General features: G+C 42.0%; 1 protein-coding gene across 1 annotated transcript; it reads left to right on the top strand.

The window, feature by feature from the left end:
• Positions 1-51,622: 51,622 nt before the first annotated feature.
• On the top strand, positions 51,623-79,583 carry RRP4 (ribosomal RNA processing 4). Its single transcript, XM_086804237.1, has 7 exons — positions 51,623-51,906; positions 52,021-52,122; positions 69,032-69,077; positions 69,692-69,781; positions 78,499-78,564; positions 78,745-78,813; positions 78,927-79,583. The coding sequence occupies exons 1-7, from the start codon at positions 51,737-51,739 to the stop codon at positions 79,377-79,379; spliced, it is 996 nt and encodes a 331-aa protein (XP_086660363.1). The 5' UTR covers positions 51,623-51,736; the 3' UTR covers positions 79,380-79,583.
• The last annotated feature ends 31,960 nt before the right edge of the window (positions 79,584-111,543 follow it).

Here is a 111,543-nt window from a genome sequence, read left to right as displayed (position 1 = left end):
TGAGTCACAATCTCAGAAGAAGCGATTACACCATCTTCACATCGACTTAGAAGAACAATATGCTCCAGCACAAAAAAGACGAAAGGATACGGTGTTGAATGCTCAACAACGGGAAAATATGAGAAGAGAAGGGCTTCAACATATTGACTTATGGTGCGATGGAAGCATATATCCAAAATGTCTAGTAAAAAACTCTACACCTCCATTTGTTAATCCAACCACACTACTGAGGTTTACGGGCAATGGACAAAATGGACTTCTTGGTTATATTTCAGCACAGTCTGCATTTGCAGAAACATATAAAACGATGTACCTACAAGAAAAGGGGGCCAGGATGCAAGAGATAGCCATTCGTGCAAAATTGGAGCAGCAGTTGCAGAATGAAATTGAGGAGCATTCAAAGAGTAAAAAAGAGTTGACAAGAGCAAGAAGGAAGAGAACCGTGCTTGGAGACAGACAACGAAGCAGGAAGATTAAAAACATTACAAATTTGAAGGCTGGGACTGGTGGATGCAAGCGAAGAATTCAAAAAGCAAGGCTAGTTTAAAATTTTTCATTTTTTATACTAAAAAAGGCTCTCAAATGACTTATCTATTTTGTCTATTAACACAAAACAAGATTGGAGGTGTTGAATAATATAGGCATATTGTGTTATTACTATAAGAAACTATTGGAGCTTGCAAAAGAAAATGTGGATCCCAACCTTCTTCCTGTTAAACAAATGAAAGGATTGCTTTCTTGTGGTGTAGCAAAAGGTTTGATTGAAGAAAAAAATACAAAACAATCAAACGCAATGTTGTAGAGGACTTTATATCCAATAATCAAGTTGATGGTACTATAATCCAAGAGGCTCTTGATGTTAGTGGAGTGTAACATACCCATTGTAAATAACAATGTACTTGCTTCAGAGTTGAAAAATATAACTTAGTTTGTCATTTTTACGATCAAAAAACTTCTATTTTTGGAAAATGAGCCATTTTTACTTAGAAATTTGTAATTCTGAATCCAAATTTGGAATCTACGTGTAATTTTACGCTTAAAATAGTTTTTTCTGAACTAAAAACGGGTACCCGGAATGGGTTTAATTAAACTTTTAAGCCTTTAAATCTGCGACTTCCGACCAAAAATAGTAACTATCCAGGCGTCTAATCAACGAACGGAACACGCCCCCATGGTCACGGGGCAAGGCCGGACATTTTCGTCAAATAAAATTTTTTGACCCCCCCGGGGCGGCGGGCGGCCGGCGTGGGCCCCACCACGGGCGCCGCCCGTGAAAAAAACCGACAATCCGCCCGGGGCACCCAAGCGTGTACACGACCTAGACGCACCCTCCAGCACACCCCTACACGTACCCCCTCCTCCCAGAACCCTCTATCCACAGGTGTCGCGCTCTCTCTCTCTTGGGGACACCTCCACCCCCATGTGTCACACTTTCTCTCTCCTCGAGACACCTCCACCCCCAGGTGTCTCACGCCCACACCCTCTCCCGGACACCTACACCACCCAGGTGTCACCTTCCCGCACCCGGACGTCCACCCTCCAGCACCTATAAAAGGACCCTCCCAGCCCCCTTCTCCAGACAAGCCCCCAGCAAGCCCCTACGCGCAAGCTCTCTCTCAAGCTCTAGGACATGTCCTACACTCTTCTCCCCCCCCCGTGTGAATAGACTTTAAGTGTGCCTCTCCTTCAACCCTTGCCTTGCTCTTCCCTAGGCCTCCCTAGACGTACACTCTTCTCAAGAGCTCTCCAAGTTAAGGACACCCCTCTCAATCCCCCCCCCATATGCGGCGACTTAAACTTAGGCTAAGAGGTCGTTCCTGCCCATAAGCCCAACAAGCTTTTCCTACCCCAAACGGACTCCGTTTTCAAATCCGTTTGAACCAATAGAATTCTCTCTTTTCTCTCCACGCTCCCAACCTCTTGTATTCACCTCGTTTTCTCTCTGTCCTCTTAAAACTCTAGTGCTCCTATGGCGCCGAAACGCCGCCGAATTGAAGAACCGCGCGCTGCCCAAGGAGGGAATGAAGCAAATCGTGTCCCTGCAATCGACTTCGCCCCTCTTGAAGTGAATAGGCATGAAAACGATAACCAGGTTGGTCATTTAATAAGTTTAAGTAAAAATTCTCTCTTATGAAGCTTAATGCTAAGATTCGTAATAATAGGAAAGGAACCAAGGTTAAACCCCTAGTATAGATGGCCTAAAGTACCTTATGGTTACTCTTAAGTAAAGTTATAGGAAAGTAATCTTGCTTTTGAATCATTGTCTTTCCGAAACGATGGTTTTTTGTTAATGCGTGAACTCATTGAATAAAGGCTATGTCTCTTTTTATTGGATATACTGCTGGTTTATTGCTAACATGCAGGTACAGCTTCTCCCCCCCTTAGCTAACTCCGTGCTTGTCTGTGTAGACGGGCGGAGGATATAGCGAGGCCGGGAGTCGGCCCAGGGCAATCCCCTCCTATGCCACTGGGAATTGGTTTTCACCACCAGGGTGATGTATATATGCTGCCTAGTTCTGTGGGTCCAGGCTAGTGCGGTGACTTAACCCCCACCTCATGAGGAGACGTCCCCTCCGAAGAGCGAGAGGGTTTGGTACAAGCGTCAGTACCTGAGGGGGTGACAGGACGGCTTGGCCCTCATCGTCTGGCTGACGACGAGGGGAGACGGTCCGTGAGGTTTACCCAGCTGGTTGAGGCTGGAAGATCGAATTCTAGATTATCGATGTAGTTGTGGTTATGGTTATGGTTTGGACATGAGTTTGGATTGGAATATCGGCCCGGTTTCGGGGTCTTTGTAAATATTTTTTCACTGTAAGTATGTTCGTTGATTTCAATGTTATGCTAAGGAAGATTTCCTTTAAGGAATCAAGTGTAATTAATTAACAAAGGAATTTGTTTTTAAGTGTTTCACAGTGTGATAGGACTTAATTAGAAAAGAATTGAATGGGTGAGTGCGTGGAAAGTGGGAGAATGGATGCCCTGACGGTACCATTCTAAGGATGGGTGGACCCGATTAGTCGGGTAGCTTTCTACTAGTCGTAACCTACGATACTTAGGGAATAGTAGAGTCACGAACAAGACTTGTTTTAGGGGACCGAGCCAGCGGCCGTGCCTCATGAATACGGGGGAAAAAGGCGTTGGCTTCCTTGAACCAAGTGTGGGTCTTGTTCCATCTCCACGCACATTTCGTGCTGGGGATTAGAATTTCCTTTAGGATGACTACGTTTCCCCTGCGAGATAGAGTTAGGTCCGTCCGTTTGCTCGTAACCTCGTATTTCTACGAGATCGAGGTGTCGTCAATCGGAAAATAACACGAGACTTGACCGCCTATCAAAAGGATTCCCCCGCCCTACGGGACGGGGGTCCTCACACGTGGTATCAGAGCGCGTTTAGACTTGGGAGATTTTATATTGTATTCTCTTGTTACTCTAGGAATTCTTGTTAAACTAATCTAGTTACGGCTGGATGCAGGAGGACGAGATGGATCCCTATTCTCGCTTCCTGGTATTCCAATGCATGTTCATGACTGCTTGTCGCTCCTCCGAATTCGAGTTCCGTGACACTATGATGCACATTGTAGACAAGCTAACCCTTCCTCTTTACACTCGCATCGAAAGGGGATGGAACAGAACTGAGTATTGGCATCGTCGATCTACCTACTTCATCATTCGAGCTGAGCACGTCGGCAATCTCACCAACGACTTGAGGCGGATCCGTTATGCCGAGATGTTGCGGATGGTTCGCCTGTTCTGGTTTATTGGCACTCCTCGTAACACCTATGTCACTATCGATGGGAATCGCATGCCGCAGAATCGTTGGGTTTATGATAAGGTGACTCAAGTTGTATCCCCTGATAGAGTAGCCGTTACCCTTCTTTCTAGACGAGGTTTACCTCCCCTACCAGAGACTTATCGAGTTCTTGAAACCATGGGAGAACCCCCCTACTTTTTCAATGCTACCACCGCAGATCTTTATTAGGTTCCCTAGAGGACTACCATGTAAATAAATAAGATTGGATTTAGTCCAATCCTTGTAAATGGCTTGGTTTACTTGTAAATGGCTTGGTTTACTTGTAAATATTAAAGCTTGGAATAAAAGGTTTTGATTTTCATACTCATTGTCTTATGTGTATTAAACCGCCTAAGTGACATGATTCTAAATTTAGCTTCATATTGATAACCAGGATCGTCAACTTCTTGCTCCCAATGCATTATATACAGATACACAGGAGAAGAAGCTTCTCCTCAAACAAATGCAACCTCCCTCATTTAATGGGGCAGGGTCAAAGATTGAAAGGGATGCAGAAGTTTGGATAGAAGCCATGGACGATTACTTTTCGGCTGCTGGTACAGGAATTGGGAATCAATCCATGCTTGCCAGATTCCGTCTTACCGGGGACGCCAAACTTTGGTGGAAGCAATGGTGCCGAGATAAGGGTGTCACTGAAGATACCCAAACCTGGAGTGACATTAAGCAAGCTGTGAAGGGCCGTTATCTTCCCCCATCTCATGAATCTATTAAGATGAACGAGTTCTTCAGCCTCAAGCAGCTTAGCTTAACCTTGGAGGAATACTACTCAAAATTTGTCACACTTGGCAAATATGCTCCACCTATGTCAATCACTCAACAAGTGGCCCGATTTTGCCAAGGGCTGAATGAACCTTTGGATTCTCGCCTTGAAGCAATGAGGCCAACCACCTTGCAAGATGCTCTTACCCGAGCCAAACCTCTGGCTAAAGAAGTAAAGAGTGGTCAAGCAAAGAAGAGAGGCTATCCTGAGTCTAACCCAAGGGGGCGCCTTCAGAGGAATTACCAATCGAATTTCCGCCACAACACTATTGGTCAGTACCCCAATAATTTTGTTCCCCGCAGTTATGCTAATTCCACTTCAGAATCCTATGGGGACCAAAGGTGCTTTTATTGCAATGAAGTTGGCCACTTCCGGAATGAATGCCCCAAACTTGCAAGATCCTCTCTCAATCCTAGTGTCACTGCTGCTCCACAAGGTGGCCGGGTAGTTCAAGGTCGTGGGATTCCTAATAACCGCCAAGCTAGACGAGGTGGTGGTGGACGTGGTAGAGGTCGTGGAGTGACTGCCCGTGTCTGCTCTATGATTGGTGAACCGACTTTAGAGATGGAAGAAGAAGAGCAAGCCACCATTCATGCAGCTATAGAACATCAAGGACCTAATCAGCAGTTTTCTGTTATCCAAGCTCCGGCTACTTATCAAGGTAGATCTTTCCAGCTTTTGGTTGATTGTGGTAGTACGCATTCGTTTCTTTCTCCAAAATGCTTGCGTAAGCTACAGTTAGATCAAAAACCAGCCCAAGCAATGATTGTTGAGTTAGCTAGTGGAAAAGAAGAAGTATCCCGACATTGTGTGGGAGATCTTGAATTTGAATTGGATGGTGAATCAACCCATGGGTATTTTAGAAGCTTACCATTAGGGATTTATGATGGAATCCTTGGTATGGATTGGTTAATTGCAAACAATGCTGACATTCACTGTGCTGAAGGAGGCATCACCTTTAAGAATAGTCAAGGACAGATAGTATCAGCCCAGGGAAAAACAGGTAAACCCAAATTTCATTTGGTCAAAGCTAATCGCCTTCTTAAGGGAGTACGCAAGGGCCAACAGATCTTCCTTGTCAAACTCAACAAGGTAGAAGAAAGCAACCCAGATTTAGAACCCTCTTGGCTCCAGGAGTTTTCAGATATCTTTCCAGAGGAACTTACAAAACTACCCCCATCTCGAGAAGTAGATCATGGGATTGAGTTAATCCCTGGTGCTGAATCAGTTTCAAGGAGACCTTACAAAATGTCTCTTCCCGAAGCCATAGAGCTCAAAGAACAACTTAGGCAGCTCATTGAGCAAGGATTCATTCGCCCTAGTAATTCCCCATGGGGAGCGCCTGTTCTTTTCCAGAGAAAGAAGGATGGCTCGCTTCGGCTTTGTATTGACTACCGAGGCCTAAACAAGGTCACTGTCAAAAACAAATACCCCATTCCTCGCATCGACGAACTTCTTGACAGACTTTATGGATCCAAAGTTTTCTCCAAGATGGATTTAAGGTCTGGCTACTATCAAATTAGGATCAAGGAATCAGATATCTCCAAAACCGCTTTCAATACCCGCTATGGCCACTATGAATTTACAGTCATGCCATTCGGATTAACCAATGCTCCCGCCACCTTCAACCGCCTGATGCAGGATATCTTCCGACCCTACTTGGATGAATTTGTCCTTGTCTTCTTCGATGACATCTTGGTCTATTCTCAGTCTAAAGAGGAACATGAGGAGCATGTACGCAAAGTATTGCAAATACTGCGCAAACATAAGCTCTATGCCAAGAAAAGCAAATGTACCTTCTTCACTTCCCAAATTGAATATCTAGGGTTCATTGTCTCCTCAAAGGGCATCTCAGTAGACCCTGCCAAAGTCAAGGATATATTGGAATGGCCACCCCCTAGGACAGTCAAAGAAATCCGTGGGTTTCTAGGCATCACAGGATGGTATAGGATCTTCATCAAGGATTATGCCAAGATAGCCGCACCCTTAACTGATCTCCTCAAGAAGGAATGTAAGATAGTATGGTTACCAATCCACCAAATCAGTTTTAGCCAACTTAAGACTATCCTCACCTCAGCACCAGTTCTGAAGCTCCCTGACTTCACCAAAGAGTTTGAGGTTGTCACTGATGCTAGTGGCCTTGCACTTGGTGGTGTCTTAATTCAAGAAGGAAGGCCTGTGGCTTACACTTCTCGTAAGCTTAAATCCTATGAAGTCAATTATGCCACCCATGATTTGGAACTCCTTGCAGTTGTTCATTGTTTCAAGTTATGGAGACACTATCTCCTAGGCCGTAAGTTTCTGCTTGTTACTGACCACCAGAGTTTAAAGTGGATCTTCACCCAGCCCAATCTCAACATGAGGCAAAGAAGGTGGATTGAGATTCTGCAAGAGTTTGATTTTGATATCAAATTTCGTCCTGGAAAGGATAATGTTGTAGCAGATGCCCTCAGTCGCAAATCCTTCCTAAGTGCAATCTCTATGCCAAATAACCCCATCCTAGAGAAGGTAAAGCAGGTTTCACTTCATGACCCTGATTACCAAAAGCTAGTAAGCCTGGTTCACAAGGAGGCACCCACAGAAAAGGAAAATATATTGATCAAGGGATACACCCTCGATGATGAATGCCTCTACTTCATGCATAGGTTATGTATTCCCAAAGATTTTGCACTAAAGAAGATGATCTTGTATGAAGCTCATGATAGCCCCGTAGCAGGACACCCAGGTTATGCAAAAACCTTGAATGCCTTAAGGAGAAGTTACTTTTGGCCTGGAATGAAGAGAGATATCCTTCAATACATCAGACAATGCCTTTCATGTCAAAGGATTAAAGCTGAAAGAATCAAAATGCCCGGGAAACTCCAACCTCTGGACATTCCTCAGATGAAGTGGGAATGTATCAGTATGGATTTTGTCACAAGTCTTCCTACAACACAAGGAGGGTATGATTCTATTTTAGTAGTTGTGGATATGCTTACCAAAGTCACCCATATTATCCCAGTAAAGAAGACATTTAAATCTTCTGATATTGCCCGCCTTTTCATCAAGGAAATCTTTAGGCTTCATGGATTGCCAAAAAGAATAGTCAGTGACCGGGACTCTGACTTCACTTCAAAGTTCTGGACATCATTATTCCAGGCTATTGGAACACAACTTTGTTTCAGTACAGCTTACCACCCAGAAACAGATGGTCAAACTGAGAGAGTTAATCAGGTTATAGAAGACATCCTGAGAGCCTATTGTGGGCGTGAACCAAAGAAGTGGATTCAGTATCTCTCTCTAGTGGAATTCTCTTACAATACATCCTATCACCAAAGCATAGGGATGTCACCATTCAAAGCTCTTTATGGTCAGGAGTGTTTATCTCCCTTAAACTTCTCTGACCCCACACTAAAGGTTGAAGCCTCCAGGATAATGCTTGAAGAAATGGAAGAACAAACCAAAGCTATTCGTAAGGATATTAAAGCCGCCCAGGATCGACAGAAGCATTATGCTGATACCAAAAGATCTGAAAGAATTTTTCAGCAAGGAGACAAAGTTTTTCTTCGAGTGTGGCCAAAGAGAAGTTCTTTATCTCTTGGAAAATTTAGGAAGCTGAGTCCAAGGTATTGTGGGCCTTATGAAGTCATCAAATGTTTGGGGAAACATGCCTACAAACTTCGCCTCCCAACCCACCTCAAAATCCATGATGTATTCCATGTAAGCTTACTCAAGCCATATGTGCCTCATCCTGATCATGTTCTTGATGATGAACAAATTGTAATGCCAACTCAGGGAGTCCTTGAAATGAGACCTAATAGAATCATCGACTCTAGAGAAAGAGTGCTTCGCAATAGAATCCTTAGGGAACATTTAGTGGAATGGAAAGATTACCCTGAGGAGGATGCCACTTGGGAGGAAGAGTCAACCCTCCAAAAGAATTACCCAGAGTTCGTGCCGAGATGAGGACATCTCGAGTTCTTTTAGTAGGGAAGGATGTAACATACCCATTGTAAATAACAATGTACTTGCTTCAGAGTTGAAAAATATAACTTAGTTTGTCATTTTTACGATCAAAAAACTTTTATTTTTGGAAAATGAGCCATTTTTACTTAGAAATTTGTAATTCTGAATCCAAATTTGGAATCTACGTGTAATTTTACGCTTAAAATAGTTTTTTCTGAACTAAAAACGGGTACCCGAAATGGGTTTAATTAAACTTTTAAGCCTTTAAATCTGCGACTTCCGACCAAAAATAGTAACTATCCAGGCGTCTAATCAACGAACGGAACACGCCCCCATGGTCACGGGGCAAGGCCGGACATTTTCGTCAAATAAAATTTTTTGACCCCCCCGGGGCGGCGGGCGGCCGGCGTGGGCCCCACCACGGGCGCCGCCCGTGAAAAAAACCGACAATCCGCCCGGGGCACCCAAGCGTGTACACGACCTAGACGCACCCTCCAGCACACCCCTACACGTACCCCCTCCTCCCAGAACCCTCTATCCACAGGTGTCGCGCTCTCTCTCTCTTGGGGACACCTCCACCCCCATGTGTCACACTTTCTCTCTCCTCGAGACACCTCCACCCCCAGGTGTCTCACGCCCACACCCTCTCCCGGACACCTACACCACCCAGGTGTCACCTTCCCGCACCCGGACGTCCACCCTCCAGCACCTATAAAAGGACCCTCCCAGCCCCCTTCTCCAGACAAGCCCCCAGCAAGCCCCTACGCGCAAGCTCTCTCTCAAGCTCTAGGACATGTCCTACACTCTTCTCCCCCCCCCGTGTGAATAGACTTTAAGTGTGCCTCTCCTTCAACCCTTGCCTTGCTCTTCCCTAGGCCTCCCTAGACGTACACTCTTCTCAAGAGCTCTCCAAGTTAAGGACACCCCTCTCAATCCCCCCCCCCATATGCGGCGACTTAAACTTAGGCTAAGAGGTCGTTCCTGCCCATAAGCCCAACAAGCTTTTCCTACCCCAAACGGACTCCGTTTTCAAATCCGTTTGAACCAATAGAATTCTCTCTTTTCTCTCCACGCTCCCAACCTCTTGTATTCACCTCGTTTTCTCTCTGTCCTCTTAAAACTCTAGTGCTCCTATGGCGCCGAAACGCCGCCGAATTGAAGAACCGCGCGCTGCCCAAGGAGGGAATGAAGCAAATCGTGTCCCTGCAATCGACTTCGCCCCTCTTGAAGTGAATAGGCATGAAAACGATAACCAGGTTGGTCATTTAATAAGTTTAAGTAAAAATTCTCTCTTATGAAGCTTAATGCTAAGATTCGTAATAATAGGAAAGGAACCAAGGTTAAACCCCTAGTATAGATGGCCTAAAGTACCTTATGGTTACTCTTAAGTAAAGTTATAGGAAAGTAATCTTGCTTTTGAATCATTGTCTTTCCGAAACGATGGTTTTTTGTTAATGCGTGAACTCATTGAATAAAGGCTATGTCTCTTTTTATTGGATATACTGCTGGTTTATTGCTAACATGCAGGTACAGCTTCTCCCCCCCTTAGCTAACTCCGTGCTTGTCTGTGTAGACGGGCGGAGGATATAGCGAGGCCGGGAGTCGGCCCAGGGCAATCCCCTCCTATGCCACTGGGAATTGGTTTTCACCACCAGGGTGATGTATATATGCTGCCTAGTTCTGTGGGTCCAGGCTAGTGCGGTGACTTAACCCCCACCTCATGAGGAGACGTCCCCTCCGAAGAGCGAGAGGGTTTGGTACAAGCGTCAGTACCTGAGGGGGTGACAGGACGGCTTGGCCCTCATCGTCTGGCTGACGACGAGGGGAGACGGTCCGTGAGGTTTACCCAGCTGGTTGAGGCTGGAAGATCGAATTCTAGATTATCGATGTAGTTGTGGTTATGGTTATGGTTTGGACATGAGTTTGGATTGGAATATCGGCCCGGTTTCGGGGTCTTTGTAAATATTTTTTCACTGTAAGTATGTTCGTTGATTTCAATGTTATGCTAAGGAAGATTTCCTTTAAGGAATCAAGTGTAATTAATTAACAAAGGAATTTGTTTTTAAGTGTTTCACAGTGTGATAGGACTTAATTAGAAAAGAATTGAATGGGTGAGTGCGTGGAAAGTGGGAGAATGGATGCCCTGACGGTACCATTCTAAGGATGGGTGGACCCGATCAGTCGGGTAGCTTTCTACTAGTCGTAACCTACGATACTTAGGGAATAGTAGAGTCACGAACAAGACTTGTTTTAGGGGACCGAGCCAGCGGCCGTGCCTCATGAATACGGGGGAAAAAGGCGTTGGCTTCCTTGAACCAAGTGTGGGTCTTGTTCCATCTCCACGCACATTTCGTGCTGGGGATTAGAATTTCCTTTAGGATGACTACGTTTCCCCTGCGAGATAGAGTTAGGTCCGTCCGTTTGCTCGTAACCTCGTATTTCTACGAGATCGAGGTGTCGTCAATCGGAAAATAACACGAGACTTGACCGCCTATCAAAAGGATTCCCCCGCCCTACGGGACGGGGGTCCTCACATGGAGTTAGCAGGAAGGGATATAGTTCGATTTTCCACATGCGATATCCTCAACTTTGAGAGATCAAAGGATTAAACGAGTTTTACTGCCAAATCCAGCAACCGTGTGGAGGATAAGAGGTCATTTGAATGAAAGTATAGATGAGTTTATTGGGCAATATATCCATATTGAAGAAATATTTCATAGTGGTAAAGGAACCACTGTGTATGACCCTTGGAACAATGGTCGAGTTTTATGGAATAACATTTGAGGAGTGCAAAGGCATTTTGAAATTTGTTATCAAACTGGATGAGTGTGAGGTTGTAAAGGAAAAGAAAATGGAAAGGATTACTATTACATTGATGAATGGAGCACTTGATACATCATTGACTGAAGCGAGTTCGAAGTATTTTAGTGTGCAGTCGGAGAAACACATATGGTGGTTAGGCTCGTTCCAGGTATGATTATTTTTTGTTTCGTACTTGATTTGTCATTGTTTTCAAATCTTTTATAGTAAGACTCTTGTTTTCTATAATCACAGGTGAAGACAAAAGACCATGAAACACTAGATTGGGTGTTTCACCACACGGAAATACCAAGAATAATTAAAAGACAAGTGCAAGGAGAGAATCTCCATGTTGCAGGAAAAGGTGATTTTCAAGTAGAGTGGCACATGGCGGGGGATCTTAAAACACTTAAGTGCATGTATAACGTTAGTAAAGGAGGCAACTCAAAGTCTCCTTGTCTTTACTACAAAGAATCAGCTCAAGTAATGGATTCCAAATGGTGGAAGAGAGCACCTAATAGAGATAAAGTTGACCCTGACTTCAAGGCCATTCTTGACATTCCACTATGTAATGTTCACATATGCACATTGCATGCTCTATCTCGAATTATTGAGAAATTGGTATTTTTGTATATTGGATTTGCTTGGAAACTCCGTCCCAAAAAAATAGAAAGCATGCTCTTCAAGCATTGGAAAAAGTGTTATCCGATATAGGTCTGCATGGAGGTGATATTCATATCACAAAGGATTTTAAAAAGTCTACCAATGGCAAGGAGGTACCAATCAAGCCCTCTATTGGTGGTGTTAAGGCAAGAAGATTCTTGTCTCGACCCAAACACAGTAGTAAGCAAGTAAGGCAAGGTAGAACAGTTTCAAGGATTAATTATGGATTGTGGAAGCAAGTCCATAATGTCATGAAAGATCATGAGGCAGATGGGGAAGCACGAAATGTGAAGGCAGAGGTGTGGAGGTCTCTTGATCAACTCTTCATGTTCTGTGACAATGTAACATGGACAAAGAGTGATTACAAGAACTTTGAAGAGGCAATTAAACATTTTGGGAAGTCAATGAAAGACGCGTGGACAGCCTGCAATATAACTCACTACATGGTAAAGTTCTGTCTTCTTCTTTTACTTAAGTGTGATCCTCTTTTTTTTTATAACTTACTATGCATTCTTATGTCTCTGTGAAAACAACATATCATCTACAACCACCTTCCCTATTTTGTCAAAAAGTATGGATGCCCAGCACTTTGGTCTACCCAAGGCATGGAGAAGTCTCACTACATGGCACGTAATGCATTTTTCAGACACACACAACACTACGGAGGGAGTCAAAAGGCAAATAGTCTGAAGGAAGTCTTCCAATGGTTTTACCGAGGCATTCTACAGAGGCTGCATGCTAAAAGAAAAGTTGCTAGTTCCAAAGTCAAGCTTGCTTTTATTCTAGCCCAAAAGCAAAGACGAAGACAAACTTTGGACAATTCAATGGCAGCAGAGAGACATAGACAATGGAGGGATTCGAAGATATTTAGAAACCATAAATGGACAAGTAAACATGAATAGGAGTTTGTAACTTATTGGAGTTATGTCCACATGTTTTCAAACTCAATCAATAGATTTTTATTCTATGGAACAAGTGACTCTTGGTGTTATGCCTATATGTTTTGAGACTCCATCAAAAGTATTTCTTTTGTGAAACATGTGATCTATATTAACAAGCATCAATACATCCATGAGCTACACAAAAAAAATTCAATCAATACTACTTAATTATGCTAGACACACTATTGATCCTTACCAATAAGGTACTGAGTGTCAAACGCTTTTAGAAGCTACTGAGTGTGGGAAGAGTATTGAAGTGTCGTACGATGATGGGACAAATACAAAAGGGTACTGATCGTCCATACGGACAAGGAACTGATGAGGATCAAAGACTTTGTACAAATCAGTTCAACTTCAACATAATGTTTGTGCTATATTTGATGACTAAATCCTATTACTCCCAGGGCCTGCCAGTCAGAACTCTCTTTTTGAAATTGATTGGACTCTTTTTCTTCCTTGTTGGCTTGATGTCGACTGTCTGTTTATCAATGCTTGCCTCTGTTGCTTGTCTGGGAGGGGTATCCTTGTCTTCAGCTATCTCCACGTGTTCTTCTTCTTGGATTGTGTGGCCTGATGCAATCATGGGTGGCTCGCGAAACCTTATGAGCTTGTGTTTTCCATAGCCCTCCAGACATTTGGGCTCCTTAACACCACATGCTAATGCATAAGAAGTGTAAGACAAAAAGTAAGAGGCCCTAGAGGCCTGCTTATTCACATAATCCCCAAATATATCTATGGCAGACAACCTCTCTATTAAAATGATCTTTTCCTTTTGCCATGGAAGATCATGTCCACCTAAAACCCTAGACAAACATTTAAAGAAGTAAACAATTGCTTCTCCATTGTTGCTCAACTGCCTATGGTAAATCAAGATCTTAGCACTGCCTAGATCATGAATATAATGAGCTAGGCTTGACATTTTGCCAAACCCAGCCGGCCTGCTTCCACTTGTTCTCTGGAGAAATGTGTCATCCTCAACTTGTAGCTGCCACATATCAAAAGATTGGAGTGAGACAATAATACACAACTACAAAACATTTAAACACAAGATAAAGTATTTTATTTGAAGTAACAAGATCATACCTTCTCATTTTCATCAGCAACAAGAAGTTCATCTTTCCAAAGATTTATTCCTCTCCCCCTCCAGTCCAGCCTCTTGTTTAACCTTTCCCTTGTATAGTGCTGAGAGATTCATAGCTTCCTGTGTGAGCTGGAAGGCAGCTTCCTGGCTCTTGGAACTTTTCACCCTCTTTGAAACAAATAGTAAGGGCCTCTGCAGGATCAAAAGTTGTTTCCAAAGCCAGTAGTGAATGGTCATCCTCTATGCCAACCTCCTTGTTAAGCCTTGAAGCCTGGGCAATAAGGGAAATGGAATAGTCCTCCCTCAAATTGAACATACACTCTATATCATCGTGGAGGAAAACATAATCTTTACCACCAATCAAGACACCTGGAAGCATGGGCACTGCATAGTTGCTGCTCTGAACATCAAAATCTTCAACTGGCTGTGCTACCCTAAGAGTTTCAGTCCTCAGTTGAACAAGGTCAAGAGCAGCCACTTGCAGTCCCTCATCCTGGAGGTTGATATCTTCTTCCTGCTCTGCCATTTCTGTTGCCACAGGAACATCCTCTTTTTCCTCTGCTACTACAGATGTGTCTTCTTCTTCAGCCTCCTGCCCTTGCTCTTCTAGAGAGTGCTGATGGAAGACAATGTACATAAGGAATGCCATGGTTTCCTCAAGCACTCTACACTTTCTGGTGTGCAAGTTACAGCTGAATTTATATTCCTCAGGCAGGCTGTCAAATCTTCTAGTCACATTGTACCTCAGCCTGTCTCAATGGAGACAATATGATTTATATGCACAAAAACCTTTTCACCTTCCACAATTCTTCCTGCCTCCTCTGTCAGTTGTTTGAAGGTATCCCAATGGTCTAAAAGAAAATCTCTGTGATGCTCCAGTATAGAGCTCATAGTGAACTCCCTGTTGAAAATACTGTGGTATATGTGGAAGTTCCTCTGAGCCTTGCACTTGTGAAGAAAGTCAAATAGGAGCAAATCTGGAGATTTGTCCTCTTCTGGTTCCTTTTGTTTTAAAAGGGAAGACTCACCTTTCTGCTCCAGTCTCTTGCTTTTACCTGAGCAAAAATTTATATATCATGAATTCTATATGCTGACATATGCAATCAGGGAATGTATAGGATATCACCAAACAACTCTCTTCATGAGCACACATGAATCACTTGGTGATTGTTGTGGTCTAAGTATAGCAGCAGAAAAGTCTAGCTTCCTCTTGAAAGGAGGGGCCTGAGAATCAACTGTTCCAAAGCGAAAACTTTTCTCATCGTCAAGGAAGAAATGCCCAGGGCCAAAGAAAGCAAAACAATGAGGAAGAAGTGAAAACCAAAAGGGCATAGGAATTTGCAAGAAAACGCAATGCAGGGCCATTTGGAAAATGTTAAGTGCTCTCCTTGCATTTTGTTGCAAATTCTCCATTTCTATTGACATCCATCTCCAATCAAATGCTAGGATCATCTTATAGTGTCCTGGACAGTAGATGATACTAGGAAGAATTCCCCAAAAAACATTGAAAAGAATATAGATCTCTGACCTTTCTTTTCCTTTTCCATGCTGTTGGTTGCACTGGTGATTCTTTTGCTCTCTTCCAGACTTGAGCTGCAGCTTAGGTAACCTAGAGATCTGGCAGTGGTAGTAGTTTTCAGGCAGGTTGCAGTGTGGATGGAGTGTGTTGGGTAGGAAGTGATCAGAGGGGGAAGGAAAAGGATGATGGGAGGGTGCTGGTAGGGAGATGAAAGACGGGGAGGGAAGAGTGTTAATGGATCTGATTATGAAATCATGATTGGCACAAGTTCCAAGGCAAAAAGTGCCATTCACACCTACCAAGTTTCAAACTCCAAAAGATTTGGGTCCCATCCACACGTGTGAAAAAACGACTACATTCCACACGTGTGGTATTTATTAGCTACTTTGCACTAATCTTTTTCCTCTTGTTTAATCTCTCCTATCTAGGCCCTCCCCTCTCAGCTCTCTTGCCTCTCTACCTCCCTACTCTACACCATCAGCATCCTGACCAGCAGCACAAGTTCATCCTCAGCACAGGGTACTCATCACCAGCACAGCACACCTACAGATAGCTTACAGGTCAGTAAGACAGTCTATATCCTTTTCTTCTTGTTTAATAGTATATTAGGATAAGGTACTGAGTGATGTGATGTAGCTTAGATATTATGATGAATATTATATGCATTCCTTAGCTTTTTCCACTGCAACCACAAGCAGGAAGACTTTTGAATTGGGCTTGTTGAGTGAGAGATTGATCACTTTTTGCCTTCTATAGACACAATCCATCTTGCACCAAGTTGCAAACACAGTGAAATGACTGAAGGCATGTTCCAGTATGTTGCCTCATGAATTTGTAGGAAAACGCGAGGAGAAGGCTTTAGGAATTTCAAACAGCCCAAATCGCATTTTGTTGCAAAAATAAAACTGTTGCTTCATCCACCCCTTTTATTGTGATTTTGTGTCTTTCTAGGCTATTCAAGGCTGTACACTCCTTGCATAAACTTAATCCATATTGTTTTTAGTTGTAAAGATAGAGAATTCACTGTAGGAATGTAATAGCATGGTACTTCAGGTATTTGCAGGAAAATGCGAGGGGGAGCTGTTAGGAAATTCAAATTGTCAAAATTGCGTTTTGTTGCAAATTTTAAAAGTTGATTCATCCACCCTTGTCATTGCCTTCTTGTATCATTCCATGTTCTTCATGGCTGTAATCTCTTTCCATTGCTTTGTATGCAGCTTTTCAGAGTGATGGTAAGAACCAAGTCAACTGCAAGGAGGGCTGGCAAGGGGCCAGGGCTTGCAGCAGCAGCAGCAGCTAGGGCAGGTATCAAGGAATGTAGTGTGCCTCCAAAGGGAAGAGTTGCACATGGCAGGAAGGGGAAGCCAATGAGCCTGCTCCAGCAAAAGTCCAAGAGATTGAAACATAGTGCAGGTGTGCTAAAGGAGATCAGGAAGCAACAGAAAGCTATAGGCTTTGCCATCCCCAAGGCACCTTTTCAGAGACTAGTGAGAGACATATGTGATAGTTGGCACCTTGGTTTCAGGTGGAACACGACTGCCATTCTTTTCTTATAGGAAATGGTAAAGGATTACTTAGAGAAATATTTTGAAGATGCAATGCTGGTAGCAGCCCATGCTCACAAGGTAACTCTGATGGCCAAAGACTTCAACACTTTGTCCAGAGTGAGATGGAGGTATGACAAGCTGGTCCATCCTGTGGAATGGCAGGACATAAAAATGAGAGACATATTATTAATTCCACCTAAGAAGTTGAAGGTAGATGAGGTTAAGGTTGTTAAAGTAACCCACACAAAGAGCACCAGAGGGAAAGCTGCTTATGAGGAGTCACTCAAGCAGCAAATAAAAGAATCCAAATCTGCTATAGATGTGGAGACTGTACAGATGGAGCTGCAGATACAGAGAAGGTTGTAGGAGCTGGGCCCTAACATAGTTGTCCATATTGAGGATGAAACTTCAGAGAATAATTTTGACTTGACAAAGCCATGCTTGGCAGCATTGGCTCATAAGAATGAGTATTGCTCAGATACTATCATTCTTGCAATGCTCTAGTAAGTGTCTTTTATTTTACATTTGTTTGCAAAACAATCCTTATTGTACCTCCTCCTTTACACCCTACCCTAATTATTGTTTGGTCCAATGTAGCATGATGAGAAGCTGGCTTAACCACGTTGTACAACATACAGTTCATATTATTGATCCTGCCATTTCCTTCAAGTTAAGAGATCCAAAGGAAACTCCCATGGATATTTCCAATTGGTTCAAACATTGCGATTTTGATGTGGTCGATATTTTGCTACTTCCATACCATAACAAGTATGTGGGTGACTGCTTCTTTTGGGATTTTTCTTCAAGATTGAGAACTCTTGTAGCCTTTGATTTCTTAATGCTTTTTTCCTTATGCAGTGATCACTGGAGCTTTGCTTCTATTGACATCCAGCAGAGCAATGCTTTTTATTCAACTCTCTTAGAAACACACACAGAGAGCTGAAATTGTAACTGGTGTGTGTGCTATTTTTAACTTTAAACTTCATTATTTTGATTTAATGCACACTAACTGAATTATATGTATTGTATTAGAAGGCTTCTAGATGCATTGGATCACTGTCCTCCTAATGTCAATCTTTTGGATTCAATAGAGCCAATAGATTTAGAGGTAGAAAGTCGTTCCCTCTACTGATGTCTTTTTCATGCTATGCCTTTGAACTTATTGAATAATTTTGTTTTGTTCAGATATTAACGGTTTCTAACATATCTTTCCAACTGTCCAGACACCACAACAAGATGATTTAAGTAGCTGCGGGCGGCTGGGTGCTGATTAGTGCCAAATATATACTTTCAAGCTATTTTGAGATAGGACAGCCAGAGCTTGTAAGAAAAAATAATTTTCATTTAGCTTCAAAATAATTGATATTGGTACAAAGTGTTCTAAATCATCATATCTCATTGCAGATGAGAGAAGATAGCTTCAGCTCGAACTATGTATATAGTTTCAGAGCTGATACAATTTGGAAGTTTTTGAAGTATGCCTTCCCCAAACCTATTGTACCAGCTACTGTCGAGTTGGGTGAGAGCTCTAAAGTTCGAGAAGGTGTCATACACCTTGATGACATAGATGATGCTGATGTGGTGCCACAAGAACAAGGACCTAGTGCTGATGAGGAGAAGCCACAAGAACAAGGACCTGCTGCTAATGTTATTGAGGAGAAGATGGAGCAGCAGCAAGCAGATGCTCTAGGGGCAGTAGAGGAGATAATGGAGCAGCACCAAGAGACTGTACACGACAGGATGGAGCAACAGAAAATAGATTCTCCAAAAAAAGATGATACGGTGAGCTTGGACCATGTAGAGCAGCCTCCTCTGGATCAGCTTGTAGATAAATAGAAAATGGTTGTCAAGAATATGTTCTACATATATAATTAAACACTTCTGTACAAAATTTTACTTTATTGAATATAATACCTTTGTTTATGGAGTCTGTGTTATCTCAATTTTTAATTTTTCAATGTCTTTGCATTTTATTGAACTCTCTCTTCTTTTGAGCACTTGCAAAAAAGCAATATGAAACAATAGGGTAAAGTAAACTAAGAGCAGTGCTTAATGAGACTAGGATAAGTCAGATGGTATACCTTCTTATTGTTGTAGATAAATAAAAAGTCCTTTGAAATAGAACCTTCTGTCTCAAACAGAATGTCATTGCGCAATTGAGCTAGGGAGCAACATTGTCTTAATGAGATATTGACTAGCACATCACCATTCTCAACAACATCAATATCAAGAAGTTTATTTTCTGCACTGAAAGAATCTTCATCTTGATCCATTGGGACTAGTTTTGTACCTAGCATTCGACTGTGCTTATAATAAAAAGAAAAAATAAAATTTTGTGATGCAACCATGTACTTCAGTTGCACAGAAGGTTGGACAACCTCACAAAACACTGAACTACATGTCTTCTTATCCCAACCTTTATCCAAAAATTGTGGCATGCATGCCAGACTTGATGCTTTAACTGTGAACATTGTTTTTGAAACCTTCACTGGAAAGGTATTAAACAAGTCTACAAAAACTGTGAGAGGCATGCATAAAGAAATTTTTATTATCCTTGTGGCAATATTGGGCCTCAGAGCTTTCTGTACTTCTTTGAAAAGCTTGGCCCTATATGCCTCTATAACACTAAAATGTGGGAGAGGCCAATCCACTGAATTCCATGCCGGAAGGTCTTGCTTTCTTAACACACCATGTGTGTTAGCATTGTCTAGCAACTGATAAAAATGATCAGTAAAAAATATACCCGACAATACCCAAATCAGCCCATAAGATGTCTAAGCCACACACACTCAACTAGAGCTGTAAAACCTGCCCTGTACTTAGTTTCACAACTGGAAGTGGCCACTTTAGGTTGCTTCTTGCTAAGCCATGATATACATGAATCACCAAGGCATGAAAGCAAAACCCACTAGTGGACACTCATGTGTCATAACATCCAACCCAATCTGAATCATTGAAAGCATGCAGCCGTGACTCACCCCCCTTTGGATAAAATAATCCAAGATACAGCCTGCCAATGCTTCATACCTGGGTTATGCATAAATCTGCTCAATTGTGAGACCGCATACTGTATATCTGGCCTCGTGTTGTACACATAAAGAAGAGATCCAACAGCCTGTTGATACAAACTAGCATCAAAAGAGACTCCTACATCTTGAAGACTAAGTCAAGTACCTATCTCCATAGGTGTAGCCATAGGTTTAGAGTCTTCAAGATTAAACCTCTTCAATAGCTTCTGTATATATTTACATTGTAGCATAATAATGCCATCATTGAGCGCTGCATAAATTGAATCCCCAAATAGTAATGCAAAGGTCCCAAATCTGACACCTCAAACGATGACTCTAAATCAACCTTAAAGGCTGAAATTCTGATCTATATTGGGTCTCGTGTGCAGCATGTCATCAACGTATAGAACGATGACCAAAAATGTGTCCTTACTCCTCTCTTCACATAGAGGGTACTCTCTGTTGGACTGTTGCAAAAATCATTTGTAACCAAGCATGCATGAATCTTCTCATACCATGCTTTAGGAGCCTGCTTAAGGCCATACAGAGCCTTTTTCAACCTGGATACTTTAGACTCTTCTCCTTTCACAGCAAAACCAGGAGGCTGCAATACATACACCTCCTCATATAAATCACCATTCAAAAATGCATTCTTAATGTCCAACTGATGTACATTCCACCCATGATGTGCTTTCAAAGCAATGAGACACCTAATGGTAGTCATACGAGATGTGGATGCAAAGGTCTCATCATCATAATCAATGTCCTTTTGTTGGGCATACCCCTTTGCAACAAGTTTGGCCCCTTGTAGCGATCAATGCTACCATTTACTTTGTGTTTTAACTTGTAAACCCACTTAGTACCAATGGCCTTCTTGCCATAAAGTAGATTTGTCAAATACCAGGTGTCATTCTTGAGTATAGAGCTATACTTTTCCTGGATAGAATGTATCCAATGATCATCATCTTGTGCTTCCTCAAACAAAACAAGTTCCTCCTCATTACATAAAGTAGAAATGAGAACATGATCCACATGAGAATAATCTGCACGATGAGAACTTGCACGAGTTCTGCTAGGTAAAGGAGCTACCAACTTACTATCCCTCAATGTCTGCACAAGCCATTTTGCCATACGCCTAGATTCATCTATGATTGCTCTCCTCATCCACTACAGCCTCAATAATTGCCTCATCAAAAGGTTGATTTTCCACCTATCTGCAAAGGCTGAATTTAAGCACTTAGTTGAGGATTCAATTGCTCTACATATGGCTTCCCTCCATTAAACAAAGGTAGGAGTGAATCAAACATGTCATAAGAGCATATATTCTATTGATTTTTACATGAAAGCATGGGCTGAACTGAGTTTTCGACAAAAACAACATCTCTACTTACCAAAATTCGCTTTGAGGCCGGATGGTAGAGTCTATATCCCTTGCTTTCTGAACTGTATCCCACAAATATCAACAAGCTTACTGCGTTATGGCTCAGGCACAAGAGCATAACCAAGACAACCAAAAGCATGCAAATGAGCCACAGAAGGCTTCCTCCCATGCCAAGCTTCATAAGGAGTTTTAGACTGCAAGGCCTTGGTAGGGCATTTGTTTAACATAGAGTTTGTGCACATAGTTTCCTCTAACCAAAAACCATGAGGTAAATCTTGGGCTTTCACCATACATCGTGCCATCTCCATGAGACACCTGTTCTTCCTCTCATCCACACCATTTTGCTGAGGTGTGTATGGCACTGTACATTGATACCTTATGCCTTTTTTAGTCATATATGCATGAAATTCCTTAGACATATACTCCCCCCTTGTGATCTGAACAAAGGGTGCCAACTTTACATTCACATGCATTTTTAGCCGTGGATATACAAAGTTCCTAAAGCACATAAAAACCTCTGACTTCTGCTTTAATGGATACACCTAGCTATATTAGGAGTAATCATCAATAAAAGTGACAAAGTAGAGATATCACCCAATAGATGGTGTCCTCATAGGACCACATACATCACTATGTATAAGCTATAATTTCTTAACATCTCTCATAAATCCATCCTTTGGAAATGATGCTCGATGCATTTTACCAAGAATACACCCCTCACATACATGTCTAGCAGGGGTCTCAAGAGTTGGCAACTCAGACACCATATCATGCCTTTGAAGGCATAACAAACTGTCATAATTTAGATGGCCAAATTATGCATGTCATAATTCTGCATCACTCATAGCACGAGTCATAGAGACTGAGCAAGAATCATGCTATAACTTCTCAAATATATCCATCTTGTATAGGCCATGAAACAAGGTACCTGAGGTAATGATAGAATAACCATCATTTCTATCCTGAACTGTACATTTGTCATCCACAAATTTCACCATCAAGCTTGACAAGGCTAAGGCTGAAACTCACAGCAAGTTCTTTTTAATGCTTGGCACATATAAAACTTTAGAAAGAGTAAATGCGCCCCCATTTGCAACAGTGAGCAGCACAACTCTACTAATTCCTTTGACAGGATATGAGGAACCATTTGCACATGTGACGGTTCCTGCACTTGGGACAGATTCCAGAGATGAGAGTAATTTTTTCTGTGAAGAAATGTGTTTATTAGCACCACTGTCAAAGTACCAAGCATCCGATTCTGCCACTGACATGAATACATAATGAACATGAGGGTCATAAGTGCAATGTACAGTCCATGACCAATCGTCTTGAGCAAAACTTGCAGATTCCTTCTTCTCTATAGTTGGTGCAGATGCATCAGCCACCATAGCCATGCCCGATTCTTTCTCTTTTTCTTCTTCTTGAGCTTTTTCTTACACTCATTTATGTAGTGCCATGGTTTCTTGCAATAGTGACACTTGCCCTTCTTTTTAGGCTTATCACCTTCTTTCTCTGCATCCTTACCTAAGGATTCTTATTTTGGCTTATAGTAGCCACCATGCGAAGAAGCTTTACCTTTGCCTTTCTGACTGGCAACAAAATCTTGGTCACCAACTCACATAACAGGTCTATTTTGCCTAGACTGCTCTTGCAAGAGTACTGAAACCAGCTCATCAAATGTAAGGGCATTTGGATTTCCCTTCACCACATGAGTCTAAGGGTAGAGGCAAAACTTTGATAAGAATCCGGAAATGCATTGAGAACTGTGGGCAGCACCAATGTACTATCAAGATATATCTCTTGGAGGGGCCAAACTTTGAACCTTGGGCATGGTAGGCACCATAGGCCACATCTTCTGGGAATACAAGGCCTTAGCTTAGCATTGGCTATCTGAAGTAACAACCAGCCCCACAGTAGCCAAGGCTCACACAAAAGAAAAGAAAAAGCATTAAATGCCAATTTACTTCAATCGTGGGTTGTTATTTCCTAACCAACAATAGTAAAAGGTCATCGATTGAAATAGCTTTTGTCACTATATAAGCAGCCCCATAATCTCTTGCATAATCTATCTCATGAATCATTCTTTCACCCACAGATACAATGTAGATATGTGTGCCTAAAGACCTTAGTCTTTTGAATGCATAATTATCAGCCAAGCATGTGCATCATTCCATTGGCAGTGGCCCAAGGTAAAAAATAAGACACCTTTAAGAATCTATGAGGGTAATGGGTTGGCGAATATATATTCTTTATAGCCCTAGAAATTTCGAATTTGGGGTGAATCTTTGGATTTCTTAAAAAAAGAATGGTAGTATCTAATGTATTTTTGGCAAATATTTCTTAAAAATATGATTTTTTTTAAAAGTTGGATGAATCTTTTAAAAAATGGATTTTAAAAATAGCCAAAAAAACATTTTGGAGATCCTTGAAAAATAGCCAATTGGCTATAAATATCCCCTAATTGTTTCCTTGAGAGGTAGCCCCGAAATTTGCTTCAGTACCAGTCTTTAGTAGTGTAGATCCCCCCTTAGTAGATTTGCATGTGCATAAGGCTATACGAAGTGGCGTCGACCCCCCGGTGCTGCTTGATGCGAGTCTACAATGTCCTTGCATTTGGCAGTCCCCATCAGTCATTCTCAGTAAGTTCTCTGCATTGTAACAATTCTCCAAAGTAATACTCCTATTGCTTTTAACGAGAGGGGGCCCTTCATTGGGTATATTGGGACCCAATCTGGTGTTCTCTCTCTCTCTCTCTCTCTCTCTCTCTCTCTCTCTCTCTCTCTCTCTCTCTCTCTCTCTCTCTCTCTCTCTCTCTCTCTCTCTCTCTCTCTCTCTCTCTCTCTGTGTCTAGCTCTACGTATCAAAGATTAAAGTGGATTGTTCCATGCTCACTACATTAAGGTATAAAGGTGGCCTTGTCTTGCCTTGTCAAATGATCTACCTAGTTGTATTTTATAGACATAAACTTAGTAGAGGAAAAGTAATGAACACTAATGACAAGATAATAACAATGCTAGAGAGTTAATCCAACACAGACGATTTATAAGAGATGAGGCGGAATAGGTTGAGATACATCATCATTATCCCATGGCTTAGCTCGTGGCATTGCTAATTGTTTGGCTGTGTAAGCCAGTACATGTTATTCTTCGTCCTCAACTAACACCTAGGATCTTTATGGCAACTAATAGGAGTTCTGACCCCGGAGTTCCAAATGGAGTGGTGTTTATGAAGTGCAAAAATCTAGCAATAACTCTATTTAGGGTTAAGAAGGCAAACCCTTATGGTAATGTTTTGGTTTGCATGTGGACGTGTACTATTAGGCCTAAGAAGGCAATTCCTTGCTAGTGAGCTCTATCCCAAGTCCTGCAGCTTCATCATTGAAGGCCCATTTTTCAAGTAGCCAATCCCCCCAATAACCCTAGATTACTAGGCATTGTTCTAACAATTTTCCAATCCGTCCCCATGCCCCTTTGATTGCCGGGCTTTCCCAAAATGCATGTTTGGAACACTGGTACTGACGTGTTATTTTTTAAGACATAAAATTCTGGCACAATCTCCACAGCCTCCTCATAGTACTCACTATTGATTTCTACCTCACGCACCATCTCACCCTCATCCTCGATGGCTCCTCAATCAACACTTGGTTAATTTTAGCCTATGGTGGTTGTGGCGGTAGAATAGGTGGCGACATAGGCGACGTGTCTTGTATCCAGAACATCCCTCTTGGTAAATAGGATGGGTTTGGCTGGTCTACAACCGCAATGATTTGCACTAGTGGTGTTGGTAAGCCCAATGGCATTTTGGGTGTGCCGACAGTTGTGCTACAGTTTGGAATCTCGAATACCTACACATGGAAGTGTCATGGTTCCCTAATTTCACACAATGAGCATAATAGAGTAGCGGCCTTACTCTTAATTGAGGGCATTCGGTAGTGGTGTGATTCATTATGCACATATAATGCCATATTAGATCTCTCTAAGGGTAGAGATGAGCATGCCCAGGCCCTGATGCTTCTCTTCCATCCTTGACTTTTATTTTGTCCTGTATAGCATTACTGAGTTCGTCCATAGTCATGTTCCCAACTTGTTTGCTCTGGGTTCCTGTGTCTTGGTAAGTCAAGACTCGCAAGGTTGTTGCTACAGAAGCTACCTTGACATCTTCAAGTTGTGGCAATTCAAGCATATTGTCTTCATATACGATTGCCAACTTACAGCATGCATCTAGAGTAGCGGGTCGGCGGATAATCATGCATTTTATGATCTTGAACTCCTCTCTAGAAGCAAGGTAATAATTGATCATCAGTTAGCCTCTCTCATAGCTTACATCCTAAATTCAAGTACTTGAGTTGGGATACATAGTCTCGCATAGCCTCATTTTCTTTTTTGCTTGATATTATGCAGCTGTGCCACAGGACTCCATCCGTCACCACTTCGGGCAAATCTTGGCACGAACACATTATTGAGCTGAGTAAAGTTGATGTTATATTCTGGCTTGAGGGTTTGAAACCATTGATGAGCCTTTTCTTCTAAGGTCAATGAAAAGGCATGAATCATGGTCACGTCACTCACTGGCCCATAGGTTTCGCATGTGGATTCAAAGATCTCAACATGTTGGATTGAGTCCCCATACCCTGAGAACTTTTGTAGAATCTTGGAAATTATGTGTGGCTTCATTTGGGATGGTTTGGATTCTAGAGCAGTGCCTAGTTCCCTGACCATTCATTGGCCCATTTCCGCAGCCATATTAAGCAAATCTTCCCTTGTGACCGCATTAAGATCTACATTTGGATCTGCCATTGGTCTTCGAGGAGCTACTCCCCCCTTACCTAGACCTCGTCCTCTTCCTGCATTGCCTCTTCTAGGCATTTCAAGTCTATGGGTAGGCCCCACTAACTCATCATGGCCTAGCTCATTATTAGCAGCCTCCGCCTGTCTTTGTTGAATTAAGAGCTCCATGTTCTGCAAAAAAGAACGTGGGATGATTGATCATTTGCTCTATGTCTTCCTTTGTGTACATGCTATTATCAACTTCAACAGTTTCCCTGGGTAAATTATCCCCTTTACCTTGGGTATCAAATCCTTTCTCCGCTCTTAGCTCTTTATTATTAATGGGGGTTCTAGATTTGGGATTTCTCCCTTTGTCATACCCATTTCCATACCATCAGTGGCATTCCTAAACATTTTTGGTTCCTTACCACGAGATTGAAATGGATTTACATTTTCCATCTCCTTTTGTTCACCCCTTGTTCTTCGAGTATTGAGATCTTATTTATTAAACTCAATACTTGCAGTTGTCGCTCTACTTCAGCCCTCTTCAAGTTTAATTCTACTTCTTCTGAGGTCAAGAAGAAGACTTGACTGGTCCTAGCCGCACTTCCCTTGTCTCTCCTCACCCTGGGAGTTCCACTGATCCTCGCATTGTTAGACAGCCTAGAACTCGAAGGTTGGGTTGGTACTTCCAGTCTTAGAGCTTGTCTGGTGCTGGTTGACGGGCTCGTACCGTAGATTGTGCTTCATCATCGTTTTGCTGGTTTAGAGACTAAAAAATTCCTTGGCTATGTCAAAGATACCACTGGATCTTGTAGGGGAAGATGGTTTTTCTTCCTCTCCAATCCCAGAGAATCATAGCCCTTCTTCCAGGGACTCTTCACTACTTGTATCAATGGTGATTAGATTTTTCTAAGCAAAACACTCAATTGACTGCTCGCAGAGTGGCTTGAACCAACACTCTTTTGATAGGAAGATCTTGGGTGGTTCGATGCACTATCATTGGGAGTAAGGTCGTCTCCAATGAGTTTACCAGACCTTGAGTGCATGAGAATATGATTTGATAGGCTAAACCACTATCCCAAATGAATTTTCATAGGGTTCTATCGATCTAAATTTTTAGGCCGTGAGACTGTAGATTGCTATTCACGCCATGAGATAGTAGGGAATGGTTCACATCATGAATCCGTAAATGGTTCACGTCGTGAACTATTTTCTACACTTTCACATGTTCAAAGCCACTTTGAATTTCAGTTCCACGTTGTCCTGATCTGAGCTGGTTGGTCTCAATTTGCATAATAGAGGCACTTTTCTAACTTTAACCTGACAATCCTTGGTTTGTGAATTAGATCTTGTTGAGATATCAAGCTCGTCTAGTGAGGCGGTGGACACTGATGACCCGCCTGGGGGATAGGCCGCCCCACACTTACATCACTGGCATAGTTGGTGAGATCATGGGTGATATGTGGCCAGTGGGATGACAGGCTGTGTGATAGCCATTCTAGAGACTGGCATAGTTATAGCGCCAGCTCATTTAGTTGGGTTCACACTATAGAGAACCCTTGTATGTATTGGTTGAGTACCTTTCATATTATTGTGTACTCTTATCTTATATAGTGTGTGTTGAGTGTTGAGTGAAGAAGAAGAAGATTTCAGCCTCTCACCTTGTGTGTTCTCTATTAGGGTTTTGTGAGTGTGTGTGTGTGCTTGCAAGATCTCAAGCTCTCTTCCCCCCTGTATCTTTTCATGGTATCAGAGCCTGGTTCGTGCTAAGGGCTGAGCTGCAAGCAAGAGAACCACAGGAAGCGGTACGAGGGTAAGAGCTGCAACGACTCTTTCCTATTTGTGTTGGTGACTTGTCGGGAGCTCTACGATAGGCACCGGCAACGATCTCTGATTGAGGAGCTTTCTTCGTGGGAATAAAGCTAAAGGGCAACTATAACGTCTTATCGGACAAAATTTTCTGGGCCGAAAACGCGTTACGGGCACGTCTGGACCTCCGTTTTTCAAAAAGCAGGCGATTTTGAGCACTGCGGGTAAGTCATCAATTCTCTATAGAACTTTGTTTTAAGAACTGCAGGAAGACAGATTGACTGTGCAGACACTGTGGGTGCTGCAAAGAGGTCAATAGTTGCCATTGGGTGTATGTATGCACATTGAAGTCACTGCTTGTTTGTGACATTTGAGAGTACTACAGTACCGCTGCAGAAATATAGCAGTTTGTGCAAGACAAACTAGAGTGCTGTTTCTGGTTAAATTGTGTGTTTGGCAAGATGTCAAATGATGGGATAACCTAGATTGTGGCTGAGAAGCTTGATAAGAATAACTTCCATGCTTGGAGGTTCAAGTTGATGAATTTCCTGATGGGAAAGGGCTATTGGGACTACATAGAAGGTGAGCATGAAGAGGCACACCGGAGATAACGGACATAAATCCTACTGCTATAGATGTGAAAGAGTTTAAAAACTGGAACCAAGGAGCCACGAAAGTCATGTATTGGCTCTTTATTAGTATACAAGACACCATGATTGGGCACATTCAGGATGCCAAGTCTCCCAAGGAGGTGTGGGACACCTTGGTAAAGCTTTATGAAATAAATACCAAGGCACGTAAGATACAGTTAAAGAATGAACATACTGTGGAGAAAAAGAGCATGTCTGTGAATGACTATGCGTTGAAGATAAAGGGTATTGTGGAATCCCTTGCATCTATTGGTGTGTTAGTAGATGATGATGATAAGGTGGAGGTTTGTCTACGTGGTCTCGGGCCACAATACAAGGCGTTCAAGACGTCTATTCAGACTCGGAAAAACATTCCCAACTTTACAGATTTGGTGTCTATGCTGATTATAGAAGAGAAGAGCTTGGGTGAAGACCAACAGTCTTCACAAAACAAAAATAGTTCAGAGCAACAGGACTTCTACACAAGTTCAGGAAGAGGACGAGGTAGAGGAGGTCGTGGACGCGGTCAAGGAGGTAGCCGAACAGGTAATCAGAATTATGGACAGCAGCAACAACAACAATAGTCTTAGAATCAACAAGAACAACAACAACACACAGGTGGAAGAGGCAAATTCAGAGGCAGGGAGAGTTAAAGAGGCCGTGGAAATTGGCAAAGGTAATATAATGATGCACGTGAATGCTATTATTATGGTAAGCCTGGACATGTGTAGGCAGAATATTATAAGAAGGAGGCTGACGTGCAAAATGGGAAATTACAGTAAAACAACTATGCATCCTCCTCAAGCAGAAATAATGAGGATAATGAAAGGTTGTTTGTTATGCAGCATGTTGTGAATGCCATGTTTGAAAATGTTGATACAGCACAAAAAGATGATGTATGGTACGTGGATTCAGGTGCTTCGAACCACATGACAAGTCATGGGGAGTGGTTCAAGGAGATGAAAAACCCGGAAAGACCAGGTTTTGTGGAAACAGGGGATGACACTGCTCATCCAATTGCCCATGTTGGAGATGTGCCATTGTCTATGCAGGATGGTAAAGTGAAGTACCTTGCAGATGTACTTCACGTTCCGAACATAACAAAGAATCTGGTTTCAGTTGGCCAGATGATTGAGCAGGGTTTGTAGGTTCGGTTTAACCCTGATGGTTGTTATGTTGCAGGTTCGGTTTAACCCTGATGGTTGTTATGTTGAAGATTTTAAAGACAAGTGCATGTTGGTTGCAAAAGGCAACAGAGTGAGCAGAATGTTTACATTGAATGTAGACATGCTTGAAATGAGTGCTGCGATGTTTGCAAACGGTTCAGGAATTGTTGCAGACACAGACATTTGGCATAAAAGAATTGGACATGTGAATGTGCAGCGAATGAAGTCTATGCAGACTAAAGGAATTGTGACAGGGCTGCCAAAGTTTAAAGTGGAAGGTATGCAGAGAATATGTGAAGCATGCCAGTTTGGAAAACAAACAAAGCATGTATTTCCACGTAATAGATATGTGAGCACAAATGCACTAGATGTTGTGCATTCAGATGTATGGGGTCCTACGAAGACCATGTCTATGGGAGGCTACAGATATTATGTGACATTCATCGATGACCACACAAGGAAAGTGTGGGTATATTTCATGAAGGAGAAGAGTGAGGTGTTCACTCACTTTCAAAATTTCAGAGTTTTGGTTAAAAAGCAAACAGGGAAATATATAAAGTGCCTAAGGTCAGATGGAGGGGGAGAATACTTCTCCAATGAGTTCTCTGAATTTTTGAAGCAGAATGGTATTCGGAGACAGTTTACATGCAGATACACTCCACAGCAAAATGGAGTTGTTGAGCGAAAAAACAAGCACATTGCTGAGATTGTGTGAGCATTGATGGAAGAGAAGAATATGCCGCACAGTTATTGGGCTGAGGATGTTTCTACAGCAGTATACATCATGAACAGGACTCCAACTGCAGCCATACATGATGTAACTCCAGAGGAGAGGTTTACTGTGGCAGAAAACCAGATTTGTCTCATCTGAAAGTCTTTGGATGCATTGCATATGTGCATGTGCCAGATGAGTTGAGAACTAAGCTGGATCCGAAAGCTGAAAAATGTGTATTTATTGGATATTCCCTTGAGCAAAAGGGATACAGGTGTTATAACCCTGCTACACGTGAGTTGAGGGTAAGCAGGGATGTTGTCTTTGATGAGATGAGTAGCTAGTATGCTGCTGAAAAAGAAGCTGTTGGGCCTGATGTGAGTGGAAATGTGGTTGCACAGAATGCAAGTCAGCAATCACAGTCTTTGTGTGGACCAGGAGAGTCCTCATCTAGTGGGTCTGTTGATAGACCATGGAGTGGCAGGCTGCGTCATAATACCAGTCCTGCAAATGTGATTAGTACATCACACATAAAGGAAAAGAGAAAGTGGTTGAGCCCCTTAATATGCCTGACATTTCTGCAGGGCATTCTCATGTTGATGGAGAGTCTAGTGGCTCAGATATGAGCCTTGATGAGGAGCTTGGGATCCCAGCTATGAGAACACCTGGTGTAAAGAAGGCTATGGAAGCCATGAATGAAAAGCTGCGAAGATCTGGGAGAGTGAAAAATCCTGTGTAGAGATTTACCTATGATGGTTATGTGGCACATCACTATGCATATATGGCAAAGGTTGTGCAGGTTGTAGAGCCCACATGCATTGATGAGGCTGTTGGAAATGTGTGTTGGGAGAAAGCTATGGATGAGGAGATGGATGCACTATATAGAAATGAGACTTGGGATTTAGTGCAATTGCCTGAAGGCAAGAAAGCCATTGGATGCAAGTGGGTGTACAAAGTCAAACATAACAGTGATGGAAGCATAAACAGGTACAAGGCTAGATTGCTAGCCAAAGGGTATGCGCAGACATATGGCATTGATTATGAGGAAACTTTCAGCCCAGTTGCCAAGATGGCAACAGTGAGAGTTGTGATAGCAGTGGCTGCATCAAAGCAATGGTCTTTACATCAGATGGATGTAAAGAATGTATTCTTGCATGGGGATTTGCAAGAAGAGGTGTATATGTTGCAGCCACCTGGTTATGAGGATTTGAGTCACCCCGAGCATGTTTGCAATTTGAAGAAAGCCTTGTATGGCTTAAAACAAGCACCAAGAGCATTGTCTGACAAGATTTCTGAATATCTTGTCACTATTGGCTTTCATGTAGCCAATGCAGATTTCTCGCTATATGTGAGACATGGTGATAGAGGGTTTGTGCTTGTTGTCATCTATGTAGATGACTTGATCATTACGGGGGACCATGATGTAGAGATCTTTGATGTAAAGATCTTGCTTAGACAGAAGTTCGAGATGAAGGATCTGGGGGAGCTCAGATATTTCTTGGGTATTGAGGTGATTAGGTCACCACATGGTATTGGATTACTGCAGAGACAGTATGGCTTGGACATGTTGTCCAAGTATGGTATGACAGGCTGTAAGCCTATTTCTATGCCATTGGATCAGAATGGCAAGTTGAGTGCAGATTTAGGAGAGATCTTGGAGGATCTTACTATGTATAGGCGCATAGTAGGAAGCTTGATCTATATGACGATCACCAGACCAGATTTGAGCTATGTTGTTGGGTTGGTGAGTCAGTTTATGCAGGTTCCACGGAAACCGCATTTGGATGCAGTGAGACGCATACTGAGGTATGTGAGGTCTACTTTGCATTGTGGACTATTCTATGAGACTGGGATAGAGATATGTGTACATGGATACACAGATGCTGATTGGGCTGGTAGTATCTCAGATAGAAGATCTACCAATGGCTTCATGTTTTCTTTGGGGAGTGCTGTTGTGACTTGGAGCAGCAAGAAGCAGCCTACGGTTGCTCTATCAAGTACAGGGGCCGAGTACAGAGGAGCTGCTATGGCAGCATGTGAGGTAGCTTGGTTGAGGAAGCTACTTGCAGATTTGGGTCTATCAGTGGATAGACAAGTTGTCATTTTCTGTGACAACATTAGCAGTATACAGTTGGCCAAGAACACAGTCTTTCATGCTCGTACGAAGCACATAGAGGTTCACTACCATTTCGTCAGAGAGAAGGTCTTGGCAGGAGACCTTGACCTTGTTTATGTCAGCACAGAGGATCAAGTAGCTGACATCTTCACCAAAGCATTGGGTACAGAGAAGCTCCCTAGATTCAGGGCTTCACTTGGTGTACATACGATGGAGTTGAGCTCGAGGGGGAGTGTTGAGATATCGAGCTCGTCTAGTGAGGCGGTGGACACTGATGACCCACCTGGGGGATAGGCCCCACACTTACATCACTAGCATAGTTGGTGAGATCATGGGTGATATGCGGCCAGTGGGATGACAGGCTGTGTGACAGCCATTCTAGAGACTGGCATAGTTATAGTGCCAGCTCATTTAGTTGGGTTCACACTATAGAGAACCCGTGTATGTATTGGTTGAGTACCTTTCATATTATTGTGTACTCTTATCTTGTATAGTGTGTGTTGAGTGTTGAGTGAAGAAGAAGAAGATTTCAGCCTCTCACCTTGTGTGTTCTCTATTAGGGTTTTGTGAGTGTGTGTGTGTGCTTGCAAGAGCTCAAGCTCTCTTCGCCCCTGCATCTTTTCAAATCTGTTCACTGATAGTTCGTGCCGTGAAACCGCAAAAGTCAGTTCCACGTTGTGAAGTAGTAAGCAAGGGTTCATGCTGTGAAACCAGGAATGCCTCACATCATGAAGTATTGAATAGTTCACGCCATGAAAAGGCAGCTGGTTCTTGTGTGAAATCAAAATGGTTCACGCTATGAAATGATGGACAGTTCACGTCGTGAAGTAGTAAATGGTTCACACCGTGAAAAGGTAGACAGATCATGTGGTGAACTATTTTCTACTAATTCACATGATAAGATTCCGTAGGATCCGTTGTGTTAGAGGTGTTAGGATAAGGTACCCTATTTTTAGCAAGGTAATCCCACAATTTGTTGGCGGCATTGATTGCAGAAGCGGTTCCCGCTGTGCGATAGCAAGGAATGGTTCACACCATGAACCGTTTTTTGGCACTTTCAGGTGTTAAGCTCCTACATCAACAGAGTGAAGATTGGATGTAAATTACCTATCTAGATGCTCCAAAATGGTTGTGCTAGTAGTAAGGAGTGTAATGCAAGTTCAAAACACAACCAATGGTTTCTTATTTTTGTGATTTTTGTGGATTTAAAAAAAACAAAAAATAGAGTATCACACTTGCTTGTTCACACTAACAAGTTTGGTGACACAAACATCAAAATTAAAAGAAACAATGGTGTAGCTTTCCTCTAGGGTCACCCAAGTACTCACCCACACACCAAAAACAAACAATTTCTAATAAATCTTCACTTCCACTCAAACCTTATCCATTCATTCTTTACACAATGCACTTCCTAAATGTAAAGGCAATAATGAAACTTGTATAGTGGGAGCTGAAACTCAAGGAGAATGGAAGAAAGAATGGTGTTTCCCTGGCAGCGGCACCAAAAATGTTATGGGCTACCACACCTCCAAAGAGAGAACTCTAGCATTCACCATTGGATGAAGCAATAGACAATAACCATCGTTGGGGGGACTTACCAATGCTATGAGCTCATGTCCCTTGAGGTCTCCCAGCTCACTTCCGAAAGCTCCAATCCTCTAAGCTCCACCTCCACGCTGTCACTGTAGAGTCGCTCGCACCACCACACAAGGCAATCTCTCTCTCACTCTTCTACACATACATCCATGGAAAAGGCACATGCACTAGAGTACACTCTCACACACTCTCTCTTTCACAAGACAAGGCAAGAGCTCTCATAGCACAAGGGGGATTGTGTCCTTCTATTATGAGAAAATACGTTATATATAATTGGACCTTATTCACACTTGGGTGCCCAAAACTTAACTAAGATCTTATTCACACTTGGGCGCCCAAAACTTACTAACTAAGATCTTGGGTGGCCAATATCTCATAATGTACAACTTTTATAGTGCCTTTGCATGACAATGTCCTCAAATGGAGGAGCATATTTGTTAATACAAAATGGGATTAACAATATTCCAAAACAAATCTGACTAATTGTCCTTCCCTATGGTTCAAATTGAAATCCTCATCAAACTGTTCACGTTTCTTCCATCCTGCCAAAGCCCTATCCCAACAGTCAAATAATTTCTTGAGTCCTTTATTATTGAAACTCCTGGCAATTTTGAGGTCATGGAGGGCAAGAGGAGGGTTGAACTTGTGTGTCCACAAAATCCCAAGACATAACAAAGAATTTCCTGAAAATCTAGTACATCCATCCCATATTGTTAATCCCAAGGTCTCTTTCCATTCGCCACTTAACATCTTGGCCAAAGATGACCCTGTGATCTTCAGAGGGGGGGGGGGGGGCATAAGAGAATAGCTTATACTTCCAATCTAACCCTTGCCATTTTCCTCCAAAAGAGACATAAGATCCTTCAACAAGTTCCCTAAGCATCTTTGTCCAGATTTCCTTTTGCTACAAGCACTTAGGAAGCAAAAGTGTAGTTCTAGCCCCATTGTGTGAGAAGGGAGGTGGAGAATGCCAATAGCCAAATTTTTATGAGCCTATGATCCCTCCCCTAAGGCCATATTGCCTATACATAGTAATACTTCATAACATTGACAAGCCTTCAGAAAGGACCTATCTCTCTCTCTCTCTCTCTCTCTCTCTCTCTCTCTCTCTCTCTCTCTCTCTCTCTCTCTCTCTCATGTTTCTCCTTTCTTCGTTCTAGTGAACATATGTTCTGATTTAATAATGTTCACAACTAGTCTCCACAAATGGACCTCTGATCTCTCTCTCTCTCTCTCTCTCTCTCTCTCTCTCTCTCTCTCTCTCTCTCATGCACTCATGTTTCTCCTTTCTTCGTTTTAGTGAACATATGTTCTGATTTAATAATGTTCACAACTAGTCTCCACCACAAATGGGCCTCTAATCTCTCTCTCTCTCTCTCTCTCTCTCTCTCTCTCTCTCTCTCTCTCTCTCTCTCTCTCTCTCTCTCTCTCTCTCTCTCTCTCTCTCTCTACAATAATGTATTCCTCCTTAAGCTACTTCTGAAAAGTTGAATATGTCATATTATAGCTAACAAAACTTTCTATGAGCCTACGATCTCTTCCCTAAGGTCATATGATACTTCATAACATTGACAAGGACTTCTAATGCTGCATGTCCTCTTCATTCATGGCATCTTCCCATTTTTTATTTCCAAGTGCCTGCTTAAAAGAAGTGGGCTCCAACCCCAATATTTCTTTAACCATGTAAGCATAATGATGGGTTTTGAATAAGGTATCTAACCCTCATAAACTTGTGTCTACCTTGATCATTGAGCAGGTTGAAATATCCATCATATCTCAACCTCTCAACAAGGTTGAGATATGATGGGTTTTGAATAAGGTATCTAACCCTCATAAACTTGTGTCTACCTTGATCATTGAGTAGGTTGAAATATCCATCATATCTCAACAAGGTATCTAACACTCGTAGACCTATGTACACCTTGATCACTGCAAGGTGTCCTCAAAACATTCATAGTTCTCCTTGCACCAAGAGTGCCAAGCTGCTCATCAAGGCTCTACTTGGAGCCGCTAGAGTCACCATCCACATATAAGTGACAGATCATGCTCAAAAGGTTGAACCGTCTTTTCCTTCCCTTTTCATGTTATAGGTGAATCTTCATTTGTGCTCAACCTACTTGACCATGGACTAACACTGGATCCACTATAAGAGGACTCTTCAGGTCCACTATAAGAGGACTCTTCAGGTCCACTAAGCACATGTGTGATTGCTACTCTATACTTATGGGATAGGATCATTACTTCTTATATATGCATCTTATGTTGCCTTCATTGGTGTATACCAGCTACTAATCTCATCAAAGACAAAATCTCTACTTACTCATATCTCATTATTAGTATCGTTATAACATCTATAACCTTTCTTCTCCAAAGTATATAACCAATGAGAAAGTGCATTTCTATGTCTTTAGATCTAACTTTGTTCTCACTTTGTCAGGGACATGCATATATACAATACATCCAAACACTTTCAAGTGAGACACATGTGGCTTTATGCCTATAAACTTCTATTGAAGCATCATACCACTTTTGCAGAGGGGGTCCTATTCATAATGTAAGCAACAGTTATTGATGCTTCTGCCCAAAAATAATCTTGCATATTCTTTTGATACATCAAGGCACACACCACTTCTACAATGTGCCTAATTTTTTCTTTTTGCAACACCATTATGTTGCAAACTGTACCTGCTTGTGAACTATCTTAATGAAATTATTGGGGAAATACTCTCCTCCACAGTAATCTTATCCCCATATTTTTTTTGCAAATCTCTAAAAGTGAGGAAACACCTCACTTTTCTCCTTCATGAAATAAACCCACTTTCCTACATCAATGAATGTACGTTATATCTACAACTTGAAATCATCACAATCGATCATCCGAATGTATAGAATCCAATGGCCTTGCATTGACATGTTTTTCTTGAGGAAAAGCATGTATGGCCTGCTTACCAAGCGTGCATGATTCATATACATTATTCATACTAGCAGCCTTAAACTTTGGCGTTTAAACTTGCAACAATATTTTAGGCTTATATAGGCTTGAGTCATTGTATATTCACATGACCAATGTGCTTGTGGCATATGTCACTATCTACAAGGACACATGTCCCATGTCTAAACATGGAGGGCTTCTTTTACCTCGTGCATGTTAACATCCAAAGTAAACATCCTGCCATTTCTACTATCCGTTGTAACCAAGAAACATTAATTTTTGAAGTCTTCTACAAAACACCCTTGAGGATTAAAGCTCACACACTTGCGAACCTTGTTCAACCATCTAACTAGGTTCTTTGTACTATTCAGAACATGAAGTATATCTGCTAAGTACTTCATTTTTCCATCCTACATAGATAATGGTACTTTACCAATTATGGCACTTTACCAACATGTGTAATGGAATACATAGTATCATCACATGTTTCCACATATCCTTGTATATCTCTAAACCACTCACCTTGACTGGACATATGGTTAGAGGTGCCAGAATTCAGATACCAAATGTCTCTTGATCCTGACACATCTCTTGTTGTGAAGTTGAGCATGGACTGCATCACAAAGAAGTGCTCTCTTCTATCATCACCCTATTTACTTGATGATGCATAGTTGCCTTGCTCTATAACTTTTGATAGTATTCATCTCTTGTTGTGAAGTTGAGCATGGACTGCATCACAAAGAAGTGCTCTCTTCTATCATCACCCTATTTACTTGATGCATAGTTGCCTTGCTCTATAACTTTTGACAGTATTCATCTTTTTATAACAATACTTTTCCACGTGCACTAGTTTGCCACAGTATTAGCACTCTGTACTATTTACACTTTGATTTCTTTGACACAACCAATTCGACTTTATGGCTCCCCCTGCCTCTAGAGTGGCCTCTTTTACCTAATTGTACATTTGATTCCTGTCCTTGTTTTGCTACTCATGATTTTTGTTTCTAAAATGACCTCCACCTTGACCTCTACATGATGATCTACCTCTACCTCTGCCTCTACTTGTATCTGAGTAGAAGGCCTTCTCATTTGAATTTCGAAGCCTAATATTCATCTCCTCATGGATGAGAAGAGCAATCAATTCCTAAAATTTAGGAAAGTTCTCTCAAACTCTAATAGAGGTCTGAAACTGGCTGCATTCCTTGCTAAACCATTCAAGGCCTCACCAAAACCATATCATCATAATGTATTAGTGATCCAATATAGGTAAGGGCATCTGTAATCCCTTTAACCTTCACTAAGTAATCGTTTATACTTAGTTTTCCTCTGATCACATTATGTAACTCTTGATTTAGCTGCATATTTCGAGCTTGGTTGTTTGTCCTCAATATCTTCTTCTTCCTTCACCTAAGAGGATACCTCAATCTAAGACAATGACTTCCCTGGTTGCCTGCCTATAGCTGTCATAGCTACCAAAGGTGTTGCTCCAAAATTAAAGAGGAAGAGAGATGGAAATATGCTAACCCATGTACCGCTTTGTTGTTGCCTTGTTCTTGCCTCTTTAGCTCTCACATGAACTGGAGCCATGATAAATTAAGAAAATGCGGGGGAGAGGGTGAGCTTGAGTTTATTGTAAGCAAACACACACACACACACACACACACACACACACGAGAGAGAGAGAGAGAGAGAGAGAGAGAGAGAGAGAGAGAGAGAGAGAGAGAGAGAGAGAGAGAGCAAGACATAAGATAGAGAAGATTGGATGAATTTTCTTTTATCTTGTTCTCTTCTCTACAACCATTAATATAAAGAGATAAGAGTACATACTATAAGGGAAAACACTCTCCTACAATAACTTACAATGGTCAGTCTATAATGTGAACCTGACTCTATGAGCTAATGCTATGACTATGTTATACACTAGCAATCCAAATGTGATTGTCACACAGCTTGTCATCCACCCCACTGGCAACATATCAACCATAATCTCACCAACCATGCCAGTTGCATAAGTGTAGAAGCTATCACCCATGCGGGTTGTTTTTAATGTTTCTTAACAACACTATTGCGGGAAAACTAGGTAATATTTCTTGTGAAAACGAGAAACAATTAGCATCTTTCAAAGATTCCAGCAAAAGGCCAGTTTTTAACCTTTTTTGGAAAGGGTCTATGCATATGTACAACACCGCCCAAAAATGACAATATTTAGGACACTTTGCACATTTTATACAAAGAATGAAATGGAAAAAAAGACTTGGTTTTGCGTACTTTTTGAGATTACAACTAAAAATCTAATAATAAGTTTTAATAAATATACCAAAATAGAGACTAGTTTTCATTGCTATCTTCAATCTAGAAAAGAAATTAATATAACTCTTAAAAAAGGAGTTATTTTCTAAACATACAACTCATGGCATAGTTATGGCTTCTCATCATCACTGCTACCTATACCATCACCATCACTAGTTGGTGTGCCTTCCCCTGAGGAGGTACACGAGGCATCCTCTTCATCACTATCCACAAAGATATTTTTTTCTTCTATGTGTACACCTGAAGCTAAGACTCCTTGGGTTTGCTGTCGTGTTAGCACACCCAAGGATATGTTACCAAGCTCAAAGTTACTGAAGCAAGGGATCTTCTCTTCTTGTAAAATAGAAATAGTTGACTTTCTCAAGTAACATGCTTTTTTGAGAGTAAAGTCATACACCAAAATATCTACCTCATCGAGTGGTAGTACACTAGTGCCAGCATTGTTCTTTCCCCTCTTGAGCTTGCCCTTTACTTTTTTTGTATTTACCATTTTCAAGCTATACTTTCCCTCAAATGCATTTGCATGAGTTGTTCTCATCCAATGTATGCTCGCGAATTTCATCTTTATTAGTAGCACATACCTTGCCAATCTAGAATGGATGTTTTAAAGCAACATCCTTGGCTAGGGTAGCAACAAGGGTACCCTCTTTTATGTCTTGTGGATCACCACTCCACATCTCCTAAAGTCTTGTTCGCCTTTCTTTTGATTGTCTGGCTCCTATGTACATCTCTCTTGCTTCCCCACCATGAAGAAGTTTTTCGATCTCTGTTTGGAATCGGTGCTACAAAATAAGTGGTTTAGCAATAGTTGGTCGCTAAAAAGAACTAGCTAGATTCTAGGAGTTATTGATATTCCTTTTAAGTATTTCTTCTTATTGTTCAAAGAACTTGTCCCACCATTTTACATGTTGCTCTCCTGCATACTGCTTTGCCTTGTCAACCTAGCGATCTTCTCTTTGTAATACACCTTTGAAAGTCCATAGTAAGTCGCACCCTTCTTGCCTCCTTTTCTTCCTTTAAGATTTCCAAGCGTGCCATTTTTTAAGACTGCATAACCATGTCTAGAATAAATTTGAGAACTTTAAGGCCACTTGAAGAAGCCACTCTGCATCAGTAGGAGAAAATCTTTCCATACAATAAAGTTTGTCCACTTTCTTCTATAGGCTTAATTAGAAAGGCATGTTGATAACTTAGATCATTCAACTGCTCCAAGTACCTCCTTTTTTCTATCCTTGGCCCACTAACAAAAAACTTGAAATCCATTATCTCCTTCAAATGCTCTACCACTGGCTTTGGTGTGTAAGCTTTCTCTACGTGTCATCATGGTTGGAAAAGTAAAGGTATTGTGGCAAGATAATTTTTTTGAGAATGTGCTAAACATTTGATCGATATAGTCATGAGTGTAACCCATAAGTAGAAAATTCACTTTCACTTTCTTAAACACCCCCAAGGAAACTAACATGCTTAGGTATCCAATAACTATTTGATTATTATTCTCTCTCGCAGTGTTATCTAACTGTAAATATACTATGCTTGGCAATGCTTCTTACCAATTAGATATCACATGATGAATGATTGTGATGGTTAGATCTAGATCATTATGGATATTTGAATATGTGAAAAAAACCCTTAGGTGAACTTGACCATTGTATACAAGGCAACCAACCAAATGCATTTGCACAAATGTGTCTTCTGTAATGTCCTAGTAGGCAACCTAGCAAAGTGAGGTAAGCAAGTTTTCTTCTAGTCCATTCCATCAATAACCAGCCCAAGATACTTTTCTGGAGTTGCAAAACACTTTCCTCTGTGTTCCATTGCCTTCCTTCTTTCATGTACTTGCTCTTCCCTATGAGTCCTCAAATCATCCTTGACTATCCTTAGCTCTTCCCTATGAGTCCTCAAATCATCCTTGACTATCCTTAGCTCATCTAGATCACTTGCAACCTTTCTTTGAGTTTTGAGCTTTGCACACACCCATTCAAACTTTTCGTGGGATAGTCACATTGGCAAAGAAAGCTTTCCATAGCCTAGTAAAATAAGAGTAGCTTGTATACTGCTCTTCTTTAGTTGTCATAACATCTCTATACAATGAGAATACCTCTGACTTTGTAAAATTGTCAAATAAGTTAAACTTGCATGTTGTTAGCATACATTCTGCATGATACTTAAAATAACAATGAAGCCATGTTAAAGCATTTTTCACCATTGGACTTATGGATAATAAAGGATCCAAAGGCTTTGGTCTACCCCATTTTTTGGTCCTGCACTTCACTCTCTCAAGCTGTACATTCCAAGACTCAAAGCAACCTTAAAGGTGACATACATATACCAAATTTGAGCCAAGGCTATATTTAAATTTGTTATGCAAACAAGGTATTAATATCCCACTAAGAAGTGCATGTTGCTCTCCACTTCTCATGTCAAAATAGTGTGTTAGTAATGCCTTTAAAAAGTGCATGTTGCTCTCCACTTCTCATGTCAAAATAGTGTGTTAGTAATGCCTTTAACTTCTACAACCCAAACTTTGCTAGATATGGTTGCTTGCAACATTCTGTTTTAACTGCATCCCTTAATTATCTATTTGCACACAAGAATGCTTTTCGCTTCAACCCAATAAGCGTCAAAAAGGACATCGATTTTTTTTTGTGACCTCTAAAAAAAATTCAAGTGTTTTTAGTTCTCATAGTCCTTATCAACCCAGTTTTTAGTTACTTTTTAAATAAATACAAAGATATGTAACAATATTAATAAAAATTAATATGCCAATATTTGTCTACCAAATCTTGCAATAATGATCCCAAATACAAGGATATATGTAATAATATCTGTAAGAATTTATGATAATTGTTTGCTAAAGCCCCCATTAATAGTCCTTCGACAATGGGTGTAGCCTCGTTTGTTGGAGTAGAAGGTAGTTCATCCGTATTCTTCGCTTCTATTTCAGGCATTAGAGGTGGTTGTGTTGAAAGTTATTCTTCTATTTCTTCTTCAAATTCTGAATTAGCTGTTGTGTTTGCTTCTAGTTCAAGTTCTAGTTGTTGAATTACTATACCTTCATTTGAGCCTTCTTCTAGTTGTTCAATTAGACTAATATCTGTTTCTTGTGCTTCTTGAGTGGGTTCCTCAACCTCTACTTCATCTGCTATTTGTTCTTGAGTGGGTTCCTCAACCTCTACTTCATCTGCTATTTGTTGTTGAATTACTATACCTTCATTTGAGCCTTCTTCTAGTTGTTCAATTAGACCAATATTTGTTTCTTGTGCTTCTTGAGTGGGTTCCTCAACCTCTACTTCATCTGCTATTTTCATATCTTCAAATATTTGTTTACTGTGTGGATCAATTTGGATTACAAACAACCACCTATGATCTCTTGGGTCTACCTTGAAGACAACCTGCTCATAATGCTCTGGTAGCACAAATGTGTCCCTCTGGTTTGTCCATATCTTTGTGGACTCTATTTGAACAAATTTGTTTTTATCTCTGCGCATGGTTGCTTGTGGTCCTTGAGTCACCACCTTGAACCACTTCACATAAAAAATGAACATAGAAAACCCAACCTTGATAATGTCTTGTATCGTTCCACAGTAATCAAGCATGCCAACTTTACTACTTAGGTCACTTGCACTTGAACGACTTTCTTGCATGAAATTTGCCTTGACACCACAATCAAATATTGTTCTCTTCTTATCTGTTTACTCCACTCAAAAGTGACGACTACATAACCAAAGTGCACCAAATTTGTGATATTGCAAGCAACAGAAGATCATGAAATTGTATCAAAAACCAAAACTTATACAAGACTATGACTTATGGTTTCTTGTGTACATATAAAAACTCACTTACATTGGTAATCACAACCATATGCAAGCTCCTCCTCCTCGTCACTTATAACCTCGCCACTGTGTTTTGCTTGTTGTATGGTTTGCTGAAGTCATCTACTAGAAGAAAATTTTGGAAGTTGAGCAAGTGAATCTGGGTATGGCAATACTTTGGTTGTTCGACTCTTTCTAAAATTCAAACGATCTCGATCTCTTTCCCTCTTTGCTAGGTTATACCTCTTGATCCATTTCTCCATAGCACATGAGTTGAGGATGCAAAATTTATTAATCTTCTCTTGCAATACCATATCCATTGTTCTCTGAAGGCCTTATCCTTGAGGCTTTCCCCAACGCTGTCAAAGGAATTACTAGAGTTGTGCTGCTCACTGCTGCAAATGGGGACGCATTTACTCTTTCTAAAGTTTTATATGTGCCAGGCATTAAGAAGAACTTGCTGTCAGTTTCAGCCTTAGCCTTGTCAGTCTTGATGGTGAAATTTGTGGATGACAGATGTACAGTTCAGGATAGAAATGATGGTTATTCTATCATTACCTTAGGTACCTTGTTTCATGGCCTATACATGATGGATGTATTTGAGAAGTTGAAGCATGATGCTTGCTCAATCTCTATGACTTGTGCTATGAGTGATGCAGAATTATGGCATGCATAATTTGGCCATCTAAATTATGGCAGTTTGTTATGCCTTCAAAGGCATGATATGGTGTCTAAGTTGCCGACTCTTGAGACCCCTACTAGACATGTATGTGGGGTGTATTCTTGGTAAAATGCATCGAGCATCATTTTCAAAGGATGGATTTATGAGAGCTGTTAAAAAATTATAGCTTATACATAGTGATGTATGTGGTCCTATGAGGATACCATCTATTGAGGGGATATCTCTACTTCGTCACTTTTATTGATGATTACTCCAGATATAGCTGGGTGTATCCATTAAAGCAGAAGTTAGAGGTTTTTATGTGCTTTAGGCACTTTGTATCCATGGCTAAAAATGCATGTGAATGTAAAGTTGGCACCCTTTGTTCAGATCAAGGGGGGGAGTATATGTCTAAGGAATTTCATGCATATATGACTAAAAACGGCATAAGGCATCAATGCACAGTGCCATATACACCTCAGCAAAATGGTGTGGATGAGAGGAAGAATGTGTCTCATGGAGATGGCACGATGTATGGTGAAAGCCCAAGATTTACCTCATGGTTTTTGGTTAAGGAAACTATGTGCGCAAACTCTATGTTAAAATGCCCTACCAAGGCTTTGCAGTCTAAAACTCCTTATGAAGCTTGGCATGGTAGGTAGCCTTATGTGGCTCATTTGCATGCTTTTGGTTGTCTTGGTTATGCTCTTATGCCTGAGCAACAACGCAGTAAGCTTGATGATAAGGTAGTTAAATGCATATTTGTGGGATACAGTTCAGAAAGCAAGGGATATAGACTCTACCATCCGGCCTCAAAGCGGATTTTGGTAAGTAGAGATGTTGTTTTTGTCAAAAACTCAGTTCATCCCATGCTTTCATGTAAAAATCAATAGAATGTATGCTCACATGACATGTTTGATTCGCTCCTACCTTTGTTTAATGGAGGGCAGCCATATGTAGAGTAATTGAATGCTCTACCAAGTGTTGAAATTCAGCTTGTAGGTTAGCCTTTTGATGAGGCAATTATTGAGGATGTAGTGGATGAGGAGAGAGCAGCCATAGAAGAATCTAGGCATATGGCAAAATGGCTTGTGCAGACATTGAGGGATAGCAAGTTGGCAGCTCCTTTACCTAGAAAAACTCATGCAGGTTCTCATCATGCAGATTATTCTCATGTGGATCATGTTCTCATTTCCACTTTATATAATGAGGAGGAACCTATTTCCTTTAAGGAAGCACAGGATGATGATCATTGGATGCATGCTATGCAGGATATATTGAAGAATGACACCTCGTATTTGATAGATCTACCTCATGGTAGCCATCATTGAAGAAATTAAGGAATATGTCAAAAAAGAATGGCTAAACAATGGTAAAAATCATAAAAAACATTGTTTAGATTTAATCCAAACAAAAATAACTACTAATACGAGGTATAATCGTTTAATAATATGTGAATAACCCGCATCTATCTAATGTCAGCAGCAGTAAGAGAAAATGTACTTCAACATTAAATAACCCTCAAAATTATTAAATTCTGGAGAAAAAGAATTATCATGATTTTTTCCTAATTTTATAGGGCCTCAAAATAAGCTAATTTTGAATTCCACCAAACCTATCTTATGGCATTCCAACCTATATTTTTCTAGTAAATTTTTAGCAATTAGATTTGCCAAAATACCATTGATATTTTAAAAATACCAATTTCTAGGATTTCTAAAAATAATTTCTAGAAAATTTCTAAATTTTCCTGAGAATCCTACTCACACGAAATTTCCAATTATGCTCGACAATTCTCAAATCCAATGAAAACGAACGGTCAAAAATTTTGGAATCCCAATGGTTTTCCCGGAATACGGAAAGCCAACAATTTCAAGAAAATGAAAAGACAAAAAAAAATCGGAATGTGAAAGGTCAAAAGTTTTCGGAATCTGAAAGGTCAAAAGATTTTCCGAAATTCAGAAAGCCAATAGGTTTCCCGGGAATGCAGAAAGCCAAAGGGTTTCAAGAAGATAATTCAAAAATTTTCAAAGATTTTTTTTTCTCAAAATTCATATTTTGTCCTTCTTTTTTAAAGCTTTTTTTTAAAGCCTAGAAAAGCTTTGAAAAGCTTCTTTTTTGGAATTAAAAAAAACTATTTTAATATATTTTTTTACAAGTTAAAAAAATAAAGCTTTTTTTTAGCTTTAATAAAAAGCTTGCAAAATTTTTTTTCAAGGGGGGGGGCGTTGTTTGCCCAACAGCTGCTGCGTAGCTCCCCCCGCATGCTCGCATAAAAGTGTGAGAGAGAGGAGGGTCTCTCTCTCCCCTCTTCTCTCTCCTTCCTCTCCAATAAAAACTTCTCTATCCACCTGTTCCTTCTCTGTTAACTAAGAGGAAGATTAACATTTAATTAACTTTAATTAAACTTTTTCTAATCATAATTATATTTTAATTATGATTAAGCTTAATCAAACTGTGCCTAGTAAGAGGCATTCACAAAGCGGGAGAGGAAAATAGAAGAGAAAATTCAGATTTGAGAGAAGAAGAGGGTCCCACGCACACGGGAGAGCATTCCATGCATCAACTGACTGCCCCACTCTGCATTTTAGCAGAAATTTGGCATAAAATGGGTAGCATATTCGCGGAGAAGCTGCAAAAATGCATTAAAAATATATTTTTTTCTATAAAAATGCTCAAATTTTTTCTTGAAAATTAGAAAAAATTTTCAAAAATTAAAGAAATTCAAGGAATTCACTCTACCACAAATATCCGCAATAAAATGTGCGGTATTTTGGTAAAAATTCCATAAATGCTTATTTTAAACCATAAAAAAATTTAAAAAAATATCATTAAACTCACGAAATTCCCCCCGCAACGTCGATTCGTCCATTGAATAGAAGAAACACGCATTCCGAGTGCCATATCGACAATCCACGTGATAATCATCAACACAAATCAATAAAATAATATTTTTATTTAGTAAATATTAAAATTTACTTTAAAAAATGCTAAAATTTGCAATAAGAAAGAAAAAATAACAACAATTAACTAGAGATTGCTTTGATACCAATGTTAAAACCCTAAGATCTCTCTAGATAATTGTTATGCATAAACATGCATAAATCAGGCATAAACTCATCCACCTGACTACCCCCGAGTCTAAGGGATGCACACATGAATTATAATGAAGTACATCATACCTTTACCTTGATGTCCCATACCATCAAGAGGTATAACTCTAATCCAACAGCATGTAGATATAGAGTGAAATGGTAGGTGAGTAGATATAATCCTCTATACAAGAGAAAATCATATCATAACCTAGCCCAGCCTCAAGATAACCTCCCTTGAGTGTGCCCCATGCTCCTATGATATAGGAGGGTCCTCAAGTGACTCTTGACTCTCCATTTCCCATGTGTGACCCTTGGATGCCTGACCCTAACCTCAACCCTTAAGGTTAGTCCCCTAACCCATGCTCCACTAGAGCTCGTTCCCATGCTCCCATGCTCACAAGTCTAATGTGGGTTAGCCTCCTAGTATATGCACACATAATGTGCATATAACAACATCATGGGTGGAATGTACCTCAGTTGGATTTAGACTGCATTCTTAAATGGTGATTTACATGAGGAGGTGTATGTATCGTAGCCTCTTAGTTTTGTTGTGAAAGGAGAAGAGTCTAAAGTGTGTAGATTGAAAAAGACTCTTTATGGCCTTAAACAGGCTCCTAGAGCATGGCATGAGAAGATTCATACATACGTGGTTGCAAATGATTTTTGCAACAGTCCAACAAAGAGTACCCTCTATGTGAAAAGGTGTAAGAACACATTTTTGGTCATCGTTCTATACGTTGATGACACGCTGCTCACGGGACTCGATATAGATCAGATTTCAGCCTTAAGGCCGATTTGCAGTGGTCGTTTGAGATATCAGATTTGGGGCCATTGCATTACTATTTGGGGATTCAGTTTATGCAGCGCAATGATGGCATTGTTATGCTGCAGTCTAAATATATACAGAAGCTATCAAAGAGGTTTAATCTTGAAGAATGTAAACCTGTGGCTACACCTATGGAGACAGGTACTCAACTTAGTCTTCAAGATATAGGAGACTCTTTTGATGCTAGTTTATATCAACATGTTATATCAACATGCTGTTGGATCCCTTCTTTATGTATGCAACATGAGGCCAGATATACAATATGCGGTCTCATAGTTGAGCAGATTTATGCATAGCCTAGATATGAAGCATTGGCAAGCTATTAAGCGGGTTTTTTGCTATTTACATGGCACTTAGTATTTTAGATTATTTTATCCAAAGGGAGGTGAGTCAGCTACATACTTTCAGTGATTCAGATTGGGCTGGATGTTATGAGACACGAGTGTCCACTAGTGGGTTTTGCTTTCGCCTTGGTGATTCATGTATATCATGGCTCAGCAAGAAGCAGCCTACAATGGCCACTTCCAGCTTTGAAGCTGAGTACAGGGTAGCTTTTACAGCTACAGTTGAGTGTGTGTGGCTCAAACGTCTTATGGCTGATTTAGGTGTTGTACTGTCGTCTAGCACTACCATTTTCACTTACAGTAGCCAGAGCACATTAGCAGTTGTGAGGAACCCAGTGTTTCATGCTCTCACAGTAAGCACATTGAGGTGCATTACCACTATGTCAGGGAAAGACTCTGCAACAGCAGAGATCAGCTTGGTCTATGTGCCGACACATGACAACATGGCGGGTTTATTCACGAAGGCTCTTCCTCGTGAAAAGTTCGAAGCTTTTCGTAAAGCTTTGGGCTTACTACCTTTTCAAGATTGATCGGCCTTACCTTATACATGTTCACATCATCACTCCAGGGGGGATTTATAGCATTATATGGTAGTGATGTGTGTGAACACACTTAGGACCACCGAGGCACTTTTTCCCTCACTTGGAGGTTTTTGCCCTTGTGCATATGTACACCCTCTTATCTAATCATTTTGGAGTGTGTACTTATCTTTTGTTTCTGGCACACATTTGTTCATTCTAATCTAGTGAGTTTGTGTGCTCTCAAGCTTCTCTATCTTGTGTGTGTGCATTGTTGCAACCCTAATCCTAATTCCAACATGAAAGTCGTGCCAAATATTCTAATCATTGTGATGAGATATGCAAATAATATAGAAATACCGAAATTGTGAAATTAAATCTAATTAAGAAATCGTAGAATAATTAACTTACTAGAGCACTCTCCATAGCCTGGGCAATCATGCATGGTCCACATAAGTATTCCTCGCACTGTTGTGCAGCCCTTTCTCCAAACCGCTTAGATGCCCTTTCTCCAAACCGCTTAGATGCACCATGAACCTGGATACCATCCCATAACGTTCATAGCTCATCAACTAATAGAGCCAAGTAGATGTCCATGTTCTTAACCTTATACTTCCCTAAAACTACCAAGGAAAGTAAAACGTGCCCCTTCTTTATTGCGAACCATGGTGGCAGGTTATAGTTGACTAGGCAAACAAGCCATGTACTCCATGATGAACTTTGTAAGCTAAATGGATTGACTCCATCCATTGCTAGTCCGAGATGAATGTGATGAGGCTCTTCCTCCCCAAAGTCTACCCACTTCTCTTCGATAATGCCTCCATGGTGGAGAATCAGCGGGCACATGCATAACGTCATCTGTGGATCTGGTGTTCCAATGCCAAGTCATTAAAGATGCAATGGATTTATATCTGAACATTGTTTGGATACGTGGAATGATGGGAAATGTCATAAGACTTTAGAAAAGGGACCCTTTGTCCTTGGACATCTTGCCTATATCTTGATAAACCACACTATGGACACTCGTGAAGAGTGGCATACTCTTGCCGAAAGAGAATACAATTCTTTAGACAAGCATGGTGTGTGTTAAAGTCCATCCCTATGAAGTGCAACATTGATTTTGCTCGTGCAAAATCCAACGGCATCTTATTGCCTTTTGGTAGAATTTGATCCTTCAATAACCTGTATGATATAACAGAATGAATAGTAAAGGAGAAAGACAAGACATTTAGGCAAGCATGTGAAACATAGAGAGGGGAAGGGACACATACCCCATAAGTTTTGAAATGCTCATCAGACCATCCATATATTGATTACAAGCTCAATATGGAGAGACAAGTCTGTAAAACTGAAACACATGCTCCACGGTAAAGTGGTAGACGAGCAAGCCTACGTAGCTCTTTCTCCTCTCGAGAAGCATGCTCCACACGTCGTCTAATGTCTTCTACTTCTTGGGTCATTGAATGCTCCGAATCATGATCGTCTACTCTGTGGCTTGTGTCGTGTAGGGCATCTATCATGTCGTTCATGTCATGTTCTAGAACTTGATCCGAGTCTATCAAAGCTTGCTCGATTTTTGAGTATAGATCATAAGTTTAGGACAACAATGGTGGACATTGAATGGAATTATCTAGCTGTGCACATGTGTACAAAATAATTAATTTATATGGTTTGGCCCATTGTACATATGTTGGGCAATGTCTATTTTCGATGAGATACTTTAAAAGCATTACACTATGGTTCAATTTTATAAAAGCCCAATTTTGGAAAAGCTATGCTATTTATGGCTCCAAGGGCTAAATTTATGAAATATAATTTAAATACCGCGTGTGGGAGTGGAGCCACATACATCGCAGGGGGGGGGAGGAGGAGGAGGAGGAGGAGGAGGAGGACTGCACCTAACCTTGTGTTCTTTGATTTTTATCCTCTTGAGATGCTATGATGTCTATGGTTTATTTTCATTATTGTCAATTTATGGAATATTCAAATCTCCATATACCAAAGGTCATGTAACACAAACTAGGTGTTTTGGAAGATGTGCATTGAAAAAGTGGCATTTTAATTGACTAGTTTATATTTATAGAGAATCCATTTTCTTTTATGGAAGAAGTCATGATCACTTAATATACGAGTGTTTATGGGATTGATTGAACTTGGCGTTGGTTTTGTAGAGGAATGAATTTTAACAACCAAAGTTGCACAACAAAGTTCTATGAAGATTGAATTCCACATTGACAATGCATATGCGATATTTGTTCAAACAAGAGTTCCTTTAATCAACAAAGGTTGAGCTTCACTCAATAATTACCTATCTATGTAGCCTTTTGGGTAAGGAGATCCGATAAAATAAGGAACAAGATAATAAGACTACGTGTTACATTGAAGGAAGATGCCCATTGAAGGAAGTGGCATTTTAATCGAATTGTTTACATGAATGCCAACAAATGCATTTCCTTTTGTGGAAAAAGTCATGTGAGATCAAGTGGACATCTCCCAAAGAAGAAAAAGAAGCTAGTGCTTTCAAGTAGTCTAATTGATGTGTTGGATTGTGAAAAGTGGCATCTCGAAGGAAAGATTTGAAATCTTGCCATGGTAAAAGGCAAGTTATAGTGATGTACCAGAATTTTTTCCACCTTTTTTTCTTGAAGAATTAATGGCTAAGAGAACCCTATAATATGTCCTTGGAGAATGTGGTAAAAAGAAATAATTTTCTCTATCCTTTTAAATCTCCATTTTTCCTTCCTATCTAGGAAGGCCTTACTCAAGAGAATCATTTTCTTGGTTTTGAATTTTTAAAATTATCACTTCTATTTCCTCCTTATGGTACTTTGTCCCCCCCCTCTCTCTCTCAAACTCTCTCGAATTCGAAATTCTCCTCCAAAAGTCATAAAAGCGTTAGGGGTTTTAACGGGCGTTACGGTTTCAACAACAGCGCAAGAGCAACTGTAGGGTTAGGGTTAGGGTTAGGGTTAGGATTTCGGCGTGCGATGGGGGAGTACTCTCTGCGTGGCTTGCACTTCCAGATGTCCGACAGCCAGCGGCATCGACTCGCCAGAGCGCAGGAGCTTCTGCGGGAGGCCCCTGGCGGCTACCACTCCTCGGCCTTCGTCAACATCGCAGACCCCATTCAGGTGCAGAACGAGTCCACAGTTCTCAAGTAAGCCAACTCTCCTGCCCTTCCTGCTTTTTTTCCTCTGTTTTTGGCCCCTTTGATGAGTTGAAGGGTCCCTTTTTGTGAGTTCTGCCTCCTTTGATGAGTTGTAGAGTGCAGGGGGCATGGCACGCAGCACGTCGAAGGCCAACTCATGGCAACCTTATGTGGAGTTGTTGAGCGGGTGGATCAATTAGTTACAGTCAAGCCTCTTAGAGCAAGGTATTCTACTTCACCGTAAGTGGCCATACAAGGATTTGATGGTAATTTGCATCAGATAATGCTCAGGATTTAGTAAAATAAGGGATTAATTGTAGCAATAATTATGTGTTGATCATCAAGCAACTACAACCACCAGTCCATCGTCAGACATCAAAAAGTGTCCAGGGTGGGAAATTGACGTGTTCAGGATGAGAGATTAGCACAGTTAACTTGAACTCAATCGATCATGTCTTATCTGCAAACATGCATTGAAACTGGCAAAGCCACTGTTTTGGTATGCATGAAAGAACGTCAAAGCCTTGCTTAATGCACAATATTTATCATGATTTTCGATGGAGTACGATGACAATACGAAAACGAGCTGCTCGCGTTTTATGAAATTGGTGGGCGCCCTCAAATCAGCCCCAAACTGCCCTAATTTGCCCCCCTCCCCCCCCCCCCCACAGAAGTTGGGCAATTTTTTTGCCTTAGGTTGTGCCTAGTCCAAATCAGCCCCAAACAGCCTGTTTTTTGCCTCATGACCCCCCTACCCTACTAGAGCCAATTAAAAGGCTCAAGGTCATCCCTAAAGAAAAAAAAACAAACTCATGACACCTGAGCTGCGGTCGATGCCCTGCACACTGTTGCATAGTGTGTGCCGGCCTGCTTTGCCTTCTGCTACATGGCCTCTGCCCTGGCTGGCCCCTTGGCTGGAGGCTCTTGGTTGGGCTGGGTTGGCTAGTTTGGGGTAGACCCCTCATGGCAAAACATTGAATCTAAGAGCACCGGCTGCGAAGAAAGGGGACTGCTATCGCTCTCTAATCTCTTAAAGTTTGAAGTGCTAAAAGTGGATTGCTAAAGACTCATGAAACTTAGGATAAAGAAGGCGGTGTGAGACTTTGTGTGACAAGATCCTTCATTGCGCATAATTCTACTGCATGTTTCATTGGTATCAGATTCAGCTTGTCCACACACACCGCATCCCAGCGTGAGGGCATGTCTACAGAGGAGAGTACACATCAGCAGGAAGACGTCTCCTCCCGAAGGAGACCTTGCTCTTCCACCTACTACAGATACCATAGCTCTACTTTGAGCATAGAACCAGCTTCTTATGGAGCGTTTCCAACTTTTGGAGGCAACAGCAGCAAAACGCACTTCTCCAGTTACCCCCAACTTTGTCAGGGAACCTTGCTTGGAACTGCTAAGAGTGAGATTTCTGAGAGACCTATTTTTTATTCTGGCTAGCCATGGTCTCCTCATAAATTCTAGTGTACTTGATGGCATCCTCAACCGTCTTGCTATGATTATTTCTCACTTGGAGTTTGTGATCTCGAGCAATTCCACGGATAAAGAATCCACATAAAGTAGTAGCATCCCTTTGTCTCGTTTGAGACTACAATTCCCTAAACTTCTGTAGATACATGTCAAAGACATGTTGTGCACACTACATATCCAAGTCTGCAAACTTGCCCACAACATCAAACTCATCCTCAACCTGGAAGAACTTGTTGTGAAACTACGCCTCAAAATCTACCCAAGTAGTGGGTTTATCCCTAAGTTCTATCCACCAGGTAAGAGCCTTCCTCTTTAGGCTTTAGGACACCATCGAAATCTTCTTGACGTCTTGGAAAGGGTGAAACTCGAAGTGCACATTCCACCGCTTGAGCTAGGAGTCTACAACCTCCTGTGTCCTCTTTTTCTTCCTACCCCCAAAAGGCTCCGGTGTGAAAGAAGGCGTGACTACAATTGTACTTGGAGTAGGGGCTAATCCAAGGATTGTCCTTTGTAGGAGTATCACCTGGACCCGCAACTGCACCATATCCACTAGGTAAGCGCCTTCCCCTTTAGGACACCATCTAAATCTTTTGGACGTCTGGGAAAGGGTGTTGAGTGTGAGCGGAAGGTGTGCAGGTGAAGGGCAAAGGGAAAAGTGTGTGTGTGCAAGAAAACGCAGGAAAAACAGCCCCAAGAGGGGTGGCGTTGGAGTTACGAAAAACAAGGAGAGAGAGAGAGAGCTCGTAAGTTTTAGGACAACCAAGAGTGCCCTCAAAGTGAGGGCACTTGCCCTTTATTGTTTGGGCCTTTTAAAAATATGTCTGGCCAGGTTCAATGTGAACCTGGCCAAAGTGTAAAAATAAATGTACAATGTACAAAGAGATCATTTAGGCCTTTACAGACCCAACAACCTCCCACTTAAAGGCATAAATGGCGCCTTTAAGCTAAGTGACTCCCACCATCTGTATGCATAGCTGATGTTGTGCTCTGGGTAAGCACTTAGTGAGAGCATCTGCAAGGTTTTGTGACGTATTGACCTTAACCAATGTGATAAGGCCATCCTCAAGCACTTCTCGAATGAAGTGATACCGCACGTCAATATGCTTTGTGCGCGCATGAAACATGGCATTCTTTGCCAGACATATGGCACTGTGGCTATCACAACCAAGCATAGGTGAAACCGATCCCGTCAAGTGGGAAAGACTCAATTGGACACCTACACGTTTAATAGCACAACTTTAAAACCACAAATATGAAATGGACAACTTAAAACAACTTGAAATTTAAATGAACAGAAATGGAAAGATGGACACCAGCACTGGGGCCGGAACGGGCCGACCCCCCCCTCAATATATGATATATTTATTGGGAGTATTTAAAGAATACAATGCTCCATGGGTTCTGAGAACCAGATGATGTCCATGTACATATGAAAACAGTACTAAACAAATAGCTCGAATTTCGATGTAGAAAAACTCGGAGCAGAACGACCACTAGTGTGGTCCAATCACTACGGTCCTGTGCTTTCACTGGACTCCGCGGAGAGCACCACACTGGTGTTCCGAGACCACGCACAGACAGGCGCTCTCGTACTAACGCCTGGCTCTCCCGATCTCAGCACCTTTGGACCGAGGTTCGCCCATATAGCTTGGACCACCCGGCACCGAACGGGTGTAGGCCGAGCGGGACGAATCTTTTACCAGATTTAAACATTAAATGCTTTACTCAAATCTGAAAATCACTTACTTGTAGTTGGTTGATAAAAGACCAAAACTTGCGGAATGATGAAGTCTTCCAGGTGATGAAGAAGCAGTTGCCTCGTGGAGAACCACCAAGACAAGAGTCACCGCAAAAGATCACAGCCACCTGCTGTGAAAGAAGGAGAGGCTTGTGTAGTTGCCAACTGAAGATAGCCTCCCACTGGAAGCTCAGCCGCCTGAGAGAGAAAAGAAAGGGCAGTTTGCTGGTGAAAACACGCAGCCTGCAAGACCAGGGGTTTCGCCTGTAGAGGGCAGCGTATGCTGTATGGAGATGGCCGCCTGCAGCAATGCTTATGTGTGAAGCGCACCACAAGTCAACGCTAGCCGCCTGTAGAAGTGGAGGCGCAGCCAACAGCAGAGGAAAAACAAAGATGCGCCTGAAGTGGGGCAGCCGCCTGTGAGGAAGGGCAACAGGCTGAAGTGTGTGCAGTCGGCTGGGAGGGTATAGGAGCCGCCAGCAGTCAGGTGTAATCGCCTGAATGAGCAGCAGCCTGTAGGAGATGGCGTAGTGGAAGCAGCAGCGTAGAGATGAACGCCGGTTGATGGAAATTCCACGCCAGAAGGAAAACGATGTTTTTTTACGCTTGATGGAGAGCCATATTAAATAAAAAAAATGAAGTGAAGATAACCTTAGAGATTCTACGCATGCATGTGGGGGTCTAGTGGGGGTAGGTGACCATGCCCACCCCCACACTCACTTAAAAGTGAGGCTCCCCACCTTGGCCCCAAAGTGGGTGCCCAAAGGGGGTGCCCACTTTTAAATAAGTGTGGACCCCTAACCTTATAAATCAAAGGGTTAGAATTTAATAACATTAAACAACATGTACCATATACTTACCACCTGTTCACATGCACTGAAACTCGTCAGAATACAGGGCACACTTCACGACTCACTGGCAGGCGTCCCCGCTCAGTAAGTAACACGTTAGGCAGGCAAACACACGAATACATGTCATGCGAAAACAGTTTCAAACATGCAAAATATGTGTGCATGTGCAAAAAGTAACATGGACATATCTCCCGTTCATGGAACATGTACAAAATATTTGTCGGCACAAAACTGGCTCGACATAAAACATAAAAACCTGGTCTTCCTATGGAGTGACAGTCCCATAGGTAAGACACAGTTCCAGGCACGAGTTTCCCTAGGTGTGACAGTCCCATAGGTAAAACACGGCACGAATACTGGCTCTTCCATGGCGTGACAGTCCCATGGATCGAGCACAGTCCAGGTCATACACGGGTGGCACTGATCTGGCTCCCGTCCATACGACACCATCCTGCTAACACACGGGTGGCACCAGTCTGGCTCCCGTCCATGTCAGCAAAATATTGGCCTCTTCACATGAGACACCGGCCTGGCCTCAAGTGAACGAGACACAAAAAGTAGGAATGGACCAAATGGTCGGCCAATTGGTGACATCCCCCCGGGCTTCTAAAGAGTTGACCTCAACTTAAAAGCCTCAAGATATGCCTGCAACAATTGCGGATAATCTGCAAAATAATCCTCATTTACCCACTTGGCATCAATAGGCAAATAATTTTTAAACTTCACAAGGTATCTCCTGGAAAGCTTTCCTGCAGGTAGCTTTCTCTCCTTGTGAAAAACAATCTGTTCTGGCTGGAGGATCTCCTCAAGCTCTTCAATCTCTGGCGGATCTTCTGTGACAGGCTCATCAGGATCTGGCCCCACATATTTCCGAAATAGACTCACATGAAAAGCATTGTGAATCTTCCAATGACTAGGTAGAGCAAGCCTGTAGGACACTTCATTGATTTTGTGAATCACCTTGAAGGGTCCATAATAGCGAGGAGAAAGCTTAGGATATGATCCTTCTCGTCCTGGCCTCTTCCGAAACCTAGCCTTCTCAAATTTCAGCAATACCCAATCACCTTCTTTGACTTCCATGTCCCTTCTATGCTTGTCAGCAGCCATTTTATGCTTATCCTGAGATCTTGCAATGGCTGTCCGCACCTGACCAAAGGCAACATCCAAGTCACGAACATATTCATCAGCAGCAAAAATCTCATCCTTGGTACGAAGGATGGGTGGCAAGACTACTCTGCCATAAATAATCTCAAACGGAGCCTTTTCTGTGGAAGCATGGATTGTATTGTTGTAGGCAAACTCAACAAGTGGAAGATACTTCTCCCATGCACTCTTCTGATCTGCCACATAACACTTCAATAAATCCAACACAGCTGAATTCGCAGCTTCACTTTGGCCATCCGTTTGGGGATGATAAGCTGATAAAAACTCAAGCTTAGTACCCATATTATCAAACAAAGCCCTCCAAAATAGGCTTGTAGTCCTGGGATCTCTATCCCCAACAATGGATTTAGGCATACCATGATGCTTGAAAATATTAGCAAGAAAAAGCTTTACCATATGATCAGCTTTAATGGTTTTCTTGACGGGCAAGAAGTGAGCTTGCTTGCTAAACCTGTCCACAATCGTCCAAATAGCATCATTCCCATGCTGGGATCTAGGCAAATCCATAATAAAATCCATCGTGATACTTTCCCAAGGTTGCGAGGGAATAGGCAATGGCTGAAGCAAACCTGGAGGCTTTTGCCTATCAAATTTCACCTTTTGGCAAGTGATACATGCACGCACATAAGCCTCAATGTCTTTACGCATGCTTGGCCAAAAGAAATACCTCTGAATCATGCGAGTAGTAGGCATAATACCTCTATGACCAGCATAAGGTGGAGCGTGACATTCGTCCATAACCTTTGGACGCAAATCCTTCACCACACATAGGCAATTATCCTTCATGAGATAACCCTCATTGATAACATAAGAGGCATGTGAATGACCAGCCATCAAATCAGTCCATACATGGCAAAAATCAGCATCCAAATGATACAAATCTCTCATAGCAGATAGATCTCCATGAGAGGCCACTGAGACTGCAGCAACATAAGGCCTCCTAGATAGTGCATCGGCCACCACATTTTTCTTTCCTGGAGTATGCACAATCTGAAAATGAAACATGGAAAGAAAATTCGCCATTCTCATTTGCTTCTCTGAAAGCTTGGTTTGAGATAGAAAGTATCTCAAGCTTTGATGATCTGTCTTGACCACAAATTCAGCCCCAAGAAGATAATGTTTCCAAATCTTTAAGGCGTGAATTACAGCCAAGAGCTCTTTCTCATAGATATCCATATGAAGCTCAGCATCATGCAAACGACGGCTCTCGTATGCAACTGCATGCCCTTCTTGATTTAGGACAGCTCCTATGCAATCACCACAAGCATCACATTCAACCACGAATGACTTGTGCAAGTCAGGAACAATCAATACTGGACCACATATGATCGCATGCTTGAGCTGCAAGAAAGCATCCTGTTCCTTTGAAGTCCATTTGAAAACAGTTTTCTTCTTCGTGAGATCATGTAGAGGAGTGGCAATCATAGCAAAATGCCTTATGAAACGCCTGTAGTACGAACATAATCCCAGAAAACTACGTACTTGATGTACGTTTTGCAATTCGGGCCAATTCCGAATAGTCTCTATCTTTGCAGGATCCATTGTAACTCCATCCTTGGATACAATATGTCCTAGATAATGAATCTCTGAAAGGAAAAACTCACTTTTCTTGGCATTGACGAAACGTTTGTGCTTTCGCAACTCTTCGAACACTGTGACCAAATGAGTTCTGTGTTCCTGCTCATTCTTTGAGAAAACCAAGATATCATCAAAGAAGACTCCTGTAAACTTACGATGGGATCGGAATATCCTATCCATCATACGATTAAAAGTAGCAGGAGCATTGGTGAGACCAAAAGGCATTACCAAGAATTCATATAATCCGAAGGCTGTCCTGAATGCAGTCTTATGGACATCTTGTGGCACCACTCGTATCTGGTGATAGCCACTCTTCAAATCAAGTCTGCTAAAGCAAGCTGAGCCATCAAGCTTATCCAAGATATCATCAATTCGTGGAATAGGAAATCTGTTCTTGATGGTAAGCTTGTTCAAAGCTCTATAGTCTACACACATACGGAATGATCCGTCCTTCTTTTGAACAAGAAGCACAGGAGAGCAGTAAGGTGAGGAACTGGGCTGAACCAAACCTTTCTCTAAAAGCTCGTTGACCTGCTTCATAATTTCTTCTTGTTGTGCAGCACTTACTCGGTATGCGGGTTTGTTAGGTGGAGAATTACCTGGCACAAGATCTATGCAATGATCTTCGGGCCTTTGGGGAGGTAATTCACCTGGCAATGAGTCAGCAAAACAGTCTTTGAATGCATTAAGAAAATTCAGCCTATCATTAGACATGGCATCCACACTTTGATGATTTGGCACAAGACTATCACGGACAAAAATCAAGTACGCTGAAAGACTCTTTTTCATTGCCTTATTAATTTGGATGTGTGATACAACTGGGATGGAATCCCCTTCTTTGCCAGCATCAATAAAGTGCATGCGGCCTTTATGCATAAAAGAAATCATAATAGACTTGTAGTCTTTGCGGGGCTCAAGCCTATGATGCCACGGCTTGCCCAACAATACATCACATCCATTCAGAGGAGCAACTAAGAAATGCTCATTATCAAGATAGCCCTGAATATGAATACGCAATTTCCCAATCAAAGGAGTAACCTGCACCTCTTTGCCAATAAATGCAGCTTCGGCTTCAATCTGAGGTCCCATGCTTTCAACCTCAATTCCCAATGCAGCTGCCATTTGCATAGAGATGAAATTGTCAGTTGCACAGTCATCAAACATGAATAATGCGGGCTGATCCTTGATTTGGCCCCAAGCCTTGCAAACCATACGCTCTTTTGCATCATGACCTGTATTACCTTGCACATCAGGAACTGCATGAACATTTGCTTTGGTGTGCTTGTCCTCGTGCTTTGGTTTGCGATCTGGGCATTGCCGAAACATGTGGTCTTTGCTACCACAAGAAAAGCATTTTCCATCCTTAGCATATTGCTCTCTTTGCTCCGGGGTTAATCCAAATTTGTTCTTTCTTGGGCCTTGTTCTTTATTTTCAGCTTTACCACCCTTGTAGGACTCCCGGAAGTTCTTTTTAGATGGCTGTCCGCCCTTTTGCTGATTTGGGACAGCCTTGTCCTTTGCTTTGGAACCTCCTTGATCCTGCTTGATCTTGAGCACCAATTGCTCTGTAGCAAGGGCAGAAGCTGTGAGTTGCTGCAACGTATGTTTTGGGTGCAATTCAATACCCGATCTATATGCAGGTTGCAATCCAGAACGAAACTTCCTCTTTCTTTCCTCCTCAGAGATTAGCATAAAGGGAGTCACTTCCAGCAACACTTTCCAAAATTTGTTCACATACTGTTGCACACTCTCATTATCTTTTTGTTCCAGCCTATCCCACTTTTGAGTGAGAGTTTGCTCTGCATTGGGTGGCAAGAACTGAGCATAAAATCTATCTTTGAATTCCTTCCAAGTAGAGATGGGATCCTTGGTGATCTTTTCGGTGATCCACCAATGGGCAGCAGTGCCTTTCAGAAACATGCTAGCATGGCGCACCTTCGACTTTTCTGTAAAGTCCTCATCGCTAAAAGCAATGTCGAACTGTGCCACAAACGCTAACACCTTAGAGGCATCATGTTCACCATGAAAGACATCAAATTTGACAGATTTATCACCTGCTTTGAACTCCTTGAGCTTCCTGGCATGAGGCTCATGGTCCTCTCTTTTTCTTTTCCCCTTATCCAACGGGGTAGCCCTGTCTGCATGGGCTCCATGGGCCGTCATAGAAGCTTCATGGGGCACGGTGGCATGTGCTCCACGAACTCGAAGCTCAGATGCATGTGACTTACCTGCATATGGCATAGTCTCTCCATGAGACAACTCAGAAGGCAAAATTTTTCTGGAAGCAGACCTGTCACCATGAGATACATATCTTGCATGCATGTGACTCTCGTGCCCTCCATGAGCACTGGCATACAAAAATCTGTCAGGCTTAGTGCCTTGGGGAGAAGATGCATGACGAGAGGTGACAGTCACCTCTTCCTTTTGCATAAAAGATTTTAGCCTCTGGGATGCGGGATCTCCATGCTTTAAACGAGGTGGATTTCTGAATTTTAGTTCTCCGTCATCCCCCTCTTTGATATCACCTTTGCGAAGGAGATAGGCAAGTGCCAACTCCCTTGGTTTCTTGCCCACTTCACGAGCCATTGATTCAAAGGTTACATCAACCATAGCATCAGCCTTCCTGGCTTCAATAGCACTTTGTAGATGAGGATCTTCATGCAAAAACTTCAATTCTTGCTCTTGAGCCTGCAAAAGTTTTCTCATATGTTCCATTTCAGCCCTCATAGCATCAGGGTCTTGTTCAAGCATAACTGTCTTTCCTGGAGACAGTTGACCTTTGGATTCACTATCCATAACCCTTTCAAGGGGCTTGTGTCTACCTCGCAGGGCATCAGACCCACGAGAAGCACTAGAGGGACCCCTCGAATTTGGTACTTCCAAAGGGTTGCCTTGGCTGTCCATTGTGTTCAAAGTTTGCTAAAAGCGGGATGTCCAATACACAGGTTCGTTTCCCCACTAGGAAGAGGGAAACAACCGTGCTCTGATACCAATGAAACCGATCCCGTCAAGTGGGAAAGACTCAATTGGACACCTACACGTTTAATAGCACAACTTTAAAACCACAAATATGAAATGGACAACTTAAAACAACTTGAAATTTAAATGAACAGAAATGGAAAGATGGACACCAGCACTGGGGCCGGAACGGGCCGACCCCCCCCTCAATATATGATATATTTATTGGGAGTATTTAAAGAATACAATGCTCCATGGGTTCTGAGAACCAGATGATGTCCATGTACATATGAAAACAGTACTAAACAAATAGCTCGAATTTCGATGTAGAAAAACTCGGAGCAGAACGACCACTAGTGTGGTCCAATCACTACGGTCCTGTGCTTTCACTGGACTCCGCGGAGAGCACCACACTGGTGTTCCGAGACCACGCACAGACAGGCGCTCTCGTACTAACGCCTGGCTCTCCCGATCTCAGCACCTTTGGACCGAGGTTCGCCCATATAGCTTGGACCACCCGGCACCGAACGGGTGTAGGCCGAGCGGGACGAATCTTTTACCAGATTTAAACATTAAATGCTTTACTCAAATCTGAAAATCACTTACTTGTAGTTGGTTGATAAAAGACCAAAACTTGCGGAATGATGAAGTCTTCCAGGTGATGAAGAAGCAGTTGCCTCGTGGAGAACCACCAAGACAAGAGTCACCGCAAAAGATCACAGCCACCTGCTGTGAAAGAAGGAGAGGCTTGTGTAATTGCCAACTGAAGATAGCCTCCCACTGTAAGCTCAGCCGCCTGAGAGAGAAAAGAAAGGGCAGTTTGCTGGTGAAAACACGCAGCCTGCAAGACCAGGGGTTTCGCCTGTAGAGGGCAGCGTATGCTGTATGGAGATGGCCGCCTGCAGCAATGCTTATGTGTGAAGCACACCACAAGTCAACGCTAGCCGCCTGTAGAAGTGGAGGCGCAGCCAACAGCAGAGGAAAAACAGAGATGCGCCTGAAGTGGGGCAGCCGCCTGTGAGGAAGGGCAACAGGCTGAAATGTGTGCAGTCGGCTGGGAGGGTATAGGAGCCGCCAGCAGTCAGGTGTAATCGCCTGAATGAGCAGCAGCCTGTAGGAGATGGCGTAGTGGAAGCAGCAGCGTAGAGATGAACGCCGGTTGATGGAAATTCCACGCCAGAAGGAAAACGATGTTTTTTTACGCTTGATGGAGAGCCATATTAAATAAAAAAAATGAAGTGAAGATAACCTTAGAGATTCTACGCATGCATGTGGGGGTCTAGTGGGGGTAGGTGACCATGCCCACCCCCACACTCACTTAAAAGTGAGGCTCCCCACCTTGGCCCCAAAGTGGGTGCCCAAAGGGGGTGCCCACTTTTAAATAAGTGTGGACCCCTAACCTTATAAATCAAAGGGTTAGAATTTAATAACATTAAACAACATGTACCATATACTTACCACCTGTTCACATGCACTGAAACTCGTCAGAATACAGGGCACACTTCACGACTCACTGGCAGGCGTCCCCGCTCAGTAAGTAACACGTCAGGCAGGCAAACACACGAATACATGTCATGCGAAAACAGTTTCAAACATGCAAAATATGTGTGCATGTGCAAAAAGTAACATGGACATATCTCCCGTTCATGGAACATGTACAAAATATTTGTCGGCACAAAACTGGCTCGACATAAAACATAAAAACCTGGTCTTCCTATGGAGTGACAGTCCCATAGGTAAGACACAGTTCCAGGCACGAGTTTCCCTAGGTGTGACAGTCCCATAGGTAAAACACGGCACGAATACTGGCTCTTCCATGGCGTGACAGTCCCATGGATCGAACACAGTCCAGGTCATACACGGGTGGCACTGATCTGGCTCCCGTCCATACGACACCATCCTGCTAACACACGGGTGGCACCAGTCTGGCTCCCGTCCATGTCAGCAAAATACTGGCCTCTTCACATGAGACACCGGCCTGGCCTCAAGTGAACGAGACGCAAAAAGTAGGAATGGACCAAATGGTCGGCCAATTGGTGACAATAGGTGCTTGTCAGGCAAACCAAACTCACTGCATAAACGTGCCAACCATATGGCTTCTTTGGAAGCCTCAGTGGCTGAAATATATTCAGCCTCTGTAGAGTAGACAGTGCAACTATCCTCTGTAGTCTAGAGCACCATGAGACAGCACCTCCTGCAAGAGTATATACATAGCCACTTGTGGATTTGCGTGTATCCACATCACCAGCCATGTCAGAGTCACAAAATCCCTTCAATTCCAATGGGTCCTTACCATAACAGAGGCATTTGTTTTTAGTCCCTTTCAAGTACCTCATAATGGACTTTACCGCATCCCAATGCAACCTGCCTGGATCAGCCATAAACCGGCTTACAACTCCCACTGCATGGGCTATGCCAGGTCTAGTAGCAACAATAGCATACATAAGTGAACCACAAGCTGATGCGTAAGGAACACCTTGCATGTCATTGGCTGCCTGATCAGATTTGGGGCAATCTTCCTTGGAGAATTTAACATATGGCTGTAATGGCACACCTAGAGGCTTTGCATCAGCCATGTTAAACCTGTCCAGCACTTTTTCAATGTATTTTTCTTGAGACAAATACAATATGCGCTGGTCTCTTTGCCTTTTAATTCTTACTCCAAGAACACGTTCAGCTGCCCCAAGGTCTTTCATTGAAAATGCAGATTTCAGCTGCTGTTTAAGAGCATTTACTGTGCTTCTTTTCTTCGCAGCTAGCAGCATATCATCTACATAGAGCACAAGAATGATAGGGCTGCCATCCTCATCAATTTTTGTATACAAACAATGATCTGCATGGCTTCTTTTGTAACCATGTTTGAGCATAAAAGCATCAAACTTTTTGTACCATTGTCTAGAAGCTTGTTTCAGCCCATACAAGCTTCTGTTGAGCCTACATACCAAATGTTCCTTTCCAGGAATAACAAAACCCTCGGGCTGCTTCATGTAAAGCTCTTCTTCAACATCACCATGCAAGAAAGCTGTATGTACATCCGTTTGGTCTAATTCCAAATCAAGGGCGGCCGCTATGGCAAACAATACACGCAATGTGGTCATCTTCACTACAGGAGAGAACACTTCTTGAAAGTCTATGCCCTTTGTTTGAGCATATCCCTTTGCAACCAGCCTTGCCTTATACTTGGGTTTAGCATCAATTGTCTTGATTTTATACACCCATTTGTTAGGAATGGCTTTCCTTCCCTTGGGCAATTCCACCAAATCCCAAGTATCATTAGCATGCAAAGCTTTAATCTCTTCCTGCATAGCAAGCTCCCACTTCTTACTGTGCTCACATGTTTTTGCCTCTTTATAAGTGAGAGGCTCCCCCTCATCTGTCAACATAATATAATGCAAAGAGGGATCATATCTACTCACATTCCGCCTTGGACGAGTAGACCGCCTCACCCAATGATCCACATTATCTGGAAATGGCTGCACATGCCTTTCAGGAGCCTCATTTTGCTGTCCAACATCATCTGGCTCAAACACCACTGGTTCATCGTCATTTTCAGTCATATGTGGTGCATCCTGAGGGTCAAAATCAGGCCTAACAGGTGGCTGTACATGCTGAAATTTGACCTTTTTATGGTCATCCTTAGAGGCACAATTGTTTTTAAGCAGCCTTGCCTCATTAAAAACAACATCCCGGCTGCGCACAACCCTTTTGAGCTGAGGTAACCAAATCCTGTAGCCCATTTCACCTTCTTCACCATATCCCATGAAGAGGCCTTTAATGGACTTTGCATCCAACTTACTCCTCAACTCAGGTCTTATATGCACAAACGCTTCGCAACCAAAGACGCGTAAGTGATCATATGAAGCAGGTTTGCCAGACCAAACCTCTTCAGGGATAATTTGAATAAGCTTGATGCTAAAGGCATAAAGCTTGACTTTTGTAATGAATGTCAATATGGTAAGCAAGTGAAGAGTTCTTATTACTCTGGTGTCTCTCGCAAATCTAATGTGCTTGATCTAGTACATTTTGATGTTTGTAGCATGCCTACCAAATCTATGGGGGGTGCACACTACTTTGTTTCTTTTGTTGATGATCATTCTAGAAAAATTTGGGTTTATTAAAGCTTAGTAAGGCCTTTTTGGCTCATATGGCGAAGCCTCTTATGCCACAACTCCATATGTGAGTTAATTTCAGCCAAAGCAATAAATTTGCCCAACAAGGCCTTTCCATGCAAGCAGTAAAGTGTCCCTTTCTTTGTACCTTTCACAATCAGTGTTGAGCCTTTGGTCATCTTCCATGATCCTTTCTCAAACAAAATGCTGTAACCATGCATATCCATCTGGCCAACAGAAAGCAAACTTTTCTTGATTCCCGGCACATATCTAACATCATGCAAGACAAGCTCATTTGTGCCATCTATAGAAAGATGCACAGTGCCAATACCCTCAATGGAACATGCATGATTGTTTCCAAGGTATACATGACCATGGCTGCCTGCATTAAAAGTAGAGAAACACTCCTTGATAGGAGTCACATGAAACGAAGCACCCGAATCGACTATCCAAGTCTGGGATAATGCATCATTAACAGTCAATAAAGCATCAATTAGATCACTCTTGGTGATCTGCATATCCTGTGTATGAACAACTGACCAAGTGGCACATAAGATGTCTTCTACATCTGACAGCTCCTCAATAACAACACTAGAGGCCACATTGGCCTTCTCTTTGTCCCTTGAGCTGTCATGTGCATCTGTCCTGATCTCCTTCTTCTCTTTCTTCTTGTCTCCACCATTCTTCTTCCTTTCCAACTCTGCCTTTTAGTACCTGCAGTCGGGTTTCTTGTGACCTTTCCTGCCACACTGATAGCATGTCACATCACCCTTGCCTTTGCTGGCATTGCCCCTTTCTTTACTCTTACTCCTGCTCCTCTGTGCATAGGCATTCTTCTTCTCTGTCCTGCCTCTAACCATGTTGGCTGAGCCGCCTCCCTCTCCACTTGCTTTCCTCCTGATTTCTTCATTCAGTATTGAACCCCTAGCTCCATCAAAGGTCAAATTGGGATTATTTGAAAGTGAGACTACCAATGTCTCCCAAGAATCAGGTAAGGTCATCAGCAAGAAGATAGCTTTTAGCTTATCATCAAAGGGGGGCAAGCCTGAATCCTGTAACTGAGATAGAGTCCCTGTAAACAATGACAAGTGCTCTGCAGCGCTCTTGGACTCATCTAAGTGCATGCCAACAAGTTTCCGCATTAAATGCACCTGGTTGACTGGCGTTGTATTCTCATACGTTGCCTTTAGCTTCTCCCACAACTCAAAAGCATTGGTAAGACCTTTCAGATCTACCAAGATCTCGTCAGAGACGGCCATTTTGATGTAGGTAATGGCCTTCTTGTTCAGTGTAAGCCATGCTGCATCTGTCATGTCTTCTGGCTTCTCTGCTTCAAGTGCCCTATCACAATCTTTAAGAAAGAGGATTCCTTGAATCCTATCCTTCCAAAGATCAAAACTTGTTCCCTCGAATCGCTTGATCTCGAAGAGATTCTTCACGTCGGAGGAACTTGATGCCATATTTGCACAAACGGTGTTGCAAACAAGAGGGATTAATTTCTGAAATTTTTGGGCAAAATGCTCCAAAAATGAAATTAAACCTCACCGAAGTGTGCACAATAGCTCCAAAGGGTCACAGGAGAAGTTTGAGCCAAAATATGCAAGTTTAGGCAAAAATATCAATTTTTGAAACAAAAAATTTTTGCAGGAAATTTTAGCAAGCAAATTTTTTGCCCAAAAACAACAAATGTTGTTGTTTTTAACCTCAAAGAGTGTACATAATGCAAAAAGACAGCTTTTGGGAGCATGTATGGACAAAAGCCCCAATTTTTAGCATAAAATTGCAGAGAATTGACTCAATTGGCCTTTTGCATCCAAAACTTGCTTGCTGTTGTGAAATTACAGCAATTAACACATTCCCCAATCCAAATACATCAAATGTACACCTGCGTAAACCTGCGTAAACCTGTAATTTGCTGTAAAAACCTGTTTTTGAGACCTGTTTTCAGCAATTTGTGTGATTTAAGGCAGTGGGAACCAAGTACATGTGTTCCCACAACTTAATACATCATTTGAAAACCTGTACTTTGCTGTTATAACCTGTAATCTGCTGTTTTAGACCTGTAAACAGCCTGTTTTAGGTTAATGTTGCAAGTTCGGAGGCCCTCTTGTGTCCGGGGACAAGACCTTTGGCGATGAAGTTGCAAAACTTCGCGTGAGAAATGGTTTTCTTCGCTGAAAACAAGCCTGCGCAGGTTTTGGAAGAAACCCTAAATACGCTCTGATACCAATTGTTGAGTGTGAGCGGAAGGTGTGCAGGTGAAGGGCAAAGGGAAAAGTGTGTGTGTGTGTGCAAGAAAACCCAGGAAAAACAGCCCCAAGAGGGGTGGCGTTGGAGTTACGAAAAACAGGGAGAGAGAGAGAGAGAGCTCGTAAGTTTTAGGGCAACCAAGAGTGCCCTCAAAGTGAGGGCACTTGCCCTTTATTGTTTGGGCCTTTTAAAAATATGTCTGGCCAGGTTCAATGTGAACCTGGCCAAAGTGTAAAAATAAATGTACAATGTACAAAGAGATCATTTAGGTCGGGAAAGGGTGAAACTCGAAGTGCACATTCCATCGGTTGAGCTAGGTGTCTACAAAACCTCCTGTGTCCTCTTTTACTTCCTGCCCCCAAAAGCCTTCGGTGTGAAGGAAGGCGTGACTTTAGTCGTACCTGGAGTAGTGGCTAACACAAGGACTGGCCTCTGTAGGAGTATCACCTGCTTCTGCAACTATTACATATTAGCCTGTAAGTCGGCCCAAAGGTTGGCCATTGTAAGATTTTTCCACACCTTCAAAACCAAAATATGAGGAGCAGCAGGTCATAAATTTAAGCAAGAGAAAATGTGATGAAGTGCTACATGTCTGGTTTCTAATGGATGCCTTGAGAGCTGTTATGGGAGGTGGAAGGCTTTGTGGGCTAGCCGATGGTTTTGTCAATCAGGACTTAGCCTGTTGATGGGTCATGAGTCAATATGAAGCTAGAAGCTGCAAGGCTTTGAAGTGGAAATAGTAGGGGTGTTCAGACAAGAATGAATCCCGTGTGGGCGCAGTCTACCTAAGTATGTGTTTCTTATTAATGCATACAGAAGGAAAGAAACAGATTGCATCAATTCATAAAAAGGGTTGCAAAAATGTGTGTCACAAAATGCTTACAGGTGTGCTGATGCTGTTATGCACTCAACATTGCATGCAGGTTTTCATAATTTCTCAATTTTTGGGTGCATATCTATATTATCGTTCTGACCATGCTGACATTGCATGATGGGCCAATGTGTAGGTACAATGCTGAAACCGGGGATGTGGTTGTTGGCCGTATAACCGAGGTAAATAAATCAAGGCTTACTTTGCCCTTTTTTTGTTTCCCTTCAGAGGCTTAGTTTATTTCTATAAGCTGAATGAAAAGACTCTATTTTATTGAGAGCGCCATCAAATCATGATTTGCAAGGAGATGCATTGTCTAGAGACAGATGTCCCTAAGGTTGGAATGGAAAGGCGCCGAGGATATGTAGGAAATTTTGGTATACAATGGGAATGTAAAGCATGCTCATGCTCATGGACAGGAGTGAAGTTATATATAGAGAGGTAACTGGAATTCATTTCACAAGTGCACTCTTAACGGCTTTATAGATTAGCTCCCTGCCTGTGAAAGGGGGATCATGGCCACCTATTCATGCCCTAGGGGATGATATGTAAATGCCCTTAGAAACTGGCAGTGCTGCACCTAGATCTGGAGAATATCAAACCTGGCCCCTAGGTTAAGGGAGAAACATTTATCCAATGGAGATGCCACTCCGTCATAGACAATGCTTGTTTAAGTACTGCACCCCCCAGCTTATTGGCTGGTTGAAACAGGATTCTCCAATATGTTGGAATTAAATTATTAATGGTATGTGTCCATCAGGAACACAAAATTTGATGATGTATTTGCATGTTGCAGGTAGGAGCAAAGCGGTGGAAGGTTGATATCAATTTCAGGCAGGATGTACATTTGATGCTTTCATCAGTAAACTTGCCAGGTGGCATTCAGGTACTTGTCTTAGGTTTAAGACAAAATGCTTGCGAAAGTGTAGGGACGTGTGTGTGTGTGTGTGTGTGTGTCTGAGAGAGAGAGAGAGAGAGAGAGAGAGAGAGAGAGAGACGTCTTCACAAGATCCAAAGGGTCTATGAGACCAAAGAGTTATAAAATAACTCCATGAAAATACTGATCCATGGGAAAAGTGAAAAAGAAACTAGCTACCTATACTATGAACAGTCCATGAAAAGGTAGTCCATGTGGCTAATGCAAAGTGCCATTACAGTGGGGTGGGAGGAGTGCATGCCTCATATAAGAATAGTACCATCCTCCAGCGCAGAGCTGTGGTGAGTCTACCTCTTGTGGTGGGACCTCTCCATGTTGGTGGAGTATGTCTTGGATCTGCTGCTGGCAGGTGGAAGGTCAGGATTGTCAGAATACACAGCGGAGATGATGACTAAATCTGGAAACACGAGCAAGTGCAGAAAATAGACAGCAATGGAGAGAGAGGCATATAACTCTACTATATATACACAAGAAGATCCCGAATACAATACAAAAGTGGCAAGGGGCTGTGGGGCCATTTTATATGGCCCCCCATAGTGCAGTTGGCCTGCTCTCTAAGACAGCCGACAGGCCAAAAAACTCCACAACCAGCATCACAAGCCAGTCGGCCAGCTGAGGGTGTGTCGGCCAGCACTCATGGGTGGTCGTGGACCTGAAGCAAAACGATCAGCCACCTCCAGCATAGACAAATGCAGTCGGCCAGCATCAGCCACCACAGGACTGCTCCCCAAGCCACAGAAAAATGGGAAAAATACGGGGAGTGAGGAAAAATGAAAACAACACCTACAAGGGCGGCACACCCACAACAAAGGCCCTGGTGTCTCAGCAAAGACAGGAGATGACTTCTAACACCCCCTCTCAGCTCCTGGCTGTGAAACCAACCACAGGGAGCTGGGGTGCCGCCAGAGCACATCCTGAGATAGTGACTTCGTGAAGAGGTCCACCGTACTGTCCTCTGTCGAACAGAACTCTAGCAAGATGTCATTAGCAACGATCTGTTCACGAACAAAGTTACCTTTGGATGACCATGGGTTCCTCCAGTGGAAGCCCAATCCTGCCATGCAACCTCTGCAACCTCACCACCTCGTAAGCAACACCACAAGCAGCCCGGTACTTTGCCTCTGTCGACGACAAGGCAAAAGATGACTGCCTCTTACTGCTCCATAAAACTGCTCTTGGGCTTGAAGTAGATCTTCTCGTGTTTGGATCTCCTCCCCAATCTGAGTCACTCCAACCGTGGAGTCGGACTCCATCCATCAATCCCCCTCTTGTGTAAAAGAGTCCATGATCCTTCGCATGTTGCAGAAACCACAAGATACGCAATCCTACCTCCCAAAGAGTCACCTGCATTGTGCAACCATGAGCTCAACTGCCTCATCAGGAAGCTCCCGTCCAATCTGGTATCCATCAACCAAATCAATGAACCATTTTGTTTCCGAGTCAAAGAGGCATCACACTGCTCACAAGGATCAACACCTGTTACGGTGGAAAACCAAGTCCTGGAAACCTGTTGAAGACCGTGCAAGGCCTTCTGAAACTTGTCAACCACCTCCTCTGAATCCGGAACCACTAAGCCTGGAGAATCCACAGATGAAAACCAAGTGTGGGAACATACAACACCTGGGAGGAATGCTTCCCCCCTTTGCCATCGGGAACTATCTCCATCCTGCCCTCACTGTGAATTGGGATAGTGGATGTATCCCTAGTAAGAATGTGACCAGAATACTTGCAGAGATCCTGTAAATCTGAACGAGAAGGAGTCATGTGCTTGGAAGCACCATTGTCTAGAATCCACTCCTGAGTATCCGTTTGCGGAGAGTCCTCCAACCTCCTCCTTGCTTGAAGAAAATGAAACATCGGTGTCAATCACCTCCAGGTGCACAAAAGCCAGAGTCTTCATGATTGCTGTTGAGAAATCTTCACCCTTCTCGGTCTTCCGCTTGGGACACTACCTCCAATAGTGGCCTTTCTCACCACAATCATTACAGGTCCTCTCCGCCTTTAGTTTCTCACGGCTAGTGTCGGACTTCTTCTCAAAGACTTCTACGATGAAGCCTTTCCTTTGCTCATGTTACGGCCTTTCGACCGTTGGCCAGTTAAGGCCTCCGAACCTCCACCTTGAGGAGAGTTCGTGAATCGTTCCTCTTGGTCCAAGACCATGGGCACAAGCTCCTCCCAAGTAATGGTGCTGAGCCTACCACTGGTAATCAAAGACGAGTAAAATGCTGTGAGTACTGAGAGGGCAAATGCGACAACAACGTTATGGCCATGTCCTCTAACAATATCTCCTTCCCAGCCTGAAGAACTTTCTGCTGAAGAGCCTGCAGCTTGTTAATATGCTCCCGCATCGTTGACGACTTTGCAGGGCTCATAACCCGATATGTACTTCCAAGGAAATCCTCTTCATGGGCGATATCCTGTTGTAAAGAGAAGCCAAATGCTGCCATATACCTCTGGCTAGCGTCATATCCTTGACATGATTGATTACCTGCCGGTGTGCAGTTGAGGAAGATAAATGAACGAACCCTGGCGTTGACACGATCCCACAACTATGCCTGTGCCTCCCAGTCCTTTACGGATCGACGGTAACTCCCCTTCCTCTACTTCCGGCCGTGGAACCCCAACAACGATGAAGTTAGCAAGGTCGTAAGACTCTAGAACAGATTCCATCATAACCTTCCATATGCCGTAGTTGTTCCCGTCCAACTGACGGTCCACCGGGAACGTGGGGAGTGTAGGGATCTTCACATGTCTCTCGGCCATCTCTAACAAATCTGCCATTGCAGGGATGTACTCTGAAAAAGGGTGGGTGGGTGGGAACAAAGAAGAACTTACACCTGCAAGTGGTTGTCTAGCAAATCAGCCCGCCCTCCTCTTGCTTCTCCTCTTCGACAGTCCCGAACAGTCCACCAATCAGCAACACAACAGTCCCCCTCTTGCTCACACAACTCCCAAGAACTATCAAGAGCCTAGTGCTCTGATACCATGTCAGAATACGCAGCAGAGATGATGACTAAATCTGGAAACACAAGAGCAAGTGCAGAAAATAGACAGCAATGGAGAGAGAGGCGTATAACTCCACTATATATACACAAGAAGATCCCGAATACAATACAAAAGTAGCAAGGGGCTGTGGGGCCATTTTATATGGCCCTCATAGTGCAGTCGGCTTGCTCTAAGACAGCCGACAGGCCAAAAAACTCCACGACCAGCATCACAAGCCAGTCAGCCAGCTGAGGGTGTGTCGGCCAGCACTCATGGGTGGTCATGGACCTGAAGCAAAACGATCAACCACCTCCAGCATAGACAAATGCCGGCCAGCATCATCAGAGGTCCACCTGCCACCACCACAGGACTGCTCCCCAAGCCACAGAAAAATGGGAAAAATACGGGGAGTGAGGAAAAATGAGAACAACACCTACAAGGGCGGGCACACCTACAACAAAGGCCTTGGTGTCTCAGTAAAGACAGAGATGACTTCTAACAAGGATCTCTAGGGTCAAGGGTGTATGGCTCTCAAAAGGGAGCTCACCCTCTCTCTAGTGACTCCGTTGGTGCTTTGGGGGGGGCCAGAGGATCCCCAGATTTGGTATGTAGTCGATGGACTGTGCGATCTTGCTGTCTTTGTGGAGCTTGACTGAAGGCCTGGGAAGCATCATGGTGGCCATGACTCCCTAGGTGCTGTCTGAGCAGGACCTGATGTGGACGAAGCTATAGTAAATACAGACCTACAGAGATGCTCCCATCTCAAAAAAGGCAATGGAATCTCCCACAAATCTTCTAGTAGCTGAGCATCAAAACTCTACCTCCTTGGTTGTGCATACCCTGCTAAGCGTGCCTAGCGAGGAATGCCCTCTGCTCTACCAGACTCAGTTCGTAGACAGTATGATGATTCTCTCAACTTGCTAGTGGTGATCCGCATGGCATGTTGAAACTCGCGGCGGGTGCCCAGGGGACTAGGGCCTTTGACACACTTGTTGATACCATCAATGCATATTAAAACATTTAAACATGGCCACAGCCTTAACACATATCCAGCATCACTTTGCATAAAACATAAAGCTGGACAAAACATCCACAAATGCTGAAAATGGATCTTGCACATGTGACACCACATAGAGGCCGGAATGGGCCGACCCCCCCCTTGGAGTATTTTATTACCCAAGGAGAATAATATCATGTACAAGCTTTGAGGGCCTTACTCTCCCCACGGGAGATGCCGGATTATCCATATACAAATGCCATAACACAGCCCAACACAAGGCAACTGAGCCGGAACATAGGGTGTAGAAATGCCGAGCCAACAATATAATCCATATACCTCCGTGTGGGTACTGATTCTTCCCCAAAAACCACGGGTCTTCATGCAATAGAAAGGGTACAGCAAGTACAACTCTCCATTCAGCCGGTACAGTAGGTACAATGGCTGGTACAGCCGGTACAGTGGCTGGTACAGCCGGTATGGTGGCTGGTACAGCAGGTACAGCAAGTACAGAGGCTGGTACAGCAGGTACAGTGGCTGGTACAGCAAGTACAGAAGCTGGTACAGTCGGTACGGTGGCTGGTACAGCAGGTACAGCAAGTACAAATGCTGGTACAACACATACAATGGCTAGAAATCATAATAAATGATTGAATACCCTTGCCTTCAGTATTTCTTCGCGATGGAAGCCTCCAAAACAGTCCCCAACAGTCGGTATTCTTCATGGGCAGCCTTAAAGTGAGAGAGAAAGAGAGTAGCCATCATTAGAGAAGCCTTCAACGGTGGTAGAGGCTAGTGTGCAGCAAGAGAGCCTCCATTAATGAAGAGAGAGGGCTCCAATTTATAGATTTGGGCCTCCCATGAGCTAAAATGGCAAGAGAAGGCTACAATGACAAGTGGAGAACCACACAATAGCTGAAGTGACAAGTGTGAGGCCACTTGTCTCACTTTGATCCATTTTCTAACAAGTGTTAGGCCACTTGTCTCACTTTGGTCCACCTCCTTGCCACATGTCCCAATCTAAGAGATGGATTCTCCCATAATCTTTAGCTCTAAAAATATCCCAACTAGTAGACATTCTGTCATAGGCACTTTGCCAACTCTTGGTATCTGCTCAATTCCAGATGTAATGACGCGCACAGAATTTCCATCGGAGTCAGGCCAAAAATAGCAAAACTCCTAAATTTTAGGAGTGTGGTCCTTTGTATTCTAGGATAATCCCCCATTCCCAAAGCTTGCTTTCCAAATATTTAAACATCCTGGAGTCCACCAGACCCCTTTCAGACTGGGAAATGTCCAGGCTGGTGACACATGTGACGTGTGCTTGTGAAGGTATCCAAGGCTCACAATGAATCTATTTTCAGAAACTCGTAGGAAGTGCTCTTTGCAGAACTTTAACTTTGTAGGGAGCTGTGGTTCGTAGACAGTATAATAATTCTCGCAACTTGCCAACGGTGATCTGCATGGCGTGTGACATGTGCCTGTGAAGGTATCCAAGGCTCACAATGAATCCATTCTCAGAAACTTGCAGGAAGTGCTCTTTTGATTTCTTACCTGTGAGATCTTAAAAAGGAGAGTCAAGCTATGGAAGGTGGTCCATTTGAAGGCCAACTCAGTTACACTTGTTGACTATCGGTGAGTACCAAGACTGCAATTGTGGAAGGCAGCCTGTGTTAGAAGTCGTCTCCTGTCTATTTTTATACACCAGGGCCTTTGTTGTGGGTGTGCCCGCCCTTATGAGGTGTTTTCTCATTTTTCCTCTCTCCGTATTTTTTTCCATTTTTTCCCTATTTTTCTATGGCATAGGAGGTAGTCTAGTAGTGGCAGGAGGACTCTGAACCTGGCCGACTGCATCTGTGGAGACTCTGGAAGTGGCCGATTGCATTTCATGAGTTGTGGACTTTCCTGATGCTGGCCGACCTCCTCTACTGCTGGCCGATTGTGGATTTTCAGTCGTGGGGGTGTGTTGTGTCTTGTCGGCTGCCCTACAACAGGCCGACTTGCTGATGGGGGGCCATATAAAATGGCCCCCAGTCCCCTTGTCATTTTTGTATCATTATTGGGATCTTCTTGTGTATATAGAGCAGAGTTACACGCCTCTATCTCTCTCTCTCTCGTGCTGTGATTTTGTGCACTGCGTTTTGCTCGTGTTCTCAGATCTAGTCATCATCTCCGCTGCGTATTTTGACATGGTATCAGAGCCTAGGCTCTAGATAGTTCTTGGGATTTGTGTCAGCAAGAGGGAGATTTTGTGTTGCTGATTGGTGGACCGTACGGGACTGTCCGGGAAGAGGAGAAGCAAGAGGACGGCGGGCTGATTTGCTGGACAGCCACTTGCAAGTGTTAGTTCTCCTTTGTTCCCACCCACCCACCCTTTTCAGGGCACATCCCCGCAATGGCAGATCTGTTTGAGATGGTGAGGCATGTGAAGATCCCGACACTCCCCACGTTCCCGGTGGACCGTCAGTTGGACGGGAACAACTACGGCATATGGAAGGTTATGATGGAATCTGTGCTGGAGTCTTACGACCTCGCTGATTTCGTCGTTGTTGGGGTTCCACGGCCGGAAGTAGAGGAAGGGGAGTTACCGTCGATCCGAAAGGACCGGGAGGCTCAGACACAGATGTGGGATCGTGTCAACGCCAGGGTCTGTTCGTTTATCTTTCTCAAGTGCACACCGCAGGTAATCAATCATGTAAAGCATATGACGCTGGCTAGAGGTATATGGCAGCATTTGGCTTCTCTTTACAACAGGGTATCGCCCATGACGAGGATTTCCTTGGAAGTACAAATGCGGGTTATGAGCCCTGCAAAGCGATAATCGCATGTGGCATTGATGACTTACTCTGGATGATGTACTAAAGGATCATCGCCTACAGTCTCTTGGTCCCCCTCCAACCATCCTTAACCTAGATTTGGTCCCCAGAAAGGGGCATGGTACATTGCTGGAAGGTGCACCAAAGTGTCAAAAAGCGAGAGGCTCTTGGAAGTTGGTTTGGATTCTGGAAACACTCTTTCTCCAGATGGGCTAGAGATGCATATCCTCTTGCAAGTCGAGCCTGGCCAGCTAGTCTCATGGAAAAGATCATCAGGCCTGTAAAGATCACTCCAAGGTAAACATAGGTCATATCATTTCTGATGGAACTGAGGCTCTTAAAGGTGGTCTAGAAGTCAGAATCGGGGGATGGTGGAACTCTTTGAAAAGATCCTTGTCTGAAGGCTTTGCCCCCACTTGGACAACCAACACCATCGTCCCTATCCATAAAGTAGGAGACCCACCAAACAACAACAAGACCATTATGATAGTTCACATCATGGCCAAGATTTATGGTGTACTGGCGGCGGGGAGATTTTTTTCTTGGCTCAGAGATAGGGTCAAAGAGCAATAGGCCAGGCAAGCTTCAGCAGGAACTATTCTACTCTAGACCATATCTTTGTGGAAGCCTTATTTGTTGATTTCCGGAGGCTTTCCACTCAAGAATGGGGGCCAAGATGGTGCGTAGTATTACCCACGAAGATCTGCATGATCTTCAGCTTGGCCATTATGCAACTTTAATAGGGTCTTGGGAGCATTGAAGAGGATGTCTGAAGTGGGGTGTGGAGTGTGTGGTTGTGGTATGGGCTGATTTGGAGGTGTCGCGCGCATAAGCTTCCTTTATGAGAGGATCTATGATGGATGTGAGTGGTTTCTTTTCTTGAATGATGCGCCATGCATCTGAAGTGTCTCACTCAAGAAGAGTAGCCCCCTGTTTGGCCAAGAACACAAGCTTTTTCCAACGGATAAGGCGACTAAGTATCTCTTCATTTCACATGCAAAGATGCCTCCACATGCCTGTTCCCACAGGAGGTGAAGCCATGTGTTGGAAGCCATGTATTCGTGCATTCCTTATCAAACCACCCATTTTGAGGTAGAGCAAGCGGGGTGAGGAAAACTGATTCATGAACGATGGAGGAGACTTGTGATGTGATGGTGGAGATGGGCAAAGTGAGGTCCAGGTGAGAAATGGGCAAAGTGAGGTCCAGGCGAGATAGGTGGTTCTCAAATAGAAACTAGGTCATGATGAAAATGAATGCAGGTGAAAGTGGATATGGGGTTTCAAGGATGTGTGCAAGAAATAGTGAAAGCGAGGTATGTGTGATCAGCCTCAATAGGTGGTGGGATGTTGAAGTCCTGGATGTGTTGCAAGAGTAAGAGACTCCCATCAAGTAACCCACAGTGCTCAACCCCCTTCCATGTGGAAAGCAGGTTAGGTGGTCCGATGTGGGCAACGTGACTTTCGTTAGACATAAGTAGCTTATGCATATCCCCCAAGTCCAAAAACCATCTGCTGTATGTGGTGACAGACCATGCATTCTGAGATGACCTCTGTAGCCCCATCTCTCGAAGGTCTTATGTCTGAAAGCATGACTGAATCTGCACAAAAATCATACATCTGCACGTGCATCCGGTCTGTCTATGCATTGAAGTCTTCCAACAGGAGAAAGTCTCCGTCTACAATGTCTACAAACAAAGGGGCGTATTGGGACCGTCCAACATCCTGCAGTAAGTGCCGTGCAAAGGAGATGTCTCAGGAGGAAAGTAACACACTGCAGTATGCAAGACAGACAGAGAGAGAGAGAGAGAGAGAGAGAGAGAGAGAGAGAGAGAGTCCAGATGATATAGTGGATGATCTTTTACTTACAGAGGAGACGGACAGTTGTGGATGAGCTCAACATGAGAACTTTATTTGAGGAGAATGATCTCATTAGTGTAAGCTGTGAAAACTAGTTTTCATAATGCCATAGTTAATCCTGTTCTTGGTTGGTGACCCATCATTGTTGATGGAGCTTGTCTTCAATCATCATAGGTTCCTATATTAAGGCACACACGATTATGACGTATGTATGTATGTACTGTGCATGTTACATATTTGTTTTTCCCTTATACCAGGCAGAAGTACAAAGTGTACATGGAGATGGCTCAGTGCATTTGCACACCAGGAGTTTAAAATATGGAAAGGTAAGTTTCTGACCAGAGATCGTTTGCTGGAGAGGTTTTATTTTGTGTCAGGTTTCACTTTTTGAGCACTCATGAACCTTCATATTTTGGTCCACTGCCTGCTACTATTGCAGCTTGCAAATGGGCAGCTTGTCAAGGTTGCTTCTTACCTGGTCAAACGTCTCAAGCAGCATTTCCATACTCTCAAATCTTATGGGGTACTCATGATCATTGGATGTAATGGCTATATCTGGATTTCTGCATCATCCGAAGCAGAGACATCTGGTGAAGCACAATCAACAGGATCAACCAATCAAGTCAGGGCAGACTCGGCTGATTCTGAAATAGGAGAGTCGTGCAGTCAGCCCATCTCTTTAAAAGTGAGAGAGAATATCTGCAGGTTGGCCAACAGCATTCGTGTATTATCTGCCCTTGGATTTTTGATACAACCAGACTCCATCATTGATACATTTGATGCTAGTATTTCTATGGGTATAGCTATCAAGGACATGCTCGGGTCAGAGTTTTCTGTTGTGGTTGCAGAAAGAGAGGCTTCCCGCAGGTCTAAAAAGTGTGGCTCACACTGAGCATGCTTTCTGTGTACCAAAATTTTACAGAGGTTTACTTGTCTTCTCTCAGAGAAAGAGGTCTACTTTTCTAAATGTGTTGTGGATACAAAGTTGTCACAGGATCTGTATGCCTATCGCAGTCAGGTTTTTGTAATCGTAAAGGAAATGATTAGAGCAAACGACGTGGGCTGAGAATCATAATATCTAAATTTTCTTGTGCTAGGTTGTCGAAGCTCTTTTTCAACTTCTTTTCCAGTTGAATTTTCATTTAAAATCTACCAACGCTTAATCCTCTACTTTCCCAATCCTCAAGTACCAATATCCAGAAACTCAGCCACAAAACATTCCAATTCCGCCCTTGTTCACACTAAAATTTATTGTCTTCATGTGATTGTCAATTCTTTTCTAGTTAACGCACTTACTTTCACATGATGTGATTATTGTCAAAGTTTGGAAGCCTGAATATAAAATCATGCAAAGGGCGATTAGAAGCCTTTTCTGGGAGAAAAAAGTTTCGTAGTCTTGATGTTTCAACAAAATTCGGACCCAATGGCACATCAGTCCATCGAGGGAGGGAAATCCTCCCTTGTACCCATGGCATGATATGGTTTGATGTGTTGTTTGTAACAAAAACCACAAAAGAACAAAATTCCCTCATCTGAGACCGGCTTAGTATTTTGCATATTGTATTTATTTGGATAATGCTGCAACCAATGAAACTTGTATAGGTGATCAATGCCCAAATCCTAGGTTTGCAGAATTTGTTAAAACATCCATTAGCATTATCGGCACCCCTTAGATCACAAGTAGATACATGAAACATAACATTTGTAGCAATGGTACCCTTGCCACTCCCTTTCTTACCTTCACAACCCTAGCACTCACAGCTTTAAATCGTGGAAGTGGAAGACCTAGACATGGATTATCCACATAGTATGTAGATGTGTAGAGTGAGATACCACTGTGTCTCAACAAACAATGATAAGGTCAAGATATTGATAAGAGATAACCACTGTGGTGTTATCATTGCCAAGGAGGACTACTCGAGTCACGGAATGTCCTCAAAAGTTTTAGAGGATGTGACACCAAACCATAATATTGTTGATCGTCAAATGAAGTGACCTTTAGAGATTTGGGAGATGGTAGTAGAGAATATGGAAGGGGTTCTCTACTTACCGAAATTCATTGGAAATGATTTAGATACTCATATATTTGAAGGTATTCATTGGAAATGATCTATATAATCAAATATTAGAAGGAATCTTACAAATCCCTTACTTGGAGGTATTCATTGGAAATGATCTAGATAATCATATCCTAGAACGGATATGACAAATCGCTTACGTGGAGGTGGAACGCACTCCACCCTCTAGTGAGATAGGTGGAAAGCATTCGTGGAGGAAATTGTGAAACTAACGACACTGATAAAACCAAATGAAGAAGCTCTTGTTAGTGATGGGAAAGGAAAAAGAGTTCTTCCACTTATTGCTTTAATTATGAAGGGAGTTTGTTTAGAAATATTTATACACACCATCTCTACCATGAAAGGTTTGTAACCAATAAGGTAACACCCTTATTCTATGAAGCCAATACATGTGCAATTCCTTAAGAAGCAAAATCAATACAAGTTTCATTTATGAGATAGAACATATAACTCTTAGTGATTGTACCAAAAAAGAACATATAACTCGTAGTGATCGTACCGAAAAAGAATTTGGCAAATTCAAGTCTATGTGAACTTGAAAAAATAGTCAATGTTGTAATGATTTGAGATCATTATCCTTCACCTTATATATACATATAAGGTGAAGCATATACAAAGCATATACTTGAGAGATTCTTCGCGTAGAGAAGACTATAGCTTCGCAGGGTACAATCAAGTTTTAATTGATCTACTAGATTAGCATAAGACATCCTTTGCTATGGAATGGGAGGAATATCTCTACAAGGTTTGATTTCACCAACACTCTTGTAACATCCGTTTGCTATGGAATGGGAGGTATATGTCTATAAGATTTTATTTCACCAACACTCTTTAACATTCCAATAATTGATGAGCATAGTCTATAAGGATTATTTTTGAAAATTCCATTTGATTTCACCAACACTCTAGTAACATTCCAATAATTAATGAGCACAATCTATAAGGATCATCTTTGAAAATTCCTTGAGGTACTCATTAATGACATTTATATTAATCCCCTATGAAAGGAGCACTTAGAATGCTAAGAAAAACCTTAGAATGATGCCTTTCATATCGGATTTCACTCAATCCATTGAAATGTCCAATTATGTAGTAGCCTTGGGACACATTGTTTCCAAAAATGGTATTTCTGTGACAATACTAAGGTCAAACTAATTATGAAATTACCACAACTATAAAAGGAGTTCAATATTTCATGGGGCATGTGGATTGTTATCAAAGATTTATAATCTTATATAGTGATCTTGTATGGCCTTTGTATAAGTTATTAATAGTGTTTGACTATACAAAAGACTGTGAAGCTTATGTTAAATTCAAACATGCATTGGCAAATGAACCAATATAGCGAGCAAAAGATGAGACATAGTTTTTCATGTCCATGTGGATGGCTACTAGCATAGCTTGGTGAACACAAGATGGGTTCCCCTAAAAAAATTGCTAGTTGGTATGTGAATGAACACAAGATGGGTTCCCCTACTAGCACAGCTTGGTGAACATAGCATGGGTTCCTCTAAAAAATTTGCTAGTCGGTATTTGAATGATGCCAAGATGAAGTACACCACCATAGAAAGGAAAGACTTAGCCATGGTTTACAGTATAAAGAAATTTGCACATTGCCTTTTGGCTCACAAGTTTGTATTTATAAATCACCAAGCCTTATTATATCTAGTCGTAAATAAACCCTGCCCAATAAAAGTGATAACATCGTGGTTGATTCTTCTTTTAGAATTCAATTTCATCATGGTTGTTGATTCTTCTTTTAGAATTATAGATGCTCCATTGTTCCAACTTGATTTGGTACTTGATTTAGTACACACAAGAGAATGCCTAACATCCTGTCCAACCTGCTTGACTAAGATATTATAGTAGACTTGTTGCTAGAGGACTCTACTAGTCCACTAAGTACACGTGATTGCTGCTAATAATCAGCATTTAAGGCATCAAATTTGATTCTTTGCTTCAGTCCTTCACTAATGTATACCAACTAATCTCATCAAACACAACATCCTTGCTCACTCGCATCTCACATGTAGTGGGGTTATAGCATCTATAACCTTTCTTCTCAAGGGAATATTAAATAAATATACAATTTTCTGCCTTGGGATCCAACTTACTCCTCACTTCATCTGGTACATGTACATAAGCAATGTGCTTAAACACTTACAACTGTGCCAAATCTAGTTTTCCACTAGTAACTTTTGTTCAAGCATCATGCCATGAATTGTTGTGTTGCTCATCCTGTTCATGATATAAACTATAATTACTACTATTTCAGCCTAAAAATAATGATTCATCCTTTTCTCATTCATCAATACACGAGTAACTTTGGCAATATGCATTCCTTTCTCATTCATCAATACACGGGTAACTTTTGCAATATGCATGTTTTTCCTTTTCCTTCGAGGTGTACATGCATGTAAATTGCCACTTTATCCCATGCTCTCAAAAAATATTCATTGAATAATTAATTGGAGAAATATTATCTCCCACAATTTAACCTTTGGCATACCCTTAGGTGCTTCAAAGGTGTATCATGTATAGTCACACATAGGCAAGTCTTTAAGCCTCCTACAACGAGAGAACTAGATGTGATGCATAGGAAAGTCGAGGGAGTGAGAGAAGTAAGATCACATACTCAAGAGGAGCTTACATTGGATATTGCTGCACTGTAAAGGCCTAAGATAGTGGCACAAAATAGGCAAAAGCTCATGGATGAAATCCACAGTAATATGTTTGAGTAGTGCAAAGACTTCAAGAGGTCCATTAGAGCGAAAGATAAAACCATTGCTTATCTGGAACAACATATTACATAGATGAAATCTAGTTCATAGCAGGAATAGGTCTCATCAACACAGAGAAGAAGGTTGACATCCTAATGGATGCAACCACCAACATTTCAAACCTCTCCATCCCTCCCCAACTACCCTATGGCATCCTCAACCTGTAACACCAAAGCCTCTAACTTAACCTTCTTTAACACAACATCTACATCGACGAAGACATCCCCACTGCAACCTTTTCTACCATCCTCTCTAAGGTTCCACGGGCTTCCCCACCCACAATAGCCATGATGTTCTTCTAAAACACCATCTCCTTCACAGAGCCCTCCACCATCAAGCTTATGTTTCCCTCACCTTGTCCTCTGCCTCGGCCTTTAGTCCTAGTGTAGAGTCACCACCTTCTCTGCAACCACTTGGAAGAGGGGGATTACATTGAGCTTTTTGTTCCCGAATAGCTCTATCCATACCCATCCTCCACAAACCTCATCAATAGAGCCATCCAATGGTGGATGTGCACTCATGGCTGGCATGCAACAGATGATATACAATAGCCATCTCACTGCAGAGGGAAACATTGTTTACAAGCCCATTAGCATCATGGTTGTGTATCACATGATTTGGAAGCAACTACAACTCATGAGGTGCCAATGCCATCTTTTTGACACCATCCATGTGGCCTACCCGCCTACAAATTTTATAGATCCATGAAACTAGCACTCACTGTGAAGGAAGAGGAGGAAGACACAAGTGACACTACCAAGTACAAGGACGATGACGATGCGTCAGGTAGTAAAGGACCGATTAGGGGAGGACCACCTAGTTGGATATCAAAGGCTGGTGGCCCAAGATAGGCTCACAAGGGCCCTTCCCCTTTATGCTCTTCTTCAGTTGCACCCATTCCAGATGATTCTACCAAAGACAAGGCAAAAGAACAACCCTCACCATTAGCTCCCCCTCTTGTTGCCTTCGACCTCACCACCTGCTCTGCCACTCTACCGCCCAGAGTTACACCCCTACCTCTCCAATGCTGCCATCCCCCCTTTTGTCTTCCAAACCACCCCCACCACTAACATCTTTAGGGGACATCCTAAATGGACTCATCAATGCCTCAAATTTGCAAGACCACCCCCCACTAACACCACATGCAATAGCCTTGTCTTTGGGAGTCCTAGAAGAAGGCAAAATCCTAGCACCCCCATCAGAGAGTTGCAACATATTAAACCCTCTGACTACCCATCAATTGGTGTGATCCACTCAATGACATTGACATTGACAAAGCCATCATGATCCTAGAATAGAGGCAGCACCCTGACCCCACTCTAGATATCAGAGAGTTGCAACATATTAAACCCTCTGACTACCCATCAATTGGTGTGATCCACTCAATGACATTGACATTGGCAAAGCCATCATGATCCTAGAATAGAGGCAGCACCCTGACCCCACTCTAGATATCGATAGGATCACTGATCGCCTCAACATTTGCCTAATCTAAGTTTATCTTAAAGAGAAATTTAGCCAAATGGTCAAGAGCTCGTTATAAGAGGGACCAATGGGGATACAAGATCCCATAAGCTAGAGCCATCCCAATCACACATGAACTCATCATGGGCGAATATTTTGATGGCGGTGATGCTAACTTCTCTAGGCAAAACATTGGAAAGAGTACTGCTATGCTCTCAGGTACCTCCAAGTCAGCCCAATTTATTTCCCAATAGAATGAAGATGAACCTAAGACCTCTTTAGGAAAGACCTAGAATAGAACCCGAAGCTGTAGTTCAACTTTTCCTGGATACCTCCACCTCGACCACCCCTCCTTCTCCACGAAGGTTGGATGCTTTGAACAATGTGCAATTTTATCCAAGATTATGATGAGGTGTGTGACCCCGACATCGTCATCACTATTTGCTTTTTTTTAACTCATCAATGTCCCTCCAAGTAAAGTTTCCAGATTGGCATGCTTTTGATGAAAGCTCTCCAAGGCTTGGTCTTCAACATCAACAAAGGACCTACTCTATGATAGATACTCAGCTCTACTGCAAAAGCAAGTACAGTGGATGCAAGGCTAGAGTAAGCTATGTTTGAAACCATCTCATGGACATTCTATAAGGCGTTCCACCGCACCACCCACTACCAATACATGCAGTCTTGTTTTGACTTCTACTAGAACTTTAGCGGCTTCTAGCATCGACTCCCATGAAGCTTCAGTAGGGCGATTATAAGGATGGAACCATGATTAGTGAGGAGGGTATATTAATCACATTGGCTAAAATTACTCTGAAAGCACAGCAACATTCTCAGCCATATTTTTTGTAGCACGTAATGAACTTCATGTAAAGGATTATGGGAAATCTCCGAGCTTACTACTTGTGTAATACCGAAAGATAGTCAAAAGCGAGCTTACACCTTGTGTAATGTCAGTAGTGTATACATAGACTAGGAAATTAGTCTACACTAGCTTGGGCCCCTAGACATTACTGGGCAGCTGAGCTTTATACATATGAGTCTTGTATATAAGATATTTTCACTAATAAGAAAACACATAATCCCATTCTTACAATTGAGTTTGAGTTTCATGTTTTCTCTTCTTTGTTAACGTGCATGCTTAATGATTGTGTGGGTGAGTGATGGTGTGTTGATGCAAGTTCTCTTCTCCCTCTTCCCTTTACCTTTATGCTATCACTCACTGAGGAATTGGAGTAGAGGTTGATCTTTCCATAGCTTTCTCTCTCTTTTCTCCCCGCCCATTTACTTATAGTGTCACACACACACACACACTATGTGTGTGTGTGTGTGTGTGTGTGTGTGTGTGTGTGTGTGTGTGTGTATAATATATAAGTATTATGAAGATTAAATAGCAAAGAGGTATGAAAATCATCTACGAACACTCTCTACAATTATTTCTTTCTTGATTTGAAAGGAAGAGGAAGGATCCATTTATGCATGTATGATCACCCCCTTGCTTCCTTATAATTAACAACACTGCCTTCCGTAACATTTTGTCATAATATCTCTTCACCGATTTGAGAACACTTAAGCCTTGCAAGATAGAGGGAAGAGGATGAAGAATTCAATGGTCTTACTAGCCTGCACCTCTAGCCACTCTTAGTAGAAAAACGCTCTCTTGTGGAGAGCTAGGGTCCTCAACCTCTCGCTTGTTGTCACTACAAGGGACATATATGTGTGTGTGTGTAATACATACATACATACATATATGTATATATGTAATGTATGTAATATATATATATATACACATATATATATATGTATATATGTAATGTATGTAATATATATATATATATATATATATATATATATATATATATATATATATATGTATATATGTAATGTATGTAATATATATATATATATATATAATACATACACACATATATATACATACATACCTACATATGTATGTATATATATGTGTGTGTGTATGTATTATATATATATATATGTATATATGTATATCTATACACACACACACACACACACACACACACACACACACACACACATATACATACATGTGTGTGTGTGTGTGTGTGTACATCTTCCTTTGATTTCTTATGTATCTAATATCTTCTTTCGTGAAATGTCTCTTCAATTTTGATTTTTTTTCTGCTATCTCCCCAACCCAAAAGCCACTCGACATACAAAACCAAAAGATGTTAAGTGCATTAAATTTATGTTCTTTATATGGTAGAGATGTGTTTGAACACACTTAGGACCGCTAGGGCACTTTTTCCCTTACTAGGAGGTTTTTTCCCTTTGGCACACATTTGTTTATTCTAATCTATTGAGTTTGTGTGCCCTCAAGCTTCTCTATCTTGTGTGTGTGCATTGTTGCCACCCTAACCCTAATTCCAACAATTGGTATCAGAGCTAGCTTCCTTGACACTTGATTTAGTAGTCTGCCTCCCTCTCTCTGACCCTAATTTTCTATCTCCGATTGAGATACCCTCTTAGGAGAAGAAGGTATATACTGTAGTGTGCAGTATAAAGAATTTTCGAGGTGCGCGGCGCATTTTAGGCACCACAAGGTTTTTGCAGACATTCTGGAGAGGCGTCATTTTGGATTGGTTTTGCTTGATTTTGGGTGTTTAAACTGTGCAGCAGCAGCGGGGCAAAGATTTGGTGTGCAGCAGCATCTATAGTGTCTCAACATCGACCATTATACTTTCGCACCGAGTAACACTCTATTCTCTACTCTATGTTATTTTTCATACGCTTTGCAGGTGATTCAGTCAGTTGGCAGCCATTCGAGGTTGCTGTTGCACCGAGTAACACTCTATTCTCTACTCTGTGTTATTTTTCATACACTTTGCAGGTGATTCAGTCAGTTGGTAGCCATTCGAGGTTGCACTCAGTGAATACTGAGTACTTGCAGTGTGTTGAAAGATTTTGCATTTGGTAGACAGTCATGGCTGGCAGTAGTGATGTATTCAACATGTTGTCTGCTGAGGACAAACTTGATGGGACTAACTACCCATTATGGTCCTATATGATGAGGCATGTACTGGTTGCTAAAGGCCTTTAGAATGTGGTCAGTGGTAGTGAAACTCGTCTTGTTTCACAACTACCAATGCAACCAAGTGCTACATCTGAAGTAGAATCTGATATAGATGTGGCTCCTCCACATGCACCACCAGTACCTCCCACTGCTGCTCAAACGAGATGGGATGGAAGAGATGCACAGGCACATGCATTGTTTGAACTTTCTGTGAAGTGAAGCATTATTCCTCATATTCGATCATGTAAGACTTCAAAACATGCATGGGATGCGCTTGTTGCATTATACCAGGTGCGCAATGAAGCACATGTTGCATATTTGCACAAACAGTTGGAGTGTGAGCACATGAATGAGGGAGACTCAATGGAAATTTCTTGACCAAGATTAAACATTTTAAGGAGCAGCTCGCTAGTGTGGATACTCTCTAGCATTGTTATTATCGGGTCATTAGTATTCATTACTAAGTTTATGTCAAAACATTGATCCTAATCCATTACTATCCACCATAATCACCTACAAACTTTTAGTGGATTTCTTAATTTGTGTGTTTTCAAGGAAAGCAATCCTTGATGAATTCCTTCAACAAGAGATCAAGTAACTCTTTCTCTTTGGGATCTTCACCAGGTCCTATCAATTCTCTTGACCTTAAGAGGCCCATAATAAGATATGCCTTTGTATCTCTCTTTGGAGCATGCACTCTAAGATGAACCATAATTCTCTCATTATAGTAGAATATCACTTTGAATGATCAAGAACTAACCATGTCATTAAGTTAGTTTCTCCTTTTTATGGTCCTTTTTTAAATTACTCAAAAAATTAATGACCTAGCATATCGGCTTTCACTTCCTTCTCATTGGAGAATTCACAATTCTTTCTATATCGGTCTTTTAAGACCTTATAAGGGATCACTTCCTACACATACTTTGAGCGCATATTTTGTTGACTAGGTAAAGAAAAGCTTCAACATGAAGCTATTATTGACCATGAGACCACTACCACTCGCAAAAGTACATTGTATAATAGATACCTTTTGACCTTTAAAAATCATCCCAGAGAGAATGTTCGATGGATGCCAGAGTGGTTTTTTCGTGCCTATCCCGACCTCATCCAATCTTACTTTCAAATACAGGCCAATAAATATGACGCAATCGAGGATAATTGCTATCCCAAGCAGGAGGGATGTTACGATTTGTCCGTCCATCCCTCTGTGGTTAATTGGGGATGCCACATGCAAACCAAAACATTACCATAAGGTTAATACTACACATCCACATGCGAACCAAAACATTACCATAAGGGTTTGCCTTCTTAACCCTAAATAGAGTTATTGCTAGATTTTTGATAGATCTTTGCTTACCTTGGGGATCTGGTAGACACACAAATTCAACCCCCCTTTAGGATTACTTGACATCACCTCTGCAAAGAAGTTGAACAATAAAGGATTGAGGCTAGGTGGAAGGATCTTGATCAATTGACTTGGGAGTTTCACCTGTCTAGGAGGGAGAGGGACTTGATGGCCCTGGTGATTGATCAGATACAAAATGGGTGGCGCTCGACTACTATAGATGAGACTTGCTAGATTAAGGATTGGGTTTGGGTTAATGGGATTAAGCTAATAAATGGTAAAACAAGAGACTTGTATACATAGATGAGGAGAGGAGAGAGCAATGTTGAATAGTGTAACAATATTAGGACAGTGTGTTGGGGTTTTAACAATTAGGAAAAGAGGTGGAAGCTGCTTGTGGGAGAGTCGAATGCCCAAAACGTTTTAGGTGTTTCTGTGTGGGCACTGCCTATTGGATCTAAACTGCTTCATAAAAACTTCACTAATGGGTGCTTCCCCATATGTAAATCTGCATTCGAGGATGGTAAACATGCATTTTGGGAAAGCCCAGCAATCAAAGGGGCATGGGGAAGGATTGGAAAATGGTTTGAACAATGCCTAGTAATCTAGGGTTATTGGGGGGATTGGCTACTTGGAAAATGGGCCTTCAATGATGAAGGTGCAAAGATATTGTTTAATATAATCAGGGCATCCTGTTTGTGGGAAATCTGGCTCAGTAGAAATGCTATTGTCTTTCAGAATGCTTGAGTCTTGTTGGTGTTGATGTGAGAGATGTAATGCATAAATGTATTTGTATGTGCTGGTATGTGATTAATGTGAATAAGGTGAGAAATGAGGGCTTGGACCAGTTTTTGCTGAAGCTGCAGATGCGCATCTCTTGATTCATGCCTAAATCTGGGGAAGCTTTAAACATACTAGGGGTTTCTAACCCATGACATGTAAATGACATTGAAGGATGGAAAATCAAACTACCTAGGTTTGGACCTAGAACCAGAAGGTGGTATCTTAAGGAGAATTACACCTTTGTAGCTTTTATAAAGAATTTAGCTGGAACCAGGCCCAGAGTGAAAATATGGTCTAAGAAGGGAGACATTGTGGAAAAGCAGACCGGGGGTGTACTACTGAGGCCATGATGGAGGCTTGCATTATAGAAGGGTATCAAATTTCATGGGTGCATTCTAGTTTTCTATTGGAAAATGAGAGATGGGCTTTGCTTTGTAATCTTTTAAATGAAGTGCATATTGAAAAGTACAGGAATGGATTTTTCTTGATGTAAATGATTTATTGGTGTATTTGGATTTCTCTAGCTAATATATATATTTACTATTGATCCTTTAAAAAAAATAGTACACATCTATAGGCCCGCCAAAACCTATACCACTTGGGCTAGAGCTCACTAGCAAGGAATTGCCTTCTTAGCCCTAATAGTACACGTCCACATGCGAACCAAAACATTACCATAAGGGTTTGCCTTCTTAATCCTAAATAGAGTTATTGCTAGATTTTTACACTCCATAAACACCACTCCATTTGGAACTCTGGGGTCCGAACTCCTATTGGTTGCCATAAAGATCCCAGGTGTTGGTTGAGGATGAAGAATAACATGTACTGGCTTACACAGCCAAACAATTAGCAATGCCACAAGCTAAGCCATGGGATAATGATGATGTATCTCAACCTCTCTAAAGCCTTCCCCCTCATCTCTTATAAATCGTCTGTGGTGTTGGATTAACTCTCTAGCATTGTTATTATCTTGTCACATTAGTGTTCATTACTTTTCCTCTACTAAGTTTATGTCTATAAAATACAGCTAGGTAGATCATTTGACAAGGCAGGACAAGGCCACCTTTATACCTTTATGTAGTGAGCATGGAACAATCCACTTTAATCTTTGATACGTAGAGCTAGAGAGAGAGAGAGAGAGAGAGAGAGAGAGAGAGAGAGAGAGAGAGAGAGAGAGAGAGAACACTAGATTGGGTCCCAATATATCCAATGAAGGGCCCCCTCTTGTTAAAAGCAGCAGGAGTAATACTTTGGAGAATTGTTACAATGCAGAGAACTTACTGAGAATGACTGATGAGGACTGCCAAATGCAAGGACATTGTAGACTCGACGTCTGTTAAAGCATCAAGCAGCAACGGGGGGTTGAAGCCACTTCGTATAGCCTTATGCACATGCAAATCTACTAAGGGGGGATCTACACTACTAAAGACTCGTACTGAAGCAAATTTCGAGGCTTTCTCTCAAGGAAACAATTAGGGGATATTTATAGCCAATTGGCTATTTTCCAAGGATCTCCAAAATTTTTTTGGCTATTTTTTTAAAATTCATTTTTTAAAAGATTCGTCCAACTTTTTAAAAAAATCTTATTTTTAAGAAGTATTTGCCAAAAATACATTAGATACTACCATTCGTTTTAAGAAATCCAAAAGATTCACCCCAAATTCTAAATTTCTAGGGCTATAAAGAATATATATTCGCCAACCCATTACACTCATAGATTCTTAAAGGTGTCTTATTTTTTACCTTGGGCCGCTGCCGATGGAATGATGCACATGCTTGGCTGATAACTATGCATTCAAAAGACTATGGTCTTTAGGCACACATATCTACATTGTATCTATGGCTGAAAGAATGATTCATGAGATAGATTATGCAAGGGATTATGGGACTGCTTATATAGTGACAAAAGCTATTTCAATCGGTGACCTTTTACTATTGTTGGTTAGGAAATAACAACGCACGATTGAAGTAAATTGGCATTTAATGCTTTTTCTTTTCTTTTGTGTGAGCCTTGGCTATTGTGGGGATGGCTGTTACTTCAGATAGCCAATGCTAACCGACTATATGCTAAGGCCTTGTATTCCCAGAAGATGTGGCCTATGGTGCCTACCATGCCCAAGGTTCATAGGTTGGCCCCTCCAAGACTGGCCTAGAGCCTTAAGACCTTTGTATTATGTTATCTACCTTGTGTATGGTCCTAAAGGACTTACTTCTCATGCCCTAACCTTAGATGACCTAAATGCTTTTTCTCCATTTGGAACATGGGGACTCAGAACGCCTATTAATTGCCATAAAATTCTCAGGTGTTAGTTGAGGACTAAGAATAATATGTATTGGTTTACACAACCAAACATTTGGCAATGCTACGAGCTAAGAGATGGGCTAATGTGATGATGTTTCTCGACCTATTTAAGGGCCCTCCATCTAATGGAAATTGTGTGTGTTGGATTAACTCTCTAGCATTGTTATTATCGGGTCATTAGTATTCATTACTAAGTTTCTCTTTGGGATCTTCAAGAGGCCCATAATAAGACATGCCTTTGTATCCCTCTTTGGAGCATGCACTCTAAGATGAACCATAATTCTCTCGTTATAGTAGAATATCACTTCGAATGATCAAGAACTAACCATGTCATTAAGTTAGCTTCTCCTTTTTATAGTCCTTTTTTAAATTACTCAAAAAATTAATGACCTAGCATATCGGCTTTCACTTCCTTCTCATTGGAGAATTCACAATTCTTTCTATATCGGTCTTTTAAGACCTTATAAGGGATCACTTCCTACACATACTTTGTATGAGAAAACGCATATTTTATTGACTAGGTAAAGAAAAGCTTCAACATGAAGCTATTATTGACCATGAGATCACTACCACTCGCAAAAGTACATTGTATAATAGATACCTTTTGACCTTTAAAAATCATCCTAGAGAGAATGTTCGATGGATGTCAGAGTGGTTTTTCCGTGCCTATCCCGACCGCATCCAATCTTACTTTCAAATACAGGCCAATAAATATGACGCAATCGAGGATAATTGCTATCCCAAGCAGGAGGGATGTTACGATTTGTCCGTCCATCCCTCTGTGGTTAATTGGGGATCCTAATTACCACTATGTTCGTAGCATAGCACTTGGATGATTCTGAATATTCCATGGACATATGAATTCAGGGATGGCTAGAACTAAGTGGTGGATTTCATGCTAATATGTTGTTGTGTAATTTTTACATGTGTTGCTAATGTGTAATGTGTTTGAATGGATAACTTATATGTTGGTGAGATTGATGACTTTTGTGCTCGTGAATCGGTATGGCTAGGGCACGATGGCAGTGATTTGATGTGAGCAATTACTGGGAAGGTTTTTCTTTTAGTATTTTGGCATTGGTGGGATAGCCAATGATTTTTTATTTTGGTCATGGTACGAGATATTTTTGTATTTTGTTAGCCGCCCACTTTTGTTATACATGGGCATGGACCTATTAATTTGATTACCGGTGAACTAGCCCATGGGGGTTTATATGTATTTTTTCTTAGTGATTTGGATAGGAAGGATTTATTTAAGCTTTTGGTAAAAGCAACTCCTATTTTTTGTAAAGGGCAAGCCCATGCAAGAGTGTGCAACTATTTTTGGCATGTGAACTATTTTTGTTAATAAAGACATAAATACCCAAGAAGTGGGATTATGCTGACACTTCTTTGGTGGGGATGGATTGCACCCAAAACTCTCTCATGTGATATCTGATAATTTTTTGTTTTATGCTATCTTGCTCAAGATAATTGTTGAAGCCTATGTAGCTTGATCGGTTTGATAGTTAATAGTGATGTGTCTCCCCAAGAACCAATTTCCTGTGATTGTACCACTCTCCCATATTTATATGTATCTAAAAAAATGCCTGCTTTCTAAAAAGATAATTCCTAAACTAAAGCACCAGTTTTCGTTTGATAGTTAATAGTGATGTGTCTCCCCAAGAACCAATTTCCTGTGATTGTACCACTCTCCCATATTTATATGTATTTGAAAAAACGCCTGCTTTCTAACAAGATAATTCCTAAAACAAAGCACTTTTAAGTTTATTAGTATGCAAGCTCTACAAAATAATAGCAAGCATTAATGTAAAGTCTTAGGCCTACCAAAAATACAAAATACTATTTGGTATGTACAAAACGTATGAGGCCTTAGCCTTATAAAATTATTAATGCCTAAATATGAAACCATAAAAGGTGTTCACATGTCTTCCAAAATGTCTCATAGTTGTTCAACACGTTCCACCCATGATTAATGCATAATCTGCCACTCAATCATCACCTTGATCCAAAAATAAAATGAGTCAATGCACACAGCTTATTAAACACATTAATCCTGACCAACGTACATAGCTGATTAAACACATTAATCTTGCTAAACATCATACCAGTGCACATAGCTTCATTAAACACATTAATCTTGGTAGATGACACAAAAGGCACGTCCAAAAGTTAAATACCCTAATATAAAAATGGGCATCCCTAAAGAGGTTACGAATAACAAAATTAGTTAAAAAGAGTAGGGGACCACAAGGTTGTGTAAGTTTTTAACCCACAAATTGTTGTAGTCATTATGTTGATATATATATGGTGTAAGTTTTTAAAGAACAAATTGTTATAGTCATTAGGTTGATGTGTATGGCATAGTGTTACAAAGAAAATGTAACAACCCCATCATAAGAGACCCATTTAGTGGAGCCTTGTGGGAATGATGGACATAATCTTGGAAAGGCTTTAGCTACTTGAGGAGAAGCTAGCTTTGTTTAGGGGTGAAGCACATAGCATCAAAAGGGAAAGGTGTTTCACACTGAAAAGGGTGATATTGAAGAAACTTTCCTTGGTTCTTAGGGCATCACTTTGTGTCACAATAGAGATTCCAAGAAGGCAAGACAACCTCACCTACCGTGGCTACCTCGCTTTCTCAAACTTGTCATGACCAAGTTGGCTCTTCTCAACCAATCAAGTCCTCAGGTCTCCGAATATCCATCAAGTGAATGCTAAGCAAACAATCAAGCAAAGAGAAGAGGATATTTGGTGCTAATCAAGAGGTGGAGACACTACAACATTGTCGGTTTTAAACTAAGCCCGTGTGCTAGTAGTTCTCATGATGTATGATGCTACAGAACATTTGTGTCGATGTCTGCTGTGTATAGGGAGAAAAGACCTGTGCCCATGTTTGATATGTAAAGGGGGTACCCTTTTTTGCCAAGGATCGAATGTCAAGAAATAGTACACGTTTAAAGGGGCCAACCAAAACATCACCACTTGGGCTAGAGCTCATTGGCAAGGGTTTGTCTTCTTAACCCTAATAAGTTTATTGCTAGATTTTTGCAAGCCACTTCTTACGCTTCTTGCACTCCATTTGGAACTTGGCCCACACACAGATGTGCGCGTGCATGCACGCACACACACACACACACACACACACACACACACACACACACACACACACACACACACACACACACACACACACACACACACTTGCTATTCAGATTTAAAAAACGTTTTAAAATTCTTCTCATGTTTTTAGAAAACTTCATTGACCCAACATAACCATGACATAATTTCCCTTTGCTAAAAAAAGGAGAGCTTGAACTCGTAGGTACCCCCCTCCTCTCTCTCTCTCTCTCTCTCTCTCTCTCTCCCTCCTTTCCCATGGAGCACGACATGCATGCAAGCGAGCACGATGCCTAGAGCAGCCATATGAATAGTAAGCACGACATGCATGCAAGCATGAACGATGCCCAGAATGGTCACATGAACAGTAAGATAGAGAGCGACCGCATAAACAATAAGCACGACATGCATGCCAATCATTATTTAAGACAGAGAGGGCCACCCACAAGACCAAATAGAGTTGACAGGCCATCGTCGGGAGGGCCAACCAATAGTAGGGCGGCACGATGAGCAATACGCGATGCGTTGGGAGGGCCAAACAATAGTAGAGCGACACGATGAGCAATACACAGCCAGGCTACCCACTAGACCAAAAGGAGGGACATGCCGTCGGGAGGACAGTCTCCAATACCCTGCACAAAAGCAAAAAAGATGTGTTATAGGGGGAGAGAGAGAGAGAGAGAGAGAGAGAGAGAGAGAGAGAGAGAGAGAGAGAGAGAGAGAGAGAGAGAGAGAGAGAGAGATGCCTCACCAAAACGAAACGCGGGAGTAGACTCCCACGTAATGGAGGAGCGGAGCTCACTCAAATGGCAAGCCAACGAATGGAGGAGGACCATATTCAAACTTTTCCCGCACCACATTAATGAGGGAGGCTCACACTGCAACCTGCAACCTACGGGAAGGAATGAGGTGGCCCTGCAACCTATGAGAAGGAATGAGTGAAGGCGATCCTGCAGGTGTAAGAGACGGGCATGCCATCGCGGACGTGGACGGGCATACAGTCGTCGCAAGAGATAACCAAAAAAATCGAACACGTGATGACGAAATCCACACCCCGTTATATATATAGAGAAGATATGATGCCAGTCAGAGCTCTCTATGCTATGTAATGCTTTCCTAATTTCTTAATACTAAAGCCTTTTCTTTGGGAAAAAAAGAAAAAAAGATTAGCATAACTTTGGTCAAAAAGAAGGCCACGACGATACATACGGACTACGAAGATTAGCCTAGCGGGCGACGGACTGGTGAGAACTGTCGTCGGGTGCAGGGTTCCTGGTGCTGAGATGGTGGCTGGTAGCACACAGAGAAAGTGCCTTGGGTGTTTTGGTTGGCTGCAGTAGAGGTGCTGATGTGTGGGCTGGAGACAAGTGGGACTCGCCTACGACACTTGGCAGGTAGCAGCTGGACAAAGAGTAGCCGGGCTACAGAGGAAGTGAAGGAGGGTTGCTGGTGGGGTGCCCTCTGAAGAGAAGCAGAGACCGGGAGACATAGGCTTGGTTGTCAGACGCAAGGGTGAATTCCCTTGGCAGTAAATCCAAGCCAGAGTCTTGGTTTTATGTGTATTTGCTGAGTTTGTTTGAAGTGTGGTGAAGATGGGACTGGATTTCCCAAAGTTTTCTGGTGTGGGTGGGTGGTGAACTGTGAGAAGTGTTCCAACCGGTGGGTGGCTGGTGGTGCCCCCGTTCGTGTTAGTATTTTAAAAGTTTGGGAGGTGAAGGGCTATAGAGGCGTGGTTTTTTTTTCTTTTTTTCACCTCACACCAATCATTAAGATAGAGAGGGCCACCCACAAGACCAAATAGAGTTGACAGGCCGTCGTCGGGAGGGCCAACCTGCAGTCAGTAGGGTGGCACGATGAGCAATACGCGATGCGTTGGGAGGGCTAAACAATAGTAGAGCGACACGATGAGCAATACACAGCCAGGCTACCCACTAGACCAAAAGGAGGGACATGCAGTCGGGAGGACAGTCTCCAATACCCTGCACAAAAGCAAAAAAGATGTGTTAGAGAGAGAGAGAGAGAAGAGAGAGAAGGCATCTCACCACCAGCAAGGAACACGGGAGTCTCCAATACCTTGCACAACAAAAAAAAACAGAGTTAGAAACAGAGAGAGAGAGAGAGAGAGAGAGAGAGAGAGAGAGAGAGAGAGAGAGAGAGAGAGAGAGAGAGAGAGAGATGCCTCACCAAAACGGAACGCGGAAGTAGACTCCCACGCAATGGAGGAGGGGAGCTCACTCAAATGGCAAGCCAACGAATGGAGGAGGACCATATTCAAACTTCCCTCGCACCACATTAATGAGGGAGGCTCACACTACAACCTGCAACCTGCGGGAAGGAAGGTTGCAACCTACGGAAAGGATGAGGTGGCCCTACAACCTACGAGAAGGAATAAGAGAAGGCAGCCCTGCAGGTGTAAGAGACGGGCATGCGGTCGCGGACGTGGACGGGCATACAGTCGCAAGAGATAACCAAAAAAATCGAACACGTGGTGACGAAATCCACACCCCGTTATATATATAGAGAAGATATGATGCCGGTCAAAGCTCTCTATGCTATGTCAAGCTTTCCTAATTTCTTAATACTAAAGCCTTTTCTTTGGGGAAAAAAAAAAGATTAGCATAACTTTGGTCAAAAAGAAGGACATACGGACTACGATGCTTGCTTTTGAGCGCCCATGGAGGGTCAAGAGTCAAGACGGGTCAAGCCCACTAGCAAGAGTAGCCACGCACCTGCTGCTTGAACGCGGAATCCGCAGGTGTGTGGGCAGCTAAACCTTCGCAAAAACACCCTGCGCAGAGAGAGACACAGAGAGAGAGAGAGAGAGAGAGATGTTCGGCCGCCCTCCTCTTCCTCCTAATTATGTCTACAATGGTGTGCCGCCTCAATACCCGCTCTTCAACGGCAAGATCGTGCTGGCTGCCACCATTGTCATCTTCTCTGTGGACAAGGAGAAGAACTTCAAGGAGAAGCCCCCTCAACACCTAATTACCCTCTATGCACAGCTGCCCATGAGGGTGTATCAATACCTTCGACAATTAATTATCATGGAAATGCTATGCAATACTCGAGCAATGCTCTCTTCTGTGGTAACCACACCCACAAAATCCCTCAATGGAGCTCTTCTCAAGGCCTGGACAAACCTCCTTCTTCTTCTACAACAAGATCTATACCCCACATCACAATAGAGATTCCGAGAAGGCAAGACGACCTCACCTCCCCTGGCTGCCTCTCTTTGTCAAACTTGTCAAGATGCCCATCCAAGTTGGCTCTTCTCACCCAATCAAGTCCCCATGTCTCCGAATGTCCATCAAGCGAATGCTAAGCAAGCAATCAAGCAAAGGAAAGAGGATATTTGGTCCTAATCAAGAGCCTGGTGGAGACTCCCCAAAAGACACTACAACATTGCCGGTTTGAACTAGAACCCAGTTTTGCTGGCAGCTCTCATGATGTATGATGCTATAGAACACTTGTGCCAATGTGTGCTTTGTACAGGGAGAAAAGACTCGTGCCCATGTTCGATACGAAAAGGGGGTACCCTTCTTTTCAGACATTGTTTATGCATAGTTGCCCAGGATCGAACGTAAAAAAAAGTAACACACACACACACACACAACGTGTGCGGGAATGAGTGGTGTAGTGGTGTTTCACTTAACACGCGTTATTTGCATGCAATCGTATGTCGACGAGGCGGCGGTTGCATGTCTGGGGTGGCTTCTCTATGGCATCAAGGGACAGCAGATTGATCGAGCGGATGGAGAGATTGGGGTGTCGACTCTGTAGAAGAGATGAAGCGAATGCGAGATAAGGATGGGGGCAAGTGTTCGAGGGAAAAAAAATATGCCTGATTAGATGAATGAGAGATTGTAGGTGTAGATGAAAGAGAAGAAGGTATGTTTGAGGATCAACCCATAGCTAGTCAAGAATCAGGTGGTGCTTTTCTCTATGTGTAGTTTTATTGTTTTCTATCCAGGTAGACCGCTTGCTAAGGCGAAGATTGGTGGGTGGCTGCAAGAAGACGTTCTGCATGATAAGGTAGTGTTCAAGTCTTTTACTTAGGGAAAGGCAAGCAAGCACCCGTGAAGGCTCCAAACTTAAGCCCTAGCTCTAAGATGCCCAAGTTTCCTAAATCCACTTCAATCAATTTTGGTATATCTCTAGTAGTATTCCATGAAATACAGAAGCTATTGGCGTGTCTACCACCCATCTCATCATTTGGGAGATACAACACCGGCCCCAAGTAATAAGCAATATCTCACAGAGTTGGCCTAAGCTGTGAGGGAGACCTATGATATCAACCCACATAGGGCATGCATTTTGCAGAGTCTTGTTAACATCAAAAAGCGGATCAAATGGAAATACATGCACCAATGGTTGTCCTAAGAAGAGGGGACCTTTCACAAACAGCTCAGTCACAATCTGGCCTTTGACAAACAATACATTAAAAAAGCCTGCGGTAAGTCTGGGCACATCGCTAAAAACCGTATAAAACAATCCCTAGGCAAAGGAGAAGGGGAAAAGGAAGTAAACCCCCCCAAAAAAAGGAAAAGAAATCTGAATCAATTGCTAGTTAGGGAATGGAGTCTAAGGGAAAAGAATTATTGAAAGATAGTGCTGAGGGGCATTCGGAAGGGGATTGGGTCAAGGTTAAAAGGGCAAACTAGTGTAAGACAGGCTAAAGCAGAGGCCATAAAAAAATTTGCTAGCCAGGTGGTAGAGGGCAAAGACAACAAATCTCAAAGTAGCTTGAGTCCCTTAATTTACTCTAATCCCTATAGCCCTTTGAGGGAGAGTGATACTGGCCCCTCTTCGGAGCAAAGATTTGATCATATAGTGGAAGAGGCTTGGAATGGAATACAAAAAGAAGATGCTGCACTAAGGGAAGGGGAGGAGGTTGACATGGTTCCAGAAACAGCTTTGTCATGAAGAATTCTTTTGGATTTTTTGGGTGCATGTGGAATGTGAAAGGGATAAAAGATTAAAAAAAATAACGCTTCTTTTGGGGCATAGTTAAGCAATGGGGGTATTCGGTTATGGCCATTCAGGAACACAACCTTTTTGGTAATAATTCTAGGAGGGATTAGTTTAAGGATTGAACGGTTATGTACGGGGAAGTAAACTGGGGATATAGTGGTGTTATGATGTTAGTAAAGAATGATCTCAATCCCAGTATCATATCTAATCACCCCAACGGTAGAATTGTTGTAGTAGAAATTTTGGTAAAGGGGGAAAGAATTTGGCTCACCAATGTCTATGGGGCTCCCAACTATAGGATCAGGTGTGATATGTGGAATTTAACTGCCGTGATTTATAAGTTTCTGGCCAAGGTGATTGCCCTCAGAATTACTCCTGTGCTACAAGAAGCTAGTTCTAAGAAGAAGCATGGATTCATTAAGGGTAGATCAATATATGATAATATTTTGGCAGCCATGCTAGGAAGGGACATTGCTCTCAAATTGGATTTGGGACCAAAATGGCAACATGCATATATATCTTATCCTAGGGGGAGTTTTCTAATGTTTTACTAAATGCGAGGGTAGTGGGAGGGTTTGAGATTAATAGATTTATTAGACAAGGTTGCCCCCTTTCTTCACTTTTTTTTTGCTATTTCTTCTCACCCCTTGGTGGTGTCACTTGAGAATGCACCGGGCTGAAGTTGAGATACAGTGAACAACTGGTGATACACTGCTTTGTTGATGATTCCCTTTTGTTCTTGGAAGCTGGGAACAACAATAATAAACTTGCTCTGACCATCATACATGAATTTGCTGAGGCATCTGGCTCCAGATGTAATATTTAGAAATCCAGAATCATAAGCTTAACAGAAGATAATGATCTTGACATGCAGAGATGAGGGTGTGAGGTGTTTTAGAAGGGACGGATTGTTAGATTTCTAGGAGTTCCTTTTGGGCTGAATGTTACAAATAAGCAGTTAAATGATTGGGCAATTAGCAGGTTTTTAGAGAATCTAAGGAAATGGGAGGGAATCAGAGAATCCTTTCACAACAAGATGATTGATATTTGCAATGCTGTGTTGAATGCTTATATAATGTATTTATGTCTCGTGATGGATTTTGGCAAGTGTCACTAGAAAAGGATTGTGGGCGCCCCATCAGAGACTTTCTATGGAGGGATAGCAGAAACTCCAGAAGGGTTCCAGTTTGGTTGGCATGGGATAAACTCTCAGTCCCAAAAGGGGAAGGAGGTATTGGTATATTTCATATGCCCACCCATTCTATAGCAAGGATTGCCTTGTTGCTTCCCAAATGCTTGCTTTTTCAGAAGGAATCTTTGACCGTAATGATAAGAGAATTAGTTGAATTGACAAGGCTTTGTAAGATATTGTGTAAAAGGTGGAAAGATGGTTTGAGTTTGATGACCTGGGATGGGGGATGTAGAGTGACAGGTAACTCCATGCTTAGCTTGGGGATCTGGTAGACACAGAAATTCAACCCCCCTTTAGGATTACTTGACATCACCTCTATAAAGAAGTTGAACAATAAAGGATTGATGCTGGGTGGAAGGATCTTGATCAATTGACTTGGGAGTTTCACCTATCTAGGAGAGGGAGAGGGACTTGATGGCCCTGGTGATTGATTAGATACAAAATGGGTGGCGCTCGACTGCTGTAGATGAGACTTGCTAGATTAAGGATTGGGTTTGGGTTAATGGGATTAAGCTAATAAATGGTAAAACAAGAGACTTGTATACATAGATGAGGAGAGGAGAGAGCAATGTTGAATAGTGTAACAAGATTAGGACAGTGTGTTGGGGTTTTAACAATTAGGAAAAGAGGTGGAAGCTCTTGTGGGAGAGTCGAATGCCCAAAACGTTTTAGGTGTTTTTGTGTGGGCACTGCCTATTGGATCTAAACTGCTTCATAAAAACTTCACTAATGGGTGCTTCCCCAGATGTAAATCTGCATTCGAGGATAAGGAGTTCTCTAAGAATTGGGGTGAGGAGTTGAGTACGATATCCTTGGAAGGAAAACATAAGGAGGAGATCATCCCTCAAGAGTCAGAAATGCCTAAGCTCACAAAAGCAGGACGCCAAAAATGAAACAAGGTTCTGGCTAAAGCCGAGAGCGCGAGACTAAGAAGGTGATGGCGGAGATAAAAAGGGAGGATGAAGATAAACTAGACCTACTTTCAGTGCTAGACCATTTCAAAACATACACCATTGATGAACGAAAAGTGGTCCAATGGATGGCTAAAAGAATAAAGGAAGATGGTATATCCACATCATATGATGGTCCAACAGCTGAGGTCAAAGAAATTGATATTATCGAGCCAGGGGAGGAAACCAAACTTGTCTATATCGCTAAGGACTTGACTCTAACTGAGGAAACCAAACTTGTTTATATCGCTAAGGACTTGACTCCAACTGAGGAAAAGAAACTCATCACTCTCCTCAAAGAATTTAAGGATTGCTTTGCTTGGAAATACATGGAAATGAAGGGTGTACCACTTGAAGTGGTACAATATATAATCCCAATCATGGAAAGATAAAGACTAACCATGCAAAAACCATACCAGATGAATCCAAAATATGCAGCAATTGTAAAGGAGGAAATTGACAAACTCATTGCAGATTTGATCTATGAGATTGAGCACACCGATTGGCTATCACTAATCATGAAAGTGCCACAAAGAAGAATGGGAAACTAAGGGTCTATGTTGACCTCAAAAAGGTCAATGCAACCACTAGAAAGGACCATTACCCCACTGCCCTATACCAAACATGTATTGGGAATGGGTAGCTGCTGGTGAAGAAGCTTACAACTTCTTAGATAAATTTTCAGGCTACAATCAGGTGTCTATAGCACCCGAAGACCAACACAAAACAACCTTCAATACTATGTGGGGGACATATGCTTACAAGGTTATGCCATTTGGCCTCACCAATGCCCCTGCTGCAACTTTCCAATGATTGATGTGCACAGCCTGCAAAACTACTTGCAAAAGTGGTTAGAGGTATTCATTGATGATTTGCGTGCACACTCACGATGCAAAACTACTTGCAAAAGTGGTTAGAGGTATTCATTTATGATTTGTGTGCACACTCACGATGTTTAGACCATCTAGCTTGTTTGAGAGATGTCAATTATATCGTATATCCTTAAACCCTTTAAAATGCTAATTTTGGGTCAAACATGGTGTGATCTTGGGACATATCGTCTCTAAGAACCGTATTTCCACAGACAAAGGCAAGGTCAAATTGATCTTGGAATTACCCCCACCCACCAATTACAAAGGTGTACAGAGGTTTATGGGACACATTAGGTACTATCGCCGTTTCATAATATTTTATGAGATAAAATTGCTAGACCATTGTATAGACTACTCATTGTCTTTGAATGGACTAAGAAATGCCAAGAAGCGTATGATAAGTTGAAGAAAGCATTGGCTAGTGCACCAATTTTGAGACCACCCACCAATTGGGATCTTATATTCCATGTGCACATCGATGCATCGAACTTCGCAATAGGATGTGTATTGGCATAGCCTGGTGAGTTCAAATTGGATTACCCAGTCTGTTTTGCCAGTCGTCAATTTAATGATGCAGAGATAAATTACACCCTACGGAATGAGAAGGGTTAGCCATGGTTTATGCTGTCAAGAAGTATCGACATTACCTATTGGCCAACAAATTTGTATTTTTTGTGGACCATCAGACCTTATTATATTTGGTGAATAAGCCTTGCGCCACGGAAAGAATCACCTGCTGGTTGCTCTTACTCTTGGAACTCGACTTCATGGTCACAATAAGAAAAGGAACACAAGATTTGTTGGTTGATCACATGTCTAGAATTCTGAATGGGGAACCTGGTGTTGATGATGATCTCCCAGATGCTTGTTTGTTCAAACTAGACATGGTGCCTGAATGGAGTGAGGAGATATCAGACTATCTAGCTTTTCCGCAAGAACGACCTTTGAATAATGGACAAAAGCTTCAATAGCTCAAATTCAAATAAAGGAAAGACAGTTGTAAGTGAACCTTCACCACTAACACCCAAACAAGTCTGGATCCCAAAAAGAAACACTATCACACGAGACAAGGTGATTGATTTGGTAATGCTTCTACATCACAAAATGTTACAAAACCATTGTTAGCTGTCCAAGCTCCAATCCCATTGGTCTCCCTAGAGCAACCCACTACACAAGCACAAATTGCCTTGCCACCGCAAGTGTCAACTCCATTTGCTCATCTATAAGGGAGAACCCATAAGCTCTATCTGGTCTTATGAAATCCCCTTACTGCCCTTAAATCTAAAGATTGATATGCCATAACAAGTAACAAAGGGTGCTCCTAGCCAATAAGCATTGATGGAGCATGGTTGGAAGGGATGGTTACAAAAAATTTACAATACCTTCCGCGAAGTCAAGGTACGATAGGAAGAAAGAAGGGGGGACTTAAGGTAACATCATCACTTTCACCCTCACATTTTTCTCTCCAACAAATTACATGTGCATATCAGGAGGGAGTCTGTTGGAAAAAGCTAACCCATGACAATATAGCTTGTAGCAACATGTACATAAATATAGCACACCTATACATATGCTAAAAATCCGACTAAGAGAACATATCAAAATAAGAGAATGAAAGTATGACTCTACTGTTACTATAGGACGTTGTTAGATTCACTGAGTTAGCAAGCTAATCACCAATAGATGTAGTGATAGCTTGTGACAACACTAAGTTATACATCAACAAATGATTAGGCTAAAGAACACTCATTAAGTAGCAATGATAGAGACTTAACACATGTCATGTAGCTACTTAACACATGGAAATGAAGGAGTACTCAATAGGAAGCCAAAATGGTGACAAGAGCCAAGGTTCACAAAGTAACACTAACATCAGATTAAACACAAAGTTTATACAAGAATGCTAGAGCTCACACACACTAGAGAAGGTGTAGAGACCATGATTTATAGGCCCAGTGAAGGGAGGCACCTAGATCACACCCACTTGCTCACTTGCTCCTCTCATGCCACCTAGAGGAGGTGCCTTAAATGCTAGTCAATAACCATGGATTACAAGCTAACCCATGGTTTACACCTTAGCCCATACCCTTAACATAAATGTATTAAACCCATTGATGCACACTAAGTAATGGATGTAGATCAACCTATTCTCAACACCCTCTCTTGATCTACATACATACCACGTAGGGTGTGTAGATTAAGGAATCACATAGACACTTAGTACCACAAAGAGAATTCTTCACAAAGAAGCTAAAAGGACCAATCTGAATCAACAATATTAGCTTCCACCTTAGATTTGCCTTTACCCTTGCCATTGTCTTTGTCTTTATCTTTGTCGATGGAGTTTCCTTTCTCTTCAACTTTCTTCTTTTTCATGCAATCTTTGATCATATGCCCCTTTTTTTTACAGTAATAGTAGATTCTGGGAGCCTTCTTTTTATCTTGATTGTTGGTAATCAAAGCTTGGTCACTCAATAGATGAGATGTAATTAAGGATGATGAACTTACCTCCATTCTTGTTTTTTCTAAGATTAAAGAAGATCTTCTGAGACAAGTGTGAGGTTAGGTTGATTTGAAATGATAGAAACACACTGTTCAAAAGTTGGAGGCATATTGCATAGAAGCAAAAAAACAGCTTCTTCTTCTAAGATGGTGACACCTACTCCAGAGAGCTAGTCGATGAGACACCTAAGATCATTCATATGAGTGGCAACGGATGTCTTTTCAGCTTTCTCTAACCTATAGAGATGCTTCCTAAGAAATAGTCATGCTGTTGCATTGGTCTGACCAAAAATAGCTTTTAATCAAAGCCAACCTTCATGAGCATTAGATGTTGAGCTAACCTGTTGTATTTGATTATTACTAAGACCACTTATGATGAATGATAAGGCCTTTGCATCACTTTCTTCCCATCTTTGAGCTGCGTCCGGATTTCTTGCTGTGGGTTTCCTTTCAGTCCCACTTGCAAGATCCCATAGATCTTTATCTATTCAGGCCATTTGCATTTTGATGGCCCAAGTGTGATATTTTGTGCCATAAAAATAGTCATTTCTATCAAAGAACTGACCCTGGTGACTTGACATTTTACCACAAAGTCCCTCTCTGTTTAAAACACCCTTTATAGTTGGAGGGTAAATACAAAGATGTTATTTTCACTTAGCTTTACCAAGCACCTTCCCCATACAAATGCATATTTTCACATAGAAAAGTTGAAAATCCCATACTTTTTGCTATGTGGTGGTAGTGAGATTTGTTTGATTTCTTTATTTTGGCTTTTTTTATTTTTATTTTTTTATCCTCGAGGTTGCTTGATTCATAGGAACTAGGCATGGCATGAGTTTCCTTACAAAGGTTTGGAGATGTTCGCCAAAGAAAAGATTTCCCACCACAAAGGATTAGATGGGTCGAGTATTAGATGAACCACTACTATTTTGAACCTTAGTAATGATTATGGAATTCCCTTTGGAAAGGAACAAGCCCGCCAACTAGTCTTTCTGAAAATAGCAAGGGTGACTCAGCTAAGGAGCAACTAAAGTCACATGCTTAACTCTTTAATGATGCACCATTGATTGCTATTAGCAGTATGCCAAGACGCGTTTTCTCTAATGATCACAGCTGGCTGGAGATAACTGCTACCACGTTGTGCTCCTCTGCCTTCGGCTAAAGAAGGTGCAACTCATCACAGTGGTATACACCTTCTCCTCCTCAGTTCATGCAGACTCATCTCTATAGAAGGCATATTTCAGTACTCATACTGCCACAATGTTGTTGCAGACTCAGCTAGAAGATGCAACTGAGATCACTCAGTGGAGGACATACACTTAGTAGAGGGTTGATGTTGTGCACGAAGCCAATGTTGCTCAAGCTTCATGCTTTGCAACATTCAGAGGTTGTCACTCTCTGATCACACTGAAGAAGTCTTCTTGTAGGTACAGCAGCTCACACAGTAGAGAAGAGCAGGCCCGTAGCTTCACATAGTGAGAGAGAAAAACTTCTTGTCGGCCACAAAGAAAGCTTGATGTTTGCACGTAGTCTCTAATTCTTGTTCTTCCACATAGTTTAAGGCATTGAAGATGCTCTCACAGTGTGAGAAACACCGTGGTGATGCTACGTGGCCTGCTGCCTGAGTAGGTGTTTGAAGACAACCGTCATGTAGATGTAGACGGGACAACCTTCATGTTGATGGTGTTTCACGCTGCTTTCACACAGAGATTGCTAGTTAGAGCTAACAATCACTTTCTTAACATTAGAGCTAAAATTGGAATAAAGCTTCTCTCTTTGCTTGCTACTAATAGGATGTGATCTTATAGGAGACACTTGATCACAAAGGCTCACAAAGAATGATCTTCGCAAAGAGTAATTCTTTCCCACAAAGATTCTCTCCCTTTCTCACAAAGCGTGAACTAGTTCACCTTCTCTTGTGCCATTCAAGAAGATGACTAAAATAAGTAATTTCACAAAGCTTGCAACTAAGATTTCTCACCACTCAAGCAAGAATACCACACTCCAAGTTTTCTCACCACTCAAGCAAGAATCCCACACTCACAAAGGTGCTCTCTCTAAACCCTAACTTGTGCCACCCAATCTAGCGGTTTTGGACTCACCAATTTTTAACCTCACAAGTGCCACTCAAGTGGAATGAAAATGAGGGATATAGTTAATCAAAGATTAACACACACTTAGCAATTAAAAGTACAATACTAAATCAATTACTCACAAAGCAACTCATGCCCTCTCTCAACATATGAAAGGAGAAGGATCCCATGGAAAGGGCTCATGAACTTTTCATGGATTGATACAAGTGACCCTATCCTGGACCTGGATTGTCTGGATTGGTACTATCAAGGCTAGCTAAGTATTCCTCCTTTCCAAACCCACTCACGATATTTTTATGCACCACTAAAGGAGCGATGTTGTGGAGCCACCTTTGTGGACCAGTTCTACCTACAACTTCTTCCCCTGGCACCATGTTTTAACTGTGAGCATTGCATTTTGTCCGCATTGTCCTACTTATACTAGCACTGTAGAACTTATTTTAGGCGATCTAGGATAGGACTCTTGCAATCCATGGAAGGAGAGACACCACAACGACATGATGACGTGAGTGTACTTTATCCACTGGGAGGACCCTATCAAGTAAAGAATGTAGAGGAACTGCTTATAGAGTAAGGGAGGAGGGGAAGAGTTTACACACTTACACCATCGTTCTTTGAAATAATGTTACTGTCTCCTTGTTTCTTCTAGATCATGGTGAATCATTTCCTAGATAGCTTAGCTACTAGCGGTAGCAACTTAGCTTACTTACCTATAGTACCCATGCCATATCATAGTGAGGATGCACTTAGACCGTTGCCTTATACACAGAGGAGGTATTTCTATTAGAATCAAACTGTGAGGATGACGAGCTTAGTGACATTGAGGGTGACCAAGTAGATGACTTGTTACTATCTGATGACAACCTATTAACGATAATTTTGAAGATTTTTTTTAAGGTTCACAGGAAGCAACAATGGAAGTTCTCAACATTACAAGTACAATTCTACATAACGACTTCCCAACCATACAAATAACCAACTCTATTCTAAACCCATCCTCAAATAATGCTATTATTTTTAATTTTAATCTTTTTTATAATTCTCCATTCAATGTTTGTTTTAGTGCTTTCTTGTATTGTTTTGAGATTGGTCTCTCACATTTCTAGTTATTTATTACTTAGATAACCATTAAAGATTTGGTCCTAGTTCAATCCTTACTTAGATCGACTTTAAAGTATACCAAAGGAGTATGCCAAGTATTCCACCTTCCTTAGTGTACCCTCTTTAGTTAGAGTAGTGCCTTCTAGGTGAATCATCAAGTGAAAGTACTTTTAAAAAAATAAAAAATTTAAAAAAGAGGACCCAAGGAGATAACCGTTGCCATGGGAGATCTTGGTAGGACTTTTGGTGCTTAGTGATAGAGCCTTGGGATCATAGCCTTAATCTTCATGGGATGGAAACTTGTGGCAAAAAATAATAAAAGGACTAAAAAACCATCACTATCGAGGTACTTAGCAATTCTTAGATACTCTTGTATGGGGCCATTGCTTAGGTCTCCATAGGGTGGTGACTTACTTTTACATTATTATCTTAGAATTAAAAGTTACAATTTCTTGTTTTTTTTAAAAGAATCAAAGGAAAAAGCTTCTAATAAATCACTTAGAAGTTTCATTTATGAGGTTAGATAATAGCTAAAGATGGTTTCACAAAAGTGATAGTGTGTAGAGACTAAGGTCATAACCCAAGGCATGTTCTTTGCTCTGTCTTAGTTTAGATCGAATTTGGACCAACCATAATATTGCCCTTGTCTTAACTAAAAAAATTTGACGAGTCACAATAATATTTCATCATTGCTTGCTTAGGTGTTTGCATTGTGCTTAAATTTTAATTATTTTCCATAGGAACAACTTACTCATTATATCATGTTGCCTTGCAAACCTTACAAGCCTGTTCACATTTGCAATGCCAAACATGCATCCAACATACAACCTCGATGCATCTTCATCGACATATTTTGAGGATGAAATCTCCATCACGAAAGGAGGTAATATGTTAACCCTTGCTGGGAACGTCTATGGCATCGATGTCGGCCACCGTATTATTTTCACGTCCTTTGGGCCACAGGCAGCATTGGAATGGCTGGAATTCACCGGAAAGCCATGTATTGTATATTTTATGTGTGTGCTCGTCACCACTGGATCCTAGGTTGAGAGTGCTACTTGTCTATTAAAGGTACACCACTGGATCCTAGGTTGAGAGTGCTAGATTTAGAATAGGTCTTTACACTAGTTAGAATAACCAAATGAGCTCGAGGACCATACTTTAACTTTGGCCGCCCAAGAGTGTGAACCCTAGAGGTCATTTATAAAACCTAAAGTGTAACTCTCACTAGTCATTCTTTTATGCATAAGCTAATAGAGTGCTCTTCTTCTCTACTCTGGTATACTATTACTTGCTTACCTTGTGCTTGTTTGAGCGCTATTAACATTTTCATTTACTAACTAGCTACTCCACCCCTCTAGAAGATCAAAGACATGCAATATTTACTTATTATCAACACCATGCATACATCTATCCCTCAACAACATCTTCCAATCCGATCAAGAGGACGTGATCGACATCAAGAAGGGGGAGATGTTAACCCATTTTAGGGTTAACAAGGTTTTCCACACCTAATTATGTGCCAAAGCATGAGTAATGTATATCAAATATCAAGGATGGACACACCAAACTCATGCACAAACAAGCCATGAAGCAATGGTGTCCAAATCTCAAACTTGGACAGGCACCCGTTAAAGATCTAGTGGATAAATAATGGTGTTTTGCTCCAAGAGTGTGTGATAGTGAGCTAGGATATACTCCCTAGTGTTGTAACGCAACAATGTATTATGAGATGAAGTAATGTACCAATTTAAGTGTTGTAAACACTTATGGCTATGTATATAAGGTAATTTCTCTCATAACGCAAGCACACTCTCCCATTATGCAATTGAGCTTTCCCTCTTACTATACCATTCTCAAATATTATCTCTAATGCATGCCATTGAGTGTGAGAGTGATTTGAGCAATGTGATGGTGTGAAAATACTCGGGAGAAGTGGAATGGTAAGCTAACTATGGTGGTATTGATCTCAAAGGTTATAAGCTCGGCCATTGGAAAGATCTCCACAACACGTTGAGGTCAGTGGTTCCCTTGAAGCTATTTGTTAGCCTTAACAACAACGAATCCATTGTTCGCATGTATTAAGAAACTTGCATAAGAAGATAGAATACTACAATCAATTCCAGGATCTTATGCGCAGAGATGAGATATAGCACCTTGATCATAGATTGCTATAAGCAAGCTACTTGGGATCAAGTTTGAGAAGAAAATCTCATGTACATCCAACTATGTTGTGTTCTGGATTGGGCAAAAAGGATTGAGTTTGTTACTACCACCTTTAGTTATTCTCGGGATTGTTATACAAGAGATTACTATAGAGAATTTGGGACAACTCCTTTCCAAGACTTTAGACCATTCTTAAACCCGATCAATCAATTACACTGTTTTCTATCTCTTCCTCAATTTGACTCTAGCCTAGGATTTGTTCATATTCTATATGGTTGTGGGCCA

This window comes from Cibotium barometz, chromosome 10, assembly GCF_041138505.1.
Source record: "Cibotium barometz isolate CiBa-2024 chromosome 10, ASM4113850v1, whole genome shotgun sequence".
NCBI lineage: Eukaryota > Viridiplantae > Streptophyta > Polypodiopsida > Cyatheales > Cibotiaceae > Cibotium > Cibotium barometz.
The sequence above is the reverse complement of the archived record's forward strand: the minus strand, read 5'-3'. Positions and strand labels throughout refer to the sequence as shown.

What these genes read in the sequence shown, in the direction of transcription:
- RRP4 (XM_086804237.1), top strand. Translation starts at nt 51,737, where the DNA reads ATGGGGGAGTACTCTCTGCGTGGCTTGCACTTCCAGATGTCCGACAGC. An exon ending in AACGAGTCCACAGTTCTCAA is followed by an intron (nt 51,907 to 52,020) that starts GTAAGCCAACTC and finishes TGTAGAGTGCAG; the next exon opens with GGGGCATGGCACGCAGCACG. An exon ending in AGGAGAATGATCTCATTAGT is followed by an intron (nt 78,565 to 78,744) that starts GTAAGCTGTGAA and finishes CCCTTATACCAG; the next exon opens with GCAGAAGTACAAAGTGTACA.